The sequence below is a fragment of the Pseudorca crassidens genome, chromosome 11 (genome assembly GCF_039906515.1).
Source record: "Pseudorca crassidens isolate mPseCra1 chromosome 11, mPseCra1.hap1, whole genome shotgun sequence".
NCBI lineage: Eukaryota > Metazoa > Chordata > Mammalia > Artiodactyla > Delphinidae > Pseudorca > Pseudorca crassidens.
In genome coordinates, this window is record NC_090306.1 from 47,922,711 (window position 1) to 48,042,342 (window position 119,632).

The window sequence follows — 119,632 nt, forward strand, 5'->3', positions numbered from 1 at the left end:
CGACCCGGGGGATTCTCCACAAAACCCTAGCGGCAACTCAGGCCGCGGCCCTGCTGCGGTGCCTTGCAACCTGAGGACCAAATGGCTGGCCCGATCTCACCCAGCCCAAAATGCCTCCTCCGAGCTAACGCCTCCCGTCCACGATTACACACCTCAGAATCCCCAAAGACTTGGGGAAGCAGGGCGTGGAGATCTGGGGGTTATATATGGCAATAGCCCCAGGGAAGGGAAGGCGCGTATCTCCACTGGCAGTGACAAGAGTTGGGTAGAAAGGAAAGAGCAAAAGTGCCAAGCTGCGGAGAAAAAAACACAAAAAAACAAGGACTCTTAGCTGCAGAAAAACCCCACAGAGGACAGGCTAGCTGGCAGTTGAAGGAGGGCTCCAAGGCCAACAGAAGCGGGCTTTTCGATTCCCTAATTACTGCACTGCCAGGTTAAGGTGGCTACACTTCAAAAGGCTCAATCGGGTTTCTCCCCCGAAAATGGTCGGGGTGCTTCCCCTCCTCCATTGGAGAGGCCAGAGAGCGGCCAGTCAGGTAAGATCTGGATGGAGTTCATCCCATCCCAAAAAGGGAAAAAGAGAGAAGAAAAGTGGATATTGAAAAATTGGTACAGTTTATACAGGGTGATTCAGGGTCCTGTTCAGAGCTCAGCAACTCAATATATGCGTTCTAAGAAAGGAACACATTTAGGAAAGAGCATAGCAGGATGGCCCCCTGTCAAGGCAGAGGTATAAAAGCCCCCTTCTTTGCTCTCAACAATCTATGCCCCTCATTACCTTCAGGATCTTGATCCCTGGAAAGATACACAAGACAAGTGTCAGTGGTTTTTCCTGGAGAGAGAAACTGGGGAACTGGGAATAAGGAATGAGAGGAAAAATTACCTATCACTATAAACCTGTAAATTTTTTGAATTTTTACCATTTTGAAAATAAAATTCACAGTTTTACTGAAAACTTACCTCTTCCAGGAAGTCTTCCCTGGTTAACAGTTCTTTCCCTTTTGTTAGGTCTCCTTATCACTTCCATACTTAGTTTACACTATCACAGTCAGGTTGCTCTTTTTGGGTTTTGTTTTTTAACTTTTTTTTAATTGAGATATAGTTGATGTACAACATTATATGTTACAGATGTACAACAGTGATTCACATTTTTAAAGGTTATACTTCATTTATAGTTATTATAAAATACTGGCTATATTCTCTGTGTTGTAGTCACAATCAGGTTTAAATTGCTCATCTTTGTTGTTCATTTCACCTTACATCTTTGACATACAGGAGTCCAATGTTCCAGAAGGGATTTTAAACTCCTTGTTAGCCAGAGTCCTCCAACACAGGACTGTATATTGGTTTTTTGATTTTTGTGTTTTTTATAAATTTATTTATTTATTTTTGGCTGCATTGGGTCTTCATTGCTGAGTGTGGGCTTTTCTCCAGTTGTGGAGAGCGGGGTCTACTCTTCGTTGCGGTGCGCAGGCTTCTCATCTTGGTGGCTTCTCTTGTTGCGGAGCACGGGCTCTAGGTGCGTAGGCTTCAGTAGTTGTGGCTCGCAGGCTCTAGAGTGCAGGCTCAGTAGTTGTGGCCCACGGGCTTAGTTGCTCCGCGGCATGTAGGATCTTCCAGTACCAGGGCTCGAACCTGTCCGTGTCCCCTGCATTGACAGGCAGATTCTTAACAACTGCAACACCAGGGAAGCCCCCTATTGGTTTTGTTTTCTATGGGAAAAAAAAAGGATGCTCAAGCAGAGCAGCACATGGGAACAGACACAATATTTGATGATGATCATGAAGATGAGGCTGAAGAAGTAGAAACTGAAGGTAGCTGGGGATCTGATGTATATGGGTGTTGGGATATGCTGACTTGGCTAGTGGGTATGATGGACGTTCCAGGAAGGGCTAAGCTAGTATATGGTCCAGAGGATGGGGAAAAGGGGACTACATGGCCTCCAATGCCCAAAATAGCTTTTGGTAACCTGCGGAATTGGAGTCAGGGGTTGAGCTGGGGTCACGTGCCTGATTCTGGCTCCTGAGTGGAGGTGAACAAGGAAGTTTGCCAGCCAGGTTCTCTGGGCAGCTGGAAGAAGGAAGAAGGGCTAGAAGAGTTATTTTTAATATTATTCAGAGCACAGAAAGAGGATTTCCCAGGAGGGAAAAAAGGAATATGATATAGGTAACACAGTTACTTCCAGGGCTCAGGGAGATGCACAGTGTGGGGGAGGAGGAGGCCGGAAGTGGTGGCAAAGCCCTCTTATGCAAATAGTCCTTCTGTATTCCACTACTGAATTCATATTTGGATAACTCTAGGCAGATGCCTGCCTGTCTTTAAGCCTCAGTTTTCATTCTTCTAACAAATGTCTACTGAGAATTCACCATTGTATTCAGCCCTATACTAACTGGTTTGGAGGTAGAAACTTAGAAGTAATGGTGTCGGGAATTCCCTGGTGGTCCAGTGGTTGGGACTCTGTGCTTTCACTGCCAAGGGCGGGAACTAAGAGCCCACAAGCCACGAGGTGCAGCCAAAAAAAGAAAAAGAAAAAGAAAAAAATATATATATATATACATACATATATAATGGTAGGTTAAGAAAAAGTAATAGGGGCTTCCCTGGTGGTGCAGTGGTTGAGAGTCCGCCTGCCGATGCAGGGGACACGGGTTCGTGCCCCGGTCCGGGAAGATCCCACATGCCGCAGAGCGGCTGGGCCCGTGAGCCATGGCCGCTGAGCCTGCGCATCCGGAGTCTGTGCTCCGCAACGGGAGAGGCCACAACAGTCAGAGGCCCGCGTACCGCAAAAAAAAAAAAAAAAGTAATAGTGTCTATTTTTGTGGAGTTTCTAACCTAGAAGAACATACACATGCACATGAAACAACTAGAGAATATAGGATTCATGCTACTTTATGTGGCATTATGTGTTCAGAATAATGTCTAGAGATGGGTTCAGTCAAGAGGGTCTTCCTGGAGGAGGTGTGTTTTGAGTCAGTACTTGAAGGAAGTTATCGATGTAGAATGATATGGAAATGGCAGGAAATTGGTTGTTTCAAGTACAGGGAATGAACTAGGAAAAGCTTAAATGGCAATAATTACCTAATCTAATTAGTAGGGGGGGACAACAAGCAAACTGGCTTGGCAGGCCTATTGTACCTTGGAGATTCTGCAGCAGTTAACTCGGTTAAGGCATAGTGTTAATGAGGTCACAGTTTAGTTATGTATCCCAGTTAATTTCTGTCTTTTATCCGGTCAGATCCTTACTCCTCACTCTAAGCAGCTGTCTCACATATGTAAGCACTTGGTCAGAGAGGCTGGACAAGAGAGTGGGGTTGGAAAGAGTAAATCTGTCCCTCAAGATCATATGCCCTTCTGAGAGTGGCTCCCAATTATCATCTTCGAACTGGAAGGAGATACTGTATCTTGTTGGGGGGAGGGTTCTGAGGGAAAAAGAAGAAATGTTAAAAGAGAAAAAGAAGTGAGATCATTCCCCAATTTGGGACTTCATGTATAAATAATTTAACATAAGGATTGAAATGCCTTCCTTACAAAATGGCAAACGTAAACCAGAGTTCTAGGGAGGGTTTTGCTCCTTGAAATCCAGATAAAATGGGCTCACACTTTATTTATTAATTTGTTTATTTTGGCTGCGCCGGGTCTTAGCTGCAGCATGCAGACTTCTTAGTTGCAACATGTGGACCCTTAGCAGCAGCATGCACGCGGGACCTAGTTCCCCGACCAGGGATTGAACCCGGGCCCCCTGCATTAGAAGCACAGCTGAGTCTTACCCACTGGACCACCAGGGAAGTCCCAAAATGGGCTCAAGCTTTAAAATTCAATCCATATCCAGTGGAATTCTGCAAATGAATGCCAGTCTCAAGGAGTGGGAAGAGTTGGAAGGTTTACATCTGTTTTCAGGCCCCTGTTTCTGGACAAGGTCTCTCTCTCCCCTACCAATTAGACCCTAAAGGCAACAGTCTAATTATTTCATCCTCCCACCCTAACCCCCACAACACTACTCAGATAAAACTTTCCTGAATGTGGAGAGCATGACTGAAGACTTATGCTCTAAAGACTAAAGCAGAGGAGGGGCTTGCACTGTAATAACAAAAACATCTTTAAATGCAACAGCAGACACCACCATTCTTAAAATGTCCTTCCTTTACTCCACTGTGGCAGAATTTCAAGAGCTCTACCCACCTAGATCCAGTCTCTGATTGCTGATTTCTCTCTCTTCTCTCTCTCTCTTCTGTTCTCCCCACTTTTATCAAGGGCCCTTTTTTTCTCCTTGTATCATGATTGAAAGCAGTGTAGTGACATTTCCTTGCCTGGGTTCAGGTTCCTGCCCATGAGGTCTCACCTCTATCAAGTGCACACTTTTCCAGGCAAAGACGGTTCTCTCCCATAAAAGTAAGTCTGGTTCTTCTCACCCCGACTTCTTTCTATAAATATTAAAAGAGAAAACTATGCAAAGTCTTAGCCCAGATCTTGGAACATTAATTTCCTTTCTCAAAGATGCAAAGCACAGCACTAGGTACTATGTGCTACAAAGATGAATGGAACTTCTAACTATAAACAAGGCATAATATAGTAAAGTCTCTAAGACAGACGTTCAGAAGACCAACGGCATATGCTGTTGACATGACCAAGAAGTCGCTTCTGTGCTTATGTACCAGGTCCGTGACCACAGACTCGGCAAGCAGCTTGCCTGGTGAGCTCGCTCCACGGAGCCATCTCTGCAGCTTCTCAAACACCCCCTCCAGCGCCCTTTCTCGCCAGAGGGGCGAAACTACATCTCCCGACAGGCCGCGTGGTCCCCTTCCTTCCCCCCTCTCCAGGTTCCGAGCCATGGCAACGGCGTGACGTGGGGTTACTGGGAGCAGCGGGAGCAGCGGTAGCGGCTTCAGTTCTAGGCTACCCGGCCGCCCGGGCAGGAACAGAGAGAGAGGAGCTACCGCCCAACGCCGCCCCTGCGCTCGGGGGCCCTGAACCCGCCCGGCTGCCGCTAACCTCCGTTCTTCCTCTGGACTGAGGAGTGCGCAGCTGGTATCAGAGCCGAGAGGGCAAGGGAGGGCAGCGCGCATGGCCTCGGCAGGCGCGCGGCGACTCCCGGCCGGGACGCGCGCGACGGCCAGGGGCTGCAGCGGCCTCTCCCGGCGCCCGGCCCCGCCCCCGGTCCCTCCGCGACCGCCGGTTCCAATGAGGTGAGAGGGAGATGCGGCCGTCGGGGCTGGAGCTAAAGGGGTCGCCCAGGACCCCGAAGTTGCAGCTCTGGGTGCAGGCACGGCGGGAGGGCGGCTACGGTCATACCTTGGGGTCTAATGTAGAGCTTTAGGGAATGCTTTTGCAAGTTATTCGCGAGGCAAAGTCTTCGAGGTGGGTGCCCAACCACTTCTTGTCCCTCGCGGGTGCCCTGGCAACAGCGGGCTTGGCGAAGTCCCGGGGACTGTGATGCTTCCTGAGAATCCTCGCTTTCAGCAGTAGGGTAGCCTCCAGTCAAAGGCACCTGGCACATCACATGCATCCCGCTTTTCCCCAACTCCTCCCCCGGCACTGTCCTCCGCCGCCCTCGACCTTTCGCACTCGTGACTGCTTGGCCAAGGGAGCCTGGCGGGCTGCAGCAGGTGCTAGGCGAAAAGCTTGTTTGGACGACCTTCCTCTGGGATGCGCCCCTCTTCCCCTTCACCTGGGAATGGTTGAGGAACACAAGGAAAGAATCGTAACGTGTCTCTCCTTTCCTTTTGGCCTTAGATTTCTGATCTCCTGCAGCCTCTTCTTGCCCCGGGCTGCCCAGGTCTTGGCGGCTGAGGCTGGCTTACCTCCCAGCCGTTCCTTCATGGGCTTTGCTGCCCCCTTCACCAACAAGCGAAAGACTTACTCCGAGCGTAGGATCATGGGGTGAGCATCCCCTCCTGTCCAGCAGCCCTCCACATTCACTTTCTCGCCAAACAAAAAGCATGTACAGGCTGGAACGTAAGGGTAGCCATAGTGGGCAAGATCCCTGGCCGTCCCATGCTTCCCAGCTATATTACTGATCCTTTATCCTCCTCTGCCAGCCTTCCAACCTTAATTCCCCCCTTCCTGGTTGCTGTGCCTGTGCATTGTGAAACATGACTACAATTGGACAATAACATAAGACAACAGGATATTATTTCTCTGCTGACCTGACTTTAGGTACTCTGAGCACAATATGAGTTAACACTTTACTGAGCACTTACTACTGCTAGCAGGCTGCTTAGGTGTTTTACCATAGATTTTCTCATTTGATCCTTTCAACAAACTTACGAATCAATTACTATTACCTATGATTCACAGAGGAGATATGGAGACAGTAATAATTTACCTAGGGCCACACTGTCATAGAGCTGGGATTTGAGTCCTTTTGTGAATCATCAGTAAAATCGACCTCTGTTCTCCCTAGATGGTCTTAGCATCAAAATAGTAAATGCAAAAGCACTCTGTAAACTGCAAAACTTAAGGTAACACTAACGTCATGGAGATTTGCACATTTGCTTTTGCAAAGTCATTTATCCAGGCTTATTTGGCATCTCTAGTTCCTGAAGGTGCATGATTAGTGGGCATGGGGGGGAGGGTGCCTAGAGCAAGGAGGAACGTCACCCATCTGGCAGTTCCTTGGCCTCTCTCTGATTCCTTCCCCTAGGTACTCAATGCAGGAGATGTACGAGGTGGTAGCCAATGTCCAGGAGTATCGTGAGTTTGTGCCCTGGTGTAAGAAGTCTTTGGTGGTATCCAGCCGCAAAGGTCACCTGAAGGCCCAGTTGGAGGTTGGCTTTCCACCTGTTATGGAACGTTATACTTCTGCTGTTTCCATGGTCAAACCTCACATGGTCAAGGTGAGGCCTGTCTGGGAGGGATTGATCAGGAAGTTTTTTGTGTTCTCTGGCATTTTTACGTTTAAAGGCTATTGTGGCTTTCCTTGTAATGAATTTTTATCTCCACGTGCCAAATATTTCCCTAATAAAATATTAGGAGAGGAAAATGGCTTTCAATTCCTTCTTATAGCCTCCTATACCTGATACAGGTTTAATTCCGTCATAATATTGTTTAACTACCTGATGGTCCTATTCTAGGCTGTTTGCACCGACGGCAAGCTCTTCAACCACTTAGAGACCATTTGGCGGTTCAGTCCTGGTATTCCTGCCTATCCCCGAACTTGCACTGTGGACTTCTGGGTGAGTCAGGAGGCTGTATAGCACAGGGCTACAACTGGGTTGTGGGGGGCTGAGCTGAGGTACTGTGACAGTTATTTCACAAGTCAATGACACTCTTCACAGGTCTGAGCTTGTATCAAACTTGTACTTTATACTCAGTCCCAGGGCCTTTGAGGGGATCTAATGAACTGGAGCGGGAGGAAAAGGCACTGAATAGTATCCTTGCATTTGGCCAGGGACTATCCAACATGGTCTTGAAGAGTTTCTGTTTCTTACCCATTCCCAGATTTCCTTTGAATTTCGTTCTCTGCTGCACTCCCAGCTGGCCGCCATGTTTTTTGATGAGGTTGTCAAACGGAATGTCACTGCCTTCGAGCGCCGGGCAGCAACCAAGTTTGGTCCAGAAACAGCCATCCCCCGTGAACTGATGTTCCATGAGGTGCACCAAACTTGAGGCAAAGGATTGTTCCCTAGCCTCACCTCTCCTCTCCCTCCTCACCCAATTCTCTTATTTATTTCATTTAGCTCCTGCTCCAATCTGAGAGAAGAGTCTATGTTCATAATACTGTTCTTCCACTCAAACTGGGCTCTAAGCTGGCTGGAAATGCTGGGGGAAAGAAAAGGCAGGGAAGTATGGAAAGGAATGCTTAGTATGGAAAGTAGTATGGAAGTATGGAAAGGAAAGTATGCTTAGGAAAGGGTCAGGCTCATCTTGAGAGCCCATATGCCTGATGCCTGCAACCTTCTCACACTGAATTATAATCAGGACTGTATGGTTGTCTCTGAGCTCTTGTCAAGGTGCCTTAGTGTCTGACCAGGGGAAGACAGCAACTTTTCTTAGGACTGAATAAACTGAATTCCTTTCTCTGACACAGAGCTACTGGGTAGTCAGTAACTTTGCCTGCTCTTGGTGAAGGGGCAGGATAAGAACCCTGATAAATAAAGGGATATTTGCTTGTGGCAGGGGATGAGGAGGGAGGTTTACTATTTTTAATGCCCTCAGCCCCTCAGGAGATGCCTGAGATCTGGCCCCAGCTTGAAATCTGTATGACCTCACTTTAAGAATAGTTCCATGCTGCCTGGCTAGTGGAGAGCAAGGGGCTTTCTCCCCATCATTGCCACAGGGGGAAAGGAGCAAAAGAGCACTGAACAGTTATACTCTTGGGTTGTACCTTATTCTTCCACTCCTGAGTTTTTATAAAATTTCAATAAATTAATTGTGACAGTATGAATTTGACTTTTATATATTGCTTCTCGGGAATAATGTAGCTATAGTAGAGTAGTAGAAAGTCATGGCTTCCTTCCCTAGGGGAGTGAAGGTGCAAGAAGTCCTCTTGGACACAGTGTCCCTGCTAACTATAGTAGCACATTCTACAAGCCAGGACCTAGTACCCACTCCCTTGCCTATTTATAGACTTTTTCAGAAGGTCAGTTGCAGCAGGAGTCTCAGGACAGAGTAATCTGGTCTCAGACCTCCCATATAACTGATGCCCTCCAGACCACCTCTTATTCTGGGGGATCCTTAAGGGAAGCTGCAAAGAACTGGCATTTCACGAAGTACCAGAGCCCTCTAGAGGCTCAGATCCTGAGTCAGTAGTTCTACCTTAACTGCCCTTGGTATAGTTTGTTCCTTTCACCCAATGGGCTGGACCAGCTTCCTTGGATTAGTCACATAAGCAGTTGTGACGTCTCAGCTACAGTCCTTGAGTGTTCTACCTTACGACAAATTTAGGAAGGATAGGGGCTAAAGATCAAGGACTTCTAACCATGAAGACAGACAGCAATCTCCTTTGGAAATCTCATAGGGAACCTGTCTTCTGATTAGCGTAAATGAATGCCAAACCTACCTCAAGATAAAAAAGATGCACAGGATAACATAACCCACCAAGTCCAGGATCTTGCTAGCCAGAATCCTTACCTCATAATAGAGATTGTCCCAGGCCTTATTTACTAGGCTCAAGCATTGTTAATAAAAACATTTATTTTGCATTTTATACAGAACAACCTGAAGTCTGCATCATGACTTGACAGTTACCCAGGGGTTTACAGACAGTATTATCCATCTCAACAGCGTGGTTCTGGGGATTTGGGATCCACACAAACACAGGCAGGAGTTGCGAGGGAGGAAGGGGGCACAGCAGGAGTGTATTTTTAATCCTTTCTTGAAAAGAAAAGGCAGTAGAGCATTCTGAGTCACTGGAAACCTGTGCATATGGGGCTTCTAAAACAAACACTGTACTGTGAGCTCTTGGGGAAGGGGCAGGATAAGAACCCTGATAAATAAAAGGATATTTGCTTGTGGCAGGGGATGAGGAGGGAGGTTTACTATTTTTAATGCCCTCAGCCCCAGTACCTCATATTCAAAGGAGACCATGTCCAATCTCATTTCCCTGTTCAGAAAGAGGTGCTAGTACCCCTGGGATCAGGCCATGAAGATATCATGCTGGTAATTCCCAAGTCCCTGTTCTACAGCCCACAGCATATTAAAGGGGAAAGAAAAAAGGTCAGAGGGTAGTGGCTTGTGTTCCAGGGAAGTAAAAAGCTTGGTTGATATTAAGCCCTGATAAAGCCAAATAATGGGAAAGACCACAATATCATACAGTGCTGTATACAACCTGCTGAAAGAGGTCTCTAGTAGGGACCAAGAGGGGAAGGTCCAGAGCAACCTTGGCTTGAGGTGCAGCAGGTATAGAAAATCTGGAAAGAGGTGAGTATTCAAGTAACAGGGAATAGAACACTCCCAGATCTTAATTTCAATGGGATAATTTAAAAAAGAGAAATAAAAATCAAACACTGGGTGCCAGTCACAACAAATACCATGGCCTTTATGATCACCTGGTATCATTAAAAACAAACAAACAAAAAAAGCCAAAGCATAACCAATCGGTCTTGCTAGGAAGTGTCTGTGTGCATGGGAGAGGTTAATGGGGCTTGGTACAGGTGACAATCCAACATGATTCCTATGGAAACAGAAGGGGCAGGGTCCTGGTTTGCTGGCCTATTAAGGGGTGGGCAGAGTAGAACCAAAAGCTCTGCTGAAGTGACTGCAGATTCTCTGCAGCCAGCTTTGACCTAGGGAAAGATGTTACTCTGGAGATTGGGTGGGGGCACGGGTAAACCTAACCCGTACCACATGCATTAGTCCTGGTCATCCTATAGTTGATGGGCAACTCATACCAGGCCGGGGAAAAGAGCTGGTTAGGGAAAAAGGGGTTACTTTTCATCTTTTAAAATCTTAGTTAATATCTTAACCTCAAACTTATCATCAGTGCCTCAGATACAATTTAATCTTAAGTCTTTAGAAGCCCCCTGAAACAAAATTATACTTTTTTTTTTCTTTAATATCCCTCACTTTCTGGTAGCTAGTTTCCTCCCAGTCTTCAGTTTCACCCTGACTTAGAGTCCACAAACTTCATCAGACCGTCTGTGCTCATGGACTTGGGCCTCTCTAGAGGGAAGCCTAGGGCTCGGCTCCAGATGAGCTGTGCTAATACACCCAGTGCCCGTGATACCCCAAACAGGACTGTGTAGTAATTCATCTCCGTCATGCCATAGTACTGTAAGGTAAAAGAGAAAAAAGTTTTGTTAAAGGCCCACAGGTAGTGGCATGTACAAGTCCAGATTGATTAAAAGCCTTAACCCAGTTAGCCTTAAATAGAAATGACTGGGAAAAGTATAGCAACTGGATTCTGAAAGGAAAGCACCCCTTTCCTCCAGCCCACACCTCCCCCACCATAGGCAACTTTAACAAAAGCGTAAGGAAAGAGGTGTGAGAGTCCTTGCTCTGACTAGGGAGTTGATTTTGTGCATGGCAGAGAATAGTAAGGTTTGGTATAAATTAGAGGAAAGAAGGGAAAGGAGGACTCACCTGGAGCAGTACCCCACTATGAGCATCTACATTGGGCCAAGGATTCTTGGCCTTGCCCTGCTCTAGGAGGACATTGGGCACAATCTTGTACAGCTGAGCAACCAGCTTAAACATGGGGTCCTGAGGCAGGTGTTTCAGAGCAAACTCTCGTTGACAGGTATATCGTGGATCAGTCTTCCTTAGTACTGCATGGCCATAGCCTGGGACAACCTGCAAAGGATAGGGGGGGAAAACCAGTTGTATTCTCAGGTAGAAATTTTTGTCTTTTCTGCATTCTTTAGGGTAGACAAATGGAAAAAAAATCTCCTCTAATTTAGGGAGTTATCTCATTCTTTTCTCCTTCATTCTTCCAAATTATAGAACTTGAGTCTTGGCTTCTTTCCTAGTTGCTAAGCATCTCTGCTTACCCGTCCTGAGTTGAGTGTGTTCCAGATATAGTCTCGTAACTTCTCATCTGACACATCTTTGCCAACTTCCTTCTGTAGTTGTGTCAGCCAGACAAGTACTTCCTGTGGGTAAGGTTTGGAGAATAAAAGAGTGTCAATGCATATGCCAGGAGAGAACGCCAGGATCAGAAACAAAGCATGGGAGTAAGAAAAACACGGAGCAGGAGAAGAAAAAGAACAGTCTTACCTGATTTGCCAGTCCATGCAGGGGCCCTGCCAGCCCATTCATGGCTGCTGCGAAGGACAAGTAGGGGTCTGAAAGGGCACTGCCCACCAAGTGGCTGGTATGGGCACTTACATTGCCACCCTCATGGTCACTGTGGGGAAGTAAGAAAGGAGAATCAAGGCCAAGAGAAAGGAGAAAAAAGGGGCAGATTATTGAAACACAGTCCTTGCTGTTCTCTTATTGTCACATACTAGCCTAGCTATGGATTCACACCAGCCTATAGCTAGTCACTTATACATAAGCTCTTGTAAGAGATGTCCCAATCTTATCATCAGCCTTTGTTCACTAATCCACAGGGCTGGAGAGGTTACTGCTTGATGATGCCTGGCCTGCGTGCCAAGCTCCCTGACTCTCACTGCAGCTTTAACAGCAATGGCCAGAAGAGGGAGCTCCTGGAAAGCCAAAGGACCTGTCTAATGTGAGCAGCTAGTACCTTTTCCTAGCCAGAAGCACTATCTTACCCTTAGCGTGGTTATGGTAATTTTTCTAGACCTCCTGACCTTCTTTACCAGACCCCGATCTTGCCTTGTACCATCCCATACGCTGTGTTTCCATCTCCTTGCTGCCTACCACCTGTTAAGGAGTTTGGGTTTTTTTGGCATGCTGCATGACATACAGGATCTTAATTCCCCGACCAGGGATGGAACCCACGCCCCCCTGCAGTGGAAGCGCAGAGTCTTAACTACTTAGCTACTACTGCCAGGGAAGTCCCAAGGAGTTTTCCTTAATATTCACCACCAATCCAGGCACCTGGTGGCTATGGTTGCTGGGTCTCCCTCACCTGTGGATGGTGAGGTACAAGCGCATGAGCTCCGTGAACTGAGCGTCAGTATAGCCTAACATGTTGGTGAAATTGTGGGACCAGTCCAGCTTAGAATCAATGGCCCCAATACTGCTGCCCTCTCGATAGAGATTCCGGTAGATCTTTGCTGCAACACAAGGTAGCTTTGCAATCAGATCCATACAGTCTTCATAAATCAACTGATGGGGAGAAGAGGAAAATGGAGAAAAAAAGAAGAGGAATTATCAACAAGGAAGAATTAGGCAGGGATGGTGTTTGTTCTCTATGGACTGGGCTATTTGGATTGATGATTCTATGCTGGGTGATTATAAATGGAGTATAACAACAATGGCCATTTAACTGAATAACTGTTATGACCCAGGCACCGCATTAAGGAATTTATACAAACTATCTCATGTGTATTAAAACATTATTCCCAATTTTTTCCCATTCTACAAAGTATATAACGACCTCCATTTTAAAAGGTGAACTGAGGCTCAGAGCATTCAGTTAAATGCCAGAGTCAGATTTTGAACCCTTATATGTTTAACCATGATCTTTTCCACTACATGACATTGCATTCAAAGAATGTGCTATGACACTAGGTTTTTAATAATTCTATGTTCCATCTTTCAAGGAAAATTCACCATATATGCCAAGGGTCAAACAGTGGCATTCAATTGTTAGTTATGAACAAAGGCTTCCATTTTTTAAGCACTTACTATATAACAGGTACTGTGCTAGATATATTATTTTCATTTTTTTCTTTTCTTACAATAGTCCTGTAAGGTAACATAGCCTTCATTTGTAAAAACTGGGGCACAAGGTTACCCACTCGGCTAATAAGCATCATCTAGCTTAAATAATTATTAACTCATGGCCATGCTTGTTTCATCCATACGCTTACTTTCCCCTCTCATCTCCCAAATTATTTTGAGTGAACCCCAGATATCATATATAACATGTAAGTATTTAAGCATGTATCTCTAAAAGATAAAGGTCCTTCATAATCGAAATCACAAAACAATTATCCTACTGAAAAGAATTTAACAATTCTTCAATATCATTAACTATCTACTCAGTATTCAAGTCTCCCCCCCACCTCATTCATTTATTATAAAGCTCCCCCTCATTTGTCTGTTTCACTGAAAATAGCCCACATTGCAATTGTATGACATGTCTCTGAAGTCTTTTTTTATTTTTTTTATTTATTTTTATTTTTTTTGAAGTCTTTTTAATTAATTTAAGTTCCCTCTTATGCTGTCCTTTTTTTACTCTGCAGTTTATTTGTGGAAAATCAAATCATTTGTCCTGTAGAATTTCCCACAGTTTAGATTTTGCTAGTTATATACCTGTGATGTCATTTAACATGTCCCTCTATCCACTGTATTTCCGACAGACTGATAGAGCTAGAGGTTTGAGCAGATTCATGTTCAATTTCTTTAGCAAGACTTTTTTTTTTTTTTTTTGCGGTACGCGGGCCTCTCACTGTTGTGGCCTCTCCCGTTGCGGAGCACAGACTCTGGACGCGCAGGCTCAGCGGCCATGGCTCACGGGCCTAGCCGCTCCGCGGCATGTGGGATCTTCCCGGACTGGGGCACGAACCCGTGTCCCCTGCATCGGCAGGCGGACTCTCAACCACTGCGCCAACCAGGGAAGCCCAGCAAGACTTTTTGATGAATAGTGCTGTGTTCATTTATTAAGAGAAACATATAATATCTGGTTGTCTTTTTGTGATGTTAATAGCGTGCTCAACTTTTACATCTCAATTTTATCTTCTCATAGGGATTTTCTTTTAGGGAGGGCGACAGGGTTTGAGTAGTTTTTGGGTTTTCTTGGCCACGCTGTGAGGCTTGTGCGATCTTAGTTCCCAGACCAGGGATCGAACTCGTGCCCCCTGCAGTGGAAGGGAAGCATGGAGTGCTAACCAGTGGACCGCCATGGAATTCCCAAGTTTTTTCTTTTTCTTCTTCTTTTTTTTTTTTTGCGGTATCCGGGCCTCTCACTGTTGTGGCCTCTCCCGCTGTGGAGCACAGGTTCCGGACGCACAGGCTCAGCGGCCATGGCTCACGGGCCTAGCCGCTCCGCGGCATGTGTGATCTTCCCAGACCAGAGCACGAACCTGTGTCCCCTGCATCGGCAGGTGGACTCTCAACCACTGCGCCACCAGGGAAGCCCCCAAGTTTTTTCTTTTAATAAGAAAAAAATTCAGGAATTCCCTGGCGGTCCAGTGGTTAGGACTCGGTGCTTTCACTGCCAGGGCCTGGGTTCAATTCCTGGTTGGGAAAGATCCTGCAAGCCATGAGATGCGGCCAAAAAAAAAAACACAAAACGAAACAATAAAAATTTCTACTTTCAGTCACAGTACATTGCAAGCGTGGAGAAAATACTTGCTGAATGACATTACATTGTGCTGTCCTATCAAGCTAACTGGCTAAATGTTCCTGTAAGAAGTCATCAGGTTTTGGTAGTTTTGTTGGAACAAAGAACAAAATCTATAATAACTAGCCTAAATGAGATAATCTCTGTGAAGTCATCTATTACTCAAGCACTCAGTGAATTTTGTCAATGCCACCAAGATTCAATGAGAATACTGCCAAAATTAAAAAGCTACTTGAAGCAAGAAGTACTTAGCTAACACTTGCAAGTTCTCAGGAGATTATTTACATGATAATCATACTATTAACCATACCTTCTTGCAGATTCACATCCCCCAAGGAAGTAGGTTATTTCCAGAAGCCTGCATCAAGGATATGCAGTTCTAAGGGACCTGGATTCATTAGCAGAATGCCAAGAACAAGATCCTGGGCTAGGCAGACTGTTATCTGTGGATTATGTACTAACTTTTAAAATCATTTGTAGAGTATGAATGACCACAACATAAAGAAACTACAAAAAGAGGACTGTTTCAACTTCTACCACTGAGGATGAAGTTTATAAAGCAGCAAGTATCAGACCAGGTATGACAGTGTGGAATCTTTACCCTGCTTTTTGTAGTGGTAAAGCTGTACAGTCAAGTGGTTAAATAAAGAAACAAACACACTGACAGAGAACGCCTCCTTATTTCTTCTTCTTCTTCTTCTTTTTTTTTTTTTTGCGGTATCCGGGCCTCTCACTGTTGTGGCCTCTCCCGTTGCGGAGCACAGGCTCCGGACGCACAGGCTCAGTGGCCACGGCTCACGGGCCCAGCCGCTCCGCGGCATGTGGGATCTTCCCGGATCAGGGCATGAACCCGTGTCCCCTGCATCGGCAGGCGGACTCTCAACCACTGCGCCACCAGGGAAGCCCCCTTATTTCTTCTTTAATAAACTAAGACTGAGGTGCTATTTAGCTACTGGTACTAACTCATTCTTCATCTTTAAACCCTCAGAAAAAAAGACAAATCACGCCACCATCACAACTGCCTGGAATAAAGGTAACAAAACTGACCATAATCATCATTGTGAGCCAGCATCTCCAGTGCTAGAGAAATTCTGACCAAGTATTTAGCTATCAGTCATTTAAAAAAAAATCTTTATTGGAGTATAGTTGACTTACAATGTTGTGTTAGCTATCAGTCATTATAAAGAAGACACAGAAAAAGAAGAGATCCAGTATTAATGGTGAAGAGACCCTAGAGTGAAGCAAACTCAAGTCTCAATCTGCTGTCTACCAGTTACTAGCTGCATGACCCTAGGCAAGCTACTTATTTTCTCTAATCTTCAGCTTTCCCATTCAGTAAAATGACATCAGTGACATCTACCTCATGGGGCTGTTCCGATGATTAAATCAGATAATGAATATAAAACATTTAAGCTAATATTTGGCATGCTTTCAAGAGTTGTTAGGTGTTGGGATGATGATTTTATTATAGACTAAACAGCTTCAAAACCTACATATACTGTTCATATGCCTTACTAGAAAAACCTCATCTGTCAGCTACTTTGCAGATTTTACCCAATTCAACAATATCTTAAGGCTACTTCATAATTAAACAGCTGGTGCATCAGAGTAATCTCCTAGTCACGAGTGAAGTTAAGTCAATTAGTAAATTAGTAATAGATGTAACTTTTTCACCTCAATAGATTACACTATTTATCTGAAGTCATGTAAACTGTTACGGAAGGAAAGTTGTAGGAAGATCATCCTCTTGAGGTGTATGTGAAAAACAGCATGAACTGATGATTCTAGTAGAGAATTAGATCACATATACTCCTTAACATAAATTTTTAAACAGAAATAACCAGCTGAATGCTGTCATGTAATTCTACTAAAGTAGCATGGTTAAATTAACCAAGACAGAGAACTAAACTCAAATAGCATGTCTGATCTTTGAGAGAGATAGGATATGGCCGCAAAAGAGCACCAAGCTCCACTAAAGCAGTTCATGGTGCTAATTTTTGTTCAGTGTGAACTTATTAGATGCACATCCTGAGGCTGACAGATATATCAGTATTGCTTAGAAACACTCTCCAGGTTGGCAAAGTCCTGAAATACAATGTTCACCTCAAGACAGCCACCCTCAGATGATATCTCACAAAGAGGTGGCAGGACAACCAATCAATGGCTGTACACTGAAATGGAGGCAATAGCAAGCAGAGAAGAACAAGATTCATTTTCCTGACTCAATAAAGGACAGTGTGAAGCAATGCAGCATGTTTGGATACCTGGGAAATATCTTATAGGTATTTATTGCAAAGTATGAAGAACTCTACAACAGGCAACACAACAGCACTGTAAGAAGTAACAGGCACTTCTCAGTGGTCAATTTCTAAAAGACAAGTTTTAAAATAGAAGAACTGTTGGCCTTGATTTAACCTTTTCTGTTATGGTGACCCACACAGATAACAATTACTTGAACAGTATTTTAAAAAGAAAATGAAAAGCAACATATTCAGTTTATACAACCTTCTGAACCTGCTGATGTGTGACTTTATAAATGCTTGTGAATAGGTTTAGTTTGCATCATTCCTATACCTTCCTCCTCAAAGCCAACCAGACTAGTATCAATTGCAAACTTTCCCTCTTTCCCCCAACAGCAAACACAATTCTCTATACACAGTTGGCACTGAATAAATACTGATCAATCCAATGAAGTGGGATTTGCCAAAACCCCAAGGAGATTTCATCAGACCAGTGGGCCATGCTACTCTGTGCCTTGCCTCATAGTGAACTCTTTGGGGACCTTCTCCTGGTTAAAAATCCTTTAGTGTATCTGCTTTGCAGAAAGGAACTTTTCTCTTCCTATACTACCTGTCTCTAAATAAGAAACAAAAGAAAATGAGATGTCCTTCTGTAAACTTAGCCAGATAAATTGTACTTTACCCAGTGTTTGTGAGTATGTGGGGTATTGGAAAGAGGATGGAAGGAATTATGTCCTATGCACTAGGACAAGGCCCAACAATCTTCTCATACTCTAACCACAGAGTTCGAACTATTAAGATCACATTTCATTTTCAGAGAATAAAGCTCATTTGCTTTTTGGATCCTACTTCCAGGATACTAACCACCCTTCCACTCCTGACAGGTATCTTGAGTGGGTTAGTCCAAACTGTGGCTGACTGGCATTAGCCCTCCTAGCCTCCAGAGTTGCCTTAGCTGCCATTCTTCCAAATTCTCAGGGTTCTCCTTATCTGGGGACTTCCCTGGTGGCGCAGTGGTTAAGAATCCACCTGCCAATGCAGGGGACACGGGTGTGAGCCCTGGTCTGGGAAGATCCCACATGCTGTGGAGCAACTAAGCCCACGTGCCACAACTACTGAGCCTGTGTGCCACAAGTACTGAAGCCCGAGCGCCTAAAGCCCATGCTCCGCAACAAGAAGCCATCACAATGAGAAGCCTGTGCACCACAACAAAGAGTAGCCCCTGCTCACTGCAACTAGAGAAACCCCGTGCACAGCAACAAAGACCCAATGCAGAAATAAATGAATGAATGAATGAATGAATGGTTCTCCTTATTTGAAGAGAAGGAGAAGGGACCCTTTGGGGCCAGAGTGAGACTACTCTGCAAAACCTTCCTCAGGGGCTCTGCAGTTAAGTCACATCTTTTTCAATGTTCCAACAGCACAGTGTACACACCTCTATTCCAGCAAGATTACTGAATTGTAGTTTCTTTTTTTTTTTAAATAAATTGATTTATTTTATTTATATTTATTTTTGGCTGCACTGGGTCTTCACTGCTGTGCGCGGGCTCTCTCTAGCTGCGGCGAGCGGGGGCTACTCTTCATTGTGGTGTGCGGGCTTCTCTGCGGCAGCCTCTCTCGTTGTGGAGCACGGGCTCTAGGCACATGGGCCTCGGTAGTTGTGACATGCAGGCTCAGCAGCTGTGGTGTGCAACTCAGTGGTTGTGGCACACAGGCCCAGTTGCTCCGTGGCATGTGAGATCCTCCTGGACCAGGGCTCGAACCCATGTCCCTTGCATTGGCAGGCGGATTCTCAACCGCTGTGCCACCAGGGAAGCCCATAGTTTCTTTTTTATGTGTATATCACCCTAATTAAATCAATAACCTTGGTGATAGAAAGCATGCTTCATTTATCTTTGTAATTCCAAAGACGGATAAAAAGCAAGCCTACAGTAAAATTCTTTTAAATGAGTTTCTGGCATAACTCAGGGTAGTAATTTTCCGAAGGATTCTACATTCCTTTTTCTTCCTTCACACTCAAGTCCTTTGGATCTCCATCAAACATCAATCATCACAGCAAAGTTTCCTACCTCCCAGTACTTGGTTCGGTTGATACCCTCTGCATATGCTCGGGCAAAGTTGCTTTCACTGTTGAGAGCTGTAATGGCTGCACTGAGCTGAGACATGGGGTGTAGATTAGTGGGAAAGTTGTCCAGCATGGTGACCACATGGGAAGGCAGAGCTGCCCTCTTTGCCCACTCTTCTGAGAGCCAAGATACCTGTGAAAGGGAGACATTGTTCAAAACACTAGGCAAGGAAAAAAGAAAAAGAAGAGAAATTAAAAAACAATGGGAATTCCCTGGCGGTCTAGTGGTTACGACTCGGCACTCTCACTGCTGGGGGCCCAGGTTCAATTCCGGGGAAATAAGATCTTGCAAGCTGTGCTGTGCAGCCAAAATTAAAAATAAAAAAATAAAATAAAAAGACAGTGACCTCTAAGTAAAGAAAATCCAAGAGAATTCAATACAGTCCACTTATACAGCAGAACTCTACTCTGATTCCTTCCCCTCTATAAACTACCACCCATAACCAGATCAGGATTCAGTGTCTGAGATTAGAGAAAGGCAAAGAAGGAGGTGAATGAGAAGCGCTAGTGTCCTTCTGCTTACCTGTTCCTCTGTTGGGATTTGTCCAGTTACCAGCAGCCAAAATAATCCCTCTGGCAGGGGTTCTTCCCCACCCTTAGCCTTGGGCAGCACTTTCTGGCATTCAGGGATACTGTAGCCTCGAAAACGGATGCCCTTGAGGGAGAAGAGTAAGGATTACAACTCTTAAGTTTGTTAGCTTCAAAGTCACATAATTGACTGATCCCACTTTCATCAGACCTGTCAACAAGTTAGAACTTTTTTTTTTTTTTGCGGTACGCGGGCCTCTCACTGTTGTGGCCTCTCCCGTTGCGAAGCACAGGCTCTGGACGCGCAGGCTCAGCGGCCATGGCTCACAGGCCCAGCCGCTCCGCGGCATGTGGGGTCCCCCTGGACCGGGGCACGAACCCGTGTCCCCTGCATCGGCAGGCAGACTCTCAACTACTGCGCCATCAGGGAAGCCCAAGTTAGAACTTTTAAAGAGCAAATCTTTAGGTAACTTACTCCTGCTTTGTACTTTTAGTTTTACTAGTTGATATATTAGAAAGGTAAACTCGCTCTTTAGTTATTCCATATATACCTATTTTCACCTTCCAAGATATACAGGTAGGTGCTTTATTTTGTTCTCCGCACCCTTAGTGGTCTAAGCCAGAGGTCCCCAGAACCCTGGTGCTGGTCCACGGCCTGTTAGGAACCAGGCTGCACAGCAGGGGGTGAGCGGCAGGCGAGCGAGTGAAGCTTCACCTGTATTTACAGCCACTCCCCATCACTGGCATTACTGCCTGAGCTCCGCCTCCTGTCAGCATTATGGTGAGTTGAATAATTATTTCATTATATATTACAATGTAATACTAATAGAATTAAAGTGCACAATAAATGTAATGCCCTTGAATCATCCAGAAACCATCACCCCTGACCCATCCACAGAAAAACTGTCTTCCAAAAAACTGGTCCCTGGTGCAAAAAAAGGTTGGGGACTGCTGGTCTAATCCATGGTGTGCACAATGGTCAGTAAAATCAGTGGTTATTAGTGATTGATATGAGGATCTCTTACCTCATCAGGATCAAGAACTGATGTTTCATATACCAATCCCTTCATGCCTCTCATGCCACCATACATCTAAAGAAAAGAAGAGGATGTAACCAGTTGTCTGAATAATTCAGGCTAGAGCTTGTTAGTGCTTCATGGGACCTGGGAGAGGAAATTTATTCTCTGACTTGCAAGACTTCATTTGGGGGAAGATTTCTGAGGAGTTAACTTACTATAGAATGGAACTTTAAAAGGAAGACTGCTAACGCTGGAAATGATTTTTTTAAGTTGAGAAATCACTACCTTTAGTTAGTATTTTTGCCTCTGCTCCATTTTCTTATTGTTTTTTCTCCTGCCCACTTTTATCCCCTCATTCCCACCGACCGAAGTAAAAAGAATGGGATTGACTGTAGGGAAAGGAGATGGAGACCAATGGCTAAACACTGTTGTGAAATTATCATCTGAGCTGCTTAGACTCTTAGGACTGAAGAAGAAACGATCCTAAAGCTGTTCTAGAAGGCCTGCTAGAGCTGTGGTTTAACTGGATGATCAGCACAGCATCAACTCAAAGACAGAGAGCCTTGGGCCCAAAAGCTAAGGGGTTGGGAAGAGGAATAAAAACTTCATTTATCCCTCCCATACATGAATTAGGTTAGCCTCAACTATTAAATTTATAGAAAAGAATAGGCTAATTTCTAACAAACGCCATAAGCTTCAACATTTCCTTATGTGGGACAGACTGCTTTGAACAATCAGTGAAGAGGATGGTACTTTTGTTGAAGCATATTACAGAGCTACTTTTTGCAGGCAAAACGCTACAACCCTTACCATGTCCACAGTAATTTGGCCCACCACCGTCTTGCCATGTTGCTGCTTGAAGGTCTTAATTCTGGCCTGCTCCTTAGGTATCAGATCAGCCAATATGTCTTTCAAATTCTAAAACGAGAAGTAGAGAGGCTAAGTGATGATCAAAATATTGATTAGATTTCTGCAAAGTAGGTATGTTAAGACTGCTTTTTAGAATTTGACTTTCTCTACCTGCCAGGGAAGTCTGGTCAACTTCTCTATACAGATGAGGGTAAAATTAGGCACAGCAAGAAGGGAATGGGGAGTTGTTTAATGGGTACAGTTTCAATTCGGGAAGATGAAAAAGTTTTGGCCATGAATAGTGATGATGGTTGCCCAATAATGTGAATTACTTACTGCCATTAAATTATAAACTTAAGAATAGTCTAATTTCTAACCAATAGCATAAGCGCCAACATTTCCTTGTATGGGACAGATAGTCACTGAAGAGAATGGTACTTTTGTTGAAGTACATTACAGAGCTACTTTTCCCAGCCAAAACCCCACAGTCCATATCATGTCCACAGTGCTTCAACTATCTTAAAGTAGTAGTAGTGATAATACTTGTAACAATAATAACAACTGGAAACCTCCAGGAGATACTCAGGATAATGATGAGAGGCTGAGTAGTAGCCCACCACCCCTCCCCATCCCAGGGTCAAGCTGCCTCAATGATTCTCAGTCCTCTTTTCCAAACCTTACCGTGGAAGAAGCACTGGCATGCCGGGCAGCAAGAACAAGACAGGATGCATTCTGCAAAGAAAACACAAAACCTTATGCAATTGTCCTCCCTCCTATGTATTAAAAAGGAGTTACAGTGACTCAACCTCTCTTCATTTTAGCCTCTAAGGACAGTCTGACATAAGAAAGCTATAAAAGGCCTCGAGCAACCTGGAAAGAGTTACCAGTCTGGAAGCAACAGCTTCATTAGCATTCCCTGAAGAGACTCTCCCATCACCTGGGTTCTACGGCTGGGTTTGCTAGGCACAGAAGAAATGTCAGAGAGGCAGTTGTTAAAGTACCCAGTCCATCCCACTCTAGTCGACAGTAGCTCTGAGAAAAGCAAATGAGAAAACTGATCAATTACTTAACCCAGCTGGTAAGGTTTCTTCAGCACCTAGCCTTTTGGCAACACTTCAACCTCTCCAGTCTAGGAGAGCCCACAGGTGGAAGCAGCCTTTTACAACACTACCTGATATGCTCCTGGAAAAAGCACAGAGAAAACAGAATATCTACAAAGCAACAACCAACAGACTGCTCAACTGCAATGGAAACTAGAAAAATGGTAAATTATCTTTAAAATATTGAGAGAAAATAATTACTAAGCTAGAGTTGTGTACCCAGGTGAGGAAGAAATCTTAAAGGGGGTGAAATAAAGACATTTCAGGTAAACAAAACCTGAGAGTTTATCACCTACACACCTGTACCAAAGGAATTTTTTCTTTTAAATTGAGGTATAGTTGACGTACTGTATTATATAAGTTTCAGGTATACAACATAGTGATTCACAGTTTTTTTAAAAAAGATTTATTATTTATTTTTGGCTGCACTGGGTCTTAGAGGCGGCACCCAGGATCTTCCGTCGTAGCGTGAGAGCTCTTCGTTGTGGTGCGCGGGCTTCTCTCTAGCTTCTCTCTAGCTGCGGGTTTTCTCTTCTCTAGTTGTGGCACATAGACTCCAGGGTGCGTGGGCTCTGCAGTTTGAGGTGCGTGGGCTCTGTAGTTTGAGGCACATGGGCTCTAGTTGAGGCGTGCGAGCTCAGTAGTTGTGGCACAGGAGCTCAGTAGTTGTGGCACGCGGGCATAGTTGCCCCACAGCATGTGGGATCTTAGTTCCCTGACCAGGGATCGAACCCACGTCCCCTGCATTGGAGGTGGATTCTTTACCACTGACCACCAGGGAAGTGCCCTGATTCACAATTTTTTTTTTGATTAATTTTTAAAGGTTATATTCCATTTACAGTTATTATACAATACTGGCTATATTCCCTGTGCTGTACAATATATCCTTATAGTTTATTTTATACTTAGTTTGGATCTCTTAACCCCCTACCCCATCTTTCCCCTCCCCACACTGTACCACTATAGTTTATTCTCTATATCAGTGTCTTTTTCTTTTTTGTTATAGTCACTAGTTTTCTTTTTTAGATTCCACATATAAGTGATCAGTATCTGTCTTTCTCTGACTTATTTCACTCACATAATATACTCCAACTCCATCCATATTGCTGCAAATGGCAAAATTTCACTCTTTTTTATGGTTGAGTAGTATTCCATTGTATATATACAACACTGCTTCTTTATCCATTCATCTCTTGATGGACACTTAGGTGGCTTCCATATCTTGGCAATTGTAAATATAAATAGTGTAGCTAGGCTATGTTTAGAGATAGATTTCTCCCCCCAAGAAAAACAACTTTCTATGAAGATTGCTGAGTTGCAACAGAAAGTTCAACACTGCCTTTGAAAAAGACAACCAGGGACTTCCCTGGTGGTCCAGAATCCACCTTCCAATGCAGGGGACACAGGTTCGATCCCTGGTTGGGGAACTAAGATCCCACATGCTGCAGGGCAACTAAGACCTCAGGCCACAACTAGAGAGCCTGCACACCACAACTACTGAGCCCATGTACCGCAACTAGAGAAGCCTGCACACTGTAATGAAGACCGAGCACTGCCAAATAAATAAACAAAAATAAAAATAATACCTAACTTGTAGTGTTTAAAAAAAAAGAAAGACAACCAGTTATACTACTACCAAGTTGTAAGGACTGAGGCAAGGAGGTTGACTTTTCTTCACAAGATTTTTTTCTCTCTTTTTTATTTTTTGGCTGTGCGCAGCACGTGGGATCTTAGTTCCTGGACCAGGGATCGAACCTGTGCCCCCTGCATTAGAGCATGGAGTCTTAAGCACTGGACCACCAGGGAAGTCCCCACAAGATTATTTTGAAGATAAAATGACATTGTCAAAATAAGCCCCAGTGTCCTCATCTATAAAATGGTGCTGATAACTACCACACATCTCACAGGGTTGCCTTGTGACGATTAAATTACAATGGATGTGGAAGCACCATGCAAACTAAAGATTACACACACACACACACAAACTGTGGAGAAAGTCTACATTTCTCCTCCTTTCACCAAAGGTCACCTTTCACCAAAAGGTGTTAGGGAGTGTTCTAATTTCATTCTTTTACATGTAGCTGTCCAGTTTTCCCAGCACCACTTATTGAAGAGGCTGTCTTTTCTCCATGGTATATTCTTGTGGCAGGCGGATTCTTAACCACTGCACCACCAGGGAAGTCGCCTTCCATATACTTTTTCTTTTTTAAAAAATTTATTTATTTTATTATTATTTTAAAATTAATTAATTAATTTATGGCTGTGTTGGGTCTTCGTTTCTGTGCGAGGGCTTTCTCTAGTTGTGGCAAGCGAGGGCCACTCTTCATCACGGTGTGTGGGCCTCTCACTATCGCGGCCTCTCTTGTTGCGGAGCACAGGCTCCAGACGCGCAGGCTCAGTAATTGTGGCTCACGGGCCCAGTTGCTCTGCAGCATGTGGGATCTTCCCAGACCAGGGCTCAAACCCGTGTCCACTGCATTGACAGGCAGATTCTCAACCACTGTACCACCAGGGAAGTCCCCTTCCATATACTTTTTTTTTTTTAATTTATTTATTTATTTAATTTTTGGCTGTGTTGGGTCTTCCTTGCTGCGTGCGTGCTTTCTCTATTTGCAGCAAGCAGGGGCTACTTGTTGTTGCGGTGCATGGGCTTCTCATTGCGGTGGCTTCTCTTGTTGTAGAGCACGGGCTCTAGGCACGCGGGCTTCAGTAGCTGTGGCTCACGGGCTCTAGAGGGCAAGCTCAGTAGTTGTGGCACATGGGCTTCTTTGCTCCGCAGCATGTGGGATCTTCCCAGACCAGGGCTTGAACCCATGTCCCCTGAATTGGCAGGCGGATTCTTAACCAGTGAGCCACCAGAGAAGCCCCTCTTCCATATACTTTAAAATCACCTCTAAATTACTTACAATACCTAATGCACTATAAATGCTATATAGTTGTAAATACAAAGTAAATGTTATGCAAATCGTTGTCAGCACGCATGTGGCAAATTCAAGTTTTACTTTTTGGAACTTTCTGGAATTTTTAATTTATTTAATTTATTTATTTTTGACTTCATTGGGTCTTTGTTGCTGCACGCAGGCTTTCCCTAGTTGTGGCGAGCAGGGGCTACTCTTTGTTGCAGTGCGCGGGCTTCTCATTGCAGTGGCTTCTCTTGTTGTGGAGCATGGGCTCTAGGAATGTGAGCTTCAGTAGTTGTGACACGTGGGCTCTAGAGCGCAGGCTCAGTAGCTGTGGTGCACGGGCTTAGTTGCTCCATGGCATGTGGGATCTTCCCGGACCAGGGCTCAAACCCGTGTCACCTGCATTGGCAGGTGGATTCTTAACCACTGCGCCACCAGGGAAACCTCTCTGGAATTTTTTTTAAAAATATTTTTGATCTACAGTTGGTTGTACCCACAGACGCAGAACCTGTGGATGCAGAACCCACAGATGCAGAACCCACAAAGAGCCGACTGTATTGCATTGCTGTCTGGTCGTGCTGAAAATCATTTGAACTAGTGTTACTGTATAAATTCCAAAACACTACATGCCTAAGGTGAGAGTTAGTAGGGCCTGAGGCTTTTTAGAAGTTAGTACCCCTCTTTCTGTTGGGGCAGGAGGGAGAAATGAAAAGGGAAGAGACCCTCAGAAAATGTTATTTTAAAAAGAATCAATCCAAAGCTAAATTCAGAGAGCAGAAAACAAGCGAATATGGCCCTAAAACAAAGGGGGAACACCTCAACTTGTTTACCAGGGCTGCCTGCAACTCCTTTCATTAACTTCCTAAACCATCTCCTCTAGCTCACTGAGGACCATTTGGGCAGAAAGCACGCAGCACAAACAGCCCTTTAGCCTGTTCATCTTACACAGGGCGCGTGGGAGCCAGACGCAGCACTTAAGAAATAACGTTCCTGGGGACTTCCCTGGTGGTCCAGTGGCTAAGACTCCGCGCTCCCAATGTAGGGGGCTTGGGTTCAATCCCTGGTCAGGGAACTAGATCCCATATGCCGCAACTAAAAGAGTCTGCATGCCACAACTAAAGATCCCGCATGCCTCAACGAAGATCCTGCATGCTGCAACGAAGATCCAAGGCAGCCAAATAAATTAATTTAAAAAAAAAAAGAACTTTGCTTTTTCTTACTAGTCACCAAAAAGTGAACAAGGGAAAACCTGTGAATAAGTTCAAACTATTGTTCTACAGTGCTAACCATGTTCAAGCTATTCCATGCTCCATGGTCCCACAGATTCCCTATAATAGAGGCCCTATCTCCCAGAGACCACATCAGCACTCAACAGACCTTTTAATTGTGGGTAGTTTGTTGTTGTGGTTCTGTTTTGTTTTTAAAGAGGCTATAGGGAAACATACCATCATAGAGAAAAAAGAAGTTGAAATCTCTCCATAATGATAATTTTTCCACTTCTAAACCATGCTGAAGTTTCTGTAATGGCTGGCTGCTTCATTGGCAAGAGGAAGGATTATAAGAAGAATAGTTTAAAGTTAAATCTTAGGCAAAAGAAAAAAAATCTATCCAAGCTCAGCAGACAGAATGAGAGCCAGACAAAAACAGTTTTTTCCCCTTGTGAGAGAGAACTACTAGAATCAACGAGCTTCCTTCTCCTTTTACTTCATTTAAGGTAAAAAAAAGAAAAAAAGAAATCAGAAAGAAAAGGGTGGAAGGTCACCTAACAAGGCTGTAAGAATGAAACATCATTTAAAGGTGTCAGATAGGTCATGACTGCTGCTTAGTTATAGTCAATTCTCAGATCTTTTTATATGAATGCTACTTTAAAGGAATGGTTGGGGAAGAGGAACTTGCAACTAAACTATCACCCCACTTCCACCACCAGCAAAGTCTTAATTTCCTTTGTAGAGAGTGTCTTTGCCATTTAATGAGGCACCTCAAAAGTAATTTAAGGAGAGCTGATCTCAACTGTCCCTAACCTCCATCAGCAACACTTCTTAGCCAGATCTCCAATTTGCAAAGCAATGCTAGTTTGTGGAGAGCGTGGCTATGTAGCTATAGAATAAAGCTAGTATATTGTGTTCCTACTACATTTCTGGCTGTGTGACCCTAGCCAAGTCATTTAATCTTTCTGTGCTTCAATTTCCTTATCTGTAAAATGAGAACAATCTACCCAAAAAGAATTCAGAGTAATGATAGTAAAGATGATCCAAGATCTTGGAAAAAGAATAGAGGCACAGATCAAGAAGATACAAGAAATGTTTAACAAAGACCTAGAAAAACTAAAGAACAAATAAACAATACAATAACTGAAATAAAAAATGCACTAGAAGGAATCAGTAGCAGAATAAGTGAGACAGAAGAACGGATAAGCAAGCTGGAAGACAAAATGGTGGAAATCACTGCCGCAGAACAGAATAAAGAAAAAAGAATGAAAAGAAATGAGGACAGTCTCAGAGACCTCTGGGACAACATTAAACGCACCAACATTCGCATTATATGGGTCCCAGAAGGAGAAGGAGAAGGAGAGGGAGAGAGGGAGAGAGGGAGAGAGGGAGAGAGGGAGAGAGGGAGAGAGGGGGAGAGGGGGAGAGGGGGAGAGGGGGAGAGGGGGCGAGGGGGAGAGGGGGAGAGGGGGAGAGGGGGAGAGGGGGGGAGAAAGGACCTGAGAAAATATTTGTAAAATGGGAACAGTAATAGTACCTGCTATGAGTACCTGCTATGAGAATTAATTAGGTCAATATTTACTTAAAACCATGCCTGACACACAGCAAGTGCTCTGTATTTATTATATAATAAATGTAGAAAATTAAATAGTATGGCCACTTTCTAGCATCCTTCAATGTCAAATTTAGTCATATTTTAGCTCACCCTGCAACCTAGGGAAAAAACTAAAGAAATATGAAGGATTTTAAAAGCAGCAATTCATTGATATGACCACCCAAAAGGCTACAATAGGAAAAATTCAAGTTAGGACAACTTTATCTAATGATGTAGAAGACAGAGCACAAAGCACATGCCTTGGAATTAGGAAAGGAAATTTGGGTTCTAGTCCCAGCTCCATTACTAAATAACTGAGACATCCAAAGCAAACAACTAACTACTGTTTCCCTTTTCCTCTCCACATTTAGGATAACACTCAAGCTACTTAGCTCAAAGTCTGATTCTAAGGCTCCAACAAGGACATATATGTAAAGGTACTCAAAAGCCTTGCTATTTAAAATATGAATGCCTAGCCTGCAATACAAGCATTACTTGGAGCTTGTCAGACATGCAGAATCTTGGGCCTCACCTCAGACCTACTGAATCCAAATCTCCAGTTTAACAAACTCACTAAGTGATTCCTATGAACAATAAAGTTTAAGAAACATCCATGGTTTAAAGCATTAAGCAAGGAAGCAGAAGGGTAGAATATAAAGAGCCTGGGATATGGTGTTATCAAGGGTCAAGTCCTAAATCCAGGTTCTGCCACTATCCTGCTGTGCTACCATGGCTGTATGACCTAACTTCTAGTTTCAATTTTCACACCTCTAAACTGGTAACAACAAAGCCAACTGCAGGGTAGACAAGTAGACTATATGAAATCATTTGCATGAAGGCATCTGGAACAGTGCCTTCTGTATAGCTGAGATCAATAAATATCTGTTTCTTAGAAATGTGTTGGCCTATTACCTACCAACTCATGTCACAATTTTCTCGTGGAGTTGGATTCCAGGAAAGAGGCAGTCAAGCCTGAGGAAGGGGTGAATGGATAATTCCCTCTAGCTGTAGAACAGGAAATAAAGCCCCAATTTCCTAAGGGCCTCCTGACCAAGAGAAGAGTCTCAAGGAGAGGAAACAAATTTAACTAACCATAATCCCCACCAGCAAGCAAATCTAGACAGGAGATGTTAGAGGACTGTCGTACCCTAGGCTACATACCTCATTTCATCTACTCCTGGCTGCCAAGGAAAGCTGCTAAATGGCTTTGTATAGTACATCCAAGCTATACTCACAGATGCAACAGGCAGATTACAAATCTCTGAGTCATCCCTGAACTTTCACCTCCCAGCTCCTCCCCCAGTTCTGGAGGTGTGGCAGCGGGGCTTTTGGCTTCTGGTTGCATGCCACGTGTAAAGTCATCCTACTGGAACAGCACCTGTCAGGTGAATCAGGGAGTCACCTCACTCAATAGGTCAGCTCCTTCATGGGGAGAAATGGAGAGCGCTACTTCCGAAGATAAGGGCCTGGCTCACAATGTCTGACAGCCAGGATTCTCTACAGGATGGGGGTATCGCAATCACTAAAAGGATTTTCAAACCTCATATGCTGCCACCCCTTGCAATAACTCTTTTAGTGAGCTGGCTATTATTGATAGAAATGGGCTGTAGCTCTCAAATGTGCTATGCTAGGATGGAAAAATATAATTAAAGGAACCTCTATCTTAAAGGGCCAAGGGAGGAAAAGGACAAATAATACATGCAGGGAATTCTGCCAAAGACTTGCTTATAATACTTAGGGTATTTCTGGAATAGGGTATTGGCGAAATCACTTAACAAAAATCAATTAAAACTACTCCCTTCTCGGGACTTCCCTGGTGGTCCAGTAGTTAAGAATCTGCCTTCCAAAGCAGGGGACGCGGGTTCAATCCCTGGTCGGGGAACTAAGATCCCACATGCCACAGGGCAACTAAACCCTTGTGCTGCAACTACTGAGCCCGTGTGCTCTGGAGCCTGCGCACCCCAACTAGAGAGCCAAACTAGAGAGAAGCCCACGCACCGCAACTACTGAGCCTACGCACTGTGGAGCCCATAGAGAAGCCCAAGCGCTGCAAGGAAGACCCAGCGCAGCCAAAAAAAACAAAAACAAAAACAAACTACTCCCTTCTCCCCCAAATTCTGGGAACAGTAGAATACCATTTGGATAAGCACTTACTCAACAATGTGGTTATTTCTCTTATTCCTCCTAGCCTATCATCATCATCGATCCACATCTAGGACCCTTACTCTACATGGGAAAAGCCAAATTTCCTTTGATTCCCTATCCTAGGCACATTCAGAACATATCCTGCCACATATCCAGGAGCTCCAACAAACTTGTGAGATTACAAACTACTGTGTATAAAATTAATAGGCTACAAGGATATATTGTACAGCACAGGGAATACAGCCAATACATTATAATAGCTATAAATGGAGTATAATCTAAAAAATGTTGAATCACTATGTTGTATACCTGAAACTAATATAATATTGTAAATCAACTATACCTCAATTTAAAAATTAAAAAAAAAAACTTGTGAGGGCTTCCCTGGTGGCGCAGTGGTTGAGAGTCCGCCTGCCAATGCAGGGGACGCGGGTTTGTGCCCCGGTCCGGGAAGATCCCACATGCCGCGGAGCGGCTGGGCCCGTGAGCCATGGCCGCTGAACCCGGGCGTCCGGAGCCTGTGCTCCGCAACGGGAGAGGCCACAACAGTGAGAGGCCCGCGTACTGCCAAAAAAAAAAAAAAACAAAAAAAAAAAAACAAAAAAAACTTGTGAGAGATGCTCCTGATTTTATTAGAGCCTTGTCCTTCATCAATAAAAGATCAGAGCTTGCCAAGCCAGAACTGGCTTAGTTGATGAAGCAAATATAATTCACTAATAACTGTAGGAAAAATCTTGTGCTACAAAGGCTTCCAATGCAGAAGAAACAACTTGCATTAAGTGAAAAAGAACACACATAGGACAAAGGCTCCTCTCTCCCCAGAACCAGGTCAGAGAACTAAAGCCATTTAACATCTGTGTTTCACAATGGTGATACTGGAAGTCTGCCTGCACTACTTGGTCAGGCCACTTAATAGCCTGAGCAATCTTCAGATTTCATACTGTGATGCCCTTCATACTCACAAGAGTTTCCTTAATAATTCTGCCGAACTCTCATTGTCTAACAGACCCTTTGCTAAAGGTTCGCTGATTATTCAGTGAAGAAGACGGGAAAGGACACCAATTCAGACTCAGAAAAGAATCGAGTCCTAATTTTCCTTTCAGAGAAATTCTTACTGTTCTTTAACAAATAGTTGCTGAACATCTACTTATTATGTGCACACTAAGCATACACTACTGAATAAAGTATATAGGATCTGTCACTGTACTACTTTTTCAGGAACTAGAAACTGTTCCCTCACTTCTACTAGTTCTTACAATGCTTTGTTTCAGGGATTTACAAGAAACTTTTCCTAAGGCATTTGAAAAAAAGGCCTAGGAAGACAAACCCAGAGAAATAGTCTAAATCAGACTATTTCTTAGAATAGTTATTTCTGAAGTCATTTAAAATAATCACTAAAAAAAAAAAAAAGTCAAAACACTCAAAGCTTCATATATACATTAAACACAGTTGGCCCAACTGGAGGGGATCACCAAGCAGTCAAATGAGACACTTGAAAAAATACAAGTTTCCAGATCCATCCCACCTTTGCTGAATCAGAATCTGAAGGTAGGATTCATGAATGTGCAATGTGAAGAAGCACCTCAGGTGATGACGCCCACTGTGAACTTACTTACGGAGCTTTTTTTTTTTTTTTTTTTTGCGGTACGTGGGCCTCTCACTGCTGCGGCCTCTCCTGTTGCGGAGCACAGGCTCCGGACGCACAGCCTCAGTGGCCATGTCACGGGCCCAGACGCTCCGCGGCATGGGGGCTCTTCCCGGACCAGGGCACGAACCTGTGTCCCCTGCATCGGCAGGCAGACTCTCAACCACTGTGCCACCAGGGAAGCCCGTAGCTTTTTAAATGATAACATGTTAAGGACTTCCCTGGGGCGCAGTGGTTAAGAATCTGCCTGCCAATGCAGGAGACACAGGTTCGAGCCCTGGTCCAGGAAGATCCCACATGTTGTAGAGCAACTCAGCCCGTGTGCCACAACTACTGAGCCCATGTGCTGCAACTACTAAAGCCCGCATACCTAGAGGCCATGCTCTGCAACAAGAGAAGCCCACACACCACAACAAAGAGTAGCCCCCTCCTGCTGCAACTAGAGAAAGCCCACGTGCAGCAACGAAGACGCAATGCAGCCAAAAATAAATAAATAAAATTAATTAAAAAAAATGATAACATGTTAAAAGAAATATAGGAACTTAGGCAAGTTGAGGGAGAACTGAAAGACAGTCAGATCCTAAGAGCCATTGCTAAAGCTGCCTCACTACTGTTTTTAATTTCACTCAAATCCTATTCAACTCTATCACATAGGGCACTGAAAAGAGGGCAGAAGGAATTACTCTGTGGCTTTAGGGAGATCCACCAAGTCTGGTTTCCTGCCTTCTGCCCACTTGCACTCTAAGAACTAGGAATGCCAGCCTTCCCTTCTCTGATTATCCACTTCACCACGGCTCACCTCAATGCCTCCCCACACCCATGCATTCACCTGCTACCAATCTAAAGACCACTAGGAAGAACAAATGCAATCATACCACCATTAGCACATGATGAGGATTTATTCTCCATTTTTCATCTTTGGTCCATCTAGTAAGCGTCAAGGAATTGCCATTACTTTGGGTAGGCTGATAATCAAAATGAAGGCAAAGAGATTTGAGTGCTTGCCCTTAGAAGTTTGGGGCTTTAAGCCTAACTAACATTTCACAGGACAAAACTGACTCAGTTTTGTAGAACCCAATTTCAGACTAGGATTTATACAAGAGATGTGCAGTGGTGTACGTCTGCTGTAGAGGAATCACGGGTATTAAGAGTCTTGAGAAAGTCTAGGAATAATCTAGAAACATTTCTGGATTGATTTACGCAAAGTTATCAAACATCCTAGCTTGGAGGAGCAATTCTCAATGACACAAGAAGCAACTAGGGTTGGTTAAGTCACTTTGGCATGAATCCAAAAGTTAACTGGTGGCCCTACTCTAATTCCCAACCCAGATCACCTATGAAAAGACAGTATTTACAGCACAAAGCTAAGGCACCCACAGCTAATACCATTGCTTAGTAGAAATTCATTCAGGTAAACAAGAAGTCAAAATAATCTCAAGGCTCTGAAACAGGTGGTCTCTCCAACTCAGGTGTTCATTAAATTACCTGACAGTGGGGCTTCCCTGGTGGCGCAGAGGTTGAGAATCTGCCTGCTAATGCAGGGGACATGGGTTCGAGCCCTGGTCTGGGAAGATCCCACATGCCGCGGAGCGACTAGGCCTGTGAGCCACAACTACTGAGCCTGCGCGTCTGGAGCCTGTGCTCCGCAACAAGCGAGGCCACGACAGTGAGAGGCCCGCGCACCGTGATGAAGAGCGGCCCCCGCTTGCCACAACCAGAGAAAGCCAACACAGCCAAAAATAAAAATAAATAAATTAAAAAGAAGGCTCAACATTAAAAAAAAAAATCATTAAAAAAAAAAATTACCTGACAGTGGGAAGGAACAACAGTGGAACAACAGAACAATGACTAGTATTTGTGTCTCTTGGCAAGGTCAAAAAAATTTCTCAGAAAAGCGAACTACACCTGACCTTGAGAATCACAGTAGCAGGCTAGAAGACTATTTTTGCCTTCTAAAGCCTACCTTACTAGCAAAAGTAAAATTGAGTACTGCAGACTAATCTGGAAAGCTCAGGCAGGTGCTAGCAATGCTGACAAACTGAAAGGCTTCTTGGTATCCTAGCTGTTAACTGCTTAGATCTCAGAAAGTTTCTACTCCTCAATCTGATAGGCTTTATTAGTTTTAAGGGTCGAAAGCCTTCTAATGGCTTCCAATATACAGGTTTTTGGGATCCTCAGGTCCGTCTCTAACAGGAAAGTAAACAAAACAGTAATGATCACTACAGTTAGGTAGCCCTGTCAACCCAAAAGCTTTCTTTTCTTTTCTTTTTTTTTTTTGCGGTACGCGGGCCTCTCACTGTTGTGGCCTCTCCCGTTGCGGAGCCTGCAGGCTCTGTGGCCATGGCTCACGGGCGCAGCCGCTCCGCAGCATGTGGGATCTTCCCAGACCGGGGCACGAACCCGTGTCCCCTACATCGGCAGGCGGACTCTCAACCACTGCGCCACCAGGGAAGCCCAACCCAAAAGCTTTCTGAGTTTCCTCAGAGGTTTAAGAGGCAAAATAAATTCGAACGTAAATTCTAAAGGCTTTTTCAAACTGTAGGGTTAGATTATCTGGTCTGGGTTAGCAGCTCTGGAATGAGCTAATTATAATGTCCCCTATTCTGCCAAAACACTATCTAGAACTTGCTTCATTTCCCAAGAGGCTTCCTTACCCTGGTCTCTGGCAGCGGAAGAAACTACCGTCAGGTAAGACAAGTATCTCCCAAATGATCAGCCTCCACCTTGCTGCTGAGTACCTGGAAGAACCTGTAAATCCTACATGCTTCACCTTATCACCAACCATGCAAGATAACACAGTAAGCCAAAACAATTCTAAGGTTTCCCTTCCTCCCCTCAGGTGCTGGCAACTTTAATCTGTCTGCAGAAGAGAAAGTATAAGTTCTTTGCAGGAGTCAAGGTCACTTGTGGGACTGTCCCTGCTTGGATTAGAAGGCTGGGACTCCCTCAGTACACCAGTTTCTCTGTTTAAAGAGCCAAGTTGCCCAGAGACAAAAGTAATTTTGGCAATATGAAATTGAAAGCACCATTACCTGCAACAATATTCCTGATTCCAACGGCAACAAAAGTCAAGTAAGGGGCCCCAAAGAATAAGAGGAATCTTTCCTGGGTAGAGCAGACTTAAGAGCAACAGCAAAACCTGAGTGAGCAAGTAGTAGGACCGGTCATGTAACCTTGGAATTACTATTTCCTGCCCAGTATCTTCACTTGCCAGCCTGCGGTTTGGGGGAAAAACCTTTCTGTTTTTTTCTCCAATCATATGTGATAATCATGCAGAAGCTTTCACACAAGCGCTCCACCCAACCCAAGCTCCTCCTATATAAAGAGTAAGTGCAACAGTCCCAAGGACAAAGAGGACCCGAGTAGCATTCCTCTAGCAGGAACTGCTATGCTTGGTCACTAAAGGCTTAAATAACTGGGTTGGAGAAATGGAAATGGAAGCAGGAAGTTCAAAAACTGACAAGGCCCTCTCTACAAAGCAGAAGCCGAAATTAGCCAAGGCTCCAGCTCTGGCCCAGGGGTAGAGTGAGCACACCTGCTCATCCCTGCCACTTCTCTTACCCCGCCCCTTCCTCCAAACAGGCTCTTTCCCTAACTCCAACGGAACACAACACCTGTGTTCTCCACTCCTTCTTTTTCCAAGGCCAAGCATCCCCGCCTCTTCCACCCCAGACAGGCAGGGTGACAGCTGGGTCCGGCCTTCCCACCGGCCCAAGAACGCAGGCCGGGGCGTGCAGAGCTCAACACCCCCAGGGGCCGAGAGGCAGTGAAGCACGTGACCCTGTGAGCGCCACGCAGGGCTGGCGGCCAGCCAAGCGCAAGGCCCCTTTAAGATGCGCTGGGGTGCGCCTGGGTAGGGGAGGGAGACCCCGGCGCTAGTGGGCCTGCAGTCGCCTCAGCCCCACCCTGGGACAGCGCGCTCTCTCCTAGTTGCTCACCTTAGCTCCGAAGAGCCGGGCGGCCGCAGTGAGTAAAGCCATGGTGGGCGAACTCGGGGATCTGACGGGGAGGGAAGGAGGGAAGAGAACTGCGGTAGGAACGGGAGCCGCCGCCGCCGCCGCACCAGAGGCCGCACCGACGAGGGGAACAAGGTTGAAAGGAGGCGGCTGAGGGAAAGGGTAAACGAGCCGGCGGCGGCGCCCAGCCCGGGGTCCTCAGTGAGGCTCCGCCTACCACCCGGAACCCGCTCCCGCCCCCTCTCAAGGGATTCGCCCCGGGCTCAGCCATTGGTCCAGTGTGCATGGGGGGGCGGGCCCTAAGACGTTGACAGCAGTTGTGGCTGGGAGGATTGGACCGTCCGGGGTAAGCTAATTAACGGTGGATGGGCGGGGGAAGCGTGTAGGTGGTTAAGTATGTGCCTGAGAACTCAGTTAACTTACTTAGGCTTTTCCCCTTATCCTTAACACCTTTGAGGTTAATTGTGAGGTGGCTATCAGAGAAAAAGCCCCAAGGACTTCGACCTTTGAAGGTCCTCGGAAGCCAACCCCTTAATACACTATCACGACAACTGATCCTAATCCCTTGGTGTGCTTTCTTGAACGTCTTTGGTCAATGACTTAATGGCCATAGAGGTGACATCATGTGGACACAGGCTATGATGCCCGAGTTAGCTACTTGGTGGAAATCATTTGAGGTAAGCCATGGTATTATAGATACCAACAGACCCAGAATGTGGAGAAGGAAAGCAAAGGCAGGAGCCTGAATATCCAGTGGTCTTTGCCAGCTGTCAGTTCTGTGACTAATGCCAGGAAACCCGTCTCACAAACGCCCCCTTAATATGAAGCTTTCCAGTGCAGTCCAGAGCCTCTGGGTCCTGGGTATTAGTCTCACTGCCACTCCAGTCACATAGCCCCACACAAACGGTCCACCCCACATCTAGCCAAAATATCAGGAGCTGCAGACCAACCCCTCATCCAAAATCACCTCCCTTTTTGTCACATCACTCCTGTCACTCCCATAGGGCCTCTGGACCTTTATACCTGCTTGGCTATATTCGATACACTCTTATCCTCTGCTCCCCAGAGACCATTAAATGAACCATGGCACTGAAGTGATCTACATCATTCTTGACTCATTCTTTTGGGTAGACAAGAACTTAGGACCTTTCTACCTTGCTAAGATATCATTGTCATTGACCCAAGGGCAGAGAGGAATGACCCAAGGCCCAAGTGGACAGCCCTTTTATCTCCTCACATAGAAGTAACAAAGTTCAGAGGTCTCAGTACCATCTAAGCCGGGTTTAGACAGATCCTGTTTATAAAGAACCTAGTTTATAGCTTGGACTTGGAAAAAGAGAAAGAAACATGCCGTTTTCTCTTCCGGGGTTTCCTTATACTCAGCTTTACACCTACCAACCAATGCTTCTCTGGCTTGGGGATCAGATGGGTAGATCTTAGAAACTTCATAAAGAGAAGCCAAGCAGCGCCCCAGGGGAGCACTGACCTCAGCTATCTCCTCGGTGACTTCAAAGCTCCACTGATCAATATTTGCTCCCAATTTAGCATCTCACAGAGGATTTCCTCCTAACCCTAGAATAGTCTGACCTGGTTTCTTCTCTCTGGTTAATTATCCACAGAGACTAGCCCGCAGGCCAGAGGACTGAGCTCCAGTGCCCCAAGTGGCAGGAGGCATTCTCAGGGTGAGGCTACCAAAGGGATAATTACGGAGTGGCCATAAGGGTAACCTATTTTGGAGCTCTAGTGATTGGAGGAAGGGTGGGGAACAATAATGCTCACAGTGTCCTGGAGCCTAGTGTCCTGAGGACTTTATGGACTTATTTTGAAGTTGTTCAGTCCTGACATCCACTGCTATAAGGCCAATGGGAAAGCCCAGGACTCAAAGGGACTAAATGGTATCTCCCAGGAGCTGGCTTAGAGCCTTTCTCTGAACATGGTTGGGACCTGGGAAGATGGGAAGAAAGTTAAGGGAGAAGGATTAGCATGAATAAAGGAGCCAAGCGAACTCTAGGTCCAAATACAACTAAGTGCCTGAGAACTGGAGGGGACAAGGGAGAGAAGGGTGAGCATCGAGGTCATCTTGACGTTTGGAATGACCTCTTTAAAATGGACAGAGGCAATGGTGCCCCCTGGTGGCCAAGGATAAGTGGGAGAATGCAGATGGAACTTAAACTCATATCAGTAAACCAAACTCCTTTTTTTAATGGGTAGCAGCTAAAATTTATTAAGTACTTCCTATTTCCAGAAACTATCTAAATGTGGTACATGCATTACCTTAATTAATCCTCACAACTCTAAGGGATGTAGGTAATGGTAGTAGCTTTACAGAGGAGGAAACCAAGGTTTAGATAAAGTATCCTACTCAGGACCATAGCTTGTAATTGGCATTGCTAGAATTCAGACCTAGGTTGGCCTCACTCCAGAAGCTGTATTTTAACTACTAAGCTGTATTGTTTATATGGTGCTGACTGTAAATTATCAGCTGCAACTCAGGAAGGAGACTTTGAGTCATTGTTAACAGTCTCTTGGGCACATTAGCTCAGTGTGTTGCTATATTTAAAGATATTTTAAAAGATAAGGAACTATAGGGAATTCCCTGGTGGTCCAGTGGTTAGGACTCCTCGCTTCCAATGCAGGGGGCATGTGTTCAATCCTTGATCTGGGAACTAAGATCCCGCAAGCCGTGGGGTGCAGCCAAAAAAAAAAAAAAAGATACCTGAAATACATGATAAATGACGACCTTCCCAGAATACAGGTAAGGAGAGACAAACATTTAGCACCTAAAAAGACCAGGGGGATAGAATGGGCTTCTTACAAGGAATAATCAGGCTGGGAAAATGGCTGAAAAGAGGATATAGTGCTTTTTCACTGTAGATTATTAGACTCAGAGGGCATGTGTTCAAACTTGAAGGTAGTTTTCAAACAAATAAAAGAAGTAGTACTTTACAGAGCCACTGGGGACTACATGGAGACTCCATCGGCCTAGGGATAAGATGATTGCTAGGGCTGAAGCTTTGGCTCTCCCACCCCTCTTTGAGCTTGGTTTCTTCCTCTGCAAATGGGAGTAACATCTAGTATTTGTTAGAGCTGTAAAGATTAAATAAGTGTGTGTATGTGCTTGTTATATGAGTATTTAACATATACTAGTTCTTTTTCCCTTGCTATTCATCTCTGTCCTATATTTAAAGGAATCTTGTTCTTGCTCGGAATCCTTTCCACAGCAAAAACAAATCCTCTAAAACTTATTTTTAAGGACTAGATTTTCACATAATACATTTTCCTAGTCACACCTGGATCTCATTAAACACTGTCTTTGGGAATTCCCTGGCGGTCCAGTGGTTAGGACTCTGCACTTTCACTGCCAAGGGCCCGGCGTTGGTTGGGGAACTAAGATCCCATAAGCCTCGTGGTGTGGCAAACAAACAAACAAAAAAACAAAAAACACTGTCACACTGTCTTCGGGAATATTTCTTTAAAAGCTAACATTTTTCTGATAAACTCATTTACGAGGTATCTAAAATTTAAGGTGTAAACAGATATGCAGGGTTGAGTATATGCTCTACCGAATACTAGGCTAGAATAATTTTAGTAGCCTCCAGAAAGGTTCAGATAAATTCATGGATTCCTTGTGCTAACCTATGACATGAATTAAGAGATATGCAAAGTATATCCTCCTGAGGATCAAGTCAAGGATGATAATGTCCACTCTTCCCTATGTAAGACACATGCCTGTGTCCCAATGGCAAAGACTCTTGGGCTGGAGAATTCTTAACGGCTGTTCTCCAGCCAATGACAAACTAGTGAGGAACATCACAAGTAACTTGTTACTGATTAACATTAAATTTGTTTTATTTATTAAAACTTGCAAATAACTTGCTTTTTTTGTAAATTACAACAGCTTCAAGTTCCCTATAAGAGTACTCTCACTTACATTTCTGATAAGCTTTCTGGTGGAAGAGAAAGAACTTACAGACACCAAGCAGCAATAGACAGAATCCTGGGTATACTCATAGGGGAATGAAGCAAGTGAACATCATTCACGTGCATCACAGAAGAAATAAAGCTTAGTAACAGCTGGTCTGGAAAACTGATTTGACAGGATACAGCATTTCTTATGACTGACAAGAGAAGAAGGAATTAGCACTAGACCCTGAATTTAGTTGTCAACTAATATCAGGGTGCTTGCTCTGAGCTAGTTAATTGTTAGATTTCATAGGGATTTGTGGTACAAGAAAGCTTTGTTGAACACATTCATTCCGTGTGCCAGGCTTAGTGTAAGGTATTAAGAGAAAAAGAAGACGTAAAACAGAAGCTACTTCACAGCTATATTAGATCAGATTGACACTTGGGAACATTAGCTTATAGATCCAGTTTTGCCACTACATACAGGACTTGAGGACCTGTGGTTTCTCTGGGCCTCAGTTTCTTTATCTGTAAAATCAGTTACTTCATCTACAAAGGTGAACTAGATGACTTCCAAGGGCCTTTAGATTCTAAAGTGCTGAAAGTCTTTGAAATGTAATAAACCTGAATAACGGGTGTTCTCTCCCTGAGGCATTCCTGGGACAAATGTTCCATTCCAAACCCTGAGACAGCCACACCTCAGGATTAGGGTGTTTAAGAATCTCCTCAAAGAAGGTATCCTTTATATTTTCATCCCTATGCCCCAGTACAGAATCTCTACACACAGAAAATGGGGACACACTTATGGTCCACATTGACAATGGCTAGTGATAGAGATGATAAAGGTATACTTTACTGTTGCTTTGGCATCAAATCTGAAAGCTTAGACCAGCAAGCAAGGCCTTTCCTTAAATAACATTCCTTACCTCACTTCTCCCTATCTGATAAAGCCCTTACTTTTCAGCTGAGCTGATCACATCCATTTGCTCTTTCCTGTGTGCTCTTGCCGATCCCTCCATCTGGAAGGGTAGGGAGGGTAGAAAAATCCATTTCCTTCAGGACTGAGCTCTATCTTACTTTATGTTTCATCAGTATGAATACAAGTAATTTCTAGAATCCTATACTACCATACACTTATTTATGTTCCCTAGCTTATTCATAGAGGTTCCTCTTCTCACTATAATTAGATTCTAAACACATCAAATTGAATAAGCACGGAATAAATGCTTATCTAGTTTGTGAGTCCAGCAGGAATCTCAGATAACAAAAGAATGAAAGCTTCAGGCTCCTCCTCCTTTAGCGCTATACCATTCCCAAAGCTCTTCCTTCCCTTCCCTTTTCTTTCCTGTCTGGAATCTCCTATTTTCAAGCCTAATTTAAGGGCCAATTCTGGGCATGAAAAGACAACACGGTTCATACTTTTGGTTTCATATTTTTTCAGTTCATTTCAGTAAAAACATAATATAAAAGGCATTGCCACCCTCTCCCCTCCTGGGGGTGATCCATCAAGCTTGTCAGTCTGGGCCGCTCCAGTGGTTCATAGCTCATCATGCGATATGTGCAGGGCATGGTCACATAGATCTGCAAATAGCACATGACAGTTTCAAAGAAAATGCCACTCTCATACTGATATATGCCACTATCAAGAAAATATCCCAAAACAAACTGACACACACACTGACCACCACTTTTCAGAGCATATGCTTTTTCTTTCCAAGATTTTTTGATGTGGACCATTTTTTAAAGTCTTTATTGAATTTGTTACAGTATTGTTTCTGTTTCATGTTTTGGTTCTTTGGCCTTGAGGCATGTGGGAATCTTCGCTCCCTGACCAGGGATCGAACCCGCACCCCCTGCACTGGAAGATGAAGTCTTAACCACTGGACCGCCAGGGAAGTCCCCGGAGCATATGCTTTTAAATGACAAAACATTCCCACCGTCCTCTCACCAGTATCTCACTCAGGTGAGGGAGCCACAAATTCTGAAAGCCAACGGGAAAAGAATGGAGAGGAACAACCCAAGTCCCTAAGCCTAAGTAATGGAAGCCAACTCTTGAGCTAACATCAGAGGTTGGAGGAGGGGGTATTAGGGGGGTGTTGGAGGAGCAGGGGTGGGACACACACTAGAGAATGTGGGTTCCACAGGGATGTGAGGACAGGAGGTAAAGTGGGAATAGCTTACCTGTTCGCTTACTACAGAGTTTGTCTTTAACATTGTCAGCCTCTCGGGAAAAGAATTCAATGAGTTCATCCTCGTATTCCTCCACAATGCTCTCACACTGTCAACCCAAGGGAGAAAGGAGTGAGAGAAGACAGCAAGGGAAGCCTCTGGTCTCCACCTCCAGAGAGGAGGACAAGGACATTAATCCAACTTTCCACTTGGGCTCTCCAATAATTCCCCTAGTTTCCAAGAACTGGCTACCCACTCCCATAGCTCACCGCGAACTTGAGGGTGCCACTGATGTCTGAATCAATTCGGATCCCCTGTTGGTCCAGTTCATTGGATTCTCCATTCCGGCCCACTACACGTACGTAGTTCTTGCGGTGGGTGGAAGGGTCAATCTGTTCCCCATACTCCTTCATCCGGTCGCATACCTCCTCTAGCAGCTCTGTGAGGTGGGCCTCTGAGCGAGCATAAGGCACCTAGAAATGTCCTCAGCCTTGGGTCACATTTTTCTACCTCTGTACATTAGTAATTTATATCCTTACTTTTCCTTCCAAATCTAGCTCAACCAACCTATTCTAAAAAGCCTTCCCTAATTTAAAAACAGTATGATTTGTGTAGTTCCAAAGTCCTTTCAAATATGTGATCTTATTTACCTCATTATACAAACCTAAAAAATAAAATAGGTGTCATTAGCTCCAAATTATAAATAAACAACCTCTTTGATTAACCTTAGTCAACTATGTGTTCTCTTCCTTTGAATTCTTTTAATTCTTATGGCTGTAAGGTAATGATTTTCTTTTTTGTATTAAAATGAGGCTAATACCTGCCCTTAATAGGAGGAGAGCATTAGAGAGGCAGTATGGGCTTTGAAGATAACAACTATTAAAGCATTTCACAAGCATCATAACCTTAACATCTCCCAAATGCCCACAGGGTACAGCTTTCTGTCTGTGTTATGTTTCCACCTGAAATAAATTTCCTAAATGTAAGGATAAGACCTATTTTTTCGAATGAATGTTTGTTTGTATACCATACTGCCATAGTGAAAACACAAGTCACGTGGATTAAGGATGTGGAGAAGGGGGCTGATCAAGGTTCCCTGTCTGCTAACGACTTCTACAACAGAAATAAAGTATTAGGGTTTGGAGCCAAGGAAGCAAATTCCAGCCTCTTCCAAATAAGACAGCCCAATCTTTTAGATACCTATGTGGGTCAATGTTTTCTACATTCCTATTAAACTAAGGTCCTTCTTAATTAGTTAGAGTGAGCTATTTTATTTGGGGGAACAGTCAGTTACCTCCACCACTGACTGGCTGCCATCTGGATTGATTCGGAAAGAGCCCATCTGAATGGTCTTCTTGGGATCCACCTGGGCAATTTCCCACTCTAGTTCATCCACCAGAGCCCTGCAAGCTGGTGCAAGGGGGGGCAGGGGGTGGGGAGAGAAAGGAATCAACCCAGGGACTTCCACTCATCCTTCTCCCAGGCCTTGGATCCCATGCCCTCCAAGGCTCTATCTTCCCCACCCACTCTTCCTCCCGTTTCTTTTGTGCCTTTACCTCCACAGTGTAGATCCTGGCTCCTCCGGGCCCCGACAGCTCCCAGCAGGGCCCCCAGAAGCAGGGCCAGCAAACCCCAGCCCTTCATCTTTAGCGCAATGGGGTTGCTCCACCTGGGTTTGGATTGGAATAAAGCATAGGTGTGAGGAGCCAGCTCCATTCTCCCCTGTACCTCGCCCCCCACCCCCACCCCCGCCCAATCCTTCATCCCAAGGCCTACAAAGGCCTCAGTGTGATCTGGCTCTACTTTCCAGGAAATGGCCCGGACACAAAGGGGCTCCTCTGTTCTGGCGCTCGAGGCTCCGGACGCTCCGGGGCGGTGGGTGAGAGCGCTGAGCTCGGAACGTGGGGCTTAGCCCCAGACACTACGTCGACAGGTGAGGCTTTGGATGTTGGTACTTAAGCGTCCGCTGCCTAGGATTCACAGGGCTATGTGGCAGCCATGGGTTGGTGGCTAGGATTAAGCAAGGACGACAGGCACAGAGGAGCTGCTGGCAAGGAGAGTAGCTGATTCTGGCCAGGAGGTGGCGAGGTGGCTGGCTGACGAGAGGAGCACTCGATAACTAGGGCCTATTTGGACCCAGCACCGAGACTGCTGCATCCCCACCTCCAGCCTATAAGCTATTCCCCGTGCGGGCCAGCCCCCTTTCTAATGACCCCACCACTGCCTTCTATCCAGTGCAACCCCGACCCTCAGTGCCACTCGCATCCGTCCCACCTCTGCTCCCAGGGCCGCCGCCGTGGCCCAGGCGCTGGAAGACAGCCGGACTCTCACTTTAGCTCCCGACCCTAGCACCTGGCTGCGGGAAAGTGGGGCTGTCCAGGCTTCTCCAGAGCGCTCCTGCGCTTTCCAGACACGGGGTGCCCCGGCGACTGCCTGAGCCAGCACCTCGAGCCCTAAGTGGACGCCTAAGCAGGTCTCAGATGCGCTACGGTACGAGTCCCACACTAGAGACCGACCCCAAACCCGCCCCTCCAAACTCTCGCGCGAACAGGCAGCGTAGGAGCGGCTCCCAGGCGGCAAGGACCCCGGTGGATCGCAGGACCCAGACTTGCGTGGCGAGCAGCTCCACGTGACCACCGGGGGCGGTCAGCCGAAGAATAGGAGTGGCTTGAAGCAGAGTCAGAACCTGACGTGGTGCACGGAGGCGGTCAGGCTCGCGCGTGCCAATCTAGGTGGGCTCGGACCTTCAAAAAGAAAGGTGTGCCGCTAGCCAGTGAGAAGCCCTGGTTTCAATCCCCAGAAAACTACATCCCCCAGGAAGCACTGCGGCACCACACAGTCTTTATTACTAGCTACAGATTTTAAGATGTCCTGGGACCTGTAGTTTGTCAGTTTCTCCAGCTCCCCTTTTACACGTAACAGGGAAACCATACTGTACGTCTTAAAAGAACCCGACCTTAGGGTTCTAGGCAGCCACAGCAAAGACCTAACACTGCCCAGGAAAGGCATTCTCCTCCAATATCCTAAATTTTGGACTCCAGAGTTTTACCTTCATTTCTGGGTGTAAATTTGAAAGCCTTAGTTTTTTCCAGTTGTAACAGAAACACAGAGAGGAGAGCTGAAGTCAAGAGAACCCCACACGCACACATTTCTAATGAGATAGATGACACTCAATAATATTTTTGTTTTTATTTTATAAAACATGCAGTTTAAGACAAAAATTTTTTAAAAATAACAAGAAAACAAAACCTGGAACAGGAGAGTGGATGGAAGACAGATGCTTCTCAGCTGTCAACAGGAGTGAAGCCAGCAGTGAAGCTTTGTCTAGGACCCAAAGGCCCTTTCGGCAATAATAATGTTGGCAACACTGGTTTGCTTGGGACCACCAGACTCTAAATGCTGGCCCCTCCAGGCAACCCTCAAGCAGTCAGACTTAAGCTAGGTCTTGAGCTATTGTTGTATCCTGTCATTGTCCGGGACTTCAGTACTTAGCCAACTAGAAACTGAGAGTTTTGGTTCCAGGAGCTTCTTTGCCTGGGCATTAATTACCCAGGATATCTATTAAGAATATGAATTACTTTCCATCTGGGTCAATTCTAGACTCTGTTTCTGGCCCACTATTTTGCAAAGGATGAAAAAGGAATCTGGCTCCTAGACCCTTTGCAACAGTTCTGCTGCATTCCAGTTCTATTAATAGCACCATCTGTAGACCCTGAGCAAGTCCAATTCTGGAAGTAGACAGGGTATAGCCAACTTGGGAAGCCATCTCCCACTTCTAGGGCCACAGAAGACTGAAGGGAGAGGGAATTGTTCGTTGGGAGAGGGTGAGGTCAGAGCGCCAGCACTGAAGAGAAGACAGCTGCATCTGTCAGAGACAAAACAAAGAGCATTGACTCCTAAGATGAGTGGAGAAAAAGCACCTGGGGTACTTCTTATGAAGGAAAAATGCAAGAGGAAAGAGGGCGTGGACCTGCCCCAAACATTTTAGAACTTGGCAAGAAGAGGTTAGGACCAATAGAGAGTTTCAATAATAAAATCAATTTCACTGAATGTTTTGAGGATTAAGTGCTTTGTAAACTGTTAAGTGCTTTATATTACAACCTGTTGGGGCGGTACTGTTGTTAACATCATCATCATTCTTATTACGGTGGGTATAATCTTCACATATACAATCAAAACCCACCCAGTCCAGTTTCCCCTGTCCCATCCCAGGCCTTACTCTTGGGACTTGTCTGGCCCTCGGGCTCAGGCACCTTCCAGTCCATCTTTCGGCCTTTCTCGTAAAGGCCCTTGAGCACTTTGTGGAAGGACTCAGGCTCAGTGCCATTTTTGCTTAGTTCTAGATACTTTCGGTAAAGCTGAAGGGCTGTGCGGGCATCCTCAATACTGTCATGGGTCTCCCCTTGAATCTTCAAGTCTGGGGAAAGTAGAGGTGGAATAGTTTGGGGCCTAGCAAAGGGAGATAAGGACATGTCCTCTACTCACACTCCCAACTCCCAATAAACAACAACAACAAAAACCTGACTACCCTTAAGGGAAAGAGCCAAACATCAACCCTAGTGCACAGAAGGGATACTGAAGCTAATTAAATCCATCAGTAACTCTCACCACTAACCCAGGGTCGCAGCTACTCCCCTTGGCCTCTCACACATTTTCATGCTCTTGCTGACCACAGCAAGAGCTACAAGGCAGAGCAACTCACCCAGAAAGTACCAAGCAAGGAATCGCAGGGAAATCATTCGTTTTCGGGGCATGTGAAATAGATAAACAGTGTCAAGGACTTGGTCCTTGGGCACCTGCCAGGGATAAAAGAGTGGGAGACTGAAGGTAGGGGATCCATAATTTCCCATTTTCCAAAAGCACAATGTATACCCTGGGGGGCCCACACACAAAGAAAGACTCTTAAAAGAGCCCTGCCCGAACCATGAGGTTGATGACCCGGAAGTCCTTCTGCAGACCGTGACCCACAAACTTGACTCCAATGTCTATGAGAAAACGAAGCTTTAAGTAGGTAGACTTTAGAGTTGTAAGGTGCTTAGAGGAAATCTTGGCATCAAGGTCTCCTGGCTTTATCCCTGAGTACTGAGTCAAGTAATCCACCACCTAGGGATAGAGAAAAGGTCAAGTGACCCAGGAAACGAGGTGCACAGTTCCCCCTGCCACTCTTCCCTGGGTTCTAGGGCACTCTATATAAGCACAGGGTCTCTCTCACTTGCATCTCCACATCCTATTACCTGCTCCTGGGTAGAGATGTAGTCATCAATGAAGGGGATACCCTCATTGGGTCCCTGGCCCCTAACGCAGGTAATCCTCGCTACTGACATCTGGCTTGGCTTGATGGTAGACTTGGTGCCATCGCTGCGCAGCTCTGCTTCTTCCTATATGAGAAGAGTTCATAAGGAAATCAGAGAAATGCTTATGACTCCTAATATCCCCAGAGTTCTGTTCTAACACCCCACACTTTTTGGTCTTGGTTACCTCATTAAGGGTGACAAACTCAGCGTCCAGGCCCACCAAGTCCCCAACCTGTGGCATCTCATTCAGCATCAGGGGAATAAAGGTCGTATGTGTTTTCCGCTGCTTCCGTGCTAATGAGGCTTCAGCCAGCAGAACACTTGCCTCGATGGGGTTCTTAACTGGAAGGGAGAATCCAGAAGACAAGATGGCTCGGGAGAGGGAAGTGACCAGGGGAGGGAAGCTGGAGTGGCTACCAGAGACCAGGTCTACACTGTTATCCCAATAATCAAAGCATGTGAGTAAAAAGATCATGTCTGATGGACAGAGGAGGTAGACGGAACAGGTCAAATCAGAAAATTATCGGGAAATATGCTAAAAAAAGCCAAAAAAGTTAACAGAGAGGAAGGAATAAGATTCTCACTTTAGACTTTACCTTAGTAAATCCAGAAAAATAAAGTTACAGAGAAACTATGGTTTAAAGGCATCAAAAAGGGACTTAATAAGGAGTTCATCACCAAAAAAAGAGATCTTCACTTGGGGATAAGAATGGTTAGTCTCAAAATCATAACCTTAGCCATTTTGATCACACTTCCCCCCCATCACCTCTTCCCTCGACACCCTCAGTATCTCCAGATTCTAAATTTAAGGCCTAATGAGCAGGAATTGCTCTACTGTCCCTGGAAATATTAACACTGGTCACCAGTCCTAATCTTAACAAGCTATTTCCCAGATCTCTTCCTGAGACCAATCTAATTGCCCACACCCTTGGATCTACACTGTACCACTTACTGTTCAGGTTGTATTTGGAATTAAGATTCCTTTTGATGTAATAAAGGATAGCAGGCACTTTCCAATTCATGTCAAACTGCACAGCTTCATGCTATAAAAGAAAAAGCACTTAATGGCCTACATATATGCCCCTTTTCCCTTTATCCCAAGTCAGAGAGAAGACAGGACTCAGGTGCTATTTTTAGCTCTGCTTTTTATTATTGAGGCCCCATCCCTCCCTCTGAATCTGCCTGGCACTCTCTCAGGCACTGAGGATGAGGATGCTAAAAAAAAGGGAGATGAAAGGGGGAACGGAATGTATTACAACTAACCTTATCAATAGGTTCAATGAGAAAGTCGTTGAAGAGATACCACTGCTGGTGGGTAACACCCTGTGGAGATACAGAGACACAGTGATGCCAAAGTGATGGCTGGAGCATTCTGGCTCAGACTTAAGATAAGGACAGACCTGGGACTCCACTGTGGCCACCACCAGGAGTGTCCCTGCCCTGTATTACCTCACTCACCTCCTTGCGCTGGTGGTAGGTCTCTCCAACTTTGATGTGAGCCACCAGGCTGCCCCCTGTGCGTGAGTCCAGGATGTGTACCACAGTAGCCATCAGGTCATACACATAGACACCATGCTCCTCCTCTGCCCTGGCTGGGCCCCACTGTGAGGGGGGTACCCAGGCTGCTAAGCTAAGTTTAAGGATGAGGAAGGAAGGGGAATGGGGATAGAGGACAGGGAGTCTGGGGTATAGGGATGGGGGACGAGGGTGGGTTCTTTCCATCCTAGCCCATCTATGACTCCCAACACTGAACTGAGTCACTCTGGAAAAGCCCACAACTGGTGAATACTAGGCCTTATTCCCTTTTTTCCCCTATGCTAAATTCCACCTTCCCCTTGCCTTGCTTCTGCCCCGACCTTCTCTCTTTTTTTTTTTTTTTTTTTTTTGGGCTGCGCCACGCGGCTTATGGGATTCTAGTTCCGGACCAGGGATCGAACTCGGGGCCCCAGCAGTGAAAGCGCCGAGTCCTAACGACTGGACCGCCAGGGAATTCCCGGACCTTCTCTCCCTTATTCCCCCTCCTCTTCCCAGTTTTTCAACAACCTGCATCTCATCCCCATCAGTCCAATTGCAAACATCCAGCCCTTTGTTCTTGGTCATCTTCATTCGAATGGAGAAAGGAAGCCAGACATTCTTCAACTCCTCAATGGAGGGACACATCAGCATGCCCTCTGGACTCCCTAGTTCCTTCCTATCAGGACAGGAGAATTGGAAATTTGTTCTGAGGAGATCTGACCAGTGACAAGAGAAGCCCCTGAGTAGTTCAATCCTTTGACCACTCTATAGACAATACCTACCAATCAGCCAAAGCAAACTCCTTATTCTTGGAGATTTCCCCACCATGCTTCTTTATTGCTATCTTGAAGGCAACCTGAACACAAAGGAGAAAATATCCAATTCCTCAGGAACATTAATCATATATGGAAGTCAAAAGAGGGAAGAACTAAAAAGTACTCCTAAAGTCCTGTTTCCAGACTCAGTCCTTACCTCAGCCTGCATTCTCCAGAAATCAGCTTCTTTCAAGCTGTTCACCTCACAATTGATGACAAGAATATCTGGGAGATGGCAGATGTTGCGGGTCTGAATCTGAGAGGATAAAACAAACAAGGAATGGCAGGCGGCCTACAGAGAGAGAAACCTGGACATGAACAGTTAAGCCTGGATCTGCATCCTCCAGTTGGAGTTCTTCCCACTCCCTATAGATCGCTGGATGGTGGTGCTGACCCAGCCAGTCCCAGATGAGACCATGGCCGAGTCCCCAACATGGCAGGACTCTAGTCCAGTGCAACAGCCCACTCACCGTGGGCTGGTACTTTTCACAGTTGTCACACCAGGCCTGTGTATTCTGCTCCAGGCAGATGCTTCGCTTCAGCACCTGAGCAAAGTCACAGTTCTTCCCAGTTTTATCTGAGGGGAAACTGGATGCTTCATTCCAGGTCCTCCCTGTACCCACTGTTAGCCCCCCAACACCCTCTCCTTGATGTTACAGGCCATCTGGGGGAGCCTCCCCAACCCAGCTGCAGGGTATACCAGTGTTGCTACCCTCAGGGTAGGAGAGCGTGAAGAGCAGGGTGGATGAGGCTCGCACGGTCTCACTGCCACAGCGGCAGAGGCTGCAGTTTTCCATCTCACAGCTGAACAACTGCCCAATGACAGAGTCTCCCGATGAGCAAAAGCTGCTAAGAGTGGGGAGGGCAATATAGGCACACTGAGGGAATTAGGAGACCCTTTAAGTCACAGTGGGGCTTATCATGGGGGCTTTAACTATTCCTGTCCCAATTCCATACCTGCCTCCAGCACCTCGATAAGCCTGGGGTACTTCCAGCTCCTGCAAATCTTGATGCAGTTGAGTGAGAATGAAGCGATTCCACCTCTGAATGAGCCTGGCCAGATTGCCCTTGCCTGAAGCCTCATCCGAGTCAGCCAAAATCAGACCAAGGGCCGAGGCCTCAGGAATGGTGCGGAACGCCCGAAGAAAATTACTGCCCTGGAATCCAGGAAGTGTGTTGGTGGAAAAGGGTTATTTTCTCTTTTGTGGCCATCTGCAGAGTGATGACCCTGCCTACTGTCCACCTCCCTTCCCCTTTTATTGTCCCAGGTCTCCAGGCACTGACCTGACAAGGGTCACCTCGGGAGAGGTCCAACATGTGGAAGAGGAAGCCCAGCTCACATGCTAGGCAGAACTCCTTCTGGCAAAGGTGGTTCTGGATTAGACAGCGAACAGGCTCCAGGAAATAGAGCACCTGGAGGGAAGAGCAGGAGATATGATGCAGACAACTGGTACAGGGAGGAAGAGAAATCGGAAGGTTAAGAGATGGTGGAGAATACAGAGCTGGAGTCCACTGAAGAAGCAGAGCTCACAGAGGAGACCTGAAGGCTGAGGGGCAAGAAAGAATGGTAGAGGAGGTCTAAGTGGACTTGGCTGGGGAGACCTGGAAAAAGACGAGGGGTTGGGGGGCCCACAGAGAAAAAGAAAAGCAGTAGCCATGTTCAAATCGCAGGAACACCCAGCCTTACCTGGATCATGCAGTTACAGTAGGCATTGGGGATGTGGGGCTCTAATCCAGCAAACAGCGTCTTATTGTAGTGTTTGAAGTCAAAGTCCTCCAGCCCTAGCTTGGAGTATTTGATGGTCACCTGAAGCAGAAACAGTCTGAGCAAGAGGAAGACACCCTCAGAGTCCCCTAAATCTTTGCAGTAGCCATAACCTTCCCCCAAACCTCCCTCCTGAGTCCAGAGTGATAGGTGAAGGCTTCCTGAATGAGCCCTTCAATTCTTTCTCATGTGACCCCCTTCCCCGGGAACCTTTCCCCACATCCCAGAAGGCCCATTCCTTGGTATCCCCCAGCACCTTGCGGTATTTCTTAGAGACCATGTGGCGATGTGGCTCCTCTTCCCGCCCTATTGGTGACTCAGTGACCTGGCTGAAGCTGTCAAATTCACTGTCAGACTCCTTGAGTCGGTAAGGAATCTAGGGTTTTTAAAAAGAGGTAGCCTCGTTGGATGTGTATAATCGTCTTTGGTTTCCCCCTACCTTTATTCCAACACTGAAGCTATCATCACCAAGTCCTGAACCTTCTAATTTCATGGGATTTTCAGCATCCACTGCTTCCTTTTCATTCCCACTGCCACCACCCTACCTCATCACAGCTGGACAATGCCGATGGCTTCCACACTGGGCTCCCCCGCGTGCACTCTGTCCAGCATGCCGCCACCAGACTACCCCACCCAGAATGGCCCTTTCGGTGCATCACTTCTGCTATACACTGGTATGCAAGGCTTCACAACTGGCCCCTTTCCAAACTTCATCTCTCACTGTTTCCCAATACTAACAGCCACTCCAGCATAATCCCTGTCAGGCCTTCTGAGACTTCAGTAACACTGTTCTCTCATCTTGAAAGCCTCCCCTGTTACCATCTACTTGCCCGTCTTTCACCTTTCCAGCTCAACATCCACCTCTTTTAGTACTGCCCTCCCTGACCACTCTAGCCCAGAGTACAGTTTTCCCTCTAAACAGCTCTCGCACTGAATGCTTCTAACATTCCTTTAGCATTTAATGATAAAACATAAATAATTTCTGCTATGCACAGGTCTTACCTTCACCAACCGAACACTAAACTTCTTAAGAGCAAGGACCCTATCTTTTACGTTTCTGAACCCTAACACCTAGTATAGTACCTTCAATTCAGCAGGCTTCAAAAAACCTTTACTGACTGACTAAAAGCAAATAGTAATGAGAAGGGACTTCCCTGGTGGCACAGTGGTTAAGAATCCGCCTGCCAATGCAGGGGACACGGGTTCGAGCCCTGGTCCGGAAAGATCCCACATGCCGCGGAGCAACTAAGCCCGTGTGCCACAACTACTGAGCCTGCGCTCTAGAGCCCGTGAGCCACAACTATTGAGCCCACATGCCACAACTACTGAAGCCTGCACTCCGCAACAAGAAGCCACCGCAATGAGATGCCCGCGCACCGCAACAAAGAGTAGCCCCTGCTCGCTGCAACTAGAGGAAGCCTGCGCACAGCAACGAAGACCCAACGCAGCCAAAAATAAATAAATAAATAAATAAAATTTATTTTAAAAAAATTAATGAGAACTACCAAAGGAAAAAGACAGGAGAAACACCAATGGCCTGGGGTGGGGGCTGACCCTCTCCTCTCTGAACATACCTGATTGCGCAGCCTGGTGCGGGGGTTGGGTGCATAGCCAATGAAGCCCACCTTCTTCATGGTGCGCAGAATCTCTGCATCCACAGGGGGTGCTCGCCTATAATGTAGCATAGTTCTAGGGCTTGAAGGTTGTGGTGTCTGCCCATTCAGCCCCAATCCCCAAGGGACCAGAAAAAAAAAGAAAATACTGAGAGTAGACAAAAATCAGGAAAGAAGTAGAATAATAACACGGCTTGCAGAGAATCCTGGTATCTTGGCCCTTTCCCCCTCCCTCCTTTTGGCCCAGGGGTGAGGTACAACCTGGGAGCTGGAGCGGAGTTGGCAGCAGGCCAATCAGAGAGAAGCGTGTCAGTGGTGAGCGGGACAGGGATGAGGGAAAGAGGCAGCAGGTCCTGGCTCCAGTCCAGAGGAGGCAGTGAGTCCACGAGACAAGGCAAAGCAAACTCGGTCTCACGGGAGTAGGGGTTGAAGGAAGGCTCAGGGGAATCAGTCCAGAGATGCACACAGCCCTCAGAATCCCCAAAGGCGAGGGCCTGCTTGCTGGCTGACACGTCAAACGTCATTAGCAGAGGCCCCACAGGATTCACGTGAAAGATGTCTGCTGGATTGGCCAGCCCTGTGGGCTCACAAAACTGGCACTGCCCTAGGAGGGAGAAGGAAGCCCACTAAGCCCTGGAAGATGAAAGGGAGCCATCCTTTTATGCCGTTCCTACCCTCTTCCCCTGGTATCAAGCAAAGATGGGCCCCAAATCCATTCCTAGAGATAAGAGAAAGTACCATCTGATGCCTTCCCATAAACCACAGGGAGGTTTACTACCCAGCAAAGGACAGTTCTAAAGTTGTTTTGCCTGCTCTACCTATATTTTTTGCATATGTGTTCTTCACACTCGGAGAAAATAAAAGCTCTAATCTCTTACCAAACCTAAGTGAGACCCTGAGATCCCTCAGAAAGGTTACTTTTTCCCCAACAAAGAAATTCCAGGGAGCACACTTCTTCTCGTGCCTAGTTCCCCTTCACTCATTAACTCCTCCTACCCCATCCTACATCCCCTTCATACCTGACTGGGAGATGATAGCAAGACGAGAAGTATATGTAGGGATGAAGCGTAAGAAGGCAGGATCCACATGAACTTGAAGTGGTGTGATGGCACGCATCATGCGTAGATCATACACCTTAAGGAAACGGTCACAGGCCAGGCCAGTGAGGCGGCTGGAGAAACCACAAGTGGCTAGCAAGTTGCCGTGCACATCAAAATCCGACAGACTCCCTGAGAAGGCATCAAACTCATGCTCCACCTTAAAAGTACGGAGGTCTCGCAGGGAAACCTGAAGAAGAGAGAACTTGGTTATCTGCCAGCGCTGCTATCAGGAAGAGGACCTGCCACCTACCCAACCTTGTGAGGCCCCTACCCAAAGAACTATGGCTCTGGGCTTCCCTGGTGGCGCAGTGGTGGAGAGTCCGCCTGCCGATGCAGGGGACACAGGTTCGTGCCCCGGTCCGGGAAGATCCCACATGCTGCGGAGCGGCTGGGCCCGGGGGCCATGGCCACTGAGCCTGTGCGTCCGGAGCCTGTGCTCCGCAACGGGAGAGGCCACAGCAGGGAGAGGCCCGCGTACCGCAAAAAAAACAAAAAACAAAAAATACAAAACCAAAACAAAACAAAAAAAACTACGGCTCTAGGATACAGGCAATTAAAGCATAAAAAAAAAGCAAAAACAGACGCCAAGAGCCGGATGGGACCCCAAAGAGAGCTCTTGTTTACCCCTTTGCCTCTGAGATACCCATTTACAACAGAAAACATCAGGCTTGAAAGATAATCTCATAGTATAACATGGCTAAGTAGGAACTCAATCCACTCCTCCCACCCTCCAACTACAGCCCCAGAAATGAGGAAAAGGCAGAGCCCAATCACATATCTGGTGAAACAGGCCCCATGGTGGGAGGAAAAGTGGAACGTAGTCAGTCACCCTGCCAGATGTGTGGCCACAGAAGAAGAAGCGATTCGTCTGTCTCATGATAGTGACTCCAGGTGTCTCAACTGCATACTGTGGAGGGAAGCGGGAGAAACCAGTGAGCATGATTCTTCCCACAGACCAAAGGAACAGAAAGGTCGCACACATCACAGGCATTTCCAGCTTATACTCCCCCCAATAACCTCAGGCCCTGCTTGTACCTTCTGAGTCTCCTGGACAGTGTTAAGGTCAATCTCCAATATGTGGTTCTGCAGCCCACCAACGAGCAGAGTGCTGCTGTCAGTCAGCAGCAGACTGTGCATATCTTCACTCTCATCCAGCCTGTGAGAGAGGAAAAGCTAAGGGGCCAGGGTCTCAAAAGTTTCCAATTCTCTAGACTTCCCACTCTGTGAGGGACCCTCTTTCCCAGTCCAGAGGTGAGAAACTACTTACAGGTAATCAAATATAATAAGGCCTCCACGGGCCATATACTTCAGGTTGTTCTTGGTAAGAAAAAGGATGCCATTCTCCAGGCTTTGGATCTGCCGAATGTCATCACTGCCATTGACCTGAAATGATGAGTAGCGTTCCAAAGCTGGGCCGAAAAATGACGTGGCATGGCCCTGTAGTGGACAAAAAGATGAGAGACATCCTGAGTGGAGGGGCAAGGCCATCCCAGATACAAATCAGAGACTGGACATTGCTCAGTTTTCCTCCATTCTTGCCTGGCCTTTCTGGCTAGCAGTGACTAAGGAATAAGGCTGAGCACCAATCTTAGTGATAAAAACACTGATAATACTATCTTATGTTTAATGCTTTACAAAGTAGTTCTATAAACTCTACCTCATTTTATCCTCACAATGTCCTTGCTGAAAAGGTAATGGCTCAGTTGGTTAGAACAGTGCTCAGAAGGTCAGGGACGTGGGTCCAATCCTCCAATGGCCAGCTGGCTTTCTTATGTTCCACAGTCTTTTTTTTTTGTTTAATAAATTTATTTATTTAATTTTTGCCTGCTTTGGGTCTTCGTTGATGTGCGCGGGCTTTCTCTAGTTGTGGTGAATGGGGGCTACTCTTCATTGTGGAGCATGGGCTTCTCACTGCGGTGGCTTCTCTTGTTGCGGAGCATGGGATCGAGGCTCACGAACTTCAGTAGTTGCAGCACGCAGGCTCAGTAGTTGTGGCTCGTGGGCTCTAGAGCGCAGGCTCAGTAGTTGTGGCGCACGGGCTTAGTTGCTCTGCAGCATGTGGGATCCTCCCGGACTAGGGCTCAAACCCGTGTCCCCTGCATTGGCAGGCGGATTCTTAACCACTGCGCCACCAGGGAAGTCCCCACAGTCAAGTCATAATCTCTACCAGCCAACTGGGAAATGTGTACTGTGGGTCACAGGCTGGAATAGAGAGAATGTGAAACTCATGCCATCCTTGGCTCCTATGACATCATCCACTCCTGGTTTCTCTCCTGACTCTTAGCTCACTATCTTCTCCTTACGTGCAACCCTTATGACCACTCTTGAAACATGGCTATTCCCAGCCCACTATCTTCTCACTCTACTTTTCTTCCTAGATAATCTCACCTACTCTTAAGGTTTTAACCATTCATCTTAAAGTTGATGAATCCTACTTTTCTCCTCTAGCCCAGACCACTGCCTCAAGCTTCAGACTCATACATCCAAATACCTACTATATGTCTCTCTTTAGATATCCCATGAGAACCTCAAACTTGTTACATCCTAAATCAAATTCACCATCTTGGGCTTCCCTGGTGGGGCAGTGGTTAAGAATCCACCTGCCAATGCAGGGGACATCGGTTCGAGCCCTGGTCCGGGAAGATCGCACATGCCGCAGGGCAACTAAGCCTGTGTGACACAACTACTGAGCCTGCGCTCTAGAGCCCACGAGTGTTGCAACTACTGAAGCCTGCGAGCCTAGAGCCCGTGCTCCGCAACAAGAGAAGCCACAGCAGTGAGAAGCCCGCACACCACAACGAAGAGTAGCCCCCGCTGGCAACAACTAGAGAAAGCCCGCACGCAGCAACGGAGACCCAACGCAGCCAAAAATAAATTAATTTAAAAAAAAATTCACCATCTTTACTCCATTTCAATTCCTCTTAACTGTATTCCCTATGGTACCATGATCTACTCAGTGGAGTAAGTCACTGGTAGTTGACTTAAATCTTATTTATTTTACTTCCTAAATATTTCTCAAATCTGTTCTCATGGATAAATTTCTACAGGGCTTCATTCAGGCCTTCAATGTACTTTATGTGAACTACTACAACATACTGCACACTGAGTCCTGCCCCATTCCCCTTAAATCAAACTCTATACTGCTACCTCAGCACTCCACCTAAGACACAAACCGGACCTTGTCTTTCTGCATAAAAACCTTCAGTGGACTGAAGAATCAGTCCAACTCTTTTAGCATAGCATATGAGGTTTTTTAGAATGTTCTCCCCCCGATATCTGCATGGCTCCCTCCCTCCCTTCTAGGGAGATTAGAATGGACATCCTGGCCTGCATCCAGGTCTCTACTCAAATGTGACTTTATCAGAGAGCCCTTCCCTTGACCAACTATGTAAAATAGCAACACCTCCCACCCTTCGATACCTCAACTCCCTTATTCCACTGTATTTTTCTTAAGGATTCTAAGCAACACCTGATATGTCATAAATATATTTGTGTTGCCTTTTAAAATGCTTATTCCAAACTTAGACCCCAGAGCAAGGTCTGGCACCTTAAAGGTGCTCAAAACACACTGGCTGAAGAAATGTCTAACTCTTCAGCTTCATCGTCTAGTCCAGTAAACCCTACTTGCTTACAGTTCCTGCGCTCCGCAATCATCATGCTATATAATATCTTGGGAATCACTGTTTTACCCCGTTGCTTTTGCCAAGATAGCATTTCCTCCTCTTCTTCACCTGACTCCTACTCATCCTTCAAGACTCAACGCAGGTGTCACTTCCTTCTGGAGATCCTCTAATCCTCTTCTATGCTCACCAACACTCAGTACGTATTTTCACACTGGCATTTATTACTTTATATCCTAAATTCATAATTATTAAGTGAAACATTTTAGTTTCTTTTAAAGTGCCATAAAATTATCTGTTCATATGTTTTTTTGTTTTCCTCGTCCCGTGAACTCCTTGAGGGCAAGGATTATGTTTTATTCAGCTTTATTCCCTGGGCCTAGCCTGCCAGTAGACACTGCCTACTGAATTGAGTATATTACCCAAAAAAACCACTCATTCCAATGGACAAACAATTCCCGCCCTATGGAAGGTAAATTAGTAAACCAAGGATACCATGTTATTTCTTACAAAATCTTTGGGCTCCCTAGCATATTGGCAATATTGATACATTTTAAGAAATTAACAATGATAACTGCTCCCAGAGAGATTATAATCAGCCAAAGACAAAATGATTCCATGTAACACATGCAGAAACATGCACTAAACATTCTATAATTAGGGAATTCCCTGGTGGTCCAGTGGTTAGGACTTGGCGCTTTCACTGCCAGGGCCCGGGTTTGATCCCTGGTTGGGGGTACTAAGATCCCACAAGCCACGCGGCACGGCCAGAAAAGAAAATATTCTATAATTATAAAAATGGAAAACAGAGGAGGAGCATTAGAGACTATATTTAGATGGCTATAGGCTAACTGATGTGTACAGTTATTAAGATTAATCAAAGCATGGAATGGGCAAATTGTGGTAGAACTGGGATGCCTTCTGAAAAAGAACACCTATGTAAAGCATCTCTGGATCCTATGACTCCCTCTTTCTCCCTCCACTCCCCTCCTCTTGGCTTGACTTGGAGACCCAGCTAACTTTCATCACCTCAACTCAGTTCTGGCTCCCTGCAAAGCATCTGTTCTTGGGTTAAAACCAGATAAAAGACCTCCAACATCTCCATCCAGCCATTACAAAGGAGTACAGTTCTTACCCCATGGCTTCCCACCCACAGCATCTCCTCGTGCAAGTCAAAGTGGGAGACGGAGACAGGCACACCCACTTCAGCCACCACACTGTGCAACTCAGAGTAGACACCTTCCATTATGTGCACTGACTCCTGGACGGGAAGAGCCTCTAAGGCCACTCCCTCCGGGTCCAGCTCCACATTCTGTAGCAGACTGGGGTTCAGGTGGGCATCCAGGACAGGATCCAGGGTAGAATGCATGGCTGGAGCATACTCTGCTAGTCCAGGGTCCAGAACCTCGAAGTTCATGATGATGATGATGATGATGGCAGCAGATCAGACCCGTGTCACACCCTCCCTTGCCACAGCCCCTTTGGATGTCTGACCCAGCCTTCAGCAGGATGACACCAGTGGACCTAGAATGGACATCCTTACCTGCAAAGGGAAAGAGATAGCTGAGTCAGGGGTAGGCCCAGGTACTTGTATTTAGGGTGTTCCAAGTTTTACCGGCAGGGAGGAGATGATACAGGCAGAAAATGTGAGAATGCTAGGCACGGGACGAACAAGCAGGAAGGGAATGGGCATTGGGATAGAGGTGGGAGAAGTGCTGTCCCTTCCTCTTCTCCTCTAGGCACTCTGTACTCCCCACCACCCCACTAACTTAATCCCTGACTTCCCTTTCACCTCTCTTCAGGCCTGCTCACTTGCCTGGTTCATCTCTGAACCATCAGTAGTAAGAGCAGCAACTGCGGGGGTAGGGGTTAGGTAGAGGGAGCTAACGTGCTTGTTTCCGAGAATTAGGGGTGGGGGTAGGTGGTTGAGAGGGGAGACCAAGAGAAGTCAATTTCCCAGAATCCTCTGCAATGTTACCCAGGATTCTCTAGGGGAAAATAAGAATGGCCAGTTACCCACAGTTGGGGCGGGGGTAGGGGTACGTGATGGAAATAGCTAGTTACCCAGAATTCTCTGGGGGAACCAGAAAAATCAATTACCCATAATTCTCCCCCGGCGGCGGGGAGGGGAGGGATTAGGGAAGGGGTCAGATGTGTTCCCGGGATGCTTACGGGGATTGGGTCATTACCAAGATTTCTCCATGGCGGATATTTTGGAGCGCGTGGAATTAAAACGAGTACGGGGGAGAACAAGCGCCGTCAGCTCCGCGGGAAATTCCAGTTTCCCCAATTCTCCCCCGCGCCTCTGGTTCAACCAAACTCCACGACGGAAAAGACGGCGCACTCCCAGTCGTCGCTTCCAATCAGGAAGGGCTAGGGGCTCACCTCAGCCAATCGGAAGGAGCCAGGTACAGCCGGCCCCGCGAGAAGACGTGTGACACGGGAGCTGGGCAAAAGCAAGAGATACGGGGGGCGGGTAGGGACAAATGTAGTCAGACCTTGTCCCTGTTTGTTGCGTTAGAAAGTAACCTCTTCTCTTTTAAGCCTTCTTTAAACAAAATTAGAGAGCCCCAGGCTTGCAGATCGAACTTTCATGCTCCCTATAGCTTTAGAAACTAGAATAAGGGGCGCCCAAGGCAAAGCATTGGGAATCGATTGCTGGGTATTCCCAGTATGGCCCAGTCCACCCCCTCTTCCCGTGGTGCTCTTGTGAGCACTCCGCCACCTCCGACCCTGTAACCCCCGAAACTCGCTGGCATTTCCTATCATTTCCAGGCATGGGAGAGAAAAAAGGAAGCGGGAGGCAGCCTCCTAACACGGCCCAAGTAGCTGTATCTTCTATGATTCTAAAGGCAACCGTCTGAAACTCCCATCTGTGATTGTTCCCTCCCCAGAGGCGCCGGTAATATTTCCAGGGAACAGGACTCCTCAGCTATCAAATTCCCCTAGCTCGTGGAGCTGGACATTATTCCTCAGAGGGACAGGGCATAGCAAATTGAGACATTTGCCTTCCCCAAACTCTTACAGATTTAGCGTCAGCACTTAGGGATTCTTGGGGTCCAACTCTGAGCTTGAACTGCTTTGGAATAGATCCAGGTTGTTAGATGTCTGTGGGGTATTTTAGCTCAGTTTCTAAAGGCCACATAGAGGGCCTCTGGTGGAAGGAATTCCTCATAGAGGATACAGTTTTAAAGCATTTCTCTCTCTCAATAAAGACTGGTAAATAGACCTTCATAAAAGAACCCAAGAATTTAGTTTTCCAGGACTCAGAGGGGTTCTAGACTTGTCAGAGGTCATTGATGGAGAGAAAAACACCTTAACTCAGAGGGTCTCTCAAACTGGTCTGACTTCAGAGGTCCCTAGATTTAAAATCTTGTAAAAAGATGGGTGCTGAGAGACAGGGACAGTACCTACCCTTGAGAAATTTCTATATTGAGGTCTCTAAGAAAGGCTCAACAGTGAGAATTAAAGGGCCTGAGATGCCAGATATACCTGGGCTAAATGAGCTACTTTATTAAGATGCTTAGTGTTGCCTCAGTGTCCAATATAATGGAATGACTGAGAATGCAGGATCTGGAGTCTGCACTGTAATTCTGGCCACTTAATAGTGATCTTAGGCAAATTACTTATCTCTGCACCTCAGTTTCCTCATCTGTAATATGGTGATAACGATAGTACCTATCTAATTGTGTTGTTGTGAGAATTAAATGGGTTAATATATGAAAAGTGCTTAAACTAAGTACTTGGCATAAAGTGAGAGTTGGATATAAGCCATCATTACTAACCACCTCGGGAAACTTCAACTGGATTTGGCGTCTGGGCATCCAACTGGAAAGGCCTGTTTGTCAGTATAATTTGCATTAACGGTTGAGGTCCTGCTGACGTCAAGGTCTCCTTGCAGCTCCAGGTCAGACCTAGTCCTGGAAGTAGTTCCTGTCACACAACAGTCCCACAATCGCCCCACCAACCTTGCTTCCTTCCCAACTCCCGAAGCACCAGGAAGTGAAACAAAGCCCCATGCCTCCAACTCACCCTTGTCCCTCTCATCCCATCCCCCAGCGTTCCACTTCCTCCTCCTGCTTTTCACCTTCCATCTCCTATCCTATAGGGCTCCCAGAATGGGAACCAGAGGCAGGAAAAGCATGGGAGACATTATACAAAAGTGAGGTGAGCTCCCCTACCCCCACCCCCACCCCCAATTTCCTTATTTCATTTGTATTCACCAGTGTAACGAGAGGCAAACCATTTCTCACTCAAACTGAGGTAACCTCTCTGATGCTGCAAATGTTTTATCCAAAGGGTGGATTTACCGCAGAGTCATATTCGAATCAGAGGTTTCATTGGGCAGTTTTGAATAGTCCTATGAGAAGGGAGACCTCTATCGAGGGTGTTTCTCAGAGAAAAAGGGTCAACCTCTTGGAAAGCCTTTGGGAGCCATCTGTGTGGTCATCCATGGCCTCATTCTGACGTCCAGATTGTCCTGGGACCCTCCAGTGGGGTTGGGGCAGTCCCAGATTTGGACCACCTTCCACTCCCACGCCCAACTTCACAGTCTCAGCCGTTTCACTGAATGTTGCATCAGGGATGGTGATGAAATCAGTGTCAGCGGATTTTACCCATGGATGCAACAGGCTGAAGGACCAGCCAGGGTCATTGACACTGTGCACCTTCAACTACCCAGAACCCTGGACTTTCTAGCCACGGTGAAGGGCTGGGTGCTGGAATATCTCAGTTGGATTTCTAGCCCTTGCTTACACTGGTGTCCCCCACCCCCAAATCACCTGAATCCCACAGAGCCCAAGAAACTTAGGTCACTAAGGTTGAGGAATCAGATGGTTCTTAGCAACAGCTCTTTCCTTCCAACAGCCCTCCTAGCCTCCAGAGTGAGGCCTGAAGTGAGGGAGCAATAATACCTTATACCGAACTTATGTGGTTTCCCAGTTCACAAAGTGCCTTCATGTCCATTGTCTCCCAGTGAAAATAACACCGTTCTCAACAGAGACTAAGAAGCCCCCTTATTCTTAGATTGAGGGCATCAGGTGGGAACCAAACTTCATTCCAAACTGAGCTTGCCATCCTATTGGGAGATAAATGAATGCTTCTGTTTTGATTTTTACTCAGGCAGGCAGGGGTGAGGAAATTAGGTTTGAAGGGAGGGAAGATATAGCTTAGAGAGGCAAAAAGATGAGGGAAAGGTTAAGCAGGAAGGAACTTGAGACTAGATTCATTTAAATATTCGTTACTCCCACCCCACCCCCTTCTACAGCCTCTTTGATTCCTGGAGAGCATTACACGTTAAGTCCCATCCCAGGCCTCCAGTCACGGCAACCACACGACTCATTTCCCCTGGAACTGAGGCTACTTACCTGGGCTCCCCACGGAGGGAGATGATGCAGGGAGGGGAATCCCACCTGCTGTGAGTCACCTGCTAGTATAAAGGGCGGGTCTTACAATGCAGGGAGCTTAAAAAGAGACTCAGAGACAAGGGGAGAAAATCTACAGAAAGCAGCTCAGAAACTTGGTGAACGACAGAGGGAACCAAACCAGAGACGCACAGAACAAAGAGAATCAGGCTCAGAGCAAGGGGAAGTGGACAGAGATTCCACAGGGACTGCAAGGCACAGAGCCAGCCAGATCTGAGAAGCAGGCAACGAGATGCTGGGGAGCAGAGCTGTGCTGCTGCTGCTGCTACCCTGGATTGCTCGGGGCCGGGCTGCGCCTCAGGGCAGCAGCCCTGCTTGGGTTCGGGGCCAGCAGCTCTCACAGCAGCTCTGCATGCTGGCCTGGAGTGCACATCAACCAATGGGACATGTGGTGAGTGGCAGCCTCTGGGACCAAACAGGAGCCTATCCAAGCCCTCCAAGGCTGCAGTGGAAGACTCTGTGGCCTAGGGTGGAAACTGGAGGGTTGAAAGCCATCAGAGGGTAAGAGAGGACAGGGGAGTGGGGTTCCAGGGAGAGTCACAGCCTGAGGATCCAGGTGGGGTTTGAAAGTACTTCTTTCTTTACTCTTCCCACCTCTCCTCCATTCCAGGATCTACCAAGAGAGGAAGATGATGAGACTACAAATCATGTCCCCCATATCCAGTGTGAGGATGGCTGTGATCCACAAGGACTCAGGGACAACAGTCAGGTACTAAGATGAGGCTGGGCTGCAAGGAAGAGGGGACTGGGGACAGAGCTGGACACCATGGTGAATTAGTAAAAGTTGTATCTGTCCTTGTCCATTCAGCCTGCTATAACAACAAACCATAGACTCAGTGGTTTATAAACAACAGACATTTATTTTTTATTTTAAAAAATAAATTTATTTTTAAATTTTTTATTTATTTTTGGCTGCGTTGGGTCTTTGTGGCTGCGTGTGGGCTTTCTCTAGTTGCGGTGAGCGGGGGCTACTCTTCGTTGCAGTGTGTGGGCTCTATTGCAGTGGCTTCTCTTGCTGCGGAGTATGGGCTCTAGGTGCGTGGGCTTCAGTAGTCGTGGCACACGGGCTTAGCTGCTCCGCGGCACGTGGGATCTTCCTGGACCAGGGCTTGAACCCGTGTCCCCTGCTATTGGCAGGCGGATTCTTAACCACTGTGCCACCAAGGAAGCCCACCACAGACATTTATTTCTCACAGTTCTGGAGGCTGCAAGTCCGAGATTAAGGTGCCAGCATGGTTGAGTGAGGGCCCTCTTCAGGTTGCAGACTTCTTGTCTCCTCACATTGTGGAAGTGATTAGGGAGTTCTGTGGGTCTCCTTTATAAGAGCAATAATCCCATTCTTGAGGGCTCCATCCTCATGACCTAATAACCCCCCAAGGGTCCCACTTCCTAATACAGTCACACGGGGATCAGGATATCAAAATATGAATTTTCTGGGGACACAAACATTCATATCACAGCCGTTTCTAAGAATGGCAAATATCAGATGGGTCTTTGGTGAAGTAATTAGAAAGTATCTTTTTTCTTTTCCTTTCTCTTTTCCTTCCTTCCTTCCTTCTTCTCACTCTTTGCTTTCCCCTCCTTTTTTTCTCTTTCTTTCCTTCCTTCCTTTTTTCTTTTTCTCTCTTCCTCTCCCTCTCTTTTTTGTTTTTGGTGTTCTTTTTGGCTGCGCTGAGTGACATGCGGGATCTTAGTTCCCCAACCCGGGATCAAACCCATGCCCCCTACAGTGGAAGCACGGAGTCTTAACCACTGGACCACCAGGGAAGTCCCTGTATCTGTTTTCTTTCACTGCTTTCTTTTCTCCCCAGTCCTGCTTGCAAAGGATCCACCAAGGCTTGGTTTTTTACGAGAAGCTGCTGGGCTCAGATATTTTCACAGGGGAGCCTTCGCTACTCCCCGATGGCCCTGTGGGCCAGCTTCATGCCTCCCTACTGGGCCTCAGGGAACTCTTGCAGGTATGAACTAGGGGCCTGGAGAAGTGGGGCTTGCAGGTGTCAGAGACAGGGCCTGGCGGGGGAGTGAAGGATCTAGAGTCCTCTCTGATTGTGTCCTGTGTCCTTTCAGCCCGAGGGTCACCACTGGGAGATTGAGCAGACTCCAAGCCCCAGTCCCAGCCAGCCGTGGCAGCGCCTCCTTCTCCGCCTCAAGATCCTTCGCAGCCTCCAGGCCTTTGTGGCTGTAGCTGCCAGGGTCTTTGCCCATGGAGCAGCAACTCTGAGCCCCTAAGCCAGCAGCTTAAGGATGGCACCCAGACCTCCACGGCTCAGCAATGCTAAGATGAATTTATCAGCCTAGACACCTGTGAGCCAACAAGTTAATCAGTCCATTAATTTTAACAGGACTTGCTCTGTTGAAAAATTACCAAAACTGACTTATGATGCTGACCTAGAACAGGGTGAATATTTATTACATGGGAAGGGAAATTTTGGGATTATTTATCGTCATGGCAGCAGTTTGGGGAGGAGGATTATTTATTATATTTATACTGAATTATGCACTTTTTTCAATAAAGACTTATTTATGTGGATATCTAAGTCTAATTTCTAGGCTTGTTAGTAAAAAGAAACAGAACGGAAAAACAGGGCCAAAGGACTACAAAATGCATCCTTCTACTCTGCAGGGCTACGGTGGAGAGGGATCTTTCCTCATGACCCCTTGGTATATAGAGTAACCGTGATCTTTTTGGCCTTAATCCCTACATGGCTAAGCAAGCTGAATGAGATTACAAGGGACTGTGATTAGGAAGTGGGGGTCCTAAGTGTGGCCCTCTCTTGCTCCCTGACCCAGGGCTTCCTTCCCTGCTTTCCTGGCCAAGAGTGTATTTGGCCAAAGACAGGAGTTCTGAATCACTGCAGGATCAGAAGTCAGAGCTGTTTTGAGCAGAAAGGGCACTCCAGGAAGATGAAGTAGGCACTAGGTTAGTCTTATCAGCTACTAAAATGTTGAAAGCCTTCCATATTGGAAAGAAGCCACTGCCCTGAGCCCTCCAAGTACCTCCTAACTGTTCTGGCCTGCTCTCAAATTCCTATACCTCCCAGCACAGCAGGCAGCCTCCAGGCTCCTAGCTGGAGCTATGGGTAACATCTGTTCTGATTCATTGGTGACTGTTCCTTACCCGTATTATGCTTCTACCTGTCACTCCAAATCCCACGGTTAACCCAGTTTAGAAGGAGCACATGCCTGATTTCCCATCCTTGGAGAGCAACATCATGATGTGAGAGGTAGGAGGGGCAAAATATATGGAAAGAACAGAGAAAATGTAGTTTCTAGTAGTCAGAAGGAATCAAGGGCCCATCTGTGTAGAAATGGCTGCGAGGGAAGACGTAAGCTTCATCCACGGTGTTCTGGCCAGCCAACAGTGGGTCACCATTTGGCATGATTTCTTCAATCTTCATGCTGTTTCTGAAGACTAGATAGTCCAGAGAAAGAAGTCAGGCCCTGATCTTAGGCAAGGAGTTCCCAAAGCAGCAGGGAAAGTGAGAGAGGATGGCAGCAGAGGCCTAGACAGGGCCTGAGGGGGTCACTTAGGTGGGGCGGGGGAGGCGTGTGTGTATTTCCTAATAAAAGGAATCACAGGGATATAAGCCTTTCTCCAATGAGGAGCTCAGAACTGTCTTTTTCTGTAGTGGGTGAGGGAGGGGAGTTGGGAACGGGAATGTGTCCCCTCTTCCCTAGCCCCATCTCATCACTTACTTTCCATGTCCTCAGTGTTCAAGTGTCTCAGATCATGGGGCAAATCCGGCTCTGGCAGTGGCTGTGAAATAGGCTCTGGAATAGGCTCCAGCTTCAGTCCTGGTCCCAGGTCTGGCTCTGGGACTCTCTGTGACACCTCGCCTAGTGTGGACTCCAGCACGGGCTCCAGAGTAGACTCCAGTGTGGGCTCCAGAGTGGACTCCAGCACAGGCTCCAGAGTGGACTCCAGCACAGCCTCCAGAGTGGACTCCAGCACGGGCTCCAGAGTGGGCTCCAGAGTGGACTCCAGTGCTGGCCCCAAATCCAGCCCTGCCTCCAGCAGTGGCTCTAAGTCCAGGCCCGGCCCTGGCTCTGGCCCTGGTGCCAGCCCTAGATCCAGCTCGAATGACTCCAGTTCTGGCTCCAGCTTAAGCTCCGGCAGTTGTTGCAGCTCATCCACCTGTCTGGATACCCCAATACAGACAAAGGAGCAGGGCTCAGTCGTTTAGGTAAAGTGGGGAATGGTAGAGAAAGCAGAGGCTATCTCTCTAGTCTAAAAGGCAATAGAGCAGAGGGCTTAAGGTTAACCAGAGGTTTAAATCCTATCATTTACGAGTTGGGTGACCTTAGGCAAAGTGACCTAACCTCTCTGACCTCAGATTTATCATCTGTTAAAAAGGGAACAACAATACCTCATAATACCTGAGAGGCAGTAAGATGTTAAAAGCAGGGCTTTGGAATTTGACAGACCTGGATCATTGATTAGCCATGTATCTTAGGCATGCCACTTCACCACGCTAAACCTCAGGTTCCTCAGCTGAAAACAGTAATAACAGTATCTTCTGCCTCATAGGACAATTATGAAGATTCAATAAATGAGAAAATGAACACAAAGCATTTAGCCCAGTGCCTGGAACATAATAAACTTCCATTAAATGTGGCTGTTATCATTCATTACTGGCTCAAATGGGTTCTCATAAGGATTAAATTTTGAAAATGTTCTAAAAAAATCTAGTACCATGCTTGGCATTAAGTAGATGTCCATTAACATCAATGATTATGACTATTATTATCACGGAACCCCTGTGGAGACAACCTAAGGATGGCAGCAGGAAAACAGAGAGGAGAGAGACTAAAAGAGCAGGAAACAAACCCAGAAGGCTGGGGAGTGTGGGTCAGTAGGAAAGAAGGCTGGAGAGACCGGAATTGGGCAGGTTTGGGTCACTATATCAGCCAAAAAGAGTTAGGGAAGATGGGCAAAGAGTTCACATCTCACCTGTTAGAGACCACAATGAGCTTATGTTTCAGGTATTTCTTCCGCTCCTGGAGATTAACTATGGGGGACAGACACAGGAGGCAGGGGAGGTCAGGAGATTGGACACATAGCCCCAGGGTCCCCTAGTGCAGGTGGTCCTGACAGTCATGTCTCCCTACTAACTAGCAGTGTCCCACAGACAAAGCCCTTAACTTCTTTGGATATCAGTTTTCCCACGCTGAAAGGAAAGAGTTGGATGTGTGGATGCCTGTGGATCCTTGCACTCTACCAGTGAAGTATATCAATGCTTCTCACCTTTCTCCTGGGAGTAGCGCCCAAAAGCCTCATCCCGGGGGATTCGTGGGTAGAGGAAGCACAGTGGGTTCTCAGGTATGTTCTCCTCAGTGAGCAGCTGGTACTGGCTGATGATTTTGGCCAGCGGGAGTGACTGCAGCACCTCCTTGGTGAAGGGCTGCACAGAGTAGATGAGCACCTTATCTGGAGAGTGGATACAGGAACAGGCAGGCTTGAGGGAAGAGGCTGGGCCTGGGAGCTCCCCACCCTGGCTGCCCAACAACAAATCTGCTGAGGGATTCAGGACAGAGCCAGGGAAGCCAAGGGCAGGCAGAGGGGCAGCAAGAGAGGCTGTGGAAACAGGAGGGCAGGGCAGCTGACCATCATCTTGGTGTTCCACCCAGGAGCAGGTAATGCCCCCTTCCAATGTTTCACTGAAGCGCAGCAGAAAGGTGCCAGAGATGGTCTTCTTCAGCAGCCGGCGCTCCTGGCTCCGGCTTACAAAGCCCATGATGTGTCTGCAGCACAGAGAGCAGCTGTGAGGCCCTCCTGCCTCCTGCTCCCCTTGTAGAGGGACAGACTGCCAGGTCTGGGCCCTGGCTCTGCCACCTTGTTACAAACTGTTCCATGTTGGCCAAGTCATTTCACTTTACTGACAATATCCACCTCCCAGGGTTGGAAGAGGTGTGAAGCTGCGGTGAGGTCACACAGATGAAAAGCACCTTGTAAAAGGCAAAGTGCTACACAAATGGGCAGGCAGTGTGGTGGAAAGAGCATAGGCGTGAGGTCAGACAGGCCTCGGTTTGAATCTCAGCTCTGCCCCTGGTGTAAGTCCTTTAACCTCTCTGAGCTTTCATTTCCTCCCTTGAGGGTGGCAACACCCATCACCCAGCAAGGTTATAAGGATTACGTGAGAGAATTCATAAAAAGCACCCCGCAGGCTCTGGAACACAGTGGATGCTAGACAAATACGGGCTAGGAGACTATTACTGCAAACGTGAGGGGGTTATGACCTGGCACCAGGTTCTGCTCTCTCCCCCTATTTGCCACATGAGGGCGCACAGAGTCCAGTCTCAAGCAGAGAAAGGCGGCAGGGAAGAGAGGGAGGCTGACCAAGGCCTTACCCATCGTTCCAGAGATCCTTCAGGTGGTCATGTACCAGGTCCAGAATTTTGTCGAGCCATGTCCAGAATGGTAGCTTGCCAGGGGGGCTCTCTCGCTGAAGGAGGAATGGAAAGGCAGGAAGAGATGTGGAACTGCCCTGGGTGTGGGGAAGGACTAGTAATTTGATGGGGGCCAAGGTCTAGCTGCACAGGATGCAGAGAGTTACCTTAATGAAATTGACCCAGGACAACAAGTCACCCTCAGTCTTGGAGTTCTGCCCTGTGGGCAGACAGACAGTTGAGATGACAGAAGGCAGGGCCAAGGGTTCTGGGACAGAAAGGATGGAGGGTGCGGGCAGACAAAGGCTGGGGAAACGCTGAGAGAAAAGAAGGTCTGTACCAAACAGCTTGTCCCGCAGCATGCCAAGCTGGTCTGAGTTGAGGCCTCGGCCAACGTAGGAGGAGAACTGCCAACTGAGAGCAGGGCCCAGCAAGTCCCAGGGGGCCTTGGCGGGGCTGGAGAAGAACTGCTGATTCTGCAGAGGTAGGAAGGGACCGGGTGGCTCAGAAGTAGTGCCCTCACACCAAGCTTCCACGCCCCTCCTTGCCACCCTTCACCTGTTGGCCCCCACCGCCTACCTGGGGGTCTGAGCTGAGCAGATTGAACCAGAGAACCGAGGCCCAGGCGACTGAGAGTTGGTTCATGTTAGAAATAATCACCACAGGAAGGGTGTCTGTCTGGGGAGGAGACAGAAATCACAGAAAAGGGATGTGATGTTTCCAGCTGTAGACATCTGTCAAGGGCAGACAATATTCCACCCTGAGAGGCTTCTGCTTAACCCCTCCTTAGGTCTTTCCCCAAACGCACTCCATTTTCACTCACTTTCAGTTCCTGCTTCAGACCCTGGTAGGTGTATCTGACTGTGAAGCTGATAATGTGCAGTTCCTCTGTCACGGCTAGCAGCCCCTGGGACAGCAGAAGACACAGTGATCAGCGTGCCTTTTGGTAAGTTCCTCCTGCCCCCCAACCCCCTGTCCAGGCCTCACCTTATTGCTGCCCTTTCCTGAACTACCTGAACGCTGCTCCATCAGTGTCTGTGAATTGAGGGGAGGGAGAGAGAAGGCCAGAGCAAGGACCCCAGGGTCCCTGGAACCCCTGCTTTGCCCTCAGGACTTCCCAAGGCCTGGGAACTTCCTCCAGCTTGTTCGATCGGACTACAACCTTAAGATACCATCCCTTCTTACCAGGTAGCCGAAGTCCCAAATTAAGCCCTGACTCTGTCCTTTCTCAGGAGTCAAAGTTTTCTGGTTTGAGGTCAGAATGTTGAACTTCCGGAAGCTATTCCAAGGAGGAAGAAGATATATGCAGGTCAGGAGCAGAGTTATTCTAAAAACTCAGCAGGAAAATAACAAAAGTTCCACTTCATTTCAGACCTCCCCTTCTCCCTCTGTCCATACACCACCCAAATCAACCTCCTCCTTGTTTGTGTCCCCATCAGGGCTGCCACATGTGATGGTACAGGTCATGCAGTGCACAAAAGTTTGCAGTGTCCTTGTCAGGCACCTACCCTTGTGATTCAGGAGGATTTCTGTAAAGAAAAAAAAAAATCACTGGGAAGCAAAATAGTGTAGAAGTTAGGAATTTGGTCTGTGGAATCAGACAGACCCGGGTTCAAACCCAAATCTGCAGCTCACCAGCTATGTGGCCTTGCACTAGAGACATAAATTATCTGAACTTGTTTCCTCATTTGAATAGTGCCTTGATAATACCTAACTCATGGGGTTCCTGTGACAATTTTATTTTATTTATTTATTTTTATTATTATTATTATTTTTTTTGCAGTACGCGGGCCTCTCACTGTTGTGGCCTCTCCCGTTGCAGAGCACAGGCTCCGGACGCGCAGGCTCAGCGGCCACGGCTCACGGGCCCAGCCGCTCCGTGGCATGTGGGATCTTCCCGGACCGGGGCACGAACCCGTGTCCCCTGCATCGGCAGGTGGACTCTCAACCACTGCGCCACCAGGGAAGCCCCCTGTGACAACTTGAAATTGGGTACTTGACAAGCTACATGTCACGTAGTAAGCACTCAACAAAAGAGATGAGCTATTTCTATGAGGTAGGGATGGAAGGGAAAAGAACACAGCCCCAGGGCCCTGTTGTGAAGAGTAGGTGCCTCCTCCACCCCACCACCCCACTTCCTGGCCACCCCTTGGTCCCACCCTTCACCTGCCCCAACTTACCTGTCAATGGAGACTTCTGCAGTCAGTGACTCATTGCCTTCCTGGAGTCTCACCAGCAGCCTGCAAGGGAGGGAAGGAGATGGGGGAAAGTGGTCAACTTCAATCTCCTGGATAGACCAGATGTTTGAAAAAAACAAGGGAAGAGATTAGAAGAGGTAAGGAGATTGAGGGGAAAAGAGAGAAGAAACAGCCAAGAGTGGGAAGATTTGTAAAACCAGAAAGCATCAGTGCCAGGGCTGGTCAAAGGAAGTAGGAATGAGTTCTGAAATGCCAACCTTGTTCGGACGGTGAACTTGCTCCCAGTCTTGAGGATGAGGGGTCGATGGGGAGTTTGGGGCATGCAGGGCTGGGTTTCTACTACAAAGGCTCTGGGGAGATGTGGAGAGAATATATAGAGGTCAGTATCTGTAAGAATGGCTCCCCTTGTCCCTTCCCTCTGGCCTCCCTCGAGGTCCCTCCCTGGCCTCTAGACCTGTGGAGCAGGCGAAGTAGCAGCTCTGTGACCTGGGCCTTCCGCAGATCCACCCCTTCGATCAGAGGGTCCCCCTGATAGGTGACCATGTGACTCAATCCCTTCAGCTCCTTCAGCAGCTGCCGCAGATGAAACAACAGCTTTGCTCCAGCTGTGAACCTGGGTGACAGAATTCAAGGGAGAAAGAATCCATCAGTTTCCTGGAATCCCCGAACAGGCTCCAAGAGCTCCCCTTTAACTATGTGGAAAGTCAGAAACTGATTGGGACAAAAAAGAATCCAGGAAACATGTGAAAGATTTTTCAACTTTGTTCATAACCTAAGGAACGAATATCAAAGCCGCTTTCACATATAAAATTGATAAAAGATTTATTAACATAATAAAGCTAACTTTCACATGATGCTTGATATGTACTTTTTTTTTTTTTTTTTGCGATACCCGGGCCTCTCACTGTTGTGGCCTCTCCCGTTGCGGAGCACAGGCTCTGGACGCGCAGGCTCAGCGGCCATGGCTCACGGGCCCAGCCGCTCCGCGGCATGTGGGATCCTCCCAGACCGGGGCACGAACCCGTGTCCCCTGCATCGGCAGGCGGCAGGAGGACGCTCAACCACTGCGCCACCAGGGAAGCCCTGATATGTACTTTTTATTCTAAGTGCTTCACACATCTTCATGCATAGGGTTAATTCTTACAACAACCCTATGAGGTAGGTACTATTATTATCCCTATTTTACAGATGGTAAAGCTGAGGCACAGAAAGATTAAAGTGACTTGCTCAAGGTCATAAAACTAGTAAGGGATGAAGTTGTATGTGTTTTACTGTCTATATAATAAGAAATAATAATAATAGGCAATATGGTAACAGGAAGACAATTATCCACTACATAAGAGCAAACAGATTGGGATAGCAGTTTGGAACTATTTTTTTAAAAAGCTTCAGGGTACTTCCCTGGTGGTCCAGTGGTTAAGACTCCACACTTCCAATGCAAGGGGCGCGGGTTCAATCCCTAGTCGGGGAACTAAAATCCCACATGCTGCGTGGTGTGGCCAAAAAATATATAAAAAATAAAAAGCTTCAAAAAATGTATATACATTTTGCAGTATTCCATTTCTAAGATATATCCTAAGGAAATAATCAGACAAACAAATGGACAAAGACAGATGTTCATAGTTCATAGCTTTGTTTTCTGTAATAGAAAAATTAGAAACAATTGGTATTGGGTATGTAAATTATGGCATATTGACATCATGGAATACTATGCAACCATTAAAAATGATATAGACACAAATTTTTGACAAGAAAAAATTTTCAAAAACATTAAATTATAAAAATTACAAGACAGTATATATATGATATAATCTGAGTTCTGTTTAAAATAGATGTATATTTGTGAATATGCACCAGGAAAATCTGGAAAAATGTATTCAAAAGCATTAACAGGGGACTTCCCTGGTGGTCCAATGGTTAAGACTTCACCTTCCAATGCAGGGGGTGTGGGTTCGATCCCTGGTTGGGGAGCTAAGATCCCACATGCCTCACAGCCAAAAAACCAAAACATAAAACAGAAGCAATACTGTAACAAATTCAATAAAGACTTTAAAAATGGTCCATATCAAAAAATTTTTTTTGAAAAGCATTAATAGTGGTTACCTCTGAATGATCAGATTATGCACATGGGTAATTTTTACTTTTTTTCTCTTGCAAGTTTTCTGAAATTTTTCCAATTAGTATATTTTATATTTACAATCAGAAAAAGAAATACAGCTCTTTGTATTAAAAACAATGAAACAAAAGAACAACACAGTAACAGCATCACCACCAAGAAAAGGTATTGGGTTGGCCAAAAAGTTCATTCAGTTTTAAGTAAAAACAAAAAACGCATTTTTCATTTTCACCAAGAATTTTATCGAACAATGCATTCACTAACCAAGCGAACTTTTTGGCCAATCCAATATATACTTTAACCCAGGAATATCACTTCTGATAACTTACATTACAGAAATAACTGGAGATGTAAATAAAGATGGAGCTATGAGGTTATTTACTGTAGCACTGTTTAAAATAGCAAGAAATCACTCACAGGCCATAATTTGCCAACCCCTGTACAAAATGATGAATACATGTGCAACTGTAATGTAAATACTTATCCTGTACCCTAAGCCCTATATAACTGTTTTCAATTTATCTGAAGAGTGGTATATTTTTATTTTTTTATATTAAATTTTATTGGAGAATAGTTGCTTTACAATGTTGTGTTACTTTCTGCTGTACAGCAAAGTGAATCAGCTACATGTATACATATATTCCCTCTTTTTTGGATTTCCTTTCCATTTAGGTCACCACAGAGCACTGAGTAGAGTTCCCTGTTCTATACAGTAGGTTCTCATTAGTTATCTGTTTTATACATAGTATCAATAGTGTATATATGTCAATCCCAGTCTCCCAGTTCATTCCACGGGTGCCCCCCCATGGTATATTTTTAATAGTTTAAATTATAATAAATTTTCTCATGACAAAATATCTAAATAATAGGTATTTTTCAAATATGTTGAAGGACACATTAGTTATTTTTTTCTACATCACAATAAAATTAATATAAAATAAGGAGTTTACTGGAAAACAAATAAAGAAATTTGTTTAGGGCTTCCCTGGTGGTGCAGTGGGTAAGAATCTGCCTGCCAATGCAGGGGACACAGGTTCAAGCCCTGGTCCGGGAAGATCCCACATGCTGCGGAGCAACCAAGCCTGTGCGCCACAACTACTGAGCCTGCATTCTAGAGCCCAAGAGCCACAACTGCTGAGCCCACGTGCCACAACTACTGAAGCCCGCGCGCCTAGAGCCTGTGCTCCGCAACAAGAGAAGCCACCGCAATGAGAAGCCTGTGCACCGCAATGAAGAGTAGCCTCCGTTCACCACAACTAGAGAAAGCCCGCGCACAGCAACGAAGACCCAATACAGCCAAAAAAAGAAAAAAAAAAAAAGTATCATGCGTAGGGACTTCCATGATGGTCCAGTGGTTAAGACTCCACCCTTCCACTGTAGGGGGTGCGGGTTTGATCCCTAGTTGGGGAACGATCCCACATCCCATATGCTGTGTGGCATGGCCAAAAGATGCAAAAAATAAAAGTATCATGGGCATGGGTAAATACGATATAGTGCCAAGTTAAAAAAAACAAACAAACCCACAGGTCTCAAAACAGTATGAACAGTATGATTCAATTTTTGTTTAATAATATTATAGTAGCTACATCTGGATATTAAGGTAACTGGTAATTTTTTTTTTTGGCATTATATTCACTGCACTGAAAAAAAGGTAAAACGATATTTCTCGGGTGATTAAGCAGGAAGGAGAAATTGGATTGTGGATCAATTCATTACTTTCCCCAAAGCAAAGACTGGGCTCTGGGCTCCCTGAGTGGTGAGAATGAAGAGCAGAGCATAGCTGCAGTCAGACAAGGGAGCTGGGATCATTCTGGGGAGCAGAGATTAAGGAGGGCAATATCTCTTGTCATATACAGGGCATTATAACCTACAAAGCACAGGGGGTAGGTAGGACTAGGGCCAGGTGAGCACGAGGGTGGGGAGGTGCCTCTCACCACTTCTCCAACTGCTCCAACCCTCCATCCGGGGGACCTCCAATGCAGGCTTTCTGCTGCTGAACTTTCCACTCCTCCAACTTGGGCAGCAGTAGCTCAATTAGGGTAGTTAATCGGCCTAGCAGTGCTTTGGAGGCATCTAGCACCTCCTATGAAAGACATAAAGTGAGTGCTGAGAGCCTCTCACCATCACCCTCCACCATTCAACCAGGGATGAAGAGACAAAGAAGCCAAGGCTAGGAGGCCCGGGCTCCCGATGCCTCATTTTCCCCAGTTCCCTGCTGCCCACTCCCTCTGTCCTCTGCCACCCACCTTTCTCCTTCTGTCCAGTTCATTGAGTGTTTCCTGCAGAATGTCCTGCTGTCTGGTCTGATGGGGGTCCAAAGAGGGTGTCCTTGCTGGACAACAGGAGCAGGAGTGAGACAAATGCTCAGACCTAGGGCTCCTCCCCTTCTCCTTCCCAGCCCAGACCTCAGCCAGAGTCAGGAGTGGGGAGTTCTGAAGGGAGAAGAAGGGGAACCAACCAAAGCACAGGCACCTCTGGGCCCTCATGCAAATTCTGAATGGTCTTGCTAGAACCAGAAGCCCACTCAATCTGCTAAGGCAGTTTCCCAAGCATCCCCTCCAACATTCACTAGCTGTCCCTCAGCTACACCTCCAGCCTGACCTCTACAACATACCCTGGCACCTCCAGCTTTGCAATGGCAGCAGGACTGTAACCAGCAAGATGCAGCCGAAGGTGATTACTGCTTGCTGGGGCTTTCCCCTTCTGCTCTATTCTACCCTTGGCTTCCCAGTAGGCACCTTTCTCCCACCCCTCAATGTGCTTTCTACCTGAGGTCTGGATCTTATATCGGAAGTAGAAGACATCCTGCTGGTCTTTCAGTTGGCTGATGGATTTCACCAGCTTCTGCAGAGGAGATGAGACCCTGATGAGGCTGCTTCTGTGAGAGGAGGCAGGCTGAGTCCTGCCCACCCTGGCTCTTGCCACATCTACCAACCTCCATCATAGCCTTTAATTCCAGGATCCGGGATTCAATCTCATGCTGCTGGCTCTCCCCAGGTGCTGCAAGGGCTGGTTCTTCTCCTTGCTCCTGAAATAAGAGGCTCTGAGCACATTTCAACTCTGACCTTTCATCCCTGAAATCCAGGCCTGAAATGAAACCACAGGATGTGGAGGGATCTTGTTCTGAGGCAAATTTACTGAGTCCTTTGCAGGATCCCTCTCTACTCCAGGAGCTTTCAACATCACCACCAAATTGTTCTCACCAATTGAGCCCTCTGAGCCTGGGTCAGAATTCTTTTTTCTTCCAGAAGGAGATTAAAGATCATCTCAGCCAATTGGGTAGCACCCTGGGGAAAGGCCTGCAGTAGGAAAAGAGAAAGGACTGATTTAACTTAACTACCATCAATGAACTACCACCTCAGGCCCTCCCCACCAGTGACCTCAGTATTCTCCCCTTCTTCAGGGTCCCAGGCCCTACCCCTTTTCACCACTGGTCCCCCAAACCCTAGCCTCTTTCCAAACAGGTCATCTAGACTATGTCCTTCTCTCTGCCAGTGATCTCCCGAGTCCAGACTCTGTCCCATTTTCCCCAGATCTTCCCCTGTCCTTTGAACCTCCAGGTCCTGTTCTATGTTCCATACCCTAAAACGTACTCCTCTACACTCAGCTGCCATTCCTACTTTGTTATTCCTGGCTCCTCCAAGTACCTGAATGTCCCGATAGAATTTTCGCAAGTTGTGCTGTAGCAACAAACACTCAGGGTCCTGGCTGCAGCGGCTACACTCATAGTTCAGTTGGTCCAAGAAGTGGAAGAACAGCATATTAGCCTTGGCCTCATCATTGCCCAGTGCAGCTTCCTGCCTAGGGACCAGGAAGGACAAGGATTAGTATCTCTGCAGGGTTGCTACCATCTTGAGGCCTTCCAACCCCTTCCTGCCCTTGGTGTCTCCAGGATCCTGGGGGCTCAGAAGAAAGAAATCATTTTCCTCATCCCCCCAACTTCCTGAAGGCCTCACCAGTTCTGATCTTCAATCCAGACAGACAAGTTCTGTCGAATGTCCACCGGCAGGAGGCTATTTGAATAGAGCTGGTGCAGCTGATCCTGAAATGGGCTGTCAAGATTCTGCAGCATCTCCCACTGCGCCATTTGGGGTCTGAGCCTAAAGGATGCATGTTCCCAATTGGAAATTTTGCTGGACTAAACCATCCACAGTCTCGTGATTGTTTATTATTACAAATTTTAAGAAATGTTTAATTATACAGGTAAGAAAAAATACAGAAAAAAAGTAAAGTCTAGATTGACTCCACTCCCAATCTTGGTCCCTTTTCCTCCTCTCCAGAAGTAACCAATATTATCAGTTTGGCGTATATTCTTCCAGGGAGTACTATTTAAGAGCTCCAATACATAGGCCTTTTTGTTTCAATGGTAATTTTCAAACACACAACAAAGTAGAGTGAATAGTACAAGGATCATCCATGTACCCATCATCCAGCTTCAACAAACATGTATGACACTTCCGCAATCTCATGTCATCTATCTCCCCCAATGAATTTATTTTAAATTTATTTGTTCGTGTTTGTATTCACTTATGCTGGAGCATTTAAAGGTCAGTCTTAAGTATTTAAAAAAAGGTTTTTTAAAATTATTTATTTATTTTTGGCCACACCGCACGGCATGCAGGATTTTAGTTCCCCCACCAGGGATTGAACCCACTGCAGTGGAAGCGTGGAGTCTTAACCACTAGACCACCAGGGAAGTCTCAGTCTTAAGTATTTATTTCAGCATTATCCCGGCTGGCCCCAAAGCTTTATCAGAGGCTGAACCTCCTTGGAGATAAACTGCTCTCCATGTTGGAAGGAGGAGCTCCATTCTCTAGAAGATGTTTAAGATATTTAAATACTGTGTAAGGGGTCACTGAATCCCTAAGATTGTGACACTTTTATGACTTCTGTCAATCTCTGATTCTTCATGTGGATTATTAAGTTCATGAGAAAATTCACTCAAAACTTGTTCTTGCCTGCCACCAAGCAGGCTGGGAGGAGCCCTTCTCCCTACCTTTCCCCGCCCACTGCCATCTGTCTGTTTAGGAAATCAAAACATCTTGCAGCCTGAACCTAACAAAAAAGAATTAACACCCACGTCTGTGGTCTAAAAAAAGGTCACATGATTTTATTACAAATCAAATGCTTGGGGTGGGAAAGATTCTTTTCCACCAGTACAAATAATCATGAGCTGCCTTTCTACCTCTGGGAAGTAGGAACAAGGGAAGTAAAGAATTGGGCTGGGGCCCTACTTTTCACTTTAACCCTTTAGTAGTGCTTGACTTTTTACACTAAAAAACAAACAACGAGGCCCCAGCTCCTAAGGAACTAATTGGCTGGTATTAATAAAGCAAGGCGGCAAGTAAACCCTGAGGTTTAAATACGAAAAACAAAACCAAAAAACCTGGCCTTCTTAAATAGATTGCAAGCACGGAGGTTAAGGGCTGTAAACTCCTTTTTTCTCCAGTTATCCAACACTCTTTTAGGCGCGTATTTTGTGCTCAATAAGCTTTTCTGAAAAGAACTCTAGTTTTTTCTTTCTTTTTTTTGGTAAGAATCAAAAATAACAGACCGGAAGGTAAAAGCGTTGGCCAAGACACTGAACCAATGCAACAATGCCAGGTTTCGGGTCTTGGAAGTTGCAGGGGCGTTTCTGGAGGGCGGGGTGCGTTACGGTTGGGGACCTAGGTTGGACAGGAGGATGAAGGAGGCGACAGCTCCTGTTTCAACCTGGGGACAGAGTCTGAATCCTGCGGGGCGTACCCCCCAGGGCCTGCCTGCCCTCTCAGAGAGAAACCCCCGCCTCCACCCACACCCCCACGCACCTTCTCAGGGCCGGTACCTGGTTAGAGTCTCAGCCCCCGCTCCCTCCAGTAGCTGTGGTCCAAGCTTCCGGTTCCCAGAGAGAGCTCTGGCACCAGGGCCTCCCGCGCCGCCCTCGGCTTCGGCCCGCCTCTCGAACCCACCCCCTTGCCACAGGCTTGAGTGAGCGGCTGAACCCCGGAACTCGCCATTCCCATAGAGGCGCCCCGACACTGGCTGCCATTCAGCCAACCTCTTCTCCAGGCTGTGAGTTCATTGGCGCCACCACAACTCCTCCTTCTCCGCGAGGCGGGACAAGCGGAGCTGAAACCACACCTCTAACTGCAGCGATTGGTAGGAAAGCTCAAGTAAGCCCTGCCCCGTATGTGCGGAGGGAGGAATCCAATGAACAGAAGAGCTCAGGACTGAAACAGCTGATTTCCGAGAACCCGCACATACGCAGCGGAACCGAGACTGGCTCAGGACCTTGGAGGCGCTGAGCTAACAAGCGAGACGGAATTTCGACATATTGGGACAGGAAGGGGAGGGCTTAAGTAATAACAACAAAACCCACAGAAGCCTATTTATTGTTGGTACCGTGTTAAGCATTAGGACACCGTACCGTTTTTAATTTCCACGAAACCCATTGCATATCACTATTCTTTAGAAATTTAAAAAACTGAGTTTGGAGAAAGAAGGTACTAGTCAATGGTCGCTGAAGCTCTAACAAGTGGAGCCTGGATTCAAAGCCAAATCCTCTGATTCCAAACCACAAACTTTAAAATTTCTACATTTTACAGTACTGCCTTCCTCCTTGATAAAAAAAATCAGAGATTTGGATTTTGAACACACACGTACAACTTGTCAGAATATTAGATCCAGTCATCATGTTTACCACCTTTTTTTTTTTTTTTTTTGGCTGCACTGCGCTGGCATGCAGGATCTTAGTTTCCCCACCAGGGATCAAACCCGCACCCCCTGCAGTGGAAGTGTGGATTCTTAACCACTGGGCCGCCAGGGAAGTCCCACCACTTCTTTTATAATTGATTGATTGCTGCGCAGCTTACGGGGATCTTAGTTCCCCGACCAGGGATTGAATCTGGCCCCTTGGGCAGTGAAAGAGTGGAGTCCTAACCACCGGACAGCCAAGGAATTCCATACCACCTTCTTTTATATCTCAGTAGTATTCCCATCCCTAGGATCTAAGCCATAGTCATAGAGTAAGGTCCACTGCCAGTAAGGAACTGAACTTACTACTGATACCAAAGGGGCCATGGTAGTTGTTTCTTCCAGGTGACTCAATTTGAGGTGCCCCCCAAGACCTCCTTGCTGGTCTCTGGTGGAGGGCTGTTCACCTCTCTCTCATTATAATACTGGATCACCCGCTGAACCCCAGCCTTCACTATAGGTTTAAGTGAAGTACTGATCATTACTCCCGTGGGCCCCCCTGACAATCCAGCCATGGCCATCAGAAGTTCATAACCCAGATCTATGACCCCGTCTCGGCCTCGTTCCTTGGCCTTGTCCGAGCAGTTCTGAACAGCATAATACAATGCTGTGCCCAGGTTGTAGAAGGTTCCCACTCCTGGCAACAGCTGGACTACATTGTGCACACTCTGCTCCTGCTCCTGCTCACAGTCCTTGATGGAGAGGGATCGTCGGGCCCTCTCTGGGTCTGGGTGCTCCCTGGCCAACAGCTGCAGAGCAGAGGCCAGGGCATCCACTGACACTCCCGTCCCTGTGCTTCTGCTTTTCTCGAGCTCTTGAAGATGTCTGATGAGGATCTGTGTCGCCTTTACACTCCCCTGGCGGTAGAGCTGAAGCTGCAGGACCCGTACATCAGCTTGACAGCCAGCTTTCTCCAAGGCAATCATCAGGGGCAGGCCTACCAGGAACTTGGGGAGAAGGGCCATGTGGGTGAAGCCAGGCAGGGATTTGGGGAGCAGGGCCCGGCAAGACAATGGGGCTGAGGAAGGTAGCCAGGATCCCAAGGATGAGTGAAGATGCACCAAGACGTTTGTCTGGTTTCCATATGGAATGGCATCCACAGCGTGCAGCAGGAAGCAGCAAAGAAGTAGCTCAGCTGGTACCATGATGAGTCTGAGACCACGCATGTCCGGAGCAGAGTGCACTGGAGACGGGAGAAACCAGAAACATACAAACCGTTTCCGTAAGGACTGTGGTCCAAAAGGAGCCCAGGACTCAGGGAGAAGAACCTCATCTATCACCTCCAAACTTCTGTTCTTTTTAGCTAAAGGACTGAGAAACAGGAAATGCAACCCAATTGTTCCCTCTTGACCTTCTCCATCTTCAGGTCTTCCTCTGCCTGATTTCCACCCATTTAATAGGGAGCCCCAAATTACCACAAAGTCTGGTGATTAAGAAGTAATACGGCTTTGATAGATTTGGTAGCTCCTCGATCCTGTTCTGCCTACTCCTCTGTCGGGTGAAGAAAGTAGATATTGGCTTTCCCCTATTATCAGTAAGAGATGTAATCTCTGCAAATATTTGTCCATTTGTACTGGCTTCTCAAACCTTGTCCCCTTGTCACACACTGGACCTCAGTACCTAAAAACTCTGTTCTTTGGCATTTCCTGCCGGTCCCTGTCACTTTCACACTCCAGCTCATGATAGAAGCTGGGAAACCCAGAATCAGAAGAGGTTAGGTATCTATGATTCTCTTTTCAGTTTAAAAATTAAATTAGCAAAAAAAAAATTAAATTAGCAAGATTCAGTGTCTCATTGGAGATTTAGTACAAGGTAGATGAATGAGAAAAAAGTTAAAATGCTTCTACGTGTTTCTATTCTGTAGTTTTGCCTTATTTTTAACTTCCCTTTCCAAAGATAGAAATAACGTTATGCAGCCCATAAGAATCTGCTGGACTCATCCATTGTGGATAACAATTGTTTATCCATCAGCTGTTCTCTATGCTGAGAGAGATTGAGCTCCAGTATAATCCACCCAACTTCCACTTGTTTCTTTTACTAATCCAGTCATTCTAATGGATATAATAATGGATCACAGATTTGTGATATCATTGCTTAGCCATTTTTATTAGTTAACAATAAGTGTCTTTAAGCTTTCATCAGATTGTAAATGTTCTGAACATTTGAAGTTTCCTTGAATTATAAATGTAATTATCAATAAAAAAATCAATCTGTCTATGTATCTATTTCTCTGTCTTTCTATCTAGCTAATGTTTTCAATAGCACACTTTTCAACATGTGGAGGGACTGGAGAATAGAAAGAATATGATGAAGTTTCTTTGCGTGCATTCCAAAGATAAAATTATCATTTTTTAAAAGAGGAGAATAGAAAAACAAATGAACAAAGAAACAAAATGGGCATACAGAAGTGTAAGCAACCTATCTATTTAGTTTTTAACACTTCATTAGGGCAAGTCAGCTTCAATGGTGCCTGGGAATTCATTTGGAGGATTGAAATCATATACCTCCTAGAAGCAATTCAAGATTTCAAAAGAATAATTTCTAAGTCATTTGATCTTTGTAACACTTTGTGCTCTACAACGCATCGACAAAGTTCAGGAAAAAAAGTGTTAGGAACCATTGAGTCCTGTGTTTACTTTTCATAACGTTGATGCTTTTTTGTAATGACTTTGAAGAATGAAAACTTATAAAGAGAGGGTAGTAGGAAAGGGTGGAGTGGAGTTTGATAAGAGCTTGTAAGAGACTATTAGCTTAGTGGGCACAGAGTAGAAATAAGATGATTAGAAATTTTAATAACCTACAATGGAAAAGAATCTAAAAACAGCTATAAGTATAAGTATAACTGAATCAGTTTGCTGTACACCTGAAACTAACAACATTGTAAATCAACTATACGTCAATAAAAATTATAAAAACAGAAAAAGAAAGTTAAAATGCTTCTCATGCTTAGACATATTACAGGTACAGTATATGATAACTGAAAGAAAAAATGGAAAATGGAATGTGAAATAAGGACTGAGAGCTACTAAGTGGAGAAAAGCAAGGCTAACACCAGTCACCTGTGTCTTTTAGCACTGGGATGAAATAAAGAGCATATACCTATCCTAAGTGGTGTCCAACATTTCTGCCTACCTACTGTGTCCCATCCTTGAAAGTAGTCCTGGGAAAGCAGACTTGTCACCTAGGTGGCACTGAATATCTGAAGTAAAGAATCTGGACAAGTTCCTGAATAAATTTCCTCATAAAGCACTTCAGAATAACTGTGGAACATTTGATAAATTATATTGTCATCATCCATAGACACTGAGAGGCTCTTAACTTGGGGGTGTCTTCAGCTTTTTACCTAATTCTCCAACATGTTCCCAAGACTCATACCCGCAGTTCTAGGGCATGTTGATAGCAAAAGCTCTGAATTGTGTCACCAGCATCATGGGGAATGGCTTCTCAGCAAACTCAATCACCATCCAAGCTAACTGGCAGACCAGCCACCCCAGTGGGCATATTTGCCATCGTTAATACATTCCTCAGGGTGAGTAGCTGAGTTTTGGATTTATCCAAGCCTCCCTGTGGGTCCCCCAAGATCCCTCAGAATGACTTTAGCATTGCCAATGCCTTCTTCCTCATTGTGCTTTTTGCTCTCTCTCATGGATGAGGGTTTAAGTGGTGTCCTTTCCTCCCATCTTAACAAGCTGAAGCTACAGAATGTGGGCCTCAGCTGGGCCGACATCCTCCTCCTGGGCCACCTCCAGAACTAAGTTGGATAGGTACTCAAATAGAGGGGCTAAGGATGGGGCCGTACATAAGAGAACCTGGCAGGTCTTGGAATCTGGGAGAGGGATCTGGTTGGAGAGCATGTTCAGAGGATGCCCAGTTTCTATGAAAAACAGCTGGAAAGTCAGAACCCCTTCCTGGGTATTTCTTGGAAAGACAGCCAATGGGGACAGTAAGATGCAGCAAAGGAGCAGTACAGCCTAGATCATGGTGGGTCAGCAGAACAGCCCTGTTGGAAAGAAGCAGTGCTCAGATTGGGAAGTGGGGAAAGGCTTGGGATGAAGAGATACTAAGACTGGTCAGAACTAGGAAGTGTCTTGGCCCTTAGAAACTTTGGTTACCTGGGCATACCTCAGGCCCACTATTAAAGGCTATGGGAGATCCTCACTGTTTTGAGGAAGAAACAAACCAGAGGAACAAGAAAGTCCAAAAATCTCCTTTGCTTTGGTATCTTCATGGCTGGAATGACTGTTCTGATTTTTTTTGTTGTATCCCACTTTCTCCTTTGCCCCAGCCAGAATCACGAGGATGTCAGAATGCTGATAGTATCCAAAACAATGAAGGACATAGCATTTGCAAATATTTATTCATCTCTCTCCAGCCCAGACTTTGTCCTCCTCACCTTTGTCCTATACTGACAAATAGGCCTTTTCCCTTTTTGACCCTACTAGTCCTGCCCCATATCCCTATTGTCCTAAGGTTTTACCCTGGACCTATACATGAGATGAGGAGAAGTTCCCCTGTATCTTCTGAAAGGGAGAAGAGGTAAGGCAAAAACGCTGATGACCATTGGCAAGAGACCCCCAAAACGTTTAATAAGTTCTTATTAAAAGTACACATTGGGTGAAAGTCCAGGGAAACTTAAAATATTGGTAAGTTAAATGAAATCGGTACAACTTCTACTTCTCACTTTTCTAATTTCAATGCAAAACACAAATAAAATGTGTTCATCAGCTGGGTGGTAACTCTTTCCATATCTAACCAAAACTCCAAACATTGGGCTTCATCTAGGGTTTAGCATAACTGCAGTCCAAAAATTAGGGGAAGAAGGTATCTGATGCCTTCTGAAACTGGTACAGGTTCCTACATATTGTTATGGTAAAAAGTTTCTTTGGTGCTGTCACTCATTTCTTTTTTAAAAATAATTTATTTATTTATTTTTGGCTGCGTTGGGTCCTCGTTGCTGCACGTGGGCTTTCTTTTAGTTGCGGCGAGCGGGGGCTACTCTTTGTTGCGGTACGAGGGCTTTTCATTGCGGTGGCTTCTCTTGTTGAGGAGCACGGGCTCTAGGTGCATGGGCTTCAGTAGTTGTGGTGCATGGGCTCAGTAGTTGCTGTCACTCATTTCTGACAGACAACCAAAAGGAACAGGCCAGAGGGAGGGGTCCAGAGTCCTTCCCTCTATTTCATTTCCCTCAGTTCCCAGCAGCGGTCCCTGACAACTAACAGCAGACAGAAGAAAGAAGAGGGGTAGGTCTGTAAGGATGCACTACCAAAATTGTAGGAAGCAAGAACTAGGTGCAAAGCGGTCCAACACTACCTGAAGTTACTGGTTGCTAAATCCCTAGGGAATCCTACCTAGGACTATACCATTTCTGTGGAGTAACATAACAAAGGATAAAATATTTAACCCTTTTTTCCTAAGATCTATCAAAAAGCAAGAATATCTACTCATCACTTTTTCAGCATTGTACTGGAAGTCCTAAGTAGTGTAATGAGGAAATAATAAAAAATTAATTGCATAAAAAATAGAAAGGAAATTAGAACGGTATTTATTTAGAAACATGATTGTTTATGTAGAAAATCCTAATTTTTTGAGGAACTTCCATACTGTTTTTTACAGTGGCTGCACCAGTTTACATTCCCACCAAGGAAACTAATATAATATGTCAATTACATCTCAATAAAAAGAATAAATGAAAGTGGGGATATTACTATTTGTTTTACGGAAACAAAAAGGATTTTGAGAGTACTATGAATAGGTGTATGACAATAAATTGGATAATCTAGATGAAATAGACAAATTCTTAGAAACATACAACCTACCAAGACTGAATCATGAAGTAATAGAAAAAATGAATAGACCTATAATTAGTAAGGAGATTGAGTCAGTAATCAAAAATTTCCCAATAAAGAAAAGTCCTGGACAAAACAGTCTTATTGGTGAATTCTACCAAACATTTGTGGGTTTTTTTAGTTTAGTTTTTATTTTTTATATTCTTTTTTTTCCTACCAAACATTTGAAGAAGAATTAATACCAGTCCTTCTCAGACTCTTCTAAAATATCAAAGAAGAGGGAACATGTCTAACTAATTCTACGAGACCAGCATTACCCTGATATCAAAGCTAGACAATGACCCTACAAGGAAAGAAAACTACAGACCTATACCTCATGAAAATATTAATGCAAAATACTAGCAAATTGAATTTGGTAGCATATTAAAAGGATTATACACCATGGCAAAGTGGGATTTATTTCTAGAATGTAAGAGTGGTTCAATATATGAAAATCAATCAGTGTAATTCACCACATTAACAGAATGAAAGAGAAAAATCGCATGATCATCTCAATTGATGTAGAAAAGCATTTTACATCAATAAAATAGAAATAGGAAGAAACTATCTTAATAATAAAGGTCATAAATGAAAAACCCACAGCTAACATCATATTCAATGGTAAAAGACTGAAAGCTTTTCCTCTGAGATCAGGAACAAGACAAAGATGTTTGCTTTCAACACTTTTATTCAACATAGTGTTGAGCAATTAGGCAAGAAAAAGAAAAAAAGACATGCAGATTGGAAAGGAAAAAGCAAAATTATCTCTGTTTGCAGAAGACGTGATCATATATGTAGAAAACCCTAAATATTCACAACACACACACACACACACACACACACCCCTGCTAGAATTAATAAGCAAATTAAGCAAAGTTGCAGGATAAAAAATCAACACCCCAAATTAGCTGCATGTCTATACACTAACAGTGAAAAATATGAAAAACGAAAAAAAGAAAGAAAACAGTTTTTTTACAACAGCATCAAAAAGCATAAAATACTTAGGAATAAACTTAACCAAGGTGGCAAAAGACTTATACATTGAAAACTACAAAACATTGCTGAAAGAAATTAAAGAAGTCATAAATAAATGGAAAGACATCACACCCATAGATTGGAAGACTTAACATTGTTAAGATGTCAATACTACCCAAAGAGACTAACAAATCTAATGCAATCTCTTCCAAAATCCCAGTAATGTTTTTTGCAAAAACAGAAAATCCATCCTAAAATTCACATGAAATTTCAAGAGACACTGAATAGCTGAAACAATCTTGAAAAAGAAAACAAACTTGGAGGACTTGCTTTCTGATTTGAAAATATATTACAAAGCTACATCACTACAAAGATGAAAACAATTTTGATGATCAAAAAGAAGTCAATAAAATAAGACTGAAGTGGTTCCTGAAAAAAAAAAAAGCTACAGTAATCATAACAGTATGGTACTACACATAATGACAAGTACCTCACAGGAGTCATTCTGCAAAGCCAGTCAAAGCCACACTTGCATGCTTTTGTAAGCAGCTGAGCTGCAGTGAGAGAATAATTCCTCTTCTTAAAAATGAAGATACTGGGACTACCTTGGCGGCACAGTGGTTAAGAATCCGCCTGCCAATGCAGGGGACACGGGTTGGAGCCCTGGTCCGGGAAGATCCCACCTGCCGCGGAGCAACTAAGCCCGTGCGCCACAACTACTGAGCCTGCGCTCTGGAGCCCGCGAGCCCCAAGTACTGAAGCCTGCGCACCTAGAGCCCGTGCTCCGCAGCCAGAGAAGCCACCGCAATGAGAAGCCTGTGTACCGCAAAGAAGAGTAGCCCCTGCTCACTGCAACTAGAGAAAGCCCGCGCAGCAACGAAGACCCAAATACAGCCAAAAATAAATAAATAAATAAATTTATTTTTTTAAAAAATGAAGATACAAACGAGGACACACAACTAAAGAAGCCTTGCCTCCCGAGAGAATATGCTTCAGCAAATGAAAGCATTTCCTGAAAATAATTCTAGTTTAGCCCTGACAGATAAGTGGATGAGAGACTTTGCTTAACATTGCTTAACATATTGGGAACTTATAAAAATCAACGAGAAAAACAAAACATAGTTTCAATTTAAAAAATAAACTGAGAAAGGCTTCCCTGGTGGCGCAGTGGTTGAGAGTCCGCCTGCCAATGCAGGGGACGCGGGTTCGTGCCCCGGTCCGGGAAGATCCCACATGCCGCGGAGCGGCTGCGCCCGTGAGCCATGGCCGCTGAGCCTGCGCGTCCGGAGCCTGTGCTCCGCAACGGGAGAGGCCACAACAGTGAGAGGCCCGCGTACTGCAAAAAAAAAAAAATTAACTCAAAATGGATCAAAGACCTGAACATGAGCTAAAACAGTTTCTTAGAAGAAAACATAGGAAAAAAATCCTCATGACATTGCATTTGGCAGTGATTTATTGCATATGACACTAAAAGCACAGGCAACAAAAGAAAAAATAAGTTGGACTTCATTAAAAACTTTAAATTAATTAACTTTTAAAACTTTTGTGCATCAAAGGACACTAACAACAGAGTGAAAAAGTAACCCACAGAATGGGAGAAAATCTTTGCATATCATATAGCTGATGGGGGTTAATATGCAGACTATATAAAGAATTCCTACAACTTAACAACAAACAAACAATTCAATTTAAAAGTGGTCAAAAGGGAATTCCCTGGCTGTCCAGTGGTTAGGACTTGGCACCCTCACTGTGATTGCTAACCACAGTGGGCCCTGGATTGGACCCCTGGTCAGGGAACTAAGATCCCACAAGCTTCGCGGCACAGCCCACTCCCCTGCCCCCCAAAAAAGGGCAAGGGACTTGAATAGACGTTTTTCCAAAGAAGACGTACAAATGGCCATTTAGCACATGAAAAGATGCCCAATATTATTAATCATTAGGGAAATGCTAATCAAAATCACAATGAAAGGCCATTTCACACAACCTAAATGTCCCTCACAAATAGGTGAATAAAATGTGGTATACACATACAATGGAACATTATTCAGCCTTAAAAAGGAAGGAAATTTGAACACATGCTATAACATGAATGAACGTTAAGGACATTATAGTAAATGAAATCAGCCAGACACAGAAGGACAAATATTATATGATTCCACTTACATGAAGTACTTAGAATAGTCAAATTCAGAGACAGAAAGTAGAATAATGGTTATTAGGGGCTGAGGACAGGGAGGAATGGGGAGTTAGTGTTAATGAGTACAGAATTTCAGTTTGAGAAGATGATGAAAAAGTTCTGGAGATTGATATGTTAACAAAGTGAATGGATATTAACAACAGTGTGAATGTACTTAATGTCACTAAACATACACTTAGAATTGGTTAAAATGGTAGATTTTATGTTATGTATGTTTTACCACAATAAAAAAGCATTAATCATGAAATTAAAGATCAATAAATTGGACTTCAAAATGAAAACTTCTGCTGTTAAGAAAATGAAGAGACAAGCCATGGTCTGGGGAAAATACTTGCAAATATATATCTGACAAAGAATATCTATCACATATGATACATGTGTGAAATTTATGTCAGTGATAAACAGTTGCCCTCAGTATCCATGGATGCAGAACCTGTATGGAAGGTCGACTGTACTATGACATTTTATATAAGGGACCTGAGCATCCACAGATTTGGTATGGGGGGAGGGTTCTGGAGGCAATCCCCCTCAGATACCGAGGGAGGACTGTATGGCACTATAATTTACATCAGTGGTATGATACATGCAATATGCATATAGACACACAATATTAAATAAGCAAACAATTCCATTTTATAAATGGACAAAAGACTTGAACAGATACTCACTTCACAAAAGAAAACAGTGGCCAATAAACATATCAAAAGATGTACAATATCATGTCATCAAAGGAATGTAAATTAATACTACCAGGAGATACCCACTAGGATAGCTAAAATTAGAAAGACAGATAATATCAAGTGTTGATGAGAATCAAGTAGAACTTTCATACATTGGTACAATCACTTTGGAAAACTGGCAGTTATATGTGTATATATATATATACACGCATACACATATATATGTATATACGGTTAAATATATACCCATCCTATTGCCTAGCAATTTTTCTTCTAAATATTTACCAAAGAGAAATGATAACACATGTCCCATAAAAGACAAGAATGTTCATAGCATATTTATCCATAATAGCCCCAAATTGGAAACTACCCAAATATCCACTAACAGGTGCACAAATTTTAAGAAAGCTGTCGTATATTCACAAACTGATATATTACTTAGCATTAAAAAGCTATAAACTACTGATACCCATGAGAACATTGATAAAGCGTAGACACGCTGAGCAGAAGAAGCCAAACTCAAAAGACATATTCTATGATTTCATGTGTGTGAAGTTACAGAGAGGCAACACAACTACACAGATAGAAATCAGACCAATGTTTGCATGTGTGGAGGGAGTCATAGGAGATGGGGAGGGAGTCAGAGGAGACGAGGAGGGCAGGGGAGTGAGATTGACTGGGAACTTTCTAAAGTGTAGGACATGTTCTGTACCTTGTTTGGCCTGATGATGTATCTATGTATCTATTTATGTATCTATCTATCTCTGTGAGTTCCTGTTTTTTTGTGTGTCAAAGCACATTGAACTGCTGTTTAAAATCTGCCTGTTTTATTATAGGTTAATTATACCTCAGCCAAAAAATTATTAACAGAAGTGATCTCTGAGTGATCAAATTTGGGGGGCTTTTTCTTTTAAATTGTCCAGATTTTTTTGCAATATGGATATATTACTTTTACTACCAGAAAATAAAACCAATTCTTTCATTTTAAAGAAGATATTAAAAAAAGGAGAAGATATTAATGGATCAACCAACAGCAAAAATGTGTATATCCTTTGACCCACAAATTCCACTTCTGGGAAATTATTTCCGGAAAATAAGAATGAATCCAGGATGGGGGGATGGGTAAATTAGGTTAAGGGGATTAAGAGGTACAAACTTCCAGTCACAAAACAAATGTCACAGGCTTCAAGTTAGTATGAAGAGTAAAGTCCAATTTTTGCTTAAAAATATATGTGCAGGGACTTCCCTGGTGGTTCAGTGGTAAAGAATCCGCCTTCCAAGTCAAGGGATGCGAGTTCGATCCCTGGTCAGGGAACTAAGATCCCACGTGCCGTGGGGCAACTAGGCCCTGGAACCACAGCTACTGAGCCTGCAAGCCTCAACTAGAGAGAGGAAGCCCGCATGCCCAACTAGAGAGAAGCCCGAGCGCCACAACAAAACAGATCCTGCATGCCACAACGAAGACCCGACACAGCCAAAAATATAAATAAATAAATATTTTTTTAAATGTATGTGCATATTACAGTTATAGAAAAATTCTATAAGGATAGTTGGACACCCAAATATTAATAAACTAGCCCTATGAGGTGGGTCTATAGGTAATTTTTCTTTACTTTTTTACATTATGTTCATTTCAAACAAAAGTAAAAAAATACTTTACTCATACAAGATTAAAAAGGAAGAAATCAGACTGTCAGATTGTGGGTTAGGGAATTCCCTGGTGGTCCAGTGGTTAGGACTCTGGGCTTTCACTGCCGAGGGTGCGGGTTCAATCCCTGCTTGGGGAACTAAGATCCTGCAGGCCTCATGGCACTGTCAAATAAATAAATAAATAAATAAATATTTTAAAAAGAAAAAAAAGATTTTGGGTTAAACCATCACTCCCACTGAACAAAAGGCTGGGGAGTGAGAATGAGGCTGCAGAGGGGCCATGGAGTCGGGCAGGAGAGATGAAATCATTATGAGGAGGGGAGAAACATGAGACCAATACCCCCTGATGGCTATAGGGTAGTGGATCTCAAAGTGTGGTCCCAAGACCGTCACCAGCCTCAGCGTCACCTGGGAACTTAGAAATGTAAATTCTTAGGCCCCATCCCAGACCTGCTAAATCAGGTACTCAGAATAAGCTCAGAAATCTGTGTGGGTTTTTTTTGTTTGTTTGTTTTGTTTTTTCCACTCCACGCAGGCTTTTGGGATCTTAGTTCCCTGACCAGGGATCGAACCCAGGCCCTTGGCAGTGAAAGCACGGAGTCCTAACCACTGGACCACCAGGGAATTCTCCAGAAATCTGTTTTAACAAGCTCTACAGGTGATTCTGATGTATGCTCAAATTTGACCACAGCTATTGTACCATTGTACCATTAAAGGTTAGGAAGCACAGGTGGCAGTGTGGGGTAAGGGTAGGGCGGGAAGTGCGTCTAGCCACTTCTCCAGCTGCCCCAAATATATTTGTTAATTGTGTAAATTACTGAATGGATCCTAAAGATCTAAAAGTGAGCAAGGCAGGATCCTTACACTCTAGGAGCTCACAATTTAGGGGGAGAAGTAGGAAATGTGCTGTGACACCAGAGGATTTGTGCTATAGCAGTGGAAAGAAGAGAGCTCAACTGCCAAAGTTTCTCCATAGATTCAAAGGGTAACAGGGACAACTTTTCAAAAGGAGTGACAATTGAGCTGAGTCTTGAAGGCAGAGGTTTATCCGGAGGACAGGTGAGGTATGTGTGTGTGTGGTTGGAGCCTTCTAGTAGAGGGACGGGCATGACCAACCATTGAGAGAAAAAGCCTGCTTTTGGAGTATGGAAAGTAGTCCAAGATGAAGATGACTTCAATGTAAAGTAGGTATGTGGGTGGCATGGACCTAAGGCTGCCAAGGTTGGACAAAGACCAGACACAGAGGCTCTGGACTCTGTCTTGAAAGTAGTGGGGAACCATCAGGTTGTCTGGACAGGGGAGTGATAGAATCAAACCTATGTTTTAGAAAGATAACTCAAGAGGCAATGTGGAAGGTGGACTTAGGAGGAGAGGAGATTAGAGTGAGGAGGACTAGCAGGATGGCTGCTGCAGGAATCTCAGTCGGAGATGACAAATTGCAATGAGTAGGAAGAGATCTAGAGTAGTCAAAGTTATAGAAACAGAAAGTAGAAGGATGGTTGCTGGGGGCTGAGGGGAGGGGGAAATGGGGAGTCATTTAATGGGTAGATTTTCAGTTTTTCAAGGTGAGAAAGTTCTGGAGATGGGTTGCACAACAATGTGAAGGTAGTTAACACTATTGAACTGTACACTTAGAAATGGTTAAGAAGGTATATTTTATGCTATGTGTTTTTTACCACAGTTTTAAAAAATCTAAACTGGGACTTCCCTGGCAGTCCAATGGTTAGGACTCAGTGCTTTCGCTGCCGTGGGCCCGGGTTTGACTCCTGGTCGGGAAACTAAGATCTCACAAGCTGCGCAGAGCAGCCAAAAAAAAAAAAAAACTAAGAAAAGAATGAAGAAGAAAAAATTTTCAGATTGAGTAGACTCACAGGATACCAGAAAATAGGTGAAAAAAAACCCATACTTAATGTATTAGTGTGCCAGGGCCACCATAACAAAATACCATAGACTGGGTGATTTTAACAAAATGAATTTATTTCTCATGGTCTGGAGGCTACAAGTCCAAGGTCAAGGTGTTGGCAGGTTCGGTTAGTCCTGAGACATCTCTCCTTGGCTTGCAGATGGCTGCCGTCTTGCTGTTCCCACACATAGCCTTTCCTCTGTGTTTATGCATTTCTGGTGTCTTTTCCACTTCTTATGACACCAGTCCCCTTGGATTAGAATCCCACTCTTTTTTTCTTGTTGTTGTTTAAATTTTATTATTTATTTATTTATTTTTGGCTGCGTTGGGTCTTCGTTGCTGTGTGCAGGCTTCCTCTAGCTGCGGTGCAGGGAGGGCTACTCTTCGTTTTGGTGCACGGGCTTCTCATTGCAGTGACTTCTTTTGTTGCGGAGTGTGGGCCCCAGGCACGCAGGCTCAGTAGTTGTGGTGCACGGGCTTAGTTGCTCCGCGGCATGTGGGATCTTCCTGGACCAGGACTTGAACCCTTGTCCCCTGCATTGGCAGGTGGATTCTTAACCACTGTGCCACCAGGGAAGTCCCTAGAATCTTACTCTTATGATATCATTTAACCTTAACTACCTCCTTAAAGGCCCTCTCCCCACATATAGTCACGTTGTGGGTTAGGGCTTCAACTAATGAATTCTGAGGGGGGACACAATTCAGTCCATAATACCTAGAGACATTATCATGTAATACCAACAATAAAAACTATGAATAATAATTTAAAACTTGGAAAGAAAAGTCAGTTTCTCAGTTGTACCACCCACATTTCAAGCACCCAGTAGACACATAGGGCTCGTGTCCACCATATTGGACAGCACAGATATAGAACATTTCCATCATCTCTCAAATTTCTGTTGGATTGCAGTAGTCTGGAAATTGTGGGAGAAGTCATAAAACCCCTAAGATTGTAATTGACTCTATTTTAATACACCCCCAGGTCCCTCTTCCCTACCTTAATCAGAGGGATCATCCCCGTTCCAACCACCTGGAATTTCAACAAGGACTGGTAAGACTTGTCACCTCTGATTTTCAGTACGTGGATTAGCACATCTGTGAAAGACCTGCTGGCCTGGGCAGCATTCTTGCTCCTGGGGCCATCTGATCTTTGGGAAATCTCAATTTATTGCAGTACCCAGAGCCTAACAGAATAAAGCAAGCATGTATATGATTTAAGGAGTCATATGATTTTATGATGAAGGGAAAAAGCCTGTTTTGTTTTGTTTTGTTTTTGAGGGAAGAGGATTCTCTTCACTACCATGAATAATGACAGACTGACATAATCATAGTTGAATATTCTATTCCATATCTGAAGTTTAGGATAAGGGAGTTGGTGATAATTTTAAATTCAGTTTAATTCCTTCTGTGAATAATCTCTTTATTTATATAAAGCAGAAGATTCCTACAAAAAGTATCTAAGTCATGGCCCTTGAATAAGGCCCGAAATGAGTAGGAGCTGACTTTACTTCAGGAGTCTTGTCTTCCGAGGCCATGGTTGTTGTTTGTCCCCCTGGGTGATTTACATCTGTGGTGCCTTCCAAGTCCTCCTCCCTAGTCTCTGACAGAGGGGTATTTGCCTCTTTTTCATGGTAATAATGGTTCAGCTGCTGAACCCCAGATTTCGCTGCAGATTTAAGCACAGAGCTCACCAGTAGCCACTGGGTCCCCTGATAACCTGGGCATGATCATCCGAAGGCTGCAGCCTAGGTCTGTGGCCTCATCTCAGCCTCACTCCTTGGGTCTATTGTAGTTCTGAGCAGCAGAGTACAAAGCTATGCCTGACTTCGTAGTAGATTCCCAGTCCTGGCAACAGCTGGACCACGTTGTACATATGCTGCTCTTGCTCATACTAACATTGTAGAGTAGAGAAGGCACATCTTTATCTCCCTGGATCAGGCTAAACCCTGCCTAAGAGCTGTGGAACAGAGACCAGGGCACTCCCTGGGAGGCCCCTCCCTGTGCTGCTGTCCATGTGGCAGCATGGCAGCATGTATTTGATTGAAGAAAACCTGCATGGCTTTCACATCCTCCAGGCTATAAAGACAAAGCTGCAGGGTCTAGGAATCAGTCTCATGATCAGTCTGCTCCAGGGACACCCTTGGTGGAGTACAAAGTGGGTGAGGCCAGCCAGGGACTTTGGGAGCAGAGTCTGGCAGAACCAAGAGCCTGCTGTGGGTGGCTGGATCCCCAGAGATGAGGAAAAAGGCACCAGGGTCTTTTTCTGGGCACCACATGAAGTGACAACCACGGGGTACAGCAGGAGGCACTAAAGGAGCAGGTCATGGTGGGTCTTGGTGATGTCTAGCTGGATCTGACTATACTAGAGTGGAAGACAACACACAAACTGTTTCCTTTGGGCTGTGGTCTGAAGGAATCCAGAGCTCAGTTAGAGGACATCTCACCCATCAACTCCCAGCCTCTCTTCCTTTTAAGTTTGGGGCCAGGGAATGGGACTCAATTGCTCTTCTTGGTCTCCCTATCCAGATCACCAGGTACTTCCTCTGCTTTACATGGGCCCCATTCCATGCAGGTATGGGGCCCCAAATTACCACACAATCCAGTCAGTGAGAAGTGAAACTGCTCTGGTAGATCTAGACCCACTCTGCCCAGTTCTCTGTCCCATAAGGAGGAAAGATGGTTGCTTTCCCCAATGATCAGCAAGGGATATGACCTCTATAATTATTTGCCCATTTGTATTGACTGCTCAAACCTTGTCCCCTTGTTACACACTCAACCTGAAAATACATTGGCACTTCCTACATGTTCCTGCCACATTTCATCTCCAGCTCACAAAAGAAGCCGTGGAGGGAAGTTCCTGGTGGTCCAGTGGTTAAGACTCGGCACTTTCAATGCTGTGGGCCTGGGTTTGATCCTTGGTCAGGGAACTAAGATCCCATTTTGCACAGTGCCCCACCCCCCAAAAAATGCCACGGAGACCCGCCGTTAAGAGAGATCAAATAACAGTGATTCTGATATAGAAGCAACATTTAATTTCTCTTTTCAGTTTAAAAATTAACACAAGCAAGCTATAGCATCCAGTTGGGGAATTAGAAAGTAAAAGGTAGATGAACGGGGAAAGATTACAATATCCTTCATGTCTAGTACATAATATAACCACAGTATCTTTTAACTGAAATAAAGAGAAATTGGGAGAAAAAAATAGGGGCTAGGACCTATTAAGAGAGGGGGCAAAGCTGACTCTGGTCACATGTCTTTCAGCACTGGGATCAAATGAATAGCACACTTCTGCCCTAAGCTGTCTCAACATTTCTAACTACCTGTTGTGCACAGTCCTTGTACACAGTCCTATCAGAGACATTTGAGACAGGAGATGGGATTCCTCGGAGGCCTTCCCTATCCAAAAAATGTCTGGAAATGTTTTTGTATTAGTCCCAGTATAAGGCACATCAGAATAGTTGTGGAATGTTTGACAAAGTATATCTGATCTTCCATAGGCATTGTGAAGTCTTTAATCTCAGGGCTTTCCATCAGCCGTTTGCCTACTCCTTCCAAATGCTCCCAAGATTTATCCGTGCACTTCTGGGTGACACTAATGACAGAAATCTTTAACTCTGTTACCAGCTCAGTGGAAGGGAGCTTCTCAGCAAATTCAACTATCAGTTGCGCTGTCTCGTAGAGCACCCACTTATGTTCCTGCCTACATGCCTCAGGAAGGGTAACAGCGCTGTACCCGCCTAAGCTCCCCTAAGGATCCTCCCAGATCCTTCAGAATGACCTTAGCATTACCAATCTCTTCTTCCTTATTGTTGTGCTTTTTGCTCTCATGGATGAGGGTTTCAGTGGTATCCTTTCCTCCCATCTTAACAAGCTGAAGCTGCAGAATGTGGGCCTTGGTTGTGCAACCAACCTCCTCCAGGGCCGCCTCCAGAGCTAAGTTGGATAGGTACTCAGAGAGAGGGGCTAAGGAGGGGACTGTGTGCAAGAGATCCCGGCAAGTATGGGGATCTGGGAGAGGGATCTGGTTGGAGAGCACATTCAGAGGATGCCGTTTCTGTGAAAGATGGCTGGAAGTTCAGGGCCCCTTCCTGGGCATTTCTTGGAAAGGCAGCCCCTTGGGACAGCAAGACACAGCAAAGGAGCAGCACAGCCTGGATCATTGGGTCAGCAGAACAGCCCTGCTGGAAAGAAGCAATGCTCAGATTGGGAAGTGGGGAAAGGTTTGGGATGAAGAGACACCAGGACTGGTCAGAGCTTGGAAGTGTCTTAGCCCTTGGAAATTTCAATCACGCTGGACATCAAACCTTATAGGCTGTGGGAGATACTCACCTGCTCCTGGTAAAAAAAGAAGCCAGAGGAATGAGATGGTCTGAACATGTCCTTTGCCTCTGTGCTTCTCTGATCTGAATGACTGCTTTCTAGATCTGACCTTCTCTTTACCTGAGACAAAACAGTTGACCCCTCTGAAAACAGTGAAGGACATAACATTCACAAATATTTATCTGCCTCTTCTTAGTTCAGGCTTTGCCCTTACCTTTGCCCCCATGCTGAAATCAGGTTTCTCCCTTTTCCTGCCCCGTATCCCTCTCATCCTAAGGATTTCTCTAGACCTAAACTTCGATGAGAAAAAACTCCTCTGGGTCTTCTGGGGAAGTGAGAGGTGAAAGGCAGGGATACCAGTGATTTCTGGGTAGGAGACCCCAAAATAGTTCTTTAAAAATTTTTATTATTACTATTATTATTATTATTATTTTTGCGGTACGCAGGCCTCTCACTGCCGTGGCCTCTCCCATTGCGGAGCACAGGCTCCGGACGCGCAGGCTCAGCGGCCATGGCTCACGGGCCCAGCCGCTCAGCGGCATGTGGGATCTTCCCGGACTGGGGCACGAACCCGTGTCCCCTGCATCGGCAGGCGGACTCTCAACCACTGCGCCACCAGGGAAGCCCATAAAAATTTTTATTATTTTTTAATTGAAGTACAGTTGATTTACAATTTACAATGTTGTGTTAGTTTCAGGTGTACAGCAAAGTGATTCATATATATATATATATATATATATTCTTCTTCAGATTCTTTTTCATTATAGGTTATTACAAGATATTGAATATAGTTCCCTGTGCTATATATAGGTCCTTGTTGTTCATCTAGTTTACCTATAGCAGTGTGTATCTGTTAATCCCAAACTCCTACTTTATCCCTCCCCCCACCCGGTTTCCCCTTTGGTAACTGTAACTTTGCCCAAAATATTTTATTTATTTATTTGGCTACGCCAGGTCTTCGTTGTGGCACATGGAGTCTTTAGTTGTGGCATGCAGGATCTTTTAGTTGCGCATGCACGAGGGATCTAGTTACCTGACCAGGGATCAAACCCAGGTCCCCTGCATTGGGAGCACAGAGCCTTAACCACTGGACCACCAGGGAAGTTGCCCAAAATAGTTCTTATTCAATGGATTTAATAGGTAGAGGAATAGGACAATAGAATCCACCAGAAGTCAGACCAGATAAGAGCAACTTTTCAGTGTTTACATTAATTCCAGTGCAATTCCCTAATTAAATGCATCCATTACCTTGATAGTACCCCTTTCTAAGCCTACATCAAAACTATAGGAATAGGGCTTCATTTCTCATACAGGGGTCTAGGTGAGAAACTGTAGTCTGAACAGTAAGGAACAATGGCATATGGTGCCTCCTAAAACTGGTACAAAAGTCCACACATCATTGTGGCATAAAGGTTTCTCTCTGGTGCCATAACCCACCTTGGAACACAACCAAAGGGAACGGGTCAATGAAGGGGTCTTGGGTCCCTCCTCCTATCTTATTCACTCCTCTCAGTCCCAGGATGGCTCCCTAATAAGCAAAAAGAAATCAGTCCCTAGAATAAGAGAAGTTAAGTCTTCAGAAAGCTACAGGGACACATTCCTAAAACTGGGAGAACTAGATGTAGAGGTATCCAACACTATTGCCTGAAATTCTTGGACCCTAAGTCCACAGGAAACCTCAAGACTCTACTGCTTCCGGACAGCTTAGAGAAGTTTTTGGGTCCTGCCAGAGTCTCCCATTTCTGACTTGAGTTCACCATCCATAACTGGACCTCCAGTTCTACAATCAGCGTCATCCTCATCCTCAATATGAAAATTACTTTTCCTTGAAATTCCTTGAATTTCCAACTCTGGTGCCTTGGGAATGACAGGGAAGAGAGATTGTGCAAATATGTAGGGGGATGGAAAGTGGTGGTGAGCTTGTCTCCAGGACTGAGGAATGACAGAGGGATGAAGACAAAGCCAGGTCCCCCCAATCAGACTTCCTACCTTTGCTCCTGTCCTCATCTTCTATCTGTTCATCAATTCCCATTAGCTGTCACTTCTTGGATGATGGGTTTTTTGTTTTAATTAATAGTTCATTTTTGGGAATTCTCTGGCAGTCCAGTGGTTAGGACTCCATGCTTCCACTGCACGGGGCACGGGTTTGATCCCTGGTTGGGGAACCAAGATCCCACAAGCCATGCAGCACAGCCAAAACAAATATATAAATAAAATAAAATGGCTCAAGAAGCAGAGTCCAAAAAAAAAAAGTTTACTTTTTAGAGTAGTTTTAGGTTTATAGAAAAATTGAGCAGAAAGTACAGAGTTCCCAAATATTCCCTCTCCCCCAACCCCTCAGTTTCCCCTATTTTTAACATCTTCCACTGGTATGGTACCTTAGTTACACTTGATTGTTATATTATTTAAATGTTACGTATTATTATTACTTAGGTCTACAGTTTACATTAGGGTTCAGCTCTTTGCATTGCACAGTTCTATGGGTTTTACCAAATGTATAACGTCATATATCTACATTTACAGTATCATACAGAATACTTTCACTGCCCTAAAAATCTTGGGTGTTGTTTTTAGTTGTCAGTCCCCATCAGCCTGGTTTCCCACTGAGCTAGGAGGCATCGAAGTAACTTCATCAGCCCCCTAGACCAGCAAGGCTGGTACATAAGTAATCAATAGCATTCCTATTAGCCCCTTGGGACACCAGACCTGCTCTCCTTTTGCTGGCTAACAGGAGGGCCCTCAGGGCTTGTGCTCAGTACTCCTCCTCAGGCCTTACCCTCCAGAGACTTCAGGTTCCAGCACTGGCTGAAGCTTTCCTCCTCCTCTGAATGACTCAAAGCAGCATCTAACTTTCTCGGGGTTCAGCATGTCTGGACTCCACAGGAAGTTTTCCCATGGGGTCAAAGAAGTAGAAAGTGGCACCAGAGTAAAAGGACTAGCCTCTAGATTTACCAGATTGTTAGTATTAACAGCTACTCTGTGCTTAATGCTGCACTGGTGAAGATCAGTAAGCGCTGGGACCCTTATTATCATCGCTTTATTCACCTCTGTATACCTAGTCTTTGGGTAATCACATCCAATTGACACCCAGTGCCCAACACAGTGACTCCTACGTAGGAGGCATCAATACACTGTTGTGTTAGTTGGATATATTAATGAATGTACCTGTGGGATCCAAAGGTGAATACACCTGATCCTGGCTTTCAAGTTCACAGTCTAGTGGGAAAAAGAACAAGATGAAACCCTGTAAGACTGGTGCTTTATCAGGGGAATGAACAAATCCCAGCTGTAAAAGTGATTGCTTTTGGTTTGGGGTTCAAAGAGTGACAAAGGGCTTCCCTGGTGGCTCAGTGGTTAAGAATCCTCCTGCCAATGCGGGGGACACGGGTTCGTGCCCCGGTCTGGGAAGATCCCACATGCCGCGGAGCGGCTATGCCCGTGAGCCACAACTACTGAGCGTCCGTGTCTGGAGCCTGTGCTCCCCAATGGGAGAGACCGCGACAGTGAGAGGCCCGCACACCACGATAAAAAAAAAAAAAAAAAAAAGTGACACAGACTGCTTCACAAAAGAAAGCACATTCGAGCCGATTCTTGGAGGATGGGCTAGGAGACTGGCAGAATCAACAGCTTGGTGGTGTGAAAAGTTCCCTCTATGAGAAAACACAGCAAAAACACCCTTCAGAAATTAAGGTACAATCAAGATGTTCTCAGATTAAGGAAAACTAAGAGAATTAGTCACCAGCAGACCTACTCTAAAAGAATGGCTAAGGGAATTTCTTTAAACAGAAAGAAAATTATTAAAAAAAAAAAAGCTTGAAATGTCATGAAAAAAGAGCAACAGAGTGAAAGATATGTATAATAATATACCATCTTATTCTCATGAGTTTTCTAAATCATGTTAAGTGATTTAAGTAAAAATTATAACATTGCCTTATGTGGTTCTCAGCATAGAGAGAAGAAATATTTAAGATAATTACAGTGTAAGTGGGGAATGTAAAGAGACCTAAGGGAACGCAAAGTTTCTATACTTTACTCAAACTGGTAAAATGTGTCTTAGCCCTTGAAAACTCCAATTACCCTGGACATAGCTTCACCTCTACCTTCAGAGGCTATGGGAGGCAAAAAAGACAAATTAGAGAAACAAGACAGTCCAAATGCATCCCTGACCTAGGGCTCTCCCTAATCTGAATGACTATTTTCTGAATCTCACCTTCACTCTACCACAGCTGGAAACATAAGAGGGCCAGGAAGCTAATGGTTTACAAGAATTGGGAAGGACATGACATTTGCAATGTTTACCCATCTCTTTCTTGCCCAGACTTCCCCTATGCCCCAGGCTGACAAACTGGCTTTTCCTCCCTTTGTGTCTCCTTCTTCCTGAGGCATACTTTTTTAAACAATTGAGGTATGGGACTTCCCTGGTGTGCCAGTGGTTAAGACTCCACGCTCCCAATGCAGGGGCTCCAGGGCAGGGGCTCCAGGTTCAATCCCTGGTTAGGGAACTAGTTCCCGCATGCCGCAGCTAAAGATCCTGCACGTGGCAACTAAGATCCTGTGTGCCACAACTAAGACCCTGCACAGCCAAACAAACAAATAACTGAGGTATATAATCAGCTATAAAAAGGAGCGAAATTGTGCCATTTGCAGAGACATGGATAGACCTAGAGATTGTCATACAAAGTGAAGTCAGAAAGAGAAAAACAAATATTGTATAATATTGCTTACATGTGGAATCTAGAAAAATTATACTGATGAACTTATTTGCAAAGCAGAAATAGAGACACAGACGTAGAGAACAAACATGAATACCAAGGGGGGAAGGGGATGTGGGATGAACTGGGACATTGGGATTGGCATATATATGTTTTCCACAGTGGCTACACCAATTTATGTTCCTACCAACAGTGTACAAGGGTTCCCTTTTGTCCATATCCTCACTAACATTTGTTATTTGTGTTCTTTTGGATGATAGCCACTCTGACAGGTATCAGGTGATATCTCATTGTGGTTTTGATTTGCACTTCTCTGATTAACGACATTGAGCATCTTTTCATGTACCTGTTCTGATGCATACTCTTTTTACCCTAAAGATTTATCCTAGACAAAGGATCTTGAGGTGAGTATGTTTTTCTGTGTCTCATGTAGGGAAAGCAAGAGAAAAGGGAAGGCTGATAGTCTCTTTTAACCCTAATAGTTAAAAGTTCTTAAACGAACATAGCAGGTGGAGGGTTGAGGTATTTAGACAGATTGGCAAGTCAGATCAACATTGGCAACTTTTAATTTTACATGTTTAATTCAATGCCAAACACCAACCAAAAACGCTCATCATCTGAAGAGTACTGCATCCCAACCCTATTTCAACATTAGGAACTGGGCTCAATCTGGTGTTCAGCGGGTGATCACAGGAAAGAAAATGAGGATGGGCTCGTCTAGTGCCTTTGAAAAATGGTGCAACATCCCCACTCATCATGTCACAAAACCCCCCATCTAGTGCTGTGACCCACCTCCAGCAGAAAGCCAAAAGGAACAGACCAGAAAGAGGGGTCCAAGGTGCCTTCTATATTCACTCACTCCTCTCCTTTGCCAGGGTGTGCTATTAACCAAAGAAGAAAAGGAATAAGTCTCCAGAGAGCTACTGAGGCACACTGATAAAAGTGGGAGGAGCAAGAAGTGACTGAACAGGAGGCCAACACTGTTGCCTGGATTTCCTGGACCCTAGATCCATGGGGAAGCCCAGGGCTCCACAGCTTCTGTGCAGTAAGAGGAGTTTCCAGGTCCTGTATGCCCCTCCAAACTCAGATTTAAATTCACCACTTAAAAATGGGTCTGTCTCTGCCCCTAGGCATCTGGCTCTTCAGTCGCTCTCATCGTCATCCTCTATCTGAAACCGCTTCTTCTTCCGGATTCCTGGAGCTCCCAACTCTGGTGCTATGGGAGTGACAGGGGTGAGAAGACAGGATATCTAAATTTGTTAAGGGGGAAGGAGGATGGTAGCATTTACCTTCAGGACTGGAGGGAAGAGTGCTAGAGGTTAGAAGAAAAGGCAGATCCCGACCAGACCCTCCTACCTTTGCTCCCGCCCTCATCTTGCTCCTTTTCCTCATCGCTGTCCAACAGCTGTCGCTTCTTGGGTGCCACTTTCAGCTGCTCTTTACCACCATCAGTCCCTTCGTCTGGAACGACCACGAGAGGCATAAAATTAGGGAACTAGGTCCTCATAGTCTCAAATACCCTATCAGCCCTCTTGATCACAGGGCTGGGTAAGTATTCAATAGTACTCAATAGATAAGTGGTCCTGGTATTACCCTCTGGGGACAACAGGCCTGCTCTCTCTTTCCGGGCTGACAGGAGGGCCCTCGGGGCATGTGCTCGGTGCTCCTCCTCAGGGCCTTGCTCCCCAGGGACCTTAGGTTCTAATCCTGGCTGAAGCTTTTCCTCCTCCTCTGGTTGGCTCAAAGAAGCTGCCATCCTCCGGAGCTGGGTGGGACTCAGCTTGGCTGGAATTCGCCAGAAGGTTTCCTACAGGGGCAAAGAAGTTGAAAATGAGAGTAGTGGGAAAGGAGCAGCCTCTAGTCCACCAGATTTTGATATTATTCATTGAATAAATATGAGCCTACATTGGTGAAGCTCCATAAGGGTTGTGAACTCTACTTATTGCTTATTTATCCAGTAGGTGCCCAATGTCTAACACAGTGCCTGATACACCAGGAGGTTCCCAGTAAATACAGTTGTTAATTACATAAGTAAATGAATGGATTCTGGGGATCTAAAGGTGAGTCAGATATGATCCTTGCTCTCAGGGAACTCACAATCTAAGGGGAGAAAGAACCAATGTACTGTAACACCACAGGATTGGGGCTATATTAAGGGAATGAACAAATCACAGCCACCAAAATGATTACAGTTGCCCCTCTGTGTCCGAGGGTTTCACATCCATGGATTCAACCAACTGCAGATCAAAAACATTGGGGAAAAAAATGAAAAATTCCAGAAAGTTCCAAAAAGCAAAACTTGGATTTGCTGCACATTGGCAACTATTTACATATCATTTACATTGTATTAGGTATTACAATTAATCTAGAGACGATGTGCATAGGTTATACGCAAATACTATGCCATTTTATACGAGACTTGAATATCTGTGAATTTTGGTGTCGGGGTGGGGGCGTTGAAGGAGGGATAGAGACTGCTTCTCTGAGGAAGTGACAACTGAACTAACTCTTCAAGGTTGGGTGGAGTGTTCCTCAGGAAAGATGGGTGATCTGCCACCTTGTGTATGAGGCTGGAGCCTTCCAGTAGGGGGACTGGCATGATCAACTGTTTGGAGGTATGAAAAAGCCTACTGTTTGGAGGATGGAAAGTAGCTCCGGATGACTGTAGTGTCAGGCAGGTGTGTGGTGACGTGGCTGTGAGGCTGCAATGGCTGGCCAAGGCCAGAGACACCGCCCCCGGAGGCTGTGGACTTTGTCCTGCTAACAGTGGGGAACCATCAAGTGCTCTGATCAGGGGAGTGATATAATCAAAACTGTAATTTAGAAAGATAACTCGGGGGCAGTGTGGAAGATGGGTTTAGGAGAAGGGAAGATTGGAGAGATTAGCAAGACAGCTGCTGCAGGAGTCACGGTCAGAGGTGACAGGAAATGAGGAGGAGCAGATGTATCTTAAAGTAGCACCAACATGCTTGGTTGATGCTGTAACTGGTGTATTTACCTGCCCAGAGGCAGGAGGCCGAACCCTTAGCTTTTGCAACAGCTGCTGAAACTGTTCATTTTCCATTGCTTCCTCATTTTCTTCTGTCAGTGGCACCAGTGGAACTGCCTGAGAGCAGCCTAGGACAGGGTCAATGGTCACATGGTGAAGATGTGAAGAAAGAACCGGCCCTCCATCCCACAACCAGGTCTCCAGCAGCCTCCAGACCCCAGTCCTCCTGAAACCGTCATTTATCCACTCACCAAACTCTTCCCGATCATCTGCTGCTCGAATGAGGCAGTTCTGGAGCCACAGGAGGGGAGCAGAAAAGCCTAAGGGAAGGTGGAAAAGTTATAACTGGCCCATACAACCAACCCCACCACCTGAGACATCTCTCCCAACTGGGCCCTCACCTTCCTGATGCAGGTTTTGCCCAAGGTTTTGAGTTGACAGGACGGAGCCACCGTGGGCTTGTTCTGCTTCTGAGCCCTCCTCTTTCTCTTCAACCTCTTCACTCTCTTCCTCTGGCAGGTTTTCCTCTTCTTCTAGATCTTCCTGGCAAAAATCGTTCAAGGACTCCTCTTCATTAGGCTAAAATTAATTGGGGTGGGTAATGAACAAAAGGAGACAAGACGAAGAACTGAGTGGAGTCCTCTGGTTCCTGACCACCGCGCTGGGGGGATCTACTCAGAAGAGCCTGAGACAGGAAGAATCTGGGTGGGCTACTTCTAAGGAGCACTTCAGCGGGGGCAGGCCCAGCTGGCAGAGCCAGGGTAAGACTGTTACCAAGCTTGAGGGCGCCAACTTCTTCCGGCGTTTCTTGTACAGCTCCCGCCGCTCAGCCACCAGCCCCAGAGCCAGCAGTTTATCTACTATTCGGGCCCGTGAGCGTTTGGCTGTGATGTTCTTCATGATATTACCCAGGATATCTAAAGAGAAAGAAAGTGTGAATGCCCAAGAGCAACAGGGGAAAGGGATTAGTAAAGGAAACAGAGGTCTTTGGAAAGAGGCTACAGCTCAATTCACTCCAAAATGACACCACAAAAAACAGTATGGAGGTCTCTCAAAAAACTAAAGATAGAATTACTATATGACCCAGCAATTCCACTCCTGGGGATATATCCAAAAAAATAAACAAAAACACTAACTTGAAAAGATACATGCACCCCAATGCTCATGGCAGCATTATTTACAATCGCCAAGGTATAAAAGCAACCTAAGTGTCCATCAACAGATGAATGGATAAAGAAGATGTGGTACACACACACACACACGAATACTACTGAGCCATACAAAGAATGAATTTTTGGCATTTGCAGCAATATGGATGGAGTTGGAGGGCATTATGCTAAGTGAAATAAGTAAGACAGAGAAAGAGAAATACTATATATCACTTACATGTGGAATCTAAAAAATAAAACAAATGAATGAATATAACAAAAAAGAAGCAGACTCACAGATATAGAGAACAAACTAGTGGTTACCAGTGGGGAGAGGGAAGGGGGAGGGGCAAGATAAGGGTAGAGGATTAAGAGGTACAAACTATTAGGTATAAAATAAGCTACAAGGATACATTGTACAATATGGGGAATGCAGCCAATATTTTATAACAACGATAAATGGAGTATAACCTTTAAAAATTAGTGACTATAGTGAATCACTATATTGTATACCTGTAACTTACATAATAAAAAAATATATATATATAAAAACAAACAAAAATGACACCACAAACAGAGCAAGTGGACAGGAAGGAGAGGATAAGCCTTCCTTGGGAACAGGAAGCAGCAGGAAAAGAAACTGAGAGCTTGGCTCTCATTTCAGAGGTTCCCTGAGCTTCCACCTCACTTACCATCAGAGCCCTGGAACTCCTCAAAAAGCCGCTGCAGCTCCAGCTCCTGCTCTTCCGTCCACAGTACAATCTGGGTTCCTTTCCTGTTCAGGGCGGTGTCAGTGGAAGGGGGAGCTCAGGGAGTGAAGAGTGGATTCCCCATCTCAGTTCCCTCCAGAGCATGTGCCTCTACCTCTGGAAGTCCTTGACGCTGTCAGCCAGTCCCAGCTGTACCAGACGGTGGATGACCTGCTTGCGTGTCCGAGGAGCAGTTTTCAGGTGTGCCAAGATGGTGTCCACCACATCCTGACCTGAGGTGGAGGAGGAGTGAGGCAGTGAAGAGGGGTCCCGGAGCTCAGGCTGCCCTCCTCATGCTCTTCAGACCTCAAGGCCTCATACCTTCCACATCCTTATGGGCAAGGTACAGTTCCTGAAGCTGGGCCTCCTCCTCTGGGCTCCACACAGGGGGTCTGTGACTAGAAGATCTAAATGGGGAAAGGAGAAGGGGAGCATGTAGATTGTTGGCTCAAAAAGAGGAGACCAAAGGTCTTCTCTTCTAAAAGGAATAAGGGCAACGCAGGTACCACAAAGGAGCCAGCTAGCAGAGGCCTAAGGTGTGCTTCCTTCCTCTTACTCTCCTTCCACTTAAGAACCCAAAAGTCAAACTAAGATTTTCCAGGTTGGGCCCATGGAACCTGACACTGCAGGGGCTGAGAGTATTATGGGAAAGAGAGAGAAGAGTGAAAGGAGAGGAGCTGAGATACTCAGGGAAAGAGGACAAATATTTCTATGCATCCTTATGGCTTCCCAGCACATCTTGGGATAAGGCACATATAGACTCTCTCTGGGGGGGCCACCCCACTCTGACTGCCCCCCTGAACGCTGGTGAAGAAGGAAACTAGAGTAGACAGGAGACCTAGGGTCAATCCCAGTTCCTCTCTCAGGTGACCTCAGGTAAAGCATTTCACCTTCGGGGCTTGTTTTCTCACCTACGAAAGGGAAAGAAAGGTTACACCAACTGATCTGCAAGCTCTTCCAGCTCTGACACTCTGTGACTGTGTCACCCCCTTCCCCATCGCCAAGCCTTCCCCATCCTCAAGCTCACCTGCCATCCAGGGAGCCATAGCCCTCAGTCATCTCTCGAACCACAGCTGTGTTCTTCCAGAACAACAGCTCCACAAAGGCTTTCTGGTTGACTGCGGCCAGTGCAAAGAACTTGCCCAGGATGTATCTGGAAAAAGTCACTAGCTCCTGAGGGAGAGGGAGACTGCTGTGAGGCCTGTGGCCTAAATGTACATAAACATGGGCCTTTAGGTATTTTTTTCTACGCCTGTTCCCAGCTGCCCCCTCCTCGCTCAGCCTCTTCTATCCTTCCCCTTGCAGCTCCCTCAACCTGCCTGTCTACTTCCTCACCGTTCTCTCATCGTTCAGCCTTGACACGGCTCAGGGCACTTTATCCCCTAACCTTTTACCCCAGGACTCCCCTACACCTCTAGAACCCCATTCTTTGGTATCTCCTTACTTTGTAGGCCCCAGCCGCAGGGTCGCTAAGCAGACGATTGAAGAGGCAGAAGAGGGAAAGCTGGAAAAGCAGGGCTTCCATTTTGAGATCATAGGCCAGACGGTGCAGCATCTTGACGACACAGTGGTTGGTGTGGGCGCTATTTTGCTTGTAGCTCCGCAGCAGCAGCACGTAGGCTTGGATGACAGTTGAGTTTGCAAAGCTGCACCGAGACAGGGAGCGAGAGGATGTCAGTGTGAGGACGTGTGGTCGTCCTCACAGCCCCACGGTCTCCACCCTGACACCAATTCCATCCTCCCGGCCCGCACCGTTTCAGGTAGTCCAGAAAGTTAAATTCTTTCTCCAACACCTCGACCATGTGCAACTCTTCCTCCTCCACCTCTTCTTCATCTTCTTCCTCCGCCCCTTGTTCCTCTGGTCCCTGCTGCCCTATAGAAAGACTGAGGATTACTGGGTGTCTGTGACGCTGGCGCTAGAGAAGAGCTGGAAGGAGAGAGATGAGAAGGAAATGGGAGACTCACGGGGAAGCGGGGCCCAGACGATTTGCTTCAGCAGCTGAATCTCCTCCTCTGGGGAAATGTCCTGAGAGCCAAACACATCTCCTTCTGGCCACACCTCCCTGGAGCACAGAGAGAAAAAAGGCTTTTTTTTATAATATCTTTTTTTTTTAATAATATCTCAGTTATAATTTGAAGTGGGAGAAGGAATTTAGACTTATTTTATTTTCCAGCTGGAAAGAGAATACAGACTGTTATTTCAAAGATGAAACAAAGACTCTAGGGAAATTTTCCCTCATAAGCCACACTGCAAAGAAAATCATACAGGAAGAAAAGGCAAATAATCTAAACGCATGACATTTGAACAAATGTTGAACAAATGTACATATTCACACAATGGTGTGTTTTGTTTTTATAAATTTATTTATCTATTTGCCGCTGTTTTCACAATGGTGTTTTAAAGCCATTAATAATTGCAGAAATATATCTGACGAGAAGTGATGCTCACGGGACTTCCCTGGTTGTCCAGTGGCTAAGGTTCCGCGCTCCCAATGCAGGGGGCCTGGGTTCAAAACTTAGCTGGGGAACCAGATCCCGCATGCCTGCTGCAACTAAGAGTTCACATGCCACAACTAAGAGTCTGCATGCTGCAACTAAGAAGTCTGCACGCTGCAACTAAAAGATCCTGCATGCCGCAGCAAAGATCCCACGTGCCTCACCTAAGACCTGGTGCAGCCAGAATAAATAAATAAATATTTGGAAAAAAAAGAAATGATGCTCACAATATATTGAGAAGTGAAAAAAAATACTATAAATCAGTATTGCAATATTTCAATCTTGTAAAAGAAGGTGTATGTGATATGTCTATATATAACACAGAGGGAAAAACTCTGGAAGATAACTCATCAAAATGTTAATGATGGCTATCTTTGGCTCATAGAATTAACTTTATTTTTTTTCCCCAACTAACTGTGCTGATATTTCTCAAAAATGAAACAAAAACAAATAATAAACCTCCCAATAAACCAACCCAAACTCCCCAGGACTCAGTACCCTGTACAGAGCCCCAGCGCTTCTGAGGGAACTTCTCTCTTGAAGACTGAGAACCCTGTGCCACAGTGAAAGCCACTCCCTGCCCCCAAAAGCCCAGGGGCTGGATGTGGGAGGACGGGTAGGCAGGGCTCTTACCGGGCAGACCTAAGAAGGGTCAGGGCCTGTGGGGCCTGGCCAGCCAGGAGACAGTCTTGGATCCGCACCATGGCTTCTGCCCGCTGTTCTTCCACGGGCACCTCTGAGGCCGCATCAAAGGGAACCATGGAGTCCAAACTGAGCTCAGGATCCTAGAGAGGGATTATTAAAGCTTTGGTAACAGTTGGTGGGGCAGTGGGGGGAGAGACCCAGAGAGTCTGCCCAGAGCACTACCCTCAGGAAACAGAGAGTAGGACTTCCCTGGTGGCACAGTGGTTAAGAATCCACCTGCCAATGCAGGGGACACGGCTTCGAGCCCTGGTCCAGGAAGATCCCACATGCCACGGAGCAACTAACCCCGTGCACCACAACTACTGAGCCTGCGCTCTAGAGCCCATGTGGCACAACTACTGAAGCCCATGTACCTAGAGCCCGTGCTCTGCAATAAGAGAAGCCACCACAATGAGAAGCCCACGCACCGCAATGAAGAGTAGCCCCCACTTACTGCAACTAGAGAAAGCCTGCGTGCAGCCATGGAGACCTAACGCAGCCAAAAATAAATATTAAAAAAAAAAAGAAAGAAAGAAAGAAAGAGAGAGTTTCTGCAACTACTTATCTGGGCACAGCGCTGTAGCTGCTCGGCCAGGGAGGGCCACACAGACTCCAGTTCCTCTGGGCTGTAGGGGACATTACCAGAAGCTACGGACTGATCTAGGACATTCTTTTTCTTCTTTCTCTTCTTTCGTTTGTTCTACAGAGAAGGAACTGTGTTAGGATGGCACAAGAGCTAGGGAGGCCTTTTCCCCATCAATGTCCTCTATTAACTAATTAATTAGATGTCTGAATTAATTAGACATTCACCGAGTGACCACTGTGTGCTACTCCATGACAATGGGGAAGCAGCAGTGAAGAGCACATTTCCTTGCCCTTGAGGCACTTGTGGCCTAGTGGGGGAGACAGGTAAGTAGACAGGTAAATGACACTACAGCCTGGATAAGACCTAGAACATGGCTGAGCATAAAACGCCATAGCAAAACCCAGGAACAGCACGTGACTCATTTCTTGTGGAAGTGATACCTTAAACAGAAGCCTAGAGAATGAGCAAATTTGCTCTGAGGATAAAAAATTCTATATGAAAAGGCTTTATTAAATGCAAAGCACTCTGCAAATGTAAACTACAATTTTTTCTCCTGAAAAGCAGGAGAATGAGAATCAATACCCCGACCCCACTCCCCCAAGTCATGGCTGTGAACCAGTCTTCGCTGTGGGCAAACAGGAGGGCCTGTGAGGCCCTTAATGAGGTTCGTCCTTTATTCAAGGAACTTATAAACACACTAAAGGTCAGGAGCATGAGTCTGGATTCCAGCAGACCAGGATTTAAGTATTGATGCTAGCCATATACCAGCAAGACCTTGGACAAGGTGCTTAACCACTCTGCGCATGTGCCCTAGTGCTATTGTGAGGATTATAGGGAAACCTTAGCACAACGTCTGAGACATAGTAAACGCTCGATAAATGGTAGAACCTATTAGTACTGCTAATACAACAGAGCTCCGAGTGTAAATAGACCTTTTAGAAAAGGCTCATCGGTACTACAGCCCCTTTCAAGCCCAGTTCTGACTGAGTTTTAACCTATAGCAAATAGAATTATAGGAAAATTTTTACAAAGCAGAATCCTTGTGTCTCCAGGATAGAAATTCCTTGAGGTTTTCTTCTTGTCCCAGACTTTTCATTTATTATTTCATTTCAGGCTCATGGGTAGATGTTACAACCAACTTTTAAAGATCAGGACTCACACAAGCAGCTTAAGTTATTCTAACAGTAACTAATACAGGATGAGATCCCAGACCTCCGAGTTTTTTTTTTTTTTTGGCTGCACCATGCGGCATGTGAGATCTTAGTTCCCTGACTAGGGATCGAACCTGGACCCCTGCAGTGAAAGTTCAGAGGCTTAACCACTGGACTGCCAGGGAAGTCCCCAGACCTCTGACTTTTAATGTAAGGTCCTTTCTATCTCATTACAGTGCTTCTGAAGTATAATCAGGAAATAGCACAGCATAATTAATAAACTCTAAAATTATCAACCCCCTGGGACTTCCCTGGCAGTCCAGTGGTTGAGACTTCGCCTTCCAATGCAGGGGGTGTGGGTTCGATCCCGAGTCGGGGAGCTAAGATCCCACATGCCACGTGGCCAAAAAAAAAAAAAAAAAAAAAACACAACAGACACAAAACAGAAGCAATATTGTAACAAATTCAAAGAGACTTTAAAAATGGTCCACATCAAAAAATAAATAAATAAATAAAATAAAATTATGAACCCCCAGAGTTCATGTGCTTAGCACAGAGCAGGTGTTTAATAAATGTTTCCTGAATGAATTAAGATACTTATGGTAGATCAGGGATCAACCTAATGAGAGGAGACTCACAAGGCAGAACTACATTGGCAACACCAACGAAACTCTTGTCCTTCGTTCAGAGTAGTTCTAACAGACCAGCTTAAGCTACAGAAAATGTGAGGAAAAAGAGCCCCCTGTCCTTTCTGTCCCCCACCCTTTCTCCCCAGCTCTTTCCACACCCTGGGCTGCCCAGTACCTGCACCATCAGGTTCCCACGGCTCCGGCAGAACCGCTCCAACATCTTGAGGAAGAGGTGGGTGGTTTCCACCAGGTCACGAAGGAAAGAGCGGGGCTGGCATCTCTCATTGAACTTTCGAAAGAGTGCCAGGAAGAGCTCTCGGTACTCCATCACATAGAAAATGTTGTCTAGAAACAGGGAAGAGAAAGGAATGGAAGGACTGACCTGGAAAGCTTGGGGAAAGGAGAGACGGGTGAAGCTGGGTCCGGGAAGAGTGAGATTCGGATCAAGAGGCAGGGAAGGGGGGATCAGAGACCAAGCGAGGCCTCACTCTGGATGATGCGGCTGCTCTCCCTCACAGCCTCGTCTGAGGACGCATTCATCTCATTCACTGTGGCCAGCAGCTCCTGATAGGCCTTCAGAGCCAGGTGCATCCTGTGAGAGGGAAAGAGGTAAAACGGAGGACAGCTTAGGACCTTGGTTCGTGGAAACGGTATCACCCTTTGCACCCTCGCCTGCCAAAACAGTTCCATCAAAAACTCAGTGACCCAGCCAGTCCTTGCTCCCCAGCTGGCCACCTGAAGCCTGAGACGGGACAGAAAGTACCATCCAGAATTCAGGCATTCAGATTCCCAGCCTGGCCAAGATGCCCACTCTGACCCCACTTCTCCTCCCGCTCACCGGCGTGCCCAGGAGGTGGCTTCCTTGCGGTCGGTCAGCATCATCTCATAGTAGTTGGTGAGGTTCTGCTCAATGAAGTGGAAGGTGCGGACAGTGAGGGTCTCAGAAACCAGGCCTGGCCGGAAGGAGGCAGCTCGGTTGAAGGCCATGAAGAAAGCCAAAGCCCACATGTAGTAGGTCTCATCGTGCTGCTGAGCCTTCTCCCGAAGCAGGTGGTCCTGATGTCAAGGAAAAACAGACCACTTCATGACCTCAGGGCTTCCAACTTCCTCCTGTCCTATGATGACCAGGTGGACCCTGGACACCACTGTAACAATACTATAGGACCCAAATCTCCATCCCTTTCTCATTCTCCCCACGTTCCCTTCCCCTTCCTCTGCGGCAATCTCTAGAGCTTTTTTGGTCATATCGATAACCCACTCCCTCCTGACTTCGTCACCATGTCTCAGGGGCACCCTACATCCGTCTCACCTACTAGTCCACTCTCCATGGTCAGCTTTCCATGGGTTCCTCCCCAGCTTGCCCTTCTTACCCACCGCTACCCCAATCACCTCTCTACTCCATCTTTCCTAGGCTCTCACCTTCACCGAGCCCATGAGCCGGTTGTAACAGTTCTCCAGGAACTCAGAGCAGAAGTCTCTGAGAAAGAGTCTCACGTTGAGGGCAGAGCGGCGCTGCACGGACAGCTCCCGGGCAGCCTGGCGACGTTTAGGTACCCGTCGGGGCTGCTTTCCCAAATCGGAAGTGTAGTTTTGGAGCTGGGGATGTAGGTTGAGGGAATTAGAATTACTCCTAACCACCTCCCTCCCCGGCAGCTCTTTACACATCCTTGGTACTACAGTTTTCTCAGAAGAAACTTGTAGAAGGTAGAACGTGCTCTCCCTCTGGTACTAAGTGAAGATGCAGGTAAAGACAATGCCAAAAGCTCTATTTCTCCTAGGTCTCCAACTTTCTAAGCCCAAGAACAGAGAAGCTTTACCTCCAGAGAGGTAAAGGTCCCCCACTCCACAATGTTCCCACCCCTGACGGGAGCAGACTCACATTGTGGAGACCTTTGTGAAAGATGAGGTCCCTCTCCCCAATGGATTTCAAGCCCTGGACAATGTAGGAGCCCCCAAATCGAGAATGCCTGCAGAGAAAAAAAAGTCCAGGGTGATTCCTCAATTCTCTGGAGGTTCCATCCCCGTTCTCTTCCAGCAGCACATCAGAGCATGTTGTAACTGCGAAGTGCTCTCGTCACCACTGCCTTAGCATTTGGCCCAAGCCCTAGCATTCCGTAGTGCAGGAATGGGAACATGGGTAGAGTGGCTCTGCACCACTCACCTGTTGCCTCGCTGCAGGGCTCGAGTCTTCTTCTCTGCCATCTCTCGCTGGCGCAACACCTCCAGTTCTGCCACAGCTGTCCTCCGATCCTGAGCTAAGTGTCCCTGCCCCACTCCTGCCAGCTGCTCAGGGTTCTAGATTTAGAACAAGGAGGGAAGAGTCAGAAGGACAGTCATTTACTATTCTGAGTTCACTCCTAGTGGGGACAGAAAGAGTGAACAAAATAGGACTGTTGATGGGACCCTGTACTTAAGACATGGCTATTCCACCTGGCACCTGCCTTCCCCAGGTATTTCAGTCATGATACAAGAGCAATTCCGGCTGCACAGCAGAAACGGACATGAGGGAAGGGATTGAGGCAACAGGTGAGTGTCTCACCTGGTCACGAAACATAAGGGAGATGATCTCCAGCACGTGGAGGCTCCACTGATGCTCCGCAGTTGAGCTGGCCAGGAAGAGGAGCAGGTCGTCCAGGCCACTGAGGTGAATCGCCCAGAGAAGCCGGTCGTGGACACTGGCGTCATCATCGATCCTCTGAGCAGTGAGTGGTGAGGGAGAAAGGGGAGATCAGTCAGTTCTACTGCCCTGCCTTGAGGTTTTCTAATTCATTCCTTGACGAAGGTCCCTCCCGAGTTTCGTCAGAGGACAGAACAGCGAAAAAGGGGCAGCCCAACCTAATCAAGCACAAGAACTCGGACCAGCCAAGATCACCTTCTCCTGATCAAGGTCGGCTGGGACATGGAGAACATTTCTGACCAGCAGCAGGATCCGCTCAATCAGCAAGCTGTCTTCCTCCTGCCGTTCCTCCCAGCCCTGGTCAGAAGAAGGAGAGTTAGAGGACAAGACCCCCTGTGGAAGGCGGGAGGCATCTACCCTGATGGGGCGAGAGAGGCACAGAGAAGAATCAGGATTAAAAAGAAAGAAGGAAGAGTTCGAGTAGTCCCGAGGCAGCAGAGACAGCAGATTGGACTTGTACCCCCGAGGACTGGGACCGTATCTCCAAACCCCGCGTGTTGTGACGCCCCACCTGGGGTTCTGCCCAGGGGAGGAGCAGGGCGCTAACTGTCCCCTGGGATCTTGTGAGGCGGAGACTCACCAGCTGCAGCAGCTCATACAAAGTTTCACTGAGGACTCCAAAAGCCTTCTCACTGGCAAAGGCCTACGAAACAGGGGGATGGACCTTAAGTAGTCCCCGCCCTCTCCTTTCCCACGGCCCCCAAACTCTGCCTCGGGATTCGGGAGGAAAACCTCACCTCTTTGTAGGCCTGCAAGTACGCTAGCACCTGCAGAAAGTGGTGCCGGAAGCTGGGCTCCTTGGGCACGCTGCCAAAACAGAGCAAGGCTGGTTGTGTCAAGTTCACCATCAGCCTGGGGAGACCATGAAGGAGGGAGAAGCTGTTCAGTTTCCTCACCAGGCACAAATACCAAAGGCTGGCACACAGTATATGTTAAAAAGCTGGGGGATCAACAACAAGGTCCTGCTGTATAGCACAGGGAACTATATTCAATATCCTGTGATAAATCATAATGGAAAAAATATAAAAAAGAATGTATATATATACGTATAACTGAATCACTTTGCTGTATAGCACAAATTAACATAGCATTGTAAATCAACTATACTTCAATTAAAAAAAAAAAAAAGCTGGGGAATCAACCTGATAACAGCATGAAAGAGAGGCTTGTCCTGGCGGTGTTGGGTAAGGATGGGTAGGAGGTCGCTCTGCAGGATTTGCGCTGCCCCCAGCTGCTGCCGTACATCTCGCGTCTCATCCTCATGCCTCAAGTAGCGGATCAAATCCTTCACACTCTCTTCAGGGACAGAATAAACACTTACATGGAACCCTGGCAGAAGCTCTACCCAGGCCCATGTGCTTTTCATACCCATGGCTTGAGAAATTCAAAAGACCTAGACTCAAGCAAGTGTTGTTTTTTTTTTAACCTGTTACCTCAAAAAGCGACTCACCTAAGCAATCTGGCTCCTTGTGGTAAGTGTCTCCCTCCAAGTACCCAAGAGCACTGCATGTGGCTAGAAGTTCACAATTCATCATGTACAAGTCCACACATCAGTGGACCAGCCGTTAGAGAAGAAAGGCAGGTGGAGCCAAGGGAGCTAGAAATGATGAGGCCTATAGAGACAAGGAAAGATAACAAATGTGGGGGACTTCTCTGGTGGCGCAGCGGTTAAGAATCCGCCTGCCAATTCAGGGCACGTGGGTTCGTGCCCTGTTCTGGAAAGATTCCACATGCTGCAGAGCAACTAAGCCTGTGCACCACAACTACTGAGCCTGTGCTCTAGAGCCCATGCTCCTCAACAAGAGAAGCCACCGCAATGAGAAGCCCGCGCACCACAACAAAGAGTAGCCCCCACTCGCCGCAACTAGAGAAAGCCCACGTGCAGCAACAAAGACCCAATGCAACCAAAAATAAAAATAAACAAATAAATAAATCTAAAAAAAAACCCAAAACAAAACAAATGTAGGGTCCTCCCCATAAAAGGGAGGGGGGAGCAGGCAGGACCCTGATGCTCTGAGTATTCTGATCAAGGTCCTCAAATGTTTCACTTTTGTCAGCACCGGAAGTGCTGTTCCCAGTCCCGGGGAAAGCTTTAAGTTAAGACTTCTACCCAGGAGGCTCCGAGACTAAGAATTAAGCCATCCCATCCTCTAAATCGGGTCTGAAACTGTAGAAACAGTATGTCTGAGTCTAGATAACCTAGTAGAAAGAAAGGCTGGTTAGCAAAGGGCATCAACTCTGAGAATTTCACCCTGAGAAAGCTCTGCAGCCTTGTGAGAAGGTGGGAGAATGAGCTTCCCTCTGCCTTAAAATTGCTGGGGGAATTCCCTGGCGGTCCAGTGGTTAGGACTTAGCACTTTCACTGCTAAGGGTCCAGGTTCAATCCCTGGTTGGGGAACTAATTCCACAAGCTGCGCAGCACGGCCAAAAATAAAAAAATTGCTGGACCCGGTCCCCCTCCACCTTCCACCCACACAGTTAGAGCTCTTCTGTACCACAAGAACTGAGAAAACCCAGCTCTGACTGTACAGTGATCCCACTGAGGATCTGATATATCCCAGGAGCCCTGAGGCTTCTGAGGCTCTGGGGATGTGTAAAGAAAGTTCCTTCACTCTCCTCCCCAAAGTTACTCTTAAATTTTGGTGATCTTAGTAGAAGCCAGTACCTAACAGAATGGGTGAGAAAAAGAATAGGAACTAGTTAAATTCCTTGTCCCTCTCCACAGAAGAACCATCTTCCTTTTCTGAAGCACACCCCCTTTTATTAAGATCCCTAAACCCTCATCAGATAATCAAGTAGGCACAGATCCTGGATGTTTCAGAACCTGACACTAGTCATACACACACACACACACACACACACACACACACACACTCTACATTCACTATGCGTCCCCTTGTCACATTCAGCCACACTCTCAGCACGCAGCAGCTTCCTCTAAAAACACCTTTCCCTGTTCCATACGTACCTCCAACTGCACCCCTGTTCCCCCACAGGAAATAAGAAATGGGCCATGTCCAAAGGACCAAGGTTTAATGCCTGATGTTATCTCCATGCATTTATGTAACTGGGCTACTTCTCTAGGCTGCTGCTTTCCCTTCCCCTACCCAGTGCTAATCTCCTTTCTGACCGCTCAGCCCAGCAACAGTGAGCCAGTAAACCACAGAATGACCAGGAAAACTGAAGGGATACCTGCCTTCACTGCCCTTTCTCATGGGACTTGCAGACCCTAAGACCTGGGCTCCAGTGAGGCAGGTGCAGTGTGTGAGATCTGTGACTCTCCTCCAAGATAGATTTAGCTTAAAAAAAAAAAAGATACATCTAGCTTTTCCAGACAGACCACTGGTGTATACACACATACACACACAGAGCAGACCAATTCTAATATTCAATATTTGTAAAACTGGCCCCGGCAGAGTACTCAAACCTCTGCTTTCAACACATT

The 119,632-nt window shown here is 45.8% G+C and overlaps 8 protein-coding genes, 1 long non-coding RNA gene and 1 pseudogene across 20 annotated transcripts; 2 read left to right on the top strand and 8 right to left on the bottom strand.

The window, feature by feature from the left end:
- The first annotated feature begins 4,847 nt into the window (after nucleotides 1-4,847).
- On the top strand, nucleotides 4,848-8,383 carry COQ10A (coenzyme Q10A). Its single transcript, XM_067696979.1, has 5 exons — nucleotides 4,848-5,183; nucleotides 5,731-5,877; nucleotides 6,641-6,833; nucleotides 7,071-7,172; nucleotides 7,438-8,383. Exons 1-5 carry the CDS (start codon nucleotides 5,062-5,064, stop codon nucleotides 7,603-7,605), a joined length of 732 nt encoding a protein of 243 aa, XP_067553080.1. The 5' UTR covers nucleotides 4,848-5,061; the 3' UTR covers nucleotides 7,606-8,383.
- A 729-nt stretch (nucleotides 8,384-9,112) lies between these two features.
- Nucleotides 9,113-36,375, bottom strand: CS (citrate synthase). Its single transcript, XM_067696975.1, has 11 exons — nucleotides 36,149-36,375; nucleotides 22,297-22,347; nucleotides 21,577-21,684; nucleotides 20,773-20,838; nucleotides 19,743-19,874; nucleotides 19,164-19,352; nucleotides 12,473-12,672; nucleotides 11,653-11,782; nucleotides 11,427-11,528; nucleotides 11,020-11,229; nucleotides 9,113-10,708 (listed from the first exon to the last, which is right to left on the bottom strand). The coding sequence occupies exons 1-11, from the start codon at nucleotides 36,188-36,190 to the stop codon at nucleotides 10,538-10,540; spliced, it is 1,401 nt and encodes a 466-aa protein (XP_067553076.1). The 5' UTR covers nucleotides 36,191-36,375; the 3' UTR covers nucleotides 9,113-10,537.
- On the bottom strand, nucleotides 34,461-36,111 carry LOC137202072 (uncharacterized). Its single transcript, XR_010932454.1, has 2 exons — nucleotides 35,825-36,111; nucleotides 34,461-35,349 (listed from the first exon to the last, which is right to left on the bottom strand). It is a non-coding gene; the product is annotated as an uncharacterized lncRNA (long non-coding RNA).
- Nucleotides 36,376-41,488: 5,113 nt separating the features above from the next.
- On the bottom strand, nucleotides 41,489-45,010 carry CNPY2 (canopy FGF signaling regulator 2). Its single transcript, XM_067696993.1, has 6 exons — nucleotides 44,513-45,010; nucleotides 43,795-43,907; nucleotides 43,533-43,648; nucleotides 42,508-42,711; nucleotides 42,251-42,347; nucleotides 41,489-41,650 (listed from the first exon to the last, which is right to left on the bottom strand). Exons 2-6 carry the CDS (start codon nucleotides 43,880-43,882, stop codon nucleotides 41,607-41,609), a joined length of 549 nt encoding a protein of 182 aa, XP_067553094.1. The 5' UTR covers nucleotides 43,883-43,907; nucleotides 44,513-45,010; the 3' UTR covers nucleotides 41,489-41,606.
- Nucleotides 45,011-45,412: 402 nt separating this feature from the next.
- PAN2 (poly(A) specific ribonuclease subunit PAN2) lies at nucleotides 45,413-60,286 on the bottom strand. Of its 6 annotated transcripts, none has more exons than XM_067696960.1 (26): nucleotides 60,150-60,286; nucleotides 59,096-59,503; nucleotides 55,608-55,777; nucleotides 55,376-55,496; nucleotides 55,170-55,247; nucleotides 54,260-54,527; nucleotides 53,502-53,844; nucleotides 53,202-53,298; nucleotides 51,884-52,003; nucleotides 51,550-51,669; nucleotides 51,147-51,275; nucleotides 50,820-51,019; nucleotides 50,575-50,708; nucleotides 50,333-50,439; nucleotides 50,020-50,118; nucleotides 49,830-49,903; nucleotides 49,576-49,723; nucleotides 48,991-49,134; nucleotides 48,796-48,855; nucleotides 48,485-48,575; nucleotides 47,717-47,874; nucleotides 47,473-47,616; nucleotides 47,162-47,341; nucleotides 46,941-47,034; nucleotides 46,458-46,655; nucleotides 45,413-46,103 (listed from the first exon to the last, which is right to left on the bottom strand). In XM_067696960.1, the coding sequence occupies exons 2-26, from the start codon at nucleotides 59,375-59,377 to the stop codon at nucleotides 46,069-46,071; spliced, it is 3,594 nt and encodes a 1,197-aa protein (XP_067553061.1). In that variant the 5' UTR covers nucleotides 59,378-59,503; nucleotides 60,150-60,286; the 3' UTR covers nucleotides 45,413-46,068. The 6 variants fall into 6 exon arrangements, with proteins under 6 accessions (XP_067553061.1, XP_067553059.1, XP_067553060.1 ...); XM_067696958.1 differs by having other exon boundaries at nucleotides 50,563-50,708; XM_067696959.1 differs by having other exon boundaries at nucleotides 50,575-50,711.
- On the top strand, nucleotides 60,162-65,911 carry IL23A (interleukin 23 subunit alpha). 2 transcript variants are annotated; one of them, XM_067696991.1, is made up of 4 exons: nucleotides 60,162-60,368; nucleotides 63,994-64,092; nucleotides 65,195-65,341; nucleotides 65,451-65,911. In XM_067696991.1, exons 1-4 carry the CDS (start codon nucleotides 60,162-60,164, stop codon nucleotides 65,610-65,612), a joined length of 615 nt encoding a protein of 204 aa, XP_067553092.1. In that variant the 3' UTR covers nucleotides 65,613-65,911. The 2 variants fall into 2 exon arrangements, with proteins under 2 accessions (XP_067553092.1, XP_067553093.1); XM_067696992.1 differs by lacking the exon at nucleotides 60,162-60,368 and adding an exon at nucleotides 60,901-63,774.
- On the bottom strand, nucleotides 64,224-80,304 carry STAT2 (signal transducer and activator of transcription 2). Of its 6 annotated transcripts, none has more exons than XM_067696966.1 (24): nucleotides 79,909-80,302; nucleotides 78,041-78,184; nucleotides 77,732-77,885; nucleotides 77,288-77,383; nucleotides 77,020-77,112; nucleotides 76,853-76,928; nucleotides 76,331-76,416; nucleotides 76,019-76,167; nucleotides 72,423-72,581; nucleotides 72,226-72,318; nucleotides 71,951-72,010; nucleotides 71,279-71,299; nucleotides 70,956-71,049; nucleotides 70,758-70,805; nucleotides 70,594-70,677; nucleotides 70,350-70,448; nucleotides 70,111-70,246; nucleotides 69,938-69,990; nucleotides 69,732-69,826; nucleotides 68,989-69,125; nucleotides 68,629-68,811; nucleotides 68,335-68,392; nucleotides 67,080-67,522; nucleotides 64,224-66,795 (listed from the first exon to the last, which is right to left on the bottom strand). In XM_067696966.1, exons 2-24 carry the CDS (start codon nucleotides 78,169-78,171, stop codon nucleotides 66,653-66,655), a joined length of 2,691 nt encoding a protein of 896 aa, XP_067553067.1. In that variant the 5' UTR covers nucleotides 78,172-78,184; nucleotides 79,909-80,302; the 3' UTR covers nucleotides 64,224-66,652. The 6 variants fall into 6 exon arrangements, with proteins under 6 accessions (XP_067553067.1, XP_067553066.1, XP_067553069.1 ...); XM_067696965.1 differs by having other exon boundaries at nucleotides 79,892-80,301; XM_067696968.1 differs by lacking the exon at nucleotides 78,041-78,184 and having other exon boundaries at nucleotides 79,909-80,304.
- Nucleotides 80,305-80,900: 596 nt separating this feature from the next.
- APOF (apolipoprotein F) lies at nucleotides 80,901-82,353 on the bottom strand. The gene is given in 3 exon segments (XM_067696994.1): nucleotides 80,901-81,172; nucleotides 81,175-81,999; nucleotides 82,232-82,353. Coding segments are annotated over 2 exon segments (942 nt in total). The 5' UTR covers nucleotides 81,983-81,999; nucleotides 82,232-82,353; the 3' UTR covers nucleotides 80,901-81,038.
- A 14,670-nt stretch (nucleotides 82,354-97,023) lies between these two features.
- On the bottom strand, nucleotides 97,024-103,475 carry LOC137202073 (apolipoprotein F-like; annotated as a pseudogene).
- Nucleotides 103,476-103,621: 146 nt separating this feature from the next.
- Nucleotides 103,622-117,736, bottom strand: TIMELESS (timeless circadian regulator). Its single transcript, XM_067696995.1, has 28 exons — nucleotides 117,638-117,736; nucleotides 117,330-117,483; nucleotides 116,925-117,039; nucleotides 116,768-116,830; nucleotides 116,383-116,484; nucleotides 116,050-116,205; nucleotides 115,672-115,805; nucleotides 115,390-115,477; nucleotides 114,930-115,106; nucleotides 114,349-114,566; nucleotides 113,999-114,102; nucleotides 113,686-113,855; nucleotides 111,709-111,844; nucleotides 111,094-111,244; nucleotides 109,930-110,027; nucleotides 109,717-109,837; nucleotides 109,409-109,610; nucleotides 108,992-109,137; nucleotides 108,286-108,371; nucleotides 108,080-108,197; nucleotides 107,908-107,990; nucleotides 106,842-106,984; nucleotides 106,469-106,646; nucleotides 106,319-106,387; nucleotides 106,077-106,195; nucleotides 104,672-104,885; nucleotides 104,435-104,539; nucleotides 103,622-104,294 (listed from the first exon to the last, which is right to left on the bottom strand). The coding sequence occupies exons 1-28, from the start codon at nucleotides 117,720-117,722 to the stop codon at nucleotides 104,221-104,223; spliced, it is 3,609 nt and encodes a 1,202-aa protein (XP_067553096.1). The 5' UTR covers nucleotides 117,723-117,736; the 3' UTR covers nucleotides 103,622-104,220.
- Between the last annotated feature and the right edge of the window lie 1,896 nt (nucleotides 117,737-119,632).

Excerpts from the sequence above, each read along its gene's own strand:
- COQ10A (XM_067696979.1), top strand. The coding sequence starts at position 5,062 with ATGGCCTCGGCAGGCGCGCGGCGACTCCCGGCCGGGACGCGCGCGACG. Across the intron at positions 6,834-7,070 it reads TCAAACCTCACATGGTCAAG|GCTGTTTGCACCGACGGCAA; the intron begins GTGAGGCCTGTC and ends GTCCTATTCTAG. Across the intron at positions 7,173-7,437 it reads CTTGCACTGTGGACTTCTGG|ATTTCCTTTGAATTTCGTTC; the intron begins GTGAGTCAGGAG and ends ACCCATTCCCAG.
- CS (XM_067696975.1), bottom strand. The coding sequence starts at position 36,190 with ATGGCTTTACTCACTGCGGCCGCCCGGCTCTTCGGAGCTAAG. Across the intron at positions 19,353-19,742 it reads AAATCCCAACAGAGGAACAG|GTATCTTGGCTCTCAGAAGA; the intron begins GTAAGCAGAAGG and ends TCCCTTTCACAG. Across the intron at positions 11,230-11,426 it reads ACACACTCAACTCAGGACGG|GTTGTCCCAGGCTATGGCCA; the intron begins GTAAGCAGAGAT and ends TATCCTTTGCAG.
- CNPY2 (XM_067696993.1), bottom strand. The coding sequence starts at position 43,882 with ATGAAGGGCTGGGGTTTGCTGGCCCTGCTTCTGGGGGCCCTGCTGGGA. Across the intron at positions 43,649-43,794 it reads CCAGGATCTACACTGTGGAG|CTTGCAGGGCTCTGGTGGAT; the intron begins GTAAAGGCACAA and ends CCCTTGCACCAG. Across the intron at positions 42,712-43,532 it reads GCAGCCAGTCAGTGGTGGAG|GTGCCTTATGCTCGCTCAGA; the intron begins GTAACTGACTGT and ends GGACATTTCTAG.
- PAN2 (XM_067696957.1), bottom strand. The coding sequence starts at position 59,377 with ATGAACTTCGAGGTTCTGGACCCTGGACTAGCAGAGTATGCTCCAGCC. Across the intron at positions 54,528-55,169 it reads GTGGCCACACATCTGGCAGG|GTTTCCCTGCGAGACCTCCG; the intron begins GTGACTGACTAC and ends TCTCTTCTTCAG. Across the intron at positions 47,875-48,484 it reads TTCCAAATACAACCTGAACA|TTAAGAACCCCATCGAGGCA; the intron begins GTAAGTGGTACA and ends TCTCCCTTCCAG.
- IL23A (XM_067696991.1), top strand. The coding sequence starts at position 60,162 with ATGGCGGATATTTTGGAGCGCGTGGAATTAAAACGAGTACGGGGGAGA. Across the intron at positions 60,369-63,993 it reads AGCCAATCGGAAGGAGCCAG|GATCTACCAAGAGAGGAAGA; the intron begins GTACAGCCGGCC and ends CCTCCATTCCAG. Across the intron at positions 65,342-65,450 it reads GCCTCAGGGAACTCTTGCAG|CCCGAGGGTCACCACTGGGA; the intron begins GTATGAACTAGG and ends GTGTCCTTTCAG.
- STAT2 (XM_067696966.1), bottom strand. The coding sequence starts at position 78,171 with ATGGCGCAGTGGGAGATGCTGCAGAATCTTGACAGCCCATTTCAGGAT. Across the intron at positions 72,011-72,225 it reads AAGTTCACCGTCCGAACAAG|GCTGCTGGTGAGACTCCAGG; the intron begins GTTGGCATTTCA and ends CCTCCCTTGCAG. Across the intron at positions 68,812-68,988 it reads GGTGGAACACCAAGATGATG|ATAAGGTGCTCATCTACTCT; the intron begins GTCAGCTGCCCT and ends TCCACTCTCCAG.
- TIMELESS (XM_067696995.1), bottom strand. The coding sequence starts at position 117,722 with ATGATGAATTGTGAACTTCTAGCCACATGCAGTGCTCTTGGGTACTTG. Across the intron at positions 109,138-109,408 it reads CTGCGGCTGGGGCCTACAAA|GAGCTAGTGACTTTTTCCAG; the intron begins GTAAGGAGATAC and ends CCTCTCCCTCAG. Across the intron at positions 106,196-106,318 it reads AGATGATCGGGAAGAGTTTG|GCTGCTCTCAGGCAGTTCCA; the intron begins GTGAGTGGATAA and ends ACCCTGTCCTAG.